This window comes from Rhinolophus hipposideros, assembly GCF_964194185.1.
Source record: "Rhinolophus hipposideros genome assembly, chromosome: 3".
In the NCBI taxonomy this organism is placed as follows: Eukaryota; Metazoa; Chordata; class Mammalia; order Chiroptera; family Rhinolophidae; genus Rhinolophus; species Rhinolophus hipposideros.
In genome coordinates, this window is record NC_138049.1 from 108,551,091 (window position 1) to 108,691,925 (window position 140,835).

The 140,835-nt window shown below is 46.0% G+C and overlaps 6 protein-coding genes across 20 annotated transcripts; 3 read left to right on the forward strand and 3 right to left on the reverse strand.

Moving 5' to 3' along the window:
- Positions 1-24,978: 24,978 nt before the first annotated feature.
- RNF39 (ring finger protein 39) lies at positions 24,979-30,681 on the forward strand. 2 transcript variants are annotated; one of them, XM_081045283.1, is made up of 5 exons: positions 25,284-25,838; positions 27,456-27,478; positions 27,685-27,776; positions 29,214-29,488; positions 29,705-30,681. In XM_081045283.1, exons 1-5 carry the CDS (start codon positions 25,476-25,478, stop codon positions 29,792-29,794), a joined length of 843 nt encoding a protein of 280 aa, XP_080901409.1. In that variant the 5' UTR covers positions 25,284-25,475; the 3' UTR covers positions 29,795-30,681. The 2 variants fall into 2 exon arrangements, with proteins under 2 accessions (XP_080901408.1, XP_080901409.1); XM_081045282.1 differs by having other exon boundaries at positions 24,979-25,838; positions 29,214-30,681.
- Positions 30,682-31,516: 835 nt separating this feature from the next.
- On the reverse strand, positions 31,517-33,669 carry PPP1R11 (protein phosphatase 1 regulatory inhibitor subunit 11). The gene is made up of 3 exons (XM_081045284.1): positions 33,405-33,669; positions 32,227-32,335; positions 31,517-31,820 (listed from the first exon to the last, which is right to left on the reverse strand). The coding sequence occupies exons 1-3, from the start codon at positions 33,471-33,473 to the stop codon at positions 31,618-31,620; spliced, it is 381 nt and encodes a 126-aa protein (XP_080901410.1). The 5' UTR covers positions 33,474-33,669; the 3' UTR covers positions 31,517-31,617.
- Positions 33,670-35,615: 1,946 nt separating this feature from the next.
- Positions 35,616-41,465, reverse strand: POLR1H (RNA polymerase I subunit H). 3 transcript variants are annotated; one of them, XM_081045299.1, is made up of 5 exons: positions 41,325-41,465; positions 41,051-41,205; positions 40,727-40,827; positions 40,409-40,518; positions 35,616-35,850 (listed from the first exon to the last, which is right to left on the reverse strand). In XM_081045299.1, the coding sequence occupies exons 2-5, from the start codon at positions 41,184-41,186 to the stop codon at positions 35,826-35,828; spliced, it is 372 nt and encodes a 123-aa protein (XP_080901425.1). In that variant the 5' UTR covers positions 41,187-41,205; positions 41,325-41,465; the 3' UTR covers positions 35,616-35,825. The 3 variants fall into 3 exon arrangements, with proteins under 3 accessions (XP_080901425.1, XP_080901426.1, XP_080901424.1); XM_081045300.1 differs by having other exon boundaries at positions 41,301-41,465; XM_081045298.1 differs by having other exon boundaries at positions 41,291-41,454.
- A 20,870-nt stretch (positions 41,466-62,335) lies between these two features.
- ZFP57 (ZFP57 zinc finger protein) lies at positions 62,336-68,138 on the forward strand. 11 transcript variants are annotated; one of them, XM_081045294.1, is made up of 7 exons: positions 62,336-62,532; positions 63,793-63,917; positions 64,142-64,349; positions 64,456-64,944; positions 65,405-65,531; positions 65,974-66,054; positions 66,816-68,058. In XM_081045294.1, the coding sequence occupies exons 4-7, from the start codon at positions 64,831-64,833 to the stop codon at positions 68,015-68,017; spliced, it is 1,524 nt and encodes a 507-aa protein (XP_080901420.1). In that variant the 5' UTR covers positions 62,336-62,532; positions 63,793-63,917; positions 64,142-64,349; positions 64,456-64,830; the 3' UTR covers positions 68,018-68,058. The 11 variants fall into 11 exon arrangements, with proteins under 11 accessions (XP_080901420.1, XP_080901415.1, XP_080901412.1 ...); XM_081045288.1 differs by having other exon boundaries at positions 62,345-62,532; positions 65,950-66,054; positions 66,816-68,061; XM_081045285.1 differs by having other exon boundaries at positions 62,359-62,546; positions 65,950-66,054; positions 66,816-68,138.
- Positions 68,139-68,157: 19 nt separating this feature from the next.
- Positions 68,158-78,090, reverse strand: MOG (myelin oligodendrocyte glycoprotein). 2 transcript variants are annotated; one of them, XM_081045296.1, is made up of 8 exons: positions 77,852-78,090; positions 76,283-76,630; positions 72,521-72,634; positions 70,769-70,789; positions 70,400-70,420; positions 69,675-69,791; positions 69,366-69,386; positions 68,158-68,965 (listed from the first exon to the last, which is right to left on the reverse strand). In XM_081045296.1, the coding sequence occupies exons 1-8, from the start codon at positions 77,937-77,939 to the stop codon at positions 68,952-68,954; spliced, it is 744 nt and encodes a 247-aa protein (XP_080901422.1). In that variant the 5' UTR covers positions 77,940-78,090; the 3' UTR covers positions 68,158-68,951. The 2 variants fall into 2 exon arrangements, with proteins under 2 accessions (XP_080901422.1, XP_080901423.1); XM_081045297.1 differs by having other exon boundaries at positions 76,283-76,625; positions 77,852-77,976.
- A 19,039-nt stretch (positions 78,091-97,129) lies between these two features.
- GABBR1 (gamma-aminobutyric acid type B receptor subunit 1) lies at positions 97,130-126,804 on the forward strand. The gene is made up of 23 exons (XM_081045301.1): positions 97,130-97,383; positions 97,794-97,878; positions 98,577-98,780; positions 99,521-99,706; positions 101,053-101,073; positions 102,541-102,701; positions 105,925-106,059; positions 106,428-106,598; positions 107,774-107,875; positions 108,326-108,391; positions 108,858-109,049; positions 115,423-115,665; positions 116,281-116,344; positions 118,239-118,316; positions 120,537-120,687; positions 121,175-121,307; positions 122,584-122,700; positions 122,791-122,898; positions 123,325-123,418; positions 124,153-124,280; positions 124,859-124,987; positions 125,198-125,341; positions 126,065-126,804. The coding sequence occupies exons 2-23, from the start codon at positions 97,794-97,796 to the stop codon at positions 126,236-126,238; spliced, it is 2,886 nt and encodes a 961-aa protein (XP_080901427.1). The 5' UTR covers positions 97,130-97,383; the 3' UTR covers positions 126,239-126,804.
- Positions 126,805-140,835: the final 14,031 nt, after the last annotated feature.

The window sequence follows — 140,835 nt, forward strand, 5'->3', positions numbered from 1 at the left end:
ACTAAGGACATGAGAAACAAATCCAACTCCCATTCCTCCAAAGCCTTTCAAATCAGTGTCTTGTTATGCAGTCCTGGGTCCCCAGCTCAACCTCCCAGACTCTCTCCATCTCATTCCATTCTCTGCCCACAGACAACCTCCAGGCTGATAGAAAAAATGATATTAGGTTGGTGCAAAAGTAATTGAGGTTTAAAAGCTTAAAGTAATTGTAGGGGCCAGCCCGGTGTCTCAGGCAGTTGGAGCTCCGTGCTCCTAACTCCGAAAGCTGCCGGTTCGATTCCCACATGGGCCAGTGGGCTCTCAACCACAAGGGTGCGGGTTCAATTCCTCGACTCCCGCAAGGGATGGTGGGCTGCGCCCCCTGCAAGTAGCAATGGCAACTGGACCTGGAGCTGAGCTGCATCCTCCACAACTAAGATTGAAAGGACAACAACTTGACTTGGAAAACAGTCTTGGAAGTACACACTGTTCCCCAATAAAAGTCCTGTTCCCCACCCCCAATTAAAAGAAAAATAATTGTAAAACCCGCAATTACTTTTGCACCAACCTAATAAAAGCTGTTTTTCAAAGGCATGAATGCAAACTATATAAAGAGCTATGAATGGGGACTGATGGTGTTTTTGCCATTGGGAGAAAGTGAGAAAAGCAAATGGGAAGAATTCTGTCTCTATAGTCACAAGAAGTGAGGGAATACTCATTCCTTGACCAATTGAGAAGAACAGCCACATGCACAGGTTTTATGATTTGAAACTCAGGTAACTCACAAAACAGTGACTAATCCTAAAAGTTTAAAGTATTAAAAAAATAATAGACAATTATACATTTATTTCTTCATTCTTCAGAGTAAGGGAGGAGAAGGAGAAAGTGGGACAAGGACGCGGCGGAGGCAGTTCAATCTGTAGTATTAGCTGCTCCCCGCCACATATACCCCCTGCCACATGCTGGGTTTCTAGGCAAACCCCTCTGGGTGTGAAGTCAAGACAGCTCAGGGGGTGGAGACCCACTGTAACAGCAGCCAATGCCAAAGTCATAAGAGATGGTTCTGCCATTTGAGACGGTAACACTAAAAGTACCATTTCTTAAAGACCCACTATGTGTGAAGCTCCCTGCATTCGATAGTTCAAAACTCCACAACTAACCCAAGGTTGATGTTATTATCTTTAATTTACAGATGAGTGAGGTCCCTGAAAGTCCAGGAGGTGAGGTAAGTTTCCCAGGTCATACGACTATGATGTAGAAGAGATAGACCTCATTTTGCTGAAGCCAGAAACAACATAATGCATTCCAAAGGCAGAGAGGAGGATGTAGGGAATCTATTCCAGCTTCTCTACAGGAGGAGTCATTAGACTTTGCAGTGGGTAAGTCCCCATTGTGGTCCCTGCCTTGTGCCCTGCTGAATGTTTCACATCCCAGGCCCCAAAGCACACAGGCCAGAACCACCCCCTGCGGTCACTAAGACAACTTGAAAGTTTCCACACTTCCCCGTGGGTGGGGGCAGTGATCACCGAGAACCACTGACTGTTGTTTTTATTGATGGTAGCAAGGAGTTTGTTTCTGTTTTTAATTTGCAGAGAAAACTGGTTTTCTCTTCCCAGTTTCTAGGGTGCTTATCAGAGGAAACTAATCCTAAAGCAAACAAAACCTCAGAGCTGGAGTCACCCTCTCCAGGTAGGAGTCCTGCCTCTGAACACTGGAGGCTTCTTGAGTGGTATAGTGAAGGGCCTCAAAGTCTACAGGGGGCCCAAAAGCTCTGTGCACCCCAAGCACAACAGGGAATGCTGAGAACTGACACTGCAGCGGAAGGGAGGAGACTAGGCTGCAGAAAGAAGCCCCTAACATATAAGAGCATCCTTCCTGAGCAGAGTTAGGTGGGAAGGAGTGACTTTTCTCAGTTCCAGCCTGAAATGGAACAGAACAGAGACAGAACAGAAAGGGATTTAAAGAGATTATATGAGGGACTGGGAGTTGGGAGAGGGAGAGGAAAGACGGTGAAATCTACACTTCTTAAAGATTTTAGGTGCTAAGATGGCATGGGTAGATTGGGGGGGAATGGGGGCATCTCACCTATCTCTGTGCCTTCTCAAATTATACCTCCCCCAAGAAATAATACACTGCCTGATCAACTCACTCCTAACTTGTTCCCATGTACTTTCTTGAGTTTAACCTTCATCCCTCCTGCTGTGTCTAGCTCTCAGAAGTGTCTTCTGGCAAAGGAGGACTATTTCTCCCACTGATCTCTTTTCTCCTTTCCTTCTTTCTCAAAGGTGACAGAACTACACCAGCGTCACCAAATCCCCATCCCTCAACTCCATCCCACCGGGCCTCCTTTGCAGGATTGCTCCTGGCGGGAAGTAGGACCTCTTTTGTTGAGGTTTCCCTGATCCAACCCAGCTCTAAGAACCCGGGAAGATTTGGCACAGCATGGTCTGAAGAGTCCAAGGTAGAGTCCAGTGAGTGGCCGAGAGCTGTCAAGCGTCCCTGACTGAGTGGAGTCGGGCTGAGGAAGTGGAGCCCGCGGGAGAAGCGCGGGATACTGAGAATGGCGACAGGGGTGATGGTGGTGAAGACTAGAAGGGATGAGGGTTTCTTGAGCAAAACCAGGAAAAGACCACCCGGGACTTCCAGCGTTTCCGCCCCACTTTTGTCTTCTCATTGCTTTGGCTGTGGTGCCCCCTGGTGGATAAAGGAAGTCCCTATAGCTGACTCTTTTCTGTTCCACTGTAAAAACAAAAAACAAAACTAGTATTTACTACCGCAGCACTTCAGCCAGGCGTGGGGTCTAGAGATGAGTCTAAAGACGAGTAAGGCCTGCCTGAGTCACAATCTGCCTAACCGATCTTGATGAACCTTCCCCACATTCCCACATCCGCCATCTCTCCCAAACGCCCACTTTCAGCAAGGAAAAATTAATGGAATATTGCAGTAAGAGAATGTGAGACTAGATAACATCGGGAGATAGAATGAAGCCCCTATCCTAAATCTCTAGCAAAGATTGGAACCACCACTATGCAACCCCTTCCAGCCTTGATAAACTATGACAAAGTCCAAACCCAAGTAAAAGTGTGCGCGGGTGGTGGGGTGGGCACTGACCATTCTTCCCGCTGTATTGCACTCATCCCTATCTTTGAGGGGCTTCTCTTTAGAAAATTAATCGCGTTTAGAAAGTCTGAGCGTCCACATCTTTTATGTTAGACCCAGATCTTTTAAAAAATGAAAATCAGAGACCACAGGGAACGGGGAAGGAAAAGGAGATAGCCTCAGCTCTGGGTATTGAAGTGACACCCCCACACACACCACCACCACCACCACCACCACCTGTGGGGAGCTCCCCCTCTGCATTTATAGAGCAGCACGGAGACATTTAGGGACTAACTTCAAGGAGGAGGATGGGGGCTAGGACTTCCCTGGGGACAACGAAGGCGTGGCTGGGAAGAGAAAGGCTTCCCCGGGCTGTGTCCAGCTGGAGCTCAGAGGTGGGAGGCTGAACAACCTGACCCGGGGATACCCCTCTTTTTCCTCATCCGTCGGCAGCCTCCGCGACCCTAGATGCCGCCTCTTCCCACTCGGACGTCGTCATTTCACAGGATCTGAAGACAGTGACGCCGGACCTCATTTCTCAGGGCGGTTCGCATGAGCCTGCTGACCGGCGCTTCTACCGCTTCGGCTGTGTGCTGAGCTTGTGGGGCCTCTGTGGCGCCAGGCCGGCAGGCGGAGCTCGGATTGTCCGCGAGCGGAGCCTGCGTGGTGGGCGTGGCCTCAGAGCTACCTGTGGTACCCAGGAGAGGCATCTCGATAGTAGACCCTTTGACCACCTTCTGAGTGCCAGCGCTCACCAAGACCCGCACCCGGGAGGGTCTCCTGTCCGTCCACGGAAAGTGGGCGTCCGTGTGGATCACGAATGCGGGGGGGTCGTAGTCTACCTCGAGCAACCGCATCTACCTTTCCACACCTCCTTCCAGGGGCAGACCTTCCCCCCCCCCCCCCCCCCGCTTCCGTTTTCTGGCAATCAGAGCACCGAGTCCCTAGAATTGTTACTTTGCCTTTCTCTCCGTCTCCTCTCCAGGACCCCCTCACTTGGGATGTGCTGCAGCTGCCAGGGTTGAAGCTAGGCTTCCAGGAGCCCTTTAGGAAGATTACATTCTTTGGGCTTCCCGGGCGGGCCTGATGTCTCTAACTCTGCTTTAAGTTTTTCTTCTTTCTCTCAGTCCCCCTCCCCCAATACACCTAGGTCGAAAAGAAAGCCTCGAATACACGAAGAGACTCCGCACAGGGCTATTCATTGCAGCACTGTTTGTAATAAGACTAGACTGGAAACAACGCAGATGTGAATCAACAGGTGATGGTTAAAAAGACGCAATGAGAAAGGAAGCCTCCAACTGTATCTTGGATCAGACACAGATACAGGAAACTGGACAACTGACCCGGCGCTGCCTCCTCCACCTCATTTCCCTAAGGCCTCCATGACGCCGAACCTGGCCTTAGCCCATCTGGACATTTTTCTTTCTGGGGATCTGAAAAAAACGTAATGCTGGACATTGTATCTCCAGGAGACTCAGTCAGGCTCGCCCCTGTGCCTTCGGTCCATTTTGCAAATAAGGACTATCTATGTGTTCTTATAGGACGATCTCCAAGATACAGTGTCAACTGAAAAAAAAGAGGGGGACAGTGCACATAATATGCTACATTTTACCTAAGAAAAGGGGGATGTAAATACATATATTTGGTTATAATTATTATTTTGGTTAAATATTTATTATATTTATTTATAAACCATATCCTAACAAAACAATTACCTATTGGGGCAAAGAAAAAAAAACAGGTGGAATGGATAGAAACTAGTCTTTTCTGAGTGTACCTTGTTTTGTACATTCAGAACCATGTAAATATTTTACATCATTATAAAACAAAATTTATTTGAGAGGAGAGGAGTTATTTAAAATGCAGTAATTGGGATTGGCGAGATGGCTCAGTTGGTTAGAGCCTGGGCTCTCAACAACAGGTTGCTGGTTCAATTCCTGCATGGGATGGTGGGCTGCGCCCCCTGCAACTAAAGATTCAAAATGGCGACTGGCCTTGGAGCTGAGCTGCGCATCCACTAGATTGAAGGACAGCGACTTGGAGCTGATGGGCCCTGGAGAAACACACTGTGCCCCAATATTTCCCAATAAAAAATTTTTTTTAAAGATTATTTCTGATAATGTATTTTTAAAATGCACTAATTGACTATATATCCTTAGTTGGATGTATCCTAATGACATAAAGAGTTGCAAATAAAACACATTTTTCAGTTATTATTTTGGTAATAATATTGTTCTTATTCTGAATCTACTACCATGTTTCCCCGAAAATAAGACTGTCACGCAGGGAGTCATGAGGGATCTCTAGTCCCACTCCCCGCATAAGAACGCAGGACATGGTGAGGCCAAAAAGGAACACCCACGGAGCCATAGATAGATGAGTCACACCACTATATTCTCGATGGTGGTCAGGCGAGACACAGGAAGCAGGAGCCACACACCGTAACCTGCCGTCTACTTCTCTGCCAACCAACCCCTTGCTAACTGCAATCCGCGCTTGCCAGCCACCATTCGCTTGCTAGCCCCCATTTTCTTTTTTTTTTTTTTAATTTATTAGTTTCAGGTGTACAAGACAAGCTAGCCCCCATTTTCTGCTAATGTAGCCACGGCAGTTATATTAATGGCCAATGGCTCACTGGTTACAGCTGACGGCCAACTAGCCACAGCTGATGGCCATCCGATCACAATTGATGGCCATTTACTACCTGAGCCAGCACCTTTCCAGGTGAGGCCCAGAGCCTGGAAACTGCCCTCCTGGCTCTGTCCCCACAAAGACCTAGCCGGACAATCAGCTCTAATGCATCTTTTGGAGCAAAAATTAATATGACCTGGTATTGTATTATATTATATTGTATTATACCGGGTCTTATATTATAGCAAGATAAGACTGGGTCTTATTTTCAGGAAAACATGTATATGTTTGTGCATATACATTATACATATATATGTTAGGCAAAAGCAAATAAGTAATTATATTAATGTTACTAGGAACCAAAATTTTCAACCTAAAAGAAAAGATTAGGGTTTCTTGTATGAATATGACAAAAAAAACCAAAACAAAACAAAACAAGAAATAAAAACATAGTAATCCCAAATTTGAACTGGAAAAGCAGTATAAACTCATGATGTATTTTCTCTTAAAAAATAAAATGTATTTCTTGACTCTGTTCACAAAGAAGGCCTAATAATAATGGCCTAACTAAATGAACTAGAGTGAACGCTGCTTACACTTAGCTGGTGATCTCCAAATATTATTTCCCAGTGAAAGGAAAATGCCTCCTTGGAGAACTGGCTAATTCTAGACCTGGGAAAAGAAATATACAAGATGACTCTGGAACACCTTGCCACATCAGATTGTGAGAAAACTACTGTGGTCATGTCAAAAACAACTCAGGAGACAACTGAAGGATCAAAGATGGAATACCTTTAGCATCAACAAGGATAATAACTACAACTGATTGAAACACATCAAATATGTAAAAAAATACTTCCATCAGTTCATGATAATAACTAAAAAATAAACTCATTTGTAATTTTTGGAGGATGCTAGGAACTGCTCGACTTTCTGAAAACTGGTAAGTAATAAAAAAAACCTCAGTACCTGTGCTATCATTCCTGTACAAACATATCTAGGTTACCAAACAGTTGAGAAATACGTCTGTATTACAAACTCTAGCTAATAAATGAAGGTTGAAAGAATATCTTTTTTTTTTTTTTTTGTAATACCTAATGAAATAATGGACCTTGGCAATAATCAACAGCTGCTGATGGGGAATCTTGTAATGTTGGATCAGGCTGACAACACGTGAACTCACTGATCAATCCTAACATCCTAACATAAAAAGAGCGACGATCCAACATTATGTGCTTCCTAATGTAATACAACAGGAAGTAACAACTTGATGTATGCTTGCCAAGAAGAATGAACCTGAAACCCATCAGGGTTCTTGATCTGTCAGAATCATTTTGATACCACCTCAGAGATGCAGTCAGCAAATCCCAGTTTAGGAAAGTTCATAGGACAAAAGGCCAGCTTCTTCAACAAATAAAGTGCTGGGGCGGGGGCGGGGGGCAGAATAAGGGAACCTACAGATTAAAAGAGATTTACAGGATATATCAACCAAATGCATTCGTGGACTTTTTTGCATCCTGGTTTGAACAAATTATTTGTAATCTAATCTTTTAAAGTATGAAATGGAAATTTAAACATTGACTAAATTTATATTAAAGAATAGTGTGCATTTGTAAGATGTGATAATTGTACTTTTTAAAAAGGAGTTTTTTCCCTCCTAAATTTCAAATGCATAAAAGAAGCTGCAATACGGTTATTCTCCGGAACATTTGAGATCTTGCTCCCCGGCACACATCGTCGGTTTGGCTCAAATAAACTTTTATAAAACTTCTCCAAGAAAAAAAAAAGGAGTTTTTTTTACATATTGATATTTTTACTAATGAAATATGATGTCTGGAATTTGCTTTAAAAAATAAATAAATAACAGTGGGAAAGGGGGAAGGATGAATGGGAGATAATTGATAAAACAAAATTGATAAAACAAAAAACGGCCGGTGGCTCAGGCGGTTTCCGAAGGCTGCCTGTTCAGGTTCCCACATGGGCCAGTAGGCTCTCAACCACAAGGTTGCCAGTTCAACTCCTCCAGTCCTGCAAGGCATGGTGGGCTCCGCCCCCTGCAACTAGCAACAGCAACTGGACCAGGAGCTGAGCTGCGCCTTCCACAACTAAGACTGAAAGGACAACAACTTGACTTGGAAAAAAAGTCCTGGAAGTACACACTGTTCCCCAATAAAGTCCTGTTCCCCTTCCCCAACAAAATCTTTAAAAAAAAATTGGTCACGAGTTGGTTACTGTTAAAGGGAGTAACGGGTGCACAAGAGTTGATCATATTCTTTCTGTACTTTATGTATGTTTGAAATTTTTCATAATAAAAAATGGACACCTTAAAAAAATTAAAAAGACATCCTCTAACTATCGGCTGCCACAGTGAATATTTGGGGGTGAATCTGATTCGGAACCCAGACATCCTTTCAAAGGTTCTGGAAAGATTTTGAGTCTCACCAAAGATTGCTTTAGCGCGGCGTGGGAGTGGATGTGGTTTCTCTTTCAAAGACAAATCCATCTGCCTTTTCTATTTCTTTATACTCAGAAACCAAAATTAATCTCAGCATCAGATACATCCTCCCTTCCACTCTTCACAGCCTCCACCCTCAACAAAAATTTTGATCATTTATGGTGTTACCATGTGAGGGGTGAAGTTAAACTCCTGGGGTGAGCGGCTTGGAAACCCAGAGCCAAGGGCAGAACAAGACGACCTACGGAGATCAAGACCCAGGATTTGCTCCAGAGTTCAAGATTAGCTCAAGAGGAAGATGTGTTCCTTCCTCTTGGACTCCCGACAGCCGGGTGTTGGCGGGGTTGGCTGTGGGGGGCGGACTTCCCGCGTATCTACAGCTGCCCAGTTCCAGTTGCTAGATGGCAGGGTTACAGGAGGCGCGGGGAGTCTCGCCCACGCCCCGCCCCGCTGCCCCGCGTGTCTCCGCAGCCGGAGGGTGGGCGCAGGTGTCCGCAGGGCTGAGCCACCTCCCTGAGCGTGGATTCCAGGAGCGCGCAGTCAGCCGTGGCCCAGCTCCCCCATCCAGTTTCCCCGGTCGCCCGCGAGGCGCCGCAGATTACACAGCAGCCCTCACCTGTTAGGTGACGACCGTGGGCTGAGGACACGCAAACCAGAACCCGCAAGCAACCCCCTCCAGACGTTCATTCAGAATCATCGCCATTGGTGCAAGTTCCTTATTTCCGCTTTTAGTTAATGACTAATAAGCCCTAGTCATTGCCGTCATACAATTTATATTGTTGTTTCCTTTAACTCTATGCAGATTTAGCTTCCTTACTAGAAAGGGAGAGTTTCCCAGACTGAATTATGTTGATTTCATACTTTCTTTCTCCCTCTGCTAACCCCTGACACTTAGCACAGACTCTAGAACGGAATAGTTGATTGATACATATTTACTAAATTGAAACCATCCCCTCATTCCTCTTTCCCACTCAATTGTGGCAGACCAGCTTCACCTCACCTCCTCCGGGCGGGCGGGCGGGGTTTCTGGCTCTTCCTGTAGGAAGTGTGCACTGCCAAGGCCATTACAGCCCCGGCAGCACTGACCGTGCTGCAGTGGACTGTGAGCTCCTTGAGGGCAGAAACGGCTTCTTATTCATGTTGGTTTCACTGTCCCACCGCCCTTGCAGTTCTTAGTGACTGAGGGATACTTGGTGGCGAGGTATTGAGGAGGTCTTCCCATCGGGCCCTTAACTTTGAACTGTGACCACTCCCACTTCTGTCCCTGGGAGGAGGGGAAGCCCGGCTTAATTTTTCAGAAGCTGATGTACCTGAAGGGGCTTCTGTCCATCCATATGGTGATATGGTTGGGAAATCAAGTGGTTACTGAGACCAAGCGCCTAGATTTCCATCTCTAGTCCTGGGTGTTTACTGCTCCTCCACAAGGTCATAACAGCACTAGTAACAACTTGTTTACCGACCTTAACAGTTTACTAAACAGTTTCTTAGACATGATTCCATTTACTCCTCACAACCTCTTGAATTAGGTCTCATTACATTCCCACGTTCCAGATATGACCCTTATTGATGCTCAAACTCAGGTCTTTTAACCCAAAACACATACAAAAGCCATCTTGAAAATGTAAAATATATGACGTATGGTGATAGCAAATAAAATCCTGTAGTATTGCCTCCCACCTTGACACCCTTAACTGTATTAGTTTCTAGGACTGCTATAACAATTGGCAGCTTAAAACAAGAAAAACTTATTCTTTCTGGAATAAGTTCTGGAAGCTAGATGTCTGCAAATAAGGTGTCCACAGGGCCGTCTCCCTCAGAGAGCTCTAGGGGAGAACCCTTCCTGGCATGTAAGTGAGAGCATACAGTATTTGTGTTTCTCTGTCTGACTTATTTCACTCAGCATAATACACTCTAGGGCCATCCATGGTGTTGCAAATTGCAAGGTTTCACTCTTTTTATGGCTGAGTAATATTCCGTTGCATAAATGTAGCACTTCTTTATCCATTCATCTATTGATGGATGCTTAGGTTGTTTCCATATCTTGGCTATTGTAAAAAATACTGTCATGAACATAACGGTGCATATGTCTTTTCAAATTAGTATTTTGAATTTTTTCAAATAAATACCCAAAAGTGGGATTGTTGGTCATGTGGTAGTTTTATTTTTAATTTTTTTGAGGAACTTCTCTGCTGTTTTCCATAGTGGCTGCACCAATTTACAGTCCCACCAACAGGGCAAGAGGGTTCCCTTTTCTCCACATCTGTGCCAGCACTTGTTGTTTGTTGATTTATTGATGATAGCCATTCTGACAGGTGTGAGGTGGTATCTCACTGTGGTTTTAATTTGCATTTCTCTGATGATTAATGACATTGACCATCTTTTCATATGTCTGTTGGCCAACTGTATGTCGTTTTTGGAGAAATATCTGTTCAGGTCCTCTGCCCATTTTTTAATCTGATTGTGTTTTTGGAGTTAGGTGTATGAGTTCCTTACAGATTTTGGATATTAACCCCATATCAGATGTATCATTAGCAAATGTCTTCTCCTGTTCAGTAGGCTGTCTTTTGTTTTGTTGACCTCCTCAGAGTTATGATGACAGCTGCCTCCCGCATCTCCCTGCCTCTAGACTTATCCTGGCCAGTCCATCCTCCACAACTGAGGCTAAAGTAAACTTTTCCCCAAAAAGTTTATTATACCCATTTTCAGATTGAAGAGTTGAAAGAACTTAACAGTGACCACCCAAATACTTAACACCTAGATTAGCATTTTACTGTAATTGCTTTATCAAATGTTTCCATCTAGCCTTCCCTCTATCCATTGACCAGCCCGTCATCTTATAATGTTATGCATTTTCAAGTAAGTTGCAGACATTTACATGATTTTTAAAAACATAATATGATCATGTCAGGACTTCCAGAACTTTCAATAGACTTTCAATGATACCCACTTTCACTAAAGGATAAAGCCCAAACTTCATATCATGATTTGTAAGTGCCTCCAGCCAGCCTAACCCTTCCCCTAACCTGCTTCCCATTTTTCACTCTAATAGGATCCATTGTATGTAAAATTCTCCACTCACCATCCTGTTTATCATATCCCTGACCTTCTCTTGCTGTCCCTTCTCATGAGATTGTCCTCAGCTTCAAGCACTTCTTCCCCAGAAGGCCTTCCTTGGTACCCGACCTCCGTTACCACATTAGTGTACAGGTACCTCCTCTACAAGCCTGTGACAGCCCCAGAGCATACCTCAGGCACCACACTCATCTCCACAGATCCTGGGGTGATCTGTTCAGCTGTCTTTCCCACCCGTGCTGCCAACTGAGAGCTTCCTGAAAAATCATGGATCCTGTTTTATTTGTCTATTGTCCTTGGCACCTAGACAGTCTGTGGCATATGTAGGTGCCCAATAAAATATTTGTTGAGTGAATATGTGACTGGTTTTGTCCCTTCTGACAGCACCTCTTGTCTTCATACCATCTTTTCCTACGTAGCCTGGCTCCAGACTCTCAGTGTAGGTCCCAGATGGTAAGAGTGACAAAAAGAAGCACTGAATGTTATCGATGCCCTCCAGCCAAAGGCCCCCAGAAACATACCTGCAGTCGAACAAGCTAGGTTTATTACCCTTTGCAGCAGGAGAGGACGCATAGCACAGGGAACTGTGGGACATCTCATTAAGAGAGTGTGAGGGCCTCAGGGATGCTGTGGATGCCTGGTCATGGCATTGTGCACCAGAGGCTGGGCATTAATGAATGCCAACTATAATTTTATGTGTATAATGTGATGGCTCGGTGTGAGGTCGGGGTGGTGGTGGATGGGGGGGGGGGTTCACGGTGTGAGGGATGTAAAAATAAAATAAAATAAAACTATAAAAAAAAAAGAGAGTGTGAGGGGAAAAAAGCTATTGTAGGATTTGGACTTTGGTTAGGTGATTTGGGGGGAGGATCTAAGGAAGGCTCAGAATTGAGTACTGTCAGAAAGCAGGGAAAATTCTATGACTGGATATCTCAGTCAATATGTAGGGAAAACTAGAATGAGGATAAAGCTGTAATTGGTTAAAAAAATAAAAGTAGCAGTCATTCTTTTTGGCCAAGAGACATGATCTTTGGTGTTTTAGTGGGTGCTTTTGTGTTTTTGTCTGCGTTCAGACAGAATCATGAACTAGACTTACTTTGGTCCATTTTAGCATGGTCTCAGAGTAAACTTGTCTGTGGCTGGTGTTCTGTAAGGTAGTTTGTGCCTAATAGAAGAATGACCTACATGGTCTAGATGTTGAGTGTCAGGCCAGCTTCCAAATGTCAGAGGCTGCTCTTTTTTTTTTCTCTCCGTCTTTCTTTCTTTCTCAGTGTGTAGGTGGTGAATTGGGGACAAGATGAATTATTGGTAGGGTTGGGGCATGTGTGTATATCTGTATAGAAATCAGTTCAATGCAAGAAACTTTACAAATAGAGCAAATCTCAAGTTTATCTCCAGTGTCCAATCCCCAACATATAATCCAAGGTCACAGGGCTGACACTTTCAGCCCTAATGGTCACCACCCCCATGGCCATAGGAGGGGCCAGGTGACCCTGGGCACTGGTGCAGCTGAGTTGTGATTAGGGAGGCGCCATCTGCCCTGGGTGGCTGTGGTTGTGACCTTCTCCTCCCCAGGCATCCCTCATTCTGTCAGGGCAGAGACTCTGCAGCTTGTTTTCTTGGCCGGCCTGCTTTTGTGAGTCATCCTGCCCGGTATCACAGCCTCCCAGTTGCTCCCATACCTACTCATTTGAGCCCCGAGGAAAACCTATTAGATATGAATTCCTGGCTGGTTTAGTGACAGTGGCTTTAGACCATATGGGTTAAGCTCCATGGACCCCAAGGGCCTTATTGTCTCTGCTCCCTGCCTTTGGGGTGATGATCTCACTCTTGCCATCAGTTTCTGGGACCCAGTGACTCACCGCAGATGCCTGGCCTCTGAGCTCTCTGGGGACGCTCTCTAAGGACGGGGCCATGACCTTTCCTCCTCCAGTCCAGTGCTTCTGGCTATCTTTGAGACTCCTGCCCCCACATAGCCCTCAAAATTCCTTCAGATCAACAGCTCTCATGTCATGGCCTGCTGCCTTCTGCTTCATTATCCCTTTCTGCCAAAGGTGACGTCTCTCCAGTTAAAGGTTCCATGCTCTCCCACCCTACCCCCCGAAACCTGCTTTCCTTTTTGCTTCCTTTGTCCCACCCCAGTGCTTGTCCCTGCCCTTCCTTCAGGTGAAATCTGGTTTTTACCAGTTGTGCCTGCTTACTGTAACACCTCGAACAAATTACTTATGTCTCTGGGCTTTAGTTTTCCCATCTGTAAAGTATGGGCAACGATAATTACCTTGTACTCTTGTTGCATGAATTAGTTTTGCTTTGTTTTGTTTTTACTACACAAGTAATTAATGTATACATTCATTTGCAAAGAATTTAACCAGACAGGTACAATGAAATTCTCCCTCAGCCACTGTCCCCTAATTTGATGTGGTCCTTCAGGACATTTCTCTGTGCACTTGCATACATATTTATGTACATAAGAAAATGTCTGTGATGTGTGTGCATGTAGTTTTGAAACAGCTATAAAATGAGGATCGAGGGGAATGGTGAGGATGTCTGTTTGTGGATCAAGTGAGGGTGATAGTTGAAAAAAAAAGGCTGTTTCTTTCATAAAAACAAATTACTACATAATGCCTGAAATGAAAAGAGTGTGCAGGATGGACATGCGTCCTATTTGGGAGACCACCTCAGGGATACTGTGGATACCTGATCATGGCATTGTACATCAGAAGCTAAACATTAATGAATGCCAACTATAATTTTATATATATAATGTGATGGTTCAGTGTGAGGTCGGAGGGATAGTGGATGGGGGGAGGGGGGTTCACAGTATGAGGGATATAAATGATGAACGTCTAAGTATTACCTTGTTTTGTACACCTGAAACTAATAAATAAATTAATTAAAAAAAAAAAAAAAAAAAGAAAAGAGTGTGCAGGAATGATATAATCCTGGTGTTTACAGATATGGAGACAAACACTGAAAAGCAAATCAGCTGAGAGTTGAAAGCGGTGGGCATGAGGGTGGGACTGCTAATATTCCTCACTAACTCATCTACTCATTTGACTTTTCATACGTACGTATAACTTTGATTACAATCCTGAAAAATAATCTGTCTGTGTTCCTTTTTTTTCCATTCAGCCATGCTGAGATCTGCTACCCACTCCTTCCCTCAGACCATTTTCCCAGCCTTCCTCCTGCTCCCTGTTCCATGGCCCAGTCTCGCGCAGCCCTCTGGCCAGAACCTCTGCAGCCCTGCGGCCAGACCATCTTGGTAACATGTTTAATCAAAGTGTGTTTCTTCCCACGTCAGAACTCCCTGAGACTCACTAGGAGAACAGAGGTGACATTAGCCCGCAGCATGGCAATCAGCACATGGGTGTTAGCTCCAGCCCCAGGCACAACCCACCATCCTCACCACACAGGTAGTCCTCAGCCAGGTGATCTACCTGCCATTCCTCAGACACGCCTCATTCTCTCTGCTTGCTTGGGTCTGTACTACCTGTTCCCTCCGAACAAACCCTTCTCTGTGTGTTTCTTTATTATGGGTCATAACTCGGAGTACAAAATACTCTGCACTTAGTTTTTCTTTTGACCATTGGTCTTAGAGACCTTCTCATGTCAATCCAAATAGGTCTTCCTCATTTTTTTTCAGCTGCTACATAATTTCATTTGGATAATGTATGTGAAAACACTTTGCATGCTATCTGGCACACAGGAATGCTCAATGAATGTCCCTTTACTTCACTTAAGTTCCTATTACCCCAACAGAATGGAGAAACACCCTCATAATCCAGGAACACTATAGTTGTAAGAACCCTCCTCAACCCTCACTACATCTATGCAATAGTTTTGAATAGATCGTGAATTAAATGTCTGTTCTCTATCCAGTTCCCCTCACATTCCTCTTGTGTTCTCTTTTAACACACTCATCTCCTCGGAGCGCTCCCACACACTGTGCTTGCTTGACCTGTAAAGTGGAGGTAAAGATATCTACTTCAGAAGGATGAAATAAATTAAAATACATGAAGATGCTCTGAAAATGTAAGAAGTATTATTACTCCTTCTCCGTGAATTAGTGATACTCATTTCCAACTTTAGTTCTGACAGAATCTTCTCCCCAGTCCAGACACTTCTGGAGACCATCGTCCTCTTCCCATCTCTGTCCCCGTCTCTGGTGTTGTTGCCCCCTCCCTTGCCCTTCATCTAAGGTGGCGGGCCCTGCTCTCCCTGATTCCTCCGGTCGCCACTTCTCTACAGCTGCTTTCTCCTCCCAGTGCAGACCCATTTCACAGCTTCCTCAGAGCCATCCCACGAGCTTCTGTGGGGTCCTTCCCTCCACTTCCTTGAAGCCCCTCCCTGCCCTTTCTGTCACACACAGAGCACGGGGCGGCGGCGGCGGTGGGGCGCCGGGTGTGGGCGTGGGTGCCTCTCCCCAGCTGGTTTCAAGGACGCTCGCAAAGATGTTCAGAGATGGCAGATAAAAGGGCGCGAGATGCCAGGCTCTGCGCAGGGAGGGTCTTGATGAAGGGAGCCGCAGGTCTCGGGGCTAGTTTTCCTCCCAGAGACGCAGTGCCGGTGGGACAGGGTTGGGGGTGGGGTGCTGACGGGAGTACCTCTGAGACTCCGGAGGAAGTCACAGGGAGGGGCTCCTGAACTAATTGGCAGGCTGGATGCCAGCAGCATGCCGGTGATGTTTTGGTGACAGGTCACCTAGGAAGAGGAAGGACGGGAGGGCGAATCTGTCATGTGGGAAAGGCACTCAGGGCTCCTCTCAGCCTGCTCTGCAGCTCATTAAGCTTTTCTAGGTCACTCTGTGGCTGTATCCCCCTGCCCTGCCTCCCACTTCCTTTCATGTTTCTGACTTGGTTTCCCTGACTCATGGCCCATGTCCCTGGCTCTCTTTGTGTCTTGTGTCCCTGGGAGTCAGGAGTCAGGGTTCTAACAGCTGTGTTTAGGGAAGAAGCACTTGAGTACCAGCACTGACTGCCCTTGCAGGCTTTGACCTTGGGCAAACGAGGGCCCAGTTATTTCCCTGTAACGATGCTATACACTCTCCTGGAGTAGTTAGTGAAATTTAAAAAAATTAAAATAAGAAGCTTTGAAGATGATAAATTGCTGTATAAACATCACTTGTTCTTTTTGGCTCCACCACCACTCATAATGCTGTACACTTACACAGGGCTGCACGGGTCACAAAGCCACTGGCCATCGGAGAGGCTGCTCAGCTTCTCACATCCACCGCTGACCTCCTGACCTTCCACCCACACCCACCCCTCCCCCCTCCTCACCTTAGTCACTGGATACTCTCTGTTCCCAGGTGCTGGGGCCATACCCCTTGCAGCTTCCTGCTGGCTCTTTTACCCTCACATTCCACATCCAATCCGCCAGGACACCCTCAGTTCTCCATGAATTCCCACCCAGAACTCTATCTTGCCATCTCCATCCCCTACCAAGCTCACCTCACTCAGTACAGTAAGAAGCTTGAAAATGGCCTCCAGGTCCTTCCTGGTCAGCCCACTCCCTCTCTAGCTTCCTACCACTCTGCCCACTGCTCCCTCTGCTTCAGCCCCATGGCTTTCGTGGTAGATCTCACAGCCCAGCAGCTTCTGCCTCAGGGCCTTTGCCCTGTCTTTCCCTCAATCTGCACCACTCTTCCTCCAGATAAACAGTTGGTCAATTCTTTCACCTTCTTCAAATCCTTGCTCAAATATTACCTATTAAAATTGTAACCCTGCCCACTCTACCCAGCACCTCTATCTTCCTTCCCAGCTTTATGTTGCTTTATGGTACCTATCATACATTTCACTTATTTGTTAATTATCTGTTTTCCCCATGCAATTCCCATGAGTACAAATTCCTGTCTGCCTTATTGTCTGCTGAGTCCCCAGCTCCCAACACAGTATCTGGCACATAGTAGGTGCTTTAAAAACATTTGTTGAGTAAGTAAATATAAATTATTTTCTCTGATCATTAGAACAATTCTTTGATATAAGTATAGTTGTTTCCACTTTATAGTCACAAAACTAACAAGACGTGAGTCAAATCTTGAAAACCCCACTGTCTCCAAGTGAGGTATATGTTCCTTCACACTATGCAGGTTCTTGCCTAGTTTAGTCAGAATGGGCTAAAGCCTTATTTTTCTCAGTTGTAAAATGAGAGGTTTGGACTAGTCAGTTTTCCATCTGCTAGAGGATGACACCTCCTCAGCTGCTTCTGTCTAGGTTCTTCTCCCTCCTCCCAGCTTCCCCTTCCTGGGTCTGTGGAGGAGATGCTAAATGGTTTACCAGGACGACTGAGAAACTGTGGACCACAGAATGATGGGAAACCATTCCATTTCTAGCTTCCTACACTCCATCCATCTCATTGGCTGAGACTCTGATTCTGTCCAGGAAATGGTCTGACTAGAGTGGGGAAAAAGGAGAGGGTATAAAAAAGTGAAAATAATAGCGGAGAAAGAAGGCAGGGGGGAGGGAGAGACGGAGCAGTAAGTAGGTGGGAGTATTCTGCAGAGATGCAGTGGTGGTGCATGGTGCACTACTGTCAGACTGAAACAAGATCTCATCACCTTGTCTTCACCTCTCTTGTGATCCCATCTCAACACGCCAAGCTCCTTAAGAGCAGTTTCCCATTTCTGTAAGAGCACTTTCATCGACCCAGCTGTCCATTCCAGGAACTACGAATTCATCCTTGATTTTCTCTCCCTTACCCCATAATGACCACGCCAGCATTCTGTCAGTTCTGTCTACAAAATATAATCAAATTGGCCTCCTCATTTCCACCTCCACTGGCTCCCACTAACGTAAACCATCATCATCTCTCACCTAAATTACAGGAATCATTTTCTCTCCTCAGGATGACCACCTTGCACAAAGCTGACAAATGCTACTAGCACACAACGGCCCAGGATCTGTCCCATTCTATGTTTTTATTCTACCACCCAACACGTAAGAGTCTGCATGATCTGGTCTCTGTCTGTCTTCATTCACCTTGCACCACCTTTACCGCTAGCTCACCATGCAACAGCTTTGTTTAATTAGCCCAAATTGTTCTTGCCTTGGAGTCTCTGCAAAGCTGTCCCCTCTGCCTGGAATGCCCTCCCTCCTCTCTGTGCCTGATGAACTCTTATTCATCTCTCAGGTTTCCCCTTAAATGTCACCATATAAATTAGGGCACCCTGCTATCAGTCTCTGTGCTGGATCTTTGTAGGGTTGCAAGATTTAGCAAATAAAAATATAAGACACCTATTTAAATTAGAATTTCAGAAAAATCTTGAATCATTTTTTTAGTGTAAGTATGCTCCATACAATTTTTGAGAGGTAACTTACACTTTTTTTTTTTTTTTTAGGTAACTTATACTTTAAAAAATTCATTCTTGGGGGTGGCCGGTTAGCTCAGTTGGGTAGAGCGCGGTGCTCTTGACAGCAGGGTTGCTGGTTTGGTCCCTGCTTGGGCAGCTCTGAGCTGCGCCCTCCACAACTGGATTGAGACGACTGCTTGACTTGGAGCTAATGGGTCCTGGAAAAACACACCTACATAAATAAAGGTTAAAAAAATTCAATCTTTATCTGAAATTCAAATTTACCTGGGCGCCCTGTATTTTATCTGGCAACTCTAGATAATATGGATTAATTTCATTCTTCTTCTATTTGGAGAGGCTGGAAAGGAAAAGAAATTCTATTTCTCATAAAATTTTGTAGCTAGGTTCTGGACATGAATTCAGTTCTAATTAGATGTATCTGAAATTGTAAAGGCAGAGGTATCCATTTCCTATGACAGATAGGATGGACAAGCTCTTGTGAACATGAGAGGCCCATGCAAGCGGGACAGTTGGGGCAGTATCTGCTACGCTAGAAGTAGCTGCAGCATTTCTGACCTATGACAATTGACCTTGAAGCCGAGAGTCCAGTTAGGAGCACTTGACTTGTCATCCTCCAGGCCTTTCAGTGACTTTCTTATCACCTAGCTCCCTGTATTAAATCCCTTGTTGCTTAAAACCCCTGGAGTGATTTCAGCTTCCTGCACCAAGGCCTGCCTGATGCCATCCTCACCACCCTGTACACTCCTTCATGTCACAGTGTGTGCACACTGTGTGACGATGCAGTATCTTTCTTGGCCATGCATTTTAAGCTGCCTGAGGACAGTGGCTGTCACCTAACCATCATACCCCAGTGTTGCTGTGCACAAACCTTGTCACTTGCTCCTGCTATTCCTGTGAAGCTGGGCCCTGACTCTGGACATATAGTGAGTGGTCAGTTAATACCTTTTAAATTGAAATATGTGTGTAAGAGACAGAAACAACCTGTTTCTGCGTTTCTGAGGGGTAAAGACCAGAAAGTCTCCCCACTTAACATACAAATTATCTTCACAAGCCAGGTCACTCCTCTGGGCCTCGATTTTCTTACCCATAATGTAAGGGTTAGATTACGTGTCAATAATGTCCCTTTCAATTCTAATATTCTACAAATCTATGATTCTTTGAACTCTCGAATAGAGATGGGAGCCAGAATCAAATTAGCTACCTTTGGTGCTCAGGTTAATAAATAATTTGTTCGGAAGACTCATTCTCCCCCTGGGGAAATGGCATGGAAATGAAACACTCGTCTTGAATGAAAATATGCAAAGGAAAACATGAGTTAGAAAAGGAAATGGAGAAAAAAGACTAGTAGCACAAAGTGAGTGTCTAAACACGTGAAGTGGACCATGTAAATTCCCCACTGAAGCCCTTCAGCGGCATTCCACTGCCCAAACCCAATTCCTTATCCTGGTCCCAAGGGCCTGTACAGCCTGGTGCCTACTACCGCTCCAATCTCATATCAAACCATTCTCATCACACCATAGGCTTTATCAAAACCTGTCCCACTTCAGGGTCTTTGCACCTGCTGTTCCCACTGTCTCGGAAGCTCTCCCCCAGTTCTTCTCACTGCTGGCTCCCTCTCAGCAGTCAGGGCTCAACTCAAATGTCACCTCCCCAGAGAAGCTTTCCTGAACACCCTATTAAAAGCAGTGCACACCTCCTCTATTTAATTCGTCTTTTATTACCTCCTTTATATTCTTCAAAGCACTTGCCACATCTATAATTATCTTGTTAATTTGTTTACTTGCTTATTGTTAGTCTTTCCCAATACAATCTAAATGGCCAGAGGATAAGGGACCATGACTGGCTTTCTCACCACTGTACCCTAACTCCTACAACAGTGCTTGACACATAGTAGGTGCTTAGTAAATAGGTGTTGAGAAGGAAAGAGAACAAATGAGCAGCCAGGATAAACTGGAAGGAGGGGCAACACCTCAGAGAAACTGTAAGCCCTCAGCAGGGTTTTAAAGGGAGAGGGAGGAAGGAGGCTTCCAGGAGGGACAACAGAAAAGAGAAAACAAAGTCTCCGAAGAGAGGAAGTCATGTTGAAGGGAAAGAACACCAAATTTGGAGGCAGTAAATCTGAAATTCAGCCCTGGCTGTCTGAGCCTAGGCAAACCTATACCATGCCCGAATCCCAGAGTCTTCACTGCAAATGGCTGGACTCTCGGCTCCATGGCGGTTATGGTTAAACAAGAGTCCAGGCTGTGAGGATGACATTCCTCAGAGCTCGGTCATGGCAGGTGCATCAGGATTGTTCGGTTAATCTGGTTGAATCCTCTGTCCTCAAGCCCACTGGCCTGAAGCTGCCGTCTCCATCAGGGGCATTTCATCCAGAGTTTTGGGAAAGCTGCTCTAATAGAACTCCCAACCACATTAAAGCACATTGTAAACAACAGTGCCTTTGTGAAAAATGAGTCATTACAGAAGCAACCAAGATTGAAGAAAATCTTTAGGAAGGGGCATAATGAGTGGGAACTGAGAAGGGATTTGCTCTCCTTCATTTGTGCTTCTCACCCGTCTAACCCTGGCCCTTTTTCCCCCCTCTTCCAGTTTTCTCCCCAAAGATGCTTCACATTCTTTGTTCGAGCTTTTTCATTTCTCTCCTACTCAACCCAACCCGCCCTTCATTTATAAGTCATCTCTTCCAGGAACACTTCCTGAAATCATTCCCACTCATTCTCCAATTTGTCAACGGAATCCTCTACTCACTCTTCTCTCCTCAGTGCACCCTTACAGTTTGGTAATGACAGATTTCCAACAACAATGGATATGCCTTAGTTGCCTTATCACACTCCCTAATTTGGTAATGACAGATTTTGGTTGATGATGGATATACTTTACCTGCACTCCCTAAGGGCAGGAACCATGACTGGCTCCTTATCAGTCTCCCAAACACCTCTCTGTAACAACCTCTCCCCCTTGAAGGCTCCTAGAGACTTGTGGACCCTTCAAAAGGGTGTAGATGTTACTGATATGGAGATAGAGTGAAGAATAAACAAAAAGAGAGAAGAAAAAAAGGAAGAGAAGGAAAAGAAATGAGAGCACGCACTAAGGCCTGTCCTACTTCTAGTATTTGCCAGTGCCATGCAGTGGGTATGAAGCTACAACATTCCACCACACCACAAGTAGACATCTGGGAAGGAGCTGGAAAGGAGTGGGAACAGTTATGTGGGAGGCACCTACATTAAGACGATGTGGTGTTAAGAGAGAGGCAGGATCCAGTCACGGTCAGCTGGAGCAAGCCAAGCCAAGCCAACACACACCAAAAACCAACTCCACCCATCCAGCTCTCTGGAGATAGAATGAACCCAAAGGGAGATTAGAGGATCAAGTATAGTGTTATTAGGGATTCTGGAGCGGGAGGAAGAAAGTCTTGAGAAGTGAGACACTTCCTGGCATCATCTGTTTCCAATGCCTCTTCCCTGTACTGTATGTCCTAGGACCACGAGGTGTGAATCCTGGTAACCACAGCTTAAAGGCTGAGCTGAAGTATTGTTAGTAAGAATCCTCATCATCTAGTTATAGAAGCAAATGAGAACGAGACAATGAACTTCTTCAACCGGACTAAACGCCATGTCTCGTGCCACACGAGCATTTTCCAGCACTGCGCCTGGTACCTGCCAGTGAGGAAAGACTGTTGATTGAAGTATAAGAATATCTTTGTCTGGCATTTAGGTCAAAGGACCCTTTCACTTTGCCCATTTGGTGATAGACAATTTAATGACTGGGCACATATTCATTGATACCTACTGTGTGCTAGGCACTCTTCCAGGTTCAAGGAAAGTAGCAGTGAACACGAAGGCTAGGTTCCTACAGAGTTTCCTTTTATTGGATAGAAACAGATCAAGACAGAAAAAGATTGTTTCAGATAGCGATAAATATCAGACAATAAATCTGGATAAAGGAAACTATCTGAGGTATAATGGTGAAAGAAATCCTCTCTGAATATATTATCTTTGAGCTGAGACGTGAATGAGAAGATGGAGACAGCCATGGAAAGCTCTGGAGGAAGAAGGGCCCAAGCAGAAGGAACAGCAAGTACAAAAGACCTGCAGTGAGATCAGCCTTGGCATGTTCAAGGAACATGATATATAAAGCACTATGGCTAAAGCATCGGAGTGAAACGGGGAGGGGCAGTTCCACGCACACCTTATCATATAAGACAGTGGCGTCCCTTTGGGTAAACATTGGAATTACCTGGAGAGCTTTTAAAACTCCTGTTACCTGGGACCCACCTCCAGAGATTCTATTTAATTGATCTGAGGTGTCCTGGGCACAGGGGGTTTAAAGTTTCCCCCAGATGATTCTAATGTACAACCAGGATGAGAACCACTGACAAGACCTGAGGGCCATGCATGGTAAGGCCCTGGATGGATGACAATCCTAAGCTCCTGAAGAAATCAAAAGACATTTCCCCAACACTCCAGGCCCAGGCCCAGAAAGAACCCAATGTCTAAGAGGCCTTGGCCTGGTGATGGCCTGGTGATGGAGCCAAGAAAATAAAGCAATACAAATGGAAAGAAATAAAAAAGGACGAACAAGAAGGCCAAGAGAGGCAAAGAAATTCAGAGAAATGCAGACACATTGGAAGGGACAAACACAGACAAGTGCAGAGGGTCTCAAAGCGCCAGAGACTGAGGAAGGAAGGAAAGCCTGTGCATTGGGTGCCTATTTACTGCAGTGTGTGAAACAACATACCTTTATTTTGTTATAGTTCTGGAGGTCAGAAGTCCGAAATGGGCCTTACTGGTCTAAAATCAAGATGTCAGCAGGGCTGGGTTCCTTCCGGAGGCTCCAGGGGAGAATCAGTTCCTTCTTTTTGAGCTTCTGGAGGCTGCCCATTTCCTTGGCTCACACCCCTTCCTCAGTCTTCAAAGCCAGCAGTGCGGCCAAGTACTTCTTATGTTTCTCTTTATCTGGTTGTCCATCTCTGCTTTTGTCCTCCACTTTTAAAGAGCCCTGTGATTACATTAGGCCCACTTGGAGAATTTTGAATAATCTCCCTACTTTAAACTCAACTGATTGTGATCCTGAATTCCATCTGCAAATCTTAATCCCTTTTGCTGTGTAAGGTCACATGTGTCCCAGGAATTAGGGTGTGGACAACTGTGGGGGACCATTGTTCTGCCAAACATAACACAGAAGTCCATCTTTTACAAAATAGATTTTGGTCGTATCTGTAGTCTTTAACTTACATAACTGTGTCTTATGGGCATTGATCTGGGAGGTTTGTTTTAAGATGAGTGTGCATGTGTTTACTTGTATTAGTTTGTTGATCAGAGTGTAATAATTGAACGTCTCCCTGATAAGTATGGGGGGGAGAAGAGGGCCTGGAGGGAATGCCTAATATAGCGCTGCTGCTCCATAAAGACACACTGCTGTTGTGTTGTTGTTCTTATTGACAATAAAACTAATGACAGAGTGTCTCTTTGTATGTTTTCTTTGAGTATGTCTATCTCTCCCTAAATAATACTGGGTGTTCATCTCTATGATATTTAGTGTGTATGAGATTCCTTGGGTATCTCTGTGATGTCTGCATTATGTGAATGTACCTGTCTATAACTCTGAGCACTCTGGCATTTGGACATTGAGGGATGCACACGTATGTTTGTACAACAATGTGTGTGATTGTAATTGTAGACATCCAGATGTTTACTTATTCATACCCTCCTCCCCCAAGAGTATTGACAGAAAGGCCTAGCTTGAAAGAGGTGAAGAAGCTAGAAAGAAGAGGGGGTGGGGAAGGGAGGAGAGGAGGGAAGAAGAGGGGGAAGGAAGGAAGAGACAGAGATGGAAGTGAGGAAAGAGGGCACAAGGAAAGATCAGGGGGAAAAAACAGAAAGCAGAAGGTAGTTCTAGGGATCTGAAATTTAAAAAGAGGCAGGGTGGAGTCATAGAAGGGCACACATTAGAAGATCTGGGTATGGCTCCACTTCTGGTCATTCCCTTGCTGTGTGACCTTGGCAATGCCAGCTCTCTGGGCCCCAGTTTACCAAGAGTTGAAATATATAACCCTTGGGTACATCCCAAAGGAGAGAGGAAAAAAACTGGAAATGAAAATATACATACACAAAAATAGAGAGAAGTAACTAGAAAGAGAGACATAGGAAGAAAGTAACAAGAGAGGCCCTGAGAGCCAGCCAGAGGTAGAGCTGGAGAGAGCCCTAGGCTGAATCCTTGAGGCAAGAGCATGGATGCCTGCTCCCCGCCCCTTCATCCAAAGCTTCAAGTGTCCTTAAGCCCTTAATAGGTAAGGCAGGAAGGTGGAAAGAGAGAGGCACCTGGAATGACAGCCACACACCAACACTCAGGGGCCTGCCAAAGCCACACAAACCAGCATCCCAGTTTCCGGCCCCAACCCCCAGAGGTAGGCGTGCCAGCCACCTGGGCTGACTCACAGCCTGACGATGTGGGCACACATGCCAGAAGCGAGCTTGGGCACCTTGCCCACGCGCACACCACAGGCCCAGGGTGGAGGTGAGATTTGGGTACTTCGGGGGGCTACCTTGCCACCAGAGGGCCCCTAGTGACCACCTTCCTGGCTCGAAGACCTAGGTGTCCTGCCCTCCCGCCCTCCTCCCCCAAACCTCACTTCCAGACGCGGGAGAACCAGATGAAGTGTTACGCAAGGCCTGATGTTTACCTCCCGCAGGGGCCTCCGCCCCTCCCTATAAAGCCTGACGTGGTAGGGAGATTGGCGGAGACCGGGACTAGCTGAAGAGAGAGGCCATCCCAGGAAAGGGGCAGAAAAGCGTCAGAAGGTTAATTAATGCGGGAGACGGAGAGGAGGGCATCGACTCAGCAAGCAGCAGGAGCGGCCCGCCATCTGCGCGCTCGAAGGCGGTCGCGGTGGTCGCGGAAAGCACGGCGCCCAGACACTGGCTTCCCATGGAGGCGCCCGAGCTGGGCCCGGGGTTGGTGGAGCGTCTGGAGCAGCTGGCGACGTGCCCGCTGTGCGGGGGCCCCTTCGAGGACCCAGTGCTCCTGGCGTGCGAGCACAGCTTCTGCCGCGCGTGCCTGGCCCGCCGCTGGGGGACCCCGCCCGCCGCCGGCCCCGAGGCGGCCCCCACTGCCTGCCCCTGCTGCGGCCTGCCGTGTCCCCGCCGCAGCCTGAGGTCTAATGTGCGGCTGGCGGTGGAGGTGCGGATCAGCCGCGGGCTGCGGGAGAAGCTGGCCGAGCCCGGGGCCCGCGCGGGGAGACGCCGAGGGGGCCGCATCCCCACCATGGGCAGCCTGGACCCGCGCGGAGAGGTGAGGCCGCCGTGTGCGTCACGGGTCCCCAGCTGTTGCTGGAACGGGAAGACTCATGGGTTCCCGGGGGAAGCGAGGAACAGTCACTCCCGACCCGGGACCCTTGTGACAGCTGAGGCAAAGCGCGGAGCCGAGCGGAGAGCGGCGTGGGGCGAGGGGGCGGGCGCTGACCGCCCGCCTGCCCGCCTAGCCTAGCGACGCGAGAGGTGCCGGGAGGGACGGGGGAAGGAGCTGACACCTTGCCCGGGGGCGGGGCTGGAGGATACCCGAGTAGTGAGCGAGCCGGAGCCGAGAAGGGCGGAGCGCTGGGCGGAGCGCGAGGAGCCCCTGCAGCGCCGCGGAGCGCGGGAGGGACGCCGTCAGGCGCGGGGAGCAGGGCCGGGGACGGGGAGCTGACGGGGGAGGGCGAGCTGGTGGCCTGGCAGGGCAGCGGGCTGATGGGAAGCCACAGAGGGGAGGGGAAGCCCGAGGGAGGGCGGAGCCAAAGCTGCAGTGGAGGGGCGCAGGAGGAGGGGTCGTCCAAAGGAGGGAAGGAGGGACAGGCAGAACCTAGAGCCCCTGTAGCAGCGTGGGATTAGTCCCGGACTCCAGCCCTGGCGGAGCGGAGTGTCGTTTGCTATGGTTGTCCTCGGCTCCTCGGGGGGCCCCAGCAGGGGCGGCGAGGGGTGGAAGCGAAGTCCGAGACAACAGCCTTAGGGGCCTTTGGCTTCTATTGCCCAGCCTTATCACCCAGCCATCCCCACGCCCCTCACGGGCTCCAACTCCTTGGCCATCAACCAAACCCATTCCCTTGCCCGACCCCCAGGCGTCGGGGATTCCCGACTAGCTTCTCCCCAGCAGCCATGCGTCTCGGGTCTTGCTTACCCCCTTTGAAGTCCACATAGACATAATTAGTCTAGGTGTAATTGGCACAATTAGGCAATTTGCCTTTCCTCCCTCCCCCTCACCACCATACTGAGCTGCCTCAGTCATTCCCGGTGGACGGGGAAGGGGGCAAAAGGAACCTTCCGTACGGGGAGCGTACAGCGCCCTCTGCTGGCTCCCATGGGACCCTGCGGATCTGCTGAGCCTCCCGGGACACACCCACGTCCAGCAGCCTTCTTGGCCAGAGTAGAGACCACAAAGCAAAGGGCTCAACAAACGCCACTGGGCTTTTATGGCAAGAAGTGAAGCAATTTTATTACAAGGCTTTTATATACCAACCCTTAGCCCAAGGGCTCTGAGTATGTGTTTGGTCTGTGAGATGGAAGGGGAAGGAGACGTTTATCTGGGATCCACCCTCAGGAAGGTGGGTAAGGACAAGGGGGCACTGAGATGAGAATGGGGTTGTGGGGGCAGCAGGGAAAGGTAAGGACTCTGGGGGCAAGAAAAGAGCATGGATGAGGCTGGGCACTGACAACCCATGGGGAAGGGGGAAAAAATGGTGGAATTAGGAGAACACAAAGAAAGTGGTGCTGGAGTGAGAGGAATAGTGAGCACAGGGGATAAAGAGGAGATCACGCTGAGAGATGGGGAGGGCACTCTCCAATCCAGTTCACCCCAGCGGGGAGGAGGGAGAGGGCTCCCCATAGTATGAAGCTCAGAGCTCACATCTGTGTTTTCTTCTGCCCACCCCAGGATATGAGGAAGATGTGGAGAAGGTGAGTTCCATTTTTACTGTTCCTTTGCACTACCAACTGCCACGTACATCCCTTCTCACTAGGCCCACATTTTAGCACCCACTCTCAGTTTTCTGGGTGTGGCTTTACCCCTTCCTGCTCCAGAGATGTGAGTGGGGTAAGAGAGGGGGCATCAGAGCGCAGAGGATATCTACTGATCTCCTGACCCTTCTCCTTCATCTGTCCAGAGTTGATGCCCCAACACCCAAGTCATCTAACTCAGAGGACGAGCTCCCTGAAGACTACCCAGTGGTCAAAAACATGCTTCACAGACTGACCGGTAAGGAGGGCAGAAGAGAGGGCACTGAACAAGTCTGTTTTAGGCTTGCTCTCTCAAAACTAATCAAGTCCTTCTTGATGTCTGTATTACCTAGTTTCCTAGGCTTTGTACAAAGCATCACACACTGAATGGCTTAAACAACAGAAATTTATTGTCTCACAGTTCTGGAGGTAGAGTCAAAGTGTTGGCAGTTTGGTTCCTTCTGAGGGCTGTGAGAATCTGGTCCCTGACCCTCTCGTTTTTGGAAGCCTCCAATGTTCCTTGGCTTGTGGATGGTATTCTCCCTGTGTCGCCACATTGTATTCCTCTGTACACATTTGTCTGTAGATCCAAATTCCCCTTTTTTAAAAGGACACCAGTCATATCCGACTAGGACCCACCCTAATGACCTCATTTTAACTTCATTACCTCTGTAAAGACTATTTCCAAGTAAGGTCACATTCTGAGGTCTAAGGGAATTTAACTAGTCCTTTTGGGAGGAAGCAAATCAGCACGTAACTGTCCATCCTCAACTAGGCACATTCCAGCCACTCCCCTCCTGCCTTTCACAGGCTCACACAACAGACCCCAGATGTCAGCTGCCTCCAGGAACTTCTGCTCCCTCCACCAGTCATCACCCCTCATCACTCCTCTCAGAAGGATCCCTGGGCTCCTGCATCTCCTTGTCCCTGGGACTCCAGGATTTCTCTGCAGCTTCTGGGGAGTTCCTTCCTCAATCACTCCCAAGGCTGTCCTCCACCCTTCTTTAAACTGCCTAGAGAAGATGCTCCACTCTTTAGGTCACCCACCATCCCACCCAACCCAAATGGCTTCTAGCATGCCTAATCCAGAAATCTTTTCTCAAGTCACCCCATCCACACAAAGCCAATGATGTTTTTTTCTGGTCCCTATCCCCACCTTCTCTCTCCAACTCTGCCCCACTCTCCCTTTAGAAATAGGCCTGTCCATTCCCACCTATCCCTGTGGGTAAGTGGTCTGGCTTCTCAGGATACCCAGGATCCCTCCTTGTGCCCCTCCCTCTGACACTTGGGGTTTGTATCTTTTTAAATCCACCTTCCCCATCCTGCTGACCCAGCTCCCAGGCCGCACCCCAGATACTGCAGATTGAGGTTATCAACCGACACTCTTCTCTCTTATGTCAGATCGGCCTCACTCTTTCCCCACCCCCACAAAATAGGCAATGTCTCCTTTGCTTTTTGAGCTGTGCTCCCTGCCCTGGGTCCTTCTCCAAGTCCAATTCTACATAAGTGGGCCATCCATGCATCAGTTGGGTCTTCCCTGGGCCTATCCTTCATGTCCCTTTACCCTGTCTAGTGCCACAGCCACCTTTCCAGCTGTTGTGGGGCCTCTGAAGTGCCCTCGGCCAGTATTCTGTCCTATCCTACATCTGACTCCGAAACCCCTCTCACTTGGTCCTTTCCGTCTTGCGCTCCCCAGCCGACCTGACCTTGGATCCTGGCACTGCACACCGCCGCCTGCTCATCTCTGCGGACTGCCGCAGTGTCAGACTGGCCCCACCAGGAACACCTGCGCCCCCTGACAGCCCAGCGCGCTTCGATCAGCTCCCAGCGGTTCTGGGCGCGCAGGGCTTCCAGGCTGGCCGCCACTGCTGGGAGGTGGAGACCGTGGACGCTGCCTCCTGCGGAGGCTCTTCCGGGGAGGATGAGGACGATGGGGAGAGTCGCTATGCCTTGGGCGCGGCAGGAGAGTCGGTGCGACGCAAGGGCCGTGTTGGGCTGTGCCCCGCGGGCGCCGTGTGGGCCGTGGAGGGCCGGGGCGGCCGCCTGTGGGCACTCACGGCACCAGAACCCACCCCGCTGGGCGGCGCTGGGCCCCCACCCCGGAGGATTCGGGTGGACTTGGACTGGGAGCGGGGCCGCGTGGCCTTCTATGACGGCCGCTCGCTCGACCTGCTCTTTGCCTTCCAGGCACCTGGCCCCCTAGGGGAACGCGTCTTCCCGCTGCTCTGCACCCGAGACCCCCGCACCCCACTGCGCATCGTGCCAGCAGAAGGCTGAGAAACTCGCCTACAACCTCGGTCTAATTTGGCCCACAGCGAGGCTGCTTCCTCTTGTGCTGGGAAATCCCTACTCATTCCAGGAATCGTGTCCACAGGCCCGCAACTACCCGAGTGTTGATATACACTCCCATCCACCCACAATGTCTCTCTTCTCCCAAATACTAAGACCTCAACTGGCCTCCAGTTTTCACATCCACTCCCAAGGCCAGATCCATTCTCGCCCTTCCCCGCCCCTCCCGCCCATGTCTTGTGATACCTCTTGGAACGCTTCTCCCCAACAGCTACCCAGTACTCCCCAAGTGGTCACTCCCCTGCTATCTTACACTGTTCCGGGCCTGAATTAGGGAACACACCTGCTTCATCAGAACTGATAAAGGGCCCATATTTACTACAGAGAGTCCCTCCTAGTCAAATCTTTACCTCCCACTCATGCCTCTTCTAGTCTCAAAGGGCCCAGCGCCTTCTCTAGTTTTAAGGATTGGGTTTTCCTGCCCTGTCCACTTGCAGGTTCTCAAGAGAAATAAGACCCTCCTGAAAACAAGAGGCTTGACTCTGTCTGGGAGTTTGGGGGCTCTCTAGGAAGATTAATAATGTGGGGTTTTTTTGGGGGGACGAGGGGTCATACCCCACCATGACTTCTTTCCATGTCCATAGTTTTTTCCCATTAAGAACCATTTTTAAACTCCCCCTGCACATACAGTAAGGAACCAATGGTGCTACCTCTCCTTTCCTCAACCTAGGAGTGGCCCAGACACCCCAATTCATCCTGTATACAGCCCTCACATTGTTCCCCATGTGTATAAATGGGCCCGTATTTAACACGTTTTGTGATGTTGGGTTATTTATTTTGTGCATCTGTGGCAATAAATGAGATCTCTATAGTGGTATGGATTTAACCAATCTCTACACTTGTGCACGGCAAAAGGCCTGGGAAATGACATTCAGATCCCAGTAAGAAGGGGAGACCCAAGAGAGTCGGACATCTGGACTGGCAAAAACACGAAAGCCTAAGAAGAAAGGGGTAAGAGATGGGGAGATAGCCCAATCTCTTTGCTCCCTTTTCCTTCCTCTTTCAGGAACCCAGGCCCCTGGGACTAGGTTGGATCTGTCTCCAAAGCTGGAAGACTACTCTTGAAGCTAGCTTTGTCAGAAATCCTAGATCACATAAGAAAGGTTAAGAGAGAGGACATGACTATTTTTTCATTTTCCATTAAAGGTGAGAATGACAAAGAACTCTCTCCTAACTCCTCTTGAGGATGAGGGGTGTGGGAAGGAGGGGAGAGGAAGGGCTGGGAGCCCTCCCATAATACCTCACATACCACAGGCAAGGACTAAGAGTTAGGACTATATAAATACATAAGTGGATGAGCTCTAAGCCAGGCTTAGCAAGCATAGCTGGGGCAACATTGCCTGGAATCTGACTGGGACCCTGGCAGTGAAAGCTGGGGCTGTTGGAAACCCAAGTTAAGTGTTTGGGACTCAAGTAGAGAGCGCAGGGGGCCAAGACAACTGGATCCCAGGACAGGCAGTTTGGCAGTGAGAACAAAGGGAAGAGACTGGGACCAAGATGCCTGGTCCCTGGAGAGAGGAGGAGGGAAAGAAAAATGAGGGCTGGAGGAACCCGGAGCTTGGGTTCTAGAATAGCAGCAAGTCAGAATTCCAGGATCTCTGTCTACCCTCCTCTTCTTCTTCCCTCTATCATATGGGGGGGGGGTGTGGGGGGGCACGGGAGAAGGGATCAAACCATGGGTTGAGTCCCCAAGTAGCCACATGAAAACATTCAGGGCCAGACAGACACAGGAATGATGGGGAGAGAGGAATTTAGTGCTGCATTGGCCCTGGAGGGGGCTGGGAGGGGTCAGGAGGCTGGGGAGGAGTGGTGGGGCTGGGTCCGGGGATTGCACGACTCCGTCCTTTGCGGTGGCCGCGTACACAGTGTGTATGACCACAGCCCTCCTCTTCCTCCTCATCACTCTCCGTGGAGCTCTCGCCAAAGGCCCGAGGTTTCTCATAAATGCAGCAGCCTGGATTTGGGAGGAGGAGCCCCGTTAAAAAGGAGGAAGGGTAAGATGTACACTCAGTTCCATTCCTATTGGATCTCAGTAAAAATGACTACTTCCACTATTGTCTCCTCCTATCTTCCAGGATCCAGCTTCCCCAGGCCCACCCTGGGGCCTCAGCTACCCACCCCCTGTCCTTTCAGACTCTGACACCTCTTGCCTTCAAGCCTTGGCACATCGCAATTTGAGCCCCTGCCTATGTCTTGTCCCTCTAACTTTAACCTCCAGTCCCTGATGCCACAGAACCACCCAGGTAGCGACAGGGCTGTGAGCACCTGGGGGATTCAGGAGGACAAGTGGATGTGAAAAGGCAGAAGGTATGCAGACGGGAACCAGAACTCCAGGGTTACTGTGGGCAACAATTACTCACATTTTGATGAGCGGCGCCCCATATGTTCGTTGTCCACAGTGTCACTCGTCCATTCCACCTTTTTCTCTGGCTTCCGTTTCCGGAGTTTGATGGTTAGGCTCCGGTTCTCCTGGAAGGTTAACAGGGTTGGGCATACCTATGTAATTCCCTCATACTGACCATCCCCACTCTCTCCTGGGGGCCTACTCTCTGCCCCGTCTCCGCTCAATCAGTGTCATAGACATAGCACCAGAAGAGCTGAGTGCTGGGAGCAGATGAGCTAGAACACGTCTTTAACCTCCTTGAGGAATCATGAAGTAGTATTTCCTGTTGTTGATAACTACTAGTGTACAGAGAAAACACAATCCCTAACCTAGGGAAGGTCCCATTAAATCTTCAAAGGAAAATATAACCTTTGCTGTTTCTCTGTCTTCTTCCCCAAATTATCCTTAGTGGTATTAATACACAAAAATTATTTCCTCAGCCCCAATGCCTAATCTGTGATTTCCCTTTATTTTTTCCAGACTCCCTATTCTTTTACCCATTAAAGAAAGAACTCCATTCTCACCTCTCTCATCCTCAAGCCCAGCCCTTTCTACCTCTTATCCACCTATTCCCTAGCATCCTAGAAATCTCTGGTAACTATTATTCTAAACTCCTTTAATCCGGTGTTATTAAGCCCAATATAACCTCCCTTTGAAAACAACCTAGTTTTTGCAAATGTTATCTTTTCTTTATTTACATCTCTGATTTTTCAAAATACTATCTTCATCTCTTTTTTTTGTTCCCTCATTCTGCTTCCTTTTACATTCATCCTTTCGACAAATATTTAATAAGTATCCTTCCCGTCAAATTCCTCTACAGCTGGCCTCCAACCATGCTTTCTTGCACAGCCTTCATCTTCCTTCAGCACCTCCCTCGTTCCTTAAACCCCAGCTTCCCATTCTTTCCTTCATTATACACACACAACCGCAAGCAGCACCACCTACATCCTACTCTATTACTTGTCGCCTGACGAGCCTCGCACCACCTCTGCCACTCCAATACCCCCCAAGACCTTGCGATTCTCCCAACCCGATAGTCAACCCCACTCGTCCCATATCACCAAGCCCAGCCCCTCCAGCAACTCCGCGAAGCCCTAACCCCTCCCTCCCGGTATCTCCCAGATCCTAAACAGCACCGCCCCCCGCCTTTCTCACGGGCTCGGTTGTCACGGTAACCGTTGTCTCAGTGACGGTCTCACTCAGCCCGGCTCCTGCTTCGGCCATGGCTACGGCTGAGGAAAGGGAGGAGGGGAGGAAGGGATGAGACACCCTTCCTTCGTTCTGTGTTTCTGGGGTCGAAGAGAAGCGGTATCGAATTCAGAGTAGTAGCCAGGATCCTCCCCCTCCTCCTAGGCCTCCGCTTCTCTGCCCCGGGGGATAACCTGTCCAACCCCACTTCCGGCTCTCCGCTTCCGGGTGTGACGCAGTCTGCAGGCCTCGTCTCCTGCACTGCGTCAAAGCGCAGGCGTCCCCACATTGGTTCCGTCGTAATGTAACAGTGCGCAGGCGCCGCAAGGAGTTGGCGGAGTCCCTGCGGTGGTGGAGGGCGATCAAGGGCAGCTGGCGCACGCTCGGCACGCAGGAGGGGGCGGTCCCGAAGGCTAGGGCCGGGTTAGGCGGTGCAGACTGTGTGCGGAGCCCATGCCCCCCACCCCCGGGAGGGTGTGATGGCGGGTAAACTGAGGAGCAATAATAATGACCTTATAATGGTCCATTGTTGTCTCCTTATTGTTTCGTATAGGAATTACAGAAAGGGGACTGAGGTGCAGTTGGAAATACACCGGATTAAGAACCTGGGTTCTAGTACTTGTCCTGTACCTCCTAAGTGTTCGAGGGGGACACTTAATGCACGTTCAACTCGAATTTTTTCCTGTCATTGTACTTGGCCTTTAAGATTGTCACGCATGAAACCTTCCTGTTAGCTCCCAGTCTAGTGGGAAGGATTGGCATGCTTAGGAGTAACAAAAAAATAAGACATTGGGATATTAACATAGACATAAATCTCACCTGTGAAATTCAATTTAGTTGCATACTGCCTACACTCTGGGGTAGAGATGAGGAAGATTAAGCAAAGACGTGGTCATAAATTATAGGCCAATTTTGCTATGATAAAAATATATGCTTCTCAGGGAGAAAAAGAGTGGGTAAAAGGGAGCCCAAAGACAGACCAATGGATTTTTTAAGTAACAGGAATTTACCAAGTCATAGGTGTATGGACTGAAGGAAATTAAGTTTTGTACTGCTGGGATAAAAGGCTTGACGGGTAGGCGTGGTTATATAGGAAGCCCTGTATGTTTTGCTAAGAAACTTGGACTTTATCCAGCCAGTGTTGTGGGCCAGGAAAAGGCTTAGAGTAGTGTAGAAACATGAACAGATTTGTTTCAGATTTCAGGACTGAGGCAAGGAAGTCAACTGCCAGAACAGTTAAAATGAACAATGCAGAAGACTGTTCTACTCATCCCTCCAAATTCCTGAGGGGTTAAACAAGAGTGTGTGTGCTTGAGAGCGCTGAATACATAAAGGACCACACCGTTACAAGATAATTATTATTAATATCATCCTTTGATCACCATTTAAGCCAAGGAATGCAGGAATACTGATTCCCAGACTAAAATTTGAATATGTTTATTGTGCCTGGACTATATATTTGTTTCCCTTTTAAGTTTTTGGTTCAAAGGGAAAAAAGCAAGCTAGAACTCAGCATACATAGAACTCAGCCCATTAAAAAAACATGTATCTCTGCAGAGTGGGATTCCTTGTAATTTTTACTTTGTTCTTTCTATATATGAATCTATTACAGTAAATATATATTATTTATCTCAAGAGCAATAAAAAAATTTCCAAAATGTCCACCTGTAGTAAGTACATACTGGTATCCCTTAGTATCAGATTTTTGTTGTTCAAACTTACACATCAAATATAGTGCTAGGTGAGCACTAATCAGGGGGATCACTACATAAATTATACAAATGCCTAACCACTGCACTATACCCCTGAAACTAATATAAAATAATATTGAATGTCAACTATAAAAAGCAATAAATAAATAGCCTATTTTGTCTGGTAAAAAAACACTTACACATCGAATAGATCTGGTTAAATTTTCTGTTGAATCTCTCACTATTCAAACTCCCAATTTTTGTTTCCCTAAACTGAGGAATTAATAGATTTAGATAGTGAGGAAATAGTTATAATTGCTTTTTCCTATTAGCCTCATTCCTGGCTCCTTTTTTTGTCCTTTTTCTTCCTCATGTACTAATTTATACTCTTTTTTGTAGTTGATATTTGTTGAAAGAACAAATGTATCTATAAGCTCATTTAAATTCATTTTGGAACAAGACAGGTTATAAATAACATACATATGTCTCAATCTTATAGAAAAATATACCTTTAATAGGAAAATTCAACTAGGAATAGGAATAAGCACAATGGTAATCCCCACATGATGATCTGCTTCTCTTCTGGGAGCCAAATATTACAACCAGGGGATGGACAAGAGGTCTAAGAATCCAATACCCTTCACCTTCCAAGGAAGAGGGAGGGGTTGTTGAGTCGCCCAGAAAAATAAAATAAAAATCAAGAGTCTTCTTTCTCCTGGAACCTATGGAGAAAGAAAGGATTTCTTTGTTGTATTTGACCAAAGAGGCTCTAGCAGTGAAAGATGAAATACACTCAAATAATCAAGGAAGGACTTTTATTTATGACACTGTGGAAGTCTAGCTCCTCTAAACAATTCAACTTTAAGCCAACTAAAACTGCTGGTACTAAAAATATATCTAACAAATTATGACCTTGAAGTAGGAGGTCTGACAGTTAAGTTTGCGAACTCATCCTAGAAAAAGTGCTACATACCTCATCGCTAAATATCACTACGGTCACTTTCGAAGTACTCCCCTTGGGAACCTATGCACCAACGCCAGGTTTGGAACTTTTTTTCTGGAATGGCCATCAGAACTGTCATCATATTACCCATGATGTCTTGAATGTCATCAAAATGTCTTCCTTTCAATATTTCCTTTATCTTTGGGTAAAGAAAGAGGTCATTGGGGGCCATATCAGGTGAGTAGGGAGGGTATTCCAATAGTTATTTGTTTACTGGGCTAAAAACTCCCTCAGACAGTGCCCTGTGAGGTGGTGCAGTGTCGTGATGCAAGAGCCATGAACTATTGGTGAAAAGTTCTGATCATTTTCATCTAACTTTTTCACACAGTCTCTTTAGCACTTCCAAGTAGTAAACTTGATTAACTGTCTGTCCAGTTGGTACAAATTCATAATGAATAATCCCTCTGATATCAAAAAAGGTTAGCAACATCGTTTTGACTCTTGATTTGTACTGATGGAATTTTTTTGGTGGTAGAGAATTGGCTGACTTCCATCGACCACTTTGATGCTCTTTCAGGTTCATACTGGTACACCCATGTTTCATCACCAGTGATAAAAATGCCCAAAATATCGTCTTGCCTCTTCAAAAGGTCTTGGCAAACTTTGACTCTCCTTTGCTTTTGTTCATCAGTGAGCTGCTTCGGGACCATTTTTGCACACACCTTTCTCATGCCAAGATTTTCAGTTAAGATTTTCCTGTTTCTCTTACTGATGTTTACTTGGTCTGCTATACTTCTCACAGTCAGCCGACGATTTTGACGCACAATTCGACAAATTTTTGCAATGTTTTCTTCAGTTCTGCTCATTACTGGTCGCCTTGATCTCTCTTCATCAGTGACACATTCTCTCCCCTCAGAAAAATGTTTAATCCATTTGTACACTGCTGTTTTCTTCATGGCGTTATCCCCATAAACTTGGACTAACATGTCCCTGATTTCACTTCCATTCTTGCCAAGTTTAACAAGAAATTTAATGTTTGTTCGTTGCTCTAATTCAAGCCCAGACATTTTCGCGATGGCACACAAAAACATGCAACAATAATGAACGCCACTCAGCAAGATACTGCGACGCGTCAACACAAACACAAATGTGAGACACTGATGTACCAAGGTTATGAAACCTTCCTGAGATGTTTGTACAGTGCTGCCACTGTAAGCACACGGTGGCAAGTTCACGAACTTAATTGTCAGACCTTGTATGCAAAGATTTCTTGGGACACAAAAAGCAGTAGCCATAAAGGAAAAAGGATAAACTGAACCTGATAAAAATAAAAAACTTCTGCTCATTTAAAAAAAGAAGTTAAGGGTCTGCCTGGTGGCTCAGGTGGTTAGAGCTCCATGCTCCTAACTCTGAAGGCTGCCGGTTCGATTCCCACATGGGCCAGTGGGCTCTCAATCACAAAGTTGCCAGTTCAATTCCTCGAGTCCCGCAAGGGATGGTGGGCAGTGCCCCTTGCAACTAAGATTGAACACGGCACCTTGAGCTGAGCTGCCGCTGAGCTCCCGGATGGCTCAGTTGGTTGGAGCATGGGCTCTCAACCACAAGGCTGCCGGTTCGACTCCCCCAAGGGATGGTGGGCTGCGCCCCCTGCAACTAGAAAAACGGCAACTGGACCTGGGGCTGAGCTGCGCCCTCCACAACTAAGACTGAAAGGACAACAACTTGACTTGGAAAAAAAGGCCTGGAAGTACACACTGTTCCCCAATAAAGTCCTGTTCCCCTTCACCAATAAAATTAAATAAATAAATAAATAAATAAATAAAAAATAAAAAAAGAAGTTAAGAAAATAAATAGGTAAGACTGGGGAAAATATTCTTAAAAGATGTATCTAAATATTGTTAAAAGATGTATCTAACAATAAACATTTTTTAATCCATTGATGAGATGGCAAGAAAGTAAAGGCAATCTTCACACTGGTAAAATGATGTAAAATCAGGAAACTAAACAGGTAAAACTGAAGCCCCTGCTACGATGGCGCCCTTGCTGTTTTGACAGCAATGTGAAGGATCAAAAGAAATACCTATAATACAATGTCTGATAGATATTCTGCATAAATTTGGGATCTCCAAGGGGCTACCCCTCTGTAAAAGTGAATAGGAAAAAAAACAAATTTAACTCTACAAAAGGGGAATTTGTCTCACTAGGTAGAGAAAGAAAAAAGTCTCCTCTGAGATTTTCTAACCATAAGCTAGTCCTTACATGGATTTGCAGTTGAGATTCATACTAGCTTGTAGTCGCACAACAGCCTAGCCAACTGTCCCTCCATGTCTTTCCTTAAGGAAAGAAGAGTCTGTGAGATTGTGCCTTTCTGGGACTTCTGTTCCATCCTTGTGTTTACACATTATGTCTCTCTGTCTGGTCCCCAAAAGATGGTTTGCAGCCAAAGACGGGTAAGATATCTCACGGGAGATACAACCTAAGCCAGGCGAAACCGAGTGGGGACCCCTAATGAGCTACCTTAAAAGAATAAGGGAAGAGGCCTTGCCTCCCCTTCCCCCTGCCTGGGAAAGTCTGTTGCGCGCCCTGGCTTTTCCTTTGCAGCTGTTTGTGAGAGAAGTCATGAGGACAACAAAGATCAGTTCTCTCCACTTATCTCAACAGAGCTGTTACAGTATGAGAGACTTGACCTCGAGAAGGTACAGACCTTAGGTAAGACATCATGGGAACTTGTGCTTCAGCTGTTTGAAGGTTAAAATAATTGGCTTGGGATGTTTCTATAACGTGATAAGGGAGTTTCACAAACCGTGCCAAAAACACTGCTACTCCCTTGTATACTTATCAATAAAAACCCTCAGTCAGCCTTATTCTGGGCTCCAGTCCTCTGAGACTGAGAGACCCCCGGCGTTCTGAGAGATTTAACAGCAGTAAGTCTCTGTTTGTTTCTTTCTTAAAAACTTAACCCAAACCGCCCCTTTTCGCCTCCTCACTGCCCTTGTTGCGAGGGACGCGACACTAGCTAAGTAGTCCAAAAAATCCTGAAGCCAAGAATTTATTTAAAAGTGATTCTGTCTTGGTAGTGCCTCAAGGCACCTTAACAGGAAACACAAATGCTGAGACAATGGCATTCAACCCAGGCCTCAAAGAATTCCCATAGTTCAAATTCTAAAAAAATCTGAACACTCAAAAATCACAAAACAAAGCACTATGAGAGTCAGTAGAAATAACAGACAGTAGCATCAGACCCAGGAAAACACTGGGTACTAGAATTATCAGAGACAGACTATAAATAGCCATGTTTAATATATTTACACCTAATAACTATTTTAAGAAAAGTGCAATTAAAAGATGATTAAGGGGCGGCCAGATGGTTCAGTTGGTTAGAGCACAAGCTCTTACCAACAGAGGTGCCGGTTCGATTCCCACATGAGCCAGTGAGCTGCATGCACCCTCCACAACTAGATTGAAGGACAATGAATTGACTTGGAGCTGATGGGCCCTAGAAAAACACACTGTTCCTCAACATTCCCCAATAAAAAATTAAAAAATAAAAGATGGTTAAGGAATCAGGAATTCTTTAAGATGACTGAGATTTGAAAAATTATCAAGTAGAACTCAAAAAATTAACATAATAATTGAAATAAACTCAAGACAGAATTAGTGACCTGGAAGAGAGACCTGAAGAAATTATCCAGAAGCAGCATAAGAAGAGATGGAAAATATGAAAGACAGAGGAATGGAGGATAGATGGTCTAATAAACAGCTCTTTAATTAGAATTCCAGAATGTGAGAATTGAGGTCACGGGGGAAAAGCAATATTCAATGACATAATGGCTGATAACTTTCCCAGGTTGATGGGAAAAAAAGAAAAATCAATCCTCAGTTTCAAAAAGTTCAACAAATCCCAAACAGGATGAAAAGAAAACCGCATCTTGATAAATTGTAGTGAAACTGCAGAACACCAAAAGCAAAGAGGAGTTCCTAAAATCATCAGAGAGCCCATGTTCTTTAAATCATACTCCACTAATTCCCAAGTACAACTTCCTTGAGTGCAGTGGAACATTCCCACATAACATGCTGACCCCTAAGCAATACTGGCTTTCTGTATTTTTCATTTCCTTTTAAGTATCTTAAAAGGTTTAGTTCACTGGCTTGTAAAAGGATACATGTAATTTTGAAAAATAAAAACGACCACAAATCTCCTTATTATTTCCTGAACTGTATAGAAATGGATGGGACCAAAAGGAACAATTGTTTATTCAGTGCAAAAAGTAAACCCCTGGATTTGTTTAGTTAGCAAACGGACTTAGAAAGCGGAGAAGCAAGGTAAAGTTACTCACTTGCAGTTGGTACAGGTGTAGAAGACAGTCTGCCCTTCATCGGCTGAGCGCATTTGTCTGGTGTGGTATGCCATTCCCTCGTGACCACAACGAGAGCAGCGCCTGTCAACCTGGGAAGCAACTGCTGGGTTAGGGAGGCCTAGCCCTACCCCGCTCCTTCTCACAGGAAGCAGGCTGTAACACTCCTCGGACACTGCCGCTCGAAACGCTCCTCTTCCCACTTGGAGTTGGGTACAAAGCCCTCCAGATCTCAGCAATCACCCCTCCGTTTCATTCCCACCCTCCCTATGGGGCCCGTCCTTGATATCCTTAACTTACCACGGGTCCCTGGCATTCAGGTCCTTCCTCCACTGACATAGGCATGACCGTCCCCAGTTTGTGGAACACAACTGAGGTCTTCACAACCTTCCCTTCGAAGTCTGCGCAGGCAGTAAAAACTAGTTGTACAAACACGCTGAAGTAGCTGACAACTCCCCGGTGGCCCTACTCTACGTCGTTCCCTTTAGGGTTCGTCCCAAGACGAAAAGTGTAAGTACTTGATCTCCTGCTTTAGAGTCCCCTCCAATCGAACCGATCTGGAGGTCTCCAAGCCTCCGACCCTTCCGGGCTCTCAGCCCGGGCCGCTGCCTAGAAGCCCCTCACCTCGCACGTTGACGGAGAAGCCACAGCGAGTACAAGTGACTGTATCCTGAGTTCCTGGCAGAGGCAGGACCGAGCCGCAATCCGGACAGAAATCCAGGTCCGACTGAAAGCTGGAGCAGGTGCCGGCGAGGTCCATGACAGACGGGGGTCGAAGGCTGGGAAGGGGATGAAAAGGTTATCAACAAAAGAGAGAAAGTAGCCCCTCCCCACTCAGGGGTCATTCCTATTCCGTTCCTGGACCTAAGCATACAAACGCGAGCCCTCTCCCACGCACGTCTCCTGTCTCTGTGACCAAGGGAACCGAGCACCCGGAATTTCCAGCCCGCGTCTGGTACCACCGGATGGGGGGAGTCTTCCCCCCGGGCTGCCGAGAAGAGGCAGCTAACTCCGCGGGCTAGAGCGCCCTCTGCGCAGGAGCGGGGCAGCGAGCGCCAGGCGGGCTAGAGCGTCGACGCGTTCCGGCTCACGTGGCTGTGACGCCATAATTAATCGCAAACGTGATCCTGAGAATCTTAATAGCGAGAGAGGACCCTCTCTGAAGGAAGGTTGCAGCGCCACCTTCAACTTCGTTCTGCGACTTCGGTACGAAAACGGGTAATGGATGCTGCGCCTCCCTCCACTGTTCCCCTCAGGACTCAAACCTGGGATGTTTATTTTCTTGGTCTCGCACCTTATAGGGACCCAGTGCGGCGGGGATGGGGCTGAGGTGGGGTGCAGGCATTTCCCCCCAAAATCGTACTAACCCTAGCAAATATTAATTTGGAATAGAGAACTACAATTCCCGCCGTTCTTGGGCCTTTATTTCCCTTTTGCGGCTGCGCAGTGGCTAAAAACAAAGCTAAGCATTTCGGAAGTTCCAGTGTTCCTTGCACCTCGCGGGCCACCCGAGGGTCTTGGGCAGAACCCAAGCTGGCTCCCGTGATTTGGGCGCTCTTCCCGGCCTTTGGAAGGGGTGCGTCAGCTTTTGTTTTCCTTTTATCCCCCTTCTTCCGCCTCCCCCCCCCCATGCCGGTTCAAGCCGTCCTTTCTCAGTCTAGTTGTGTAGGACACAGCTCCCTGGCCCAGGCTGGTGTTATGAGCCGTGAGTTTCCCGGCGGCTGAGGCAGTCGGTCGCCGGTCGTCGTTGGTTGGCCACTCACAGCAGCTCATGGCAGCACATAGCAGCCCAGCTCCAAGGAGAGCCCTTGTTTACACTCTTGGCTGAAGAGGGCGCAGCTCACTGGCCCACGTGGGAATGGGACCGGGGACCTCAGAATTAGGAGCACGGCAACCATCTGAGCTGCCCCGCCGGCCGCAGTCGGCTTCTTAAGGGGCAGGAGATGGTGAGGGTGGAAGTGGAGGAGAAATGGTTAGTCCCTGGGAAGGACAGGAAGCCGCAATGAAAGGGGACACTGAGAAGGGTCTCAGGACATTGGAGGTGGCAAAACAGAAGAGGTTGTTGGGACCACCCCTCCTTAGACACTACCGTTAGTCAAAGGAGCAGCCTTGGATACGATTTCATTAAGACTTATGTCGAGTTTGGCTTTTAGTTGCAGACCTACCTCCACCTCGTCCCTCACCTCCCGTGCAACGAACTCTCAATCATCATCATCCTCTATTATGTGGACAGTTGCCATTTCCCAAACCTTTTGGAAAACATGAGGACAAATATCTTTAAAGAATCTTGCTATTTGCAATCATCTGTAAATACAATCTAAAGTAGAAACTTGTCCTAAAGGGACAGCTTCTGGATGAGTTTCCTAGTTACTTCCCGGCCCTTCCATCCCCACCCAATCAGATAACTGCGAAGCTCCTTACATATAAAGTTCTGGAGCCATCACTATTTTCTCCTCTGAAGGAGACAAGCTGTGGTCTCTCCTTGAGAAAGGCTCTGGTCTTCCTTTCTCTGCAATAATGGAAAGAATAGTTGAAGGTTTAGGACTCTAAGCAAGTGACAAGCCCCATAATTTTACTTGCTTGGGTGTCTTGTTCCCTGTCTTACACAGGGAGGTCAGTTGCTGAGCCCATGATGATAGACAATTTTTATTTTCACTTTTCTGTGTGTGTGTCTCCTTTGAAAATGGAAATTTTCACCAACTTTCCCTTTTCCTTGAAGTCCCACCATGAGTTGAATACTGTTCTAATGCAGTAAAGGAACACCACCAGCTTTAGAAGCCATGGCGCTTTTCCAACAAAAGCTTGCAGTCTGTTCAGTTAGTATTTATTAAGCACCTATTGCCAGTCTTTGAGCTGAGGCTGGCGCTGCAAAGTTGAAAACTGTGTTCTCTGACCTTAAAAGTACAAATGAATAATTAGAATACAATGAAAGTACATTCGTGGGACAAAATGTGAGAACCCAGGACAGGCATATAAAACAAATATCCCTGTATACTTCAGGGAAGACTGGCAAATGCTTTTGTTTTGTTTTTTACTTTTCCAATTATAGCTTTTTCTTTTTATGAAAAAGATCACACAGAATTCACCAACTAACAAAATTCCAAAAGAAACTTAGAGGAAAACAACTCCCCCCCAAAAACAAACCAAAGTCTAGCTTTTGCTTCCCATTAAGATTGTCTGGACCAGGCCTCCCATGTCCCTGGTGGGCGCGGAGCCTATGGCCCACAGCACTTGGGTGGTCCATCCTCTCAGCCTCTGCTCTCCCTAACTCCTTCTCCATCTGGGAGTGAGTACAATACACCTGGGCCGTGGTGGTAGGCAGGTGGGGTGTGCTTGGGACAAGAGGTGCCCATGAAACTGGGTACAAGACACTTACAATCTAAAAGGAAATGAAAAATAATATCCTGCACATCAGAATGTATTCTCTTTTTTTTATAATTTCATTGCTATTTTTTCACAGTTTTAAAAAGTTTATATCTGTCTTTACTATATAATTAAAAAGTTAATTCCATTTAAAGGCATATAATACAGGGAGAATTCTCTTGGTACAATAAAACTACAGGTTGGAACTGCCACCTCCCTCTGGGTGTGGCAGGAATGAGCATTTTAAGACTTGTAACGGTTTTAATAAAAATAAATATAACGTTATGGGGAATATAAGAGAGAAAGATGCTTAGATTTTATGTGATAAGGATAATCACCAATTAATAAATCATTATGAGAACTTGGGATCACAGAATCTAATGTTAAATACTGTGTTAGATTCTATGTACTCAGAAAGAAAAGTAAGATGGTAATTTTTGAAGTCTCAAAGTAGCTATACATAATCAGGCAAATAAAAATGTGTCTAAGAGATCAGTGAGACCCAATACTTAATATCAGATCCTTTTTGATTATATAGATACATCATTGTATTTGTAGACATAAATTATAATCCCCACCCTTTAGGAGTCTAAATTTCAGCATTAAAATTTTGAAATGGTAGATATCACAGTGTAAACCATGACTGATTTTCAAATGAGTTGTAGAAGTAAAAAATGTTAAGTGTTCAACAGAAGGCACAATCACTGTTACACAGAGTAAACCAAAAAGACTTTATAGAGAATTAGGGGCTTGACCTATGGAGGATAGACAACTGGCATTTATTGAGAACTTACCATATATCAAGCATTGTGTCAAGCTCTTTAATCTAATTCACATTTGTTTTTATTTACCCTGAGAAGTAGATTTTTGTCATATCCATTTTATAGATGAGGAAACTGATGTAGAGGGAGATTTAAGTTGCTTGCCCGAGTCACACACGTAGGAAGTGGTGAAATTAAGATTCAGACATAGGCCTGTCATGCTTCAAAGCCCATGCTTTTAACCATAAATAGTATTTAAAAAAAAAAAAATAGACATAGAGATGAAATGCCAGGCATCTTCAGTGACTTAAATATGACTTCACAGTAAGCTCAGGTTAGACCAAGGATGACATAAAAAGTTGGTAATCTTCACTGTGCTGCGATCAGCCTGTCCTGTAAATAAACCCAGAGTAAGCACAAGTGGGTCATAAACGGTTCAACAGGGAATGGTCTCATAATGGATTTCAGGTGAAGGATGAATAGGCAATGTAAGGAGGAACAGAATTTCAGAACAAGATTAGAGGACAGAGATGCTAGGTGTGCTGATAGGGGCACAGAGGGCACAGATCAGGAGACTGCAGAAAGAGGAAGAACTGATAACACGGCAGTCTAGAATTATCTCAAAACTCAAAGGAGGCCGGGAACTGAGCAATCTGACAGATGTGCTCGAGCAACACTTGACCAAGGAACCTATCTCTTCCCAGTCCCTGATACCAGACTCACAATGGTTTGCACTGAGTCCACAAGAGAAGTATGCTTTTAATTTATATGAAAGGATGGTACACTCTGATTAAAAGAGCATTCATTATTCTCCACCATAGGAATGCAGTGATTTCCCATGGGGGATATGGTCCTGCTGTAGTTTTGGCTATAAGGCAGATATTTTCTAAGCGGAAATATCCTTGGCCTTGGCCAAGACAATTGGGTTTTTGGTTGTAGCCAGTATATGAGATATGTTCTGACTCTCCCCACATTCTAATCTAGCTTTGCTTTCTTACCTTTCAGATTGGCCAGGGCTAAAGCATCTGGGGACTCTAGAATTGCTTCAGATCAGCAGTCCCCACTGGAGGAAGAAATATTGGTAAAAAATTATCTTTATATCATACAGTTTGGAACTAAGAGAAGAAACCTTAGGTTTAAAGTCCTTCTGCCAAAATGAGACTCTCCAGTAGTGTGTCTACTCTGGCAAATGTTTTCTAGCTATATTCATACTTGGAAAACAAAGTATTATTTTGAAACTCCCAACGCTATATTTTTTAAAAACTCGTTATTGATTTTGGTGGTGGATACTTCAACTTTCAGAGCTCACAGGCTCACCTAGGAATGATGGGAATGAAATCACAATTCTTACATCAAAGTAAGTAAAAGACCACGCATCTTTTCTTGATACCAAGAGTCAGGATAACCTCCTGTTTAAATGTGTTCAGAGTAAAAAAATGGTCACATTATACAGTTCTGTACCTCACTCTGACAGAATCTAGGTGGTGTGCATACAAAAGCAGCAAGACAACTGATAACTCAAAAATATCAAGAAGAGTATAAAACGCTGTCGGGAGCAACATCTTGCTCTTGACTGTGGGCTTGCCAAAGTGGAGTCTTACTATAATAAAAGATTCGTGGAAATAATGAAAAAACAATAGACAGGCAATGAAATCAAGAAGAAATTGGAGGGGAAAACAACCCAAAGCATAGAGACAAAAATGGTGCTATTTGGTACCTGAGAGAGAGATGAAACCCATAGAGAAGCACATCGAGCAGGACAGATGAAAGAATTTAAGAAGAAAACATTTAGACGATTACTACGACCCGTAGTGAAACAACATTCCCAAAAATTGTGCCAGAAGGGCATGGTATCCAGAAAGCACAGAGAAGAAACCAGGTAAATAGGAGGGAACAGATGCAAATTAAAGATCACCAGGAACATGTGACTGGAGGGAGGGAACTCATAGAGCAAAGACACAAAGAAAGAATCTTGAGAAAAAGCTGGAGCCAGCCACCTGCACAGGAGAAGAATGAAAGGATAAAAAAAGAGATGGAAGAATTTGAACGCATTATTGCAGATCCACTTTTCCAGCCTTGCAGTAGAAGTCAGATTAAAGTGAACATCCTTATGGAAAAGTCTCAGAATAGAGAAGAGAATACAATTATAAACCATATCAAAGAAAATTCTTAACTATGCCACCTGTTTGAGAAGTCATAGGAAAAGAAAAAGATTGGTCAAGTTTTTTTTTTTCTTTCTTTTTTTTTTTATATATTTATTGGGGTGACAATTGTTAGTAAATTTACATCGATTTCAGGTGTACAATTCTGTATTACATCGTCTATAAATCCCATTGTGTGTTCACCACCCAGAGTCAGTTCTCCTTCCATCACCATATATTTGATAAGATTGGTAAAGTTTCAATGCTTTCATGATAAAATCATGTCTCTTAAATGAACCTTTTGTTTTTTAATGCCAGTTCTCACCTCTCTGCAGAGTTCAGTGAATAGTCCCATTTGTATCATACAGAAATATCAGATAGTTCTGGATAGGGTTTCCGGGCGGGAATTCCTGCCTGATCTCAGGAATTTTTTTCGCTTTCCCCTTCCCAAATCCTGAGATATAAACTGTTTTCTGTTCTCCATGATGAATCGATGAATTGTTTCCACAAAGTGACGGCTGATACCACCAACCACCTGGGTTCAAGGAGCCGATTTTCCCGATTTCCCGAGCAGCTTTTCTTGGGATTCAGGAATGGAAAAACGAAAAAAAATTCCCAAGAACGGGCGAGACGGAGCCCTAGCGATAAATAGGAAAAATGTCTAAGACATATATTGTGAGTAGTACGTTTATTTCCCATTGTGGGTTCAAGGAGCTGATTTTCCCAATTTCCCGACCAACTTTTCTCGGGATTCGGGAATGGGAAAGCGAAAAAAATTCACAAGAACGGGCAGGAATTCCCGCCCGGAAACCCTAGTTCTGGACTTGACAACTAGCTTAGCTGTTTTTAGTTGCCTTATGTTTGTTAAAGTTGCTTATTCTCTTTGATGTTCACTTTCCTCATCTGTAAAGTGGGATTAATAATATTATGTTACATAGCATTTATGGGACGATTATGATTTCTGTGAAGCGTTAGCATATGTTAGATGTTTCATAAATGTTAGTTCTCTCCTTGGAAAGACCTGGATTGGGCGATGATGGTGAATAAGGAATTGTTCACATCTGTTTCTACCATTTCCCTTGCTCCCAACCCTGGAGGGTTATCTTGGTGAGATTGCTGTAGGTAAGTATAAGGTCTTTCATTTCCCATCCATACCTTTATCAGGGAATTATTAACCATACCCTAAAAGTCTAACTTGCACCATGTAATTTATTTGTATGATAAATGTAATTATGAGGACCTCTTATGTGTCAGGCATGGTTAGTTACTGGGAATAAGAGAAGTCCCTGCCTTTGAGTAGGTTACAACCAATGGCACAGATCACTCTCTAACAGATAATAAAATGTGGTAAGGGTTATGGTCAAGGTGTGTAGAGGTGTGTACAGAAGAGGGTCACCTAACGTGGCCTCCGTGAGCAGGGTGAGGAGGAAGAAGGTCAGAGAAGGGAGTGTAGTCTTATGTTTCTTCCAGCTCCACATTTTGTCACTTTCTATCACCCACTTAAGCAAGACCTTTCCAATGCTTGAATCTACTCAGAGGGTAACCAAACTCACTCTCTCAGATGTCCTCAACACTCATTGATAAACCAGAAAGCAAATTTATGAATTTAGTGAGAATTCTAATGGCCAAGCAGAATGAAATTTATTATTTTCCATTTAGTTCATTTCTTTTCAAAATACCAGAAAGCTGGGAAAGGAGAGGTTCAGAGTTGATGTGTAGAGAATCAGAGAAATGGAAACTGGATGCCCTAAGGAATAGTTATACTTAACCTGTGATATTCCTGATGCCTACCCTTCTGTACTGGCAGGACACCCTTTACCCAAGATATTGCTAGATCAGCACTGTCCAGCAGAACTTTCTGTGTGATATAACAGTTATATTTTTGTTTTTCAACATGGTAGCCACTCCCCACATGTGGCTGTTGAGCATTTGAAATGTGGCTAGTGCAACTGAGGAACTGAAATTTTTATTTTATTTAATTTGGATTAATTTGAAATTGCCACACGTGGCAGGTGACTGCCATACTGTAGAGCGTGGCACTAGATAAATACAATTCTTGTGTTCTAGACTTCAGTCCCACAATCAACTTTCTGTCTTTGACCATATTTGCAGGTATGATAGATCACTGCTCATCTTACATTAGTATCAGTTTAGTTTCCCTAATTTAAGAGGGTTCCTGATACCTTGAAGAGATTCAGAAAGCGGGCTGATGGGTGGCTCAGTTGGTTAGAGCGCAAGCTCTGGGCAACGGGGCTGCTGGTTTGATTCCCACATGGGCCAGTGAGCTGCACCCTCCGCAACTAGAATGAAGTCAATGAACTGCCGCTCACTGCCTGGGTGGCCAGATGGCTCAGTTGGTTGGAGCGCGGGCTCTCAACCACAAGATTGCCGGTTTGACTCCTCAACTCCCGCAAGGGATGGTGGGTTGTGCCCCCTGCAACTAACAACCACAACTGGACCTGGAGCTGAGCTGCGCCCTCCACGGGTAGGATTGAGGGGACAACACTTGACTTGGAAAAGTCCCGGAAGTACACACTGTTCCCCAATAAAGTCCTGTTCCCCTTTCCCAATAAAATCTTTAAAAAAAAAAACAAAGAGAGATTCAGAAAGCACTATAGATGATTTCTGTTTTAAAATGAGATGGCTGAAGTTGCTTAAATTGGGTTCAGGAACTGGCCCTCCCTTTGCTCATCCTGGAATTTCACCAGGACACAAACCAGAATCTCATTCCCCACCCCCTGATTTGCCTCGTACAGACTCTTGCCCGGTTTGTTCTTTGGTCTTCCATCACCATGTTCCAGCTTTAGATTCTACTATACCTTTCAAAGATATGGATCGTCAGAATGCAAGAGGCAGAAGACTTAGAAATCTACAGCCATAGGGTAATAAGCTGAGTTGAGTGGGACTGAAAAGTATCCTAATGCATTATGTTAGTAATTGTTTACCATGAGGATTTTCAGTGCTGGACACATAAATTGATGAGTTCAGCGGCCCTCTCTTCCTCCTCCAAATCTAGCATAAAAGCAACTGGTAATCTCAGGGCAATTTTTCATGTCATGACTCAGAATGGAAGTCTGGTTAAAGGGCTCAGTTTGGCCAAATTTGAACCCATTATTCCCACTTCCCATTCCCTTGTATTATGTGTGAATGATACCATGATAGTAAGTCACACTTAATGCTTTTTTTGTGTGTCCTGTATTCTGTTTTCTTTTCAATGTGAAATGTAACATACAAATGAAAATGTATATGTACCTTGGGAAGAACAGTAGAAGATGTCCAGGTATCCACAGCTCAGGCAGAGAAATGGGACATCACCACAGCCAGGAGTCTCTGTATTCTCCCTGTTCACAACCCCCCTCCCTTATCCCTAGAGGTAGTTGCTATGCTGAATTTTGTAGTAATTGTCACCTTTTTATAGTTTTTATAAAACTATATGTACAGTCTACCCTTGAAAAATACTGGGGTTACGGGCACTGACACCCCCCCAAACTGTCAAAAATCCTCATATAACTTGACTCCCCAAAACTTAACTACAAATAGCCTACTGTTGACTGGAGGAAGCCTTACCAATAACATAGTTAACACACATTTTCTAGATATGTCTTATGTACTGTGTTCTTACAATAAAGTAAGCTGGAGAAATGATGTTATTAAGAAAATCATAAGGAAAATACATTTACAGTACTCTATTTATTGAAAAAAATCTGCATTATAAGTCGATCGACCCACGTAGTTCAAACCCACATTGTTCAAGGGTCAGCTGTATTCCTAAGTGACATAATTGTTCATAGTTGCCTGTCTATGGCTTTTATATAAGTGGAAATATACTGTATATGATTTCCTTTGCTCATTAATATTTTTGAATTTGTTTATGTTGCTGTGTGGCACTGTCATTCATTTTCTTTTTTGTTTTTTCCTCATCTTCCCAGTCTCTGAATGATGGAATTCTCCACAGCTGGGTCTTTAGACCTCTTCTCTACATTTGTTCTCTCAGTTAATCTCAGTCTCATGATTTTAACATTATCTGTACACTGATACACCAACAATCCAAATGTATGTTTCTAGTGTAGTTCATTTCTGTGCCACAACTTAGTTACCTATTCTGTTGATGTCATTTGGGTTGTTTCCAGCTTTTGTTTTCTGTTACAAGTGATACTTCTGTAAACATTCCTTTAACATGTTTCTGGTACACATCTGCAAGATTTTCTCCAAGGTATGTAAGTTGTGGTACATCCATTATTACAAGCTTAGTCCTGGAGCTTGTTAAATTTCTATTGCATTGTGGTTTTATACCCATAGGTCTGTTCTGTAGAGTCTGGCACGTATTACACGTAGTAAATGTTTGTTGAAGAAAAACGGACATTTGTTAGCGGCTAGAAACAGCTGTGTCTGAGAGAGCCAGGCCCAAAATACAGCTGATAATATACCACTATACCTTCTTATATCCTGTCCGTGTACAATCATAGTCAACCTTTTTGTGTTCTTATATTTCAGCTGAGGTAGTAAAGTATGTTTATGTACTTAATTTGTTTTTTAATACCCTTCCGTTAAAATTCAGGATTTGTTTCTCCCTTTGTCCCCTTTCCCAGAACTTTTTCTTCACTGCCTTCTAGACAAGATTACCCACGTCCTCTTAAGACACCTGTCAGCACCATAAAATAAAATTTCATTAAAGTCCGAACAAAAGCATTCCCAGAGACTCCCTTTTAGTGGCCAAGCAGGGACTCCCTTTTAATACCAGGGAACTGGTACTAACGTCCCTGGACAGTCAGGGACTCTAACAGTTCCCTGTTGTCTGCTGGAGAAAAGTCTGAGTTTCTTGGATGCCCTCATGCTCTCAACAGAATGCCCTCAAGCATTCTGTTACTTAGCCACAATAGAGAACTGAGGTTGGAATTGGGAGATTTGTTTTGGGTCCCAACTCTGACATGAGTCAACTCTTACCCTCAGGAACCACTATCAGGGTAATAAAACCTTCTTCACCCAATTGTTCCAATGAGATAAGAAATAAAGTGCTTTGTAAACATAAAATGCCACATAATATGAATTATTGTCCTACTTTTGGTTTTATTCCCCAACTTGCATGCTGTACTATAAAGTTATACTCAAACAGAAGCATGAAAACTCCATAGTTCAGGCTTAAAATGCTAAAGAAAGATATGAATGTTTGCTTTGTTGAGTTGTATGAGTTCTTTATGTATTTTGGATATTAGCCTCACATCAGAGGTTTTGTTTGCAAGTACCTTCTCCCACTCAGTTTTCTTTTTGTTTTGTTGGTGGTTTCTTTTGCTGTGCAGAAGCTTTTTAGTTTGATACAGTCCCATTCATTTATTTTTGGCTTTCCTTCCCTTGCCTTTGGGGTCAAATTTATTAAAGTCCTCTCTAAGATCAAGGTCCATAAGTTTAGTACCTATGTTTTTTTCTATGTGTTTTGTTGTTTCAGGTCAAACATATGGTGACGGAAGGAGACTTGACTTTGGGAGATGAGGACACAATGCAACATGCAGATGACGTATCACAAAATTATATACTTGAAACTCATATAATCTTATTAACCAATGTCACCCCAATATATATAAATAATAAGAAGGAAGATATGAATGAAAAGAGGCCTGTCAGTAGACAAGAAAAAACAGCAGAGGGGAGACTTTAGGCTGATAATGAAGCAAGTTTTGCTGAGTGTTTATTATGTAAGCTTGTTTGAAATACCTGGGCACAGGATACCGTAGTAGGCATAATGTGGGATGAGTAGGCATAACGGGGACCATTACCCAGGAGGCAAAGACATGTTTTATTTAGACCTAAAGCCCATGTGTGCCTTCATTCCATAGGTATAGAATCCTGTTAGTGAGGCACTCTGCTGATTGCCAGGCATATAAGGATGCGTAAGTCGGGGTACCCTGCACTATTAGAGCAAAATCTGGTAGTAAAGATAGAGATGGATACATATACATTAGTACCTCGGTTTTTGAACATCTTCGTTGATGAACATTTTGGTTTATGAACACCGTAAACTGAAAGAAAATGCTTCAGTTTTCAAACAAGCCTCGGTAATTGAACATGCCATACAGCTTCCGTTGAGTGCAAGATCCTGAGGCCTAGCTGTCGGCTGTTTTCGAATATTTCAGAACTCAGTTTTCTGGAATGGATTATGTTTGAAAACCGAGGTATCACTGTATTACGGGAAGGAGAAAGCTAACAGAAACATTCTAAATGCTACAGAAACAACGGAGAAAGACTGCTGGGGCCTTTGGAACAGAGCTAAAGATCCTTTTGGAGAAGAGGTGGATACTTTTTTAACTGAAGGATGGATAAGCAATGAGAAAGAAAGGAAATCTGGGCCCAGGGAACAGCAGGTGCAAAGGACCTGCAAGTGACTGGTGAGCGTGAGCGTTGGGGCATGGCAGCAGTGGGGCTGTGGAGAATTGTCAGGTCAGAGCCTTTAGGGTCTTGTGTGGCAGTGGTTTGACTCAGACAATTGGGGGTGACAGAACAAGACTGGGGGGTAAAAGGAAATGAAAATTACTGAGTTAATAAAACAGCATTAAGAAGCTTCCATTTGGGTGAAAACTCAGTGTTGGTAGTCATACCATTAACATCAACCCTTTATTAAAATAGGTTTGGAAATTGAATTCTAAAAAGTTGAGGTTTTTTGTTGTGTTTTGTTTTAATTGGGGAATATTGGTGAACAGTGTGTTTTTCCAGGACCCATCAGCAACAAGTCAAGTGGATGTCTTCAATTCTTGTGGAGGGTGAAGCTCACTGGCCCATGTGGGACTCGAACTGGCAACCTTATTGTTAAGAGCTCGTGCTTTAACCAACTGAGCCATGTGGCCGCCCCAAGAAATGAGGTTTTAAAAGATGAAAATGGCCCCCAAAAAAGTCTATAGGGATAAACTCGTATACCAAAACATCTCTCAGGATAACCAGCGCCACCTGGATCTAAAGTGCAGCTGATTAGAAGCTGACCAAGCCCCTTCCACATATGCCTTACCCTGCTATCATTGAAGTGTTCTCTTAGAGATAACTTTACTATTCATTTGAACTTGATTTCAATTAAATATTATGTTCAGGGAACAAGGAAGACTGGTAGACTTAAATATTGAGGAGGCAGCCTTTGATAGATGCACTTAAATGGTTTCTGATTTTATAAGCAATTGCAGAGAGAGCTCCTAACTAATTTGTGAGTATTGGCATTTTCAGGTATTTTGGTAACCTTAGCCCAAGCAGCAAATTTGGTGGTTGTGTACAAAAACAATTTAATTGCAAACCATTGGGATTTTCCATTTGAATATGTTTTTACATGATAAGTTCTATCCAAAATGAAAGATGCCTGACAAACTATCAAATGGATTGTTAAGTTATATCTTAAAAAGATTAACTGAAACTGGGGTGCCAGTTGGCTCATTGGTTAGAGCGCAGTGCTCATAACACCAAGGTCGCCGGTTTTAGTGCCACCTGGGCCAGTGAGCTGCGCCCTCCACAACTAGATTGAAAACAAGTACTTGACTTGGAGCTGAGTTGTGCCCCCCACAACCAGATTGGAAAAAAAACCCGACTTGACATGGAGCTGATGGGTTCTGGAAAAACGTACTGTTCCCAAATATTCCCCAATTAAAAAAGATTAAGTGAAACTAATATAAAGCAATATTGAATGTCAACTATAATTGAAAAAAAGTCACAGGGATATAAAGTACAGCACAGGAAATATAGGCAATAGTATTGTATCAACTCTGGACAGTGTCAGATGGGTAACAGACTTACCAGTTACTACTTTGTGAGGTATATAAATGTCTAATCAGTATGTTGTTTTGTACGTTTGAAGCTAATATATTGTATGTCAATGGTAATTGAAAATTTTTTCAAAATTAAAAAAAGATTAAGAAAACCAGGAAATTTGTTATTTCAGGAGCATACCCAGCTGATATCATTTCTCTCAGAAATCTTTTCCATGTGAATGTAGCAAAAATTCCTAGGAGATACAGTATATGTCTTGGAGATATATATATATTTTTGAGGGAAGGAGTTTTCTTCATGTGACTTCTTATTTTCTCTGTGAAGCAGAAAGTGAGATCATCTGTTTAGAGACAGGAAAAGCAAGTCTTGAGTAGTCGGTTCCAAATGTACTAAGGACTCTGGAATTTCTTATAATAGCCTGCCTTTTAAAAGTAACATTGAAAAGTTTGATGAATTGAAATACAGTAACATCATGGTCAAAATTTCTTGTTTGCAAGCTTTAGAAATTTACTTGGGCTAGTATAAAGAAAAGGGAAAAATCAATAGACAGTATCTTAATATATTTCACATTATTGGGGCTCACATAAGATTGGAACCCAGGCAGTAAGTATTCCTACCAATTCTTGTTTCTGCATCTTTCCTTCCATCTGCTCATTCTCTTTTTCTGCTCACTGCTTTTCTCTGCCTCTTTGTTCTCATAGCAGAAGATGGGAGCCTCTCCGCTTTTTCTTAACCTCAAGCTATTGGCTATTCTCTCTCTCTCTCTCTCTCTCTCTCTCTCTCTCTCTCTCTCTCTCTCTCTCTCTCTCTCTCTATATATATATATATATATATATATATATATATATATATATATATATATATATATATATATAACTGCTCACTTTGGCAGCACATATACTATATATATTTAACTGCTCCTTCTCAACTGGATCATTTCTATTAACCTATAAATAGCTGAAGCTTTTCTCATTGAAATAGGCTACCATGTTATTTCTTTGCATTCCTTCAATTCCAAGTTTCAGATGCCTGCATCCTGGCTTCAGTGCTCCCCAATCCACTAAATCCCCCTTTACTCAGTCATCAAAGAGCTCCATGCAGCTAAACCCAAAGGACAGGATGGCCTGGAAAAAGGAGGACAGGCAGAAGACCTGACAGGCATTTGGCAGCAAAGGCAGCATGGGAGAGGGATCAACAATTCAAGGGTAGGAATCCAGTCCTGAGAAAAGACTGCAAGGAAATGTAGTCCTGAGGAGCTGGAGATCAGGTAGGGAACAAATGGAACCCATTTAAGGAACTGGACTGAGGTGCAGTTAGCAAGCAGTTACAGGACTCAGGACAAAAGACAGAATAGGAGTGGAAATGCTGACAAAACAGGGTAGTAGGACTATTGAATTGGGTTCTACTAGGGGTGGGATAAGTCTCAGTCTTAGGTTGAGCTAAACCAACAATCGAGAGTTAAGAAAGCCCCAAATCAAAGCCTCAGTTTACAAGGGTAGGTGACAAAGGAGATAGCTTACTATAACCCTCATACTAAATCAGGTACATGAGGTAAGACTGAACTGATGAAAGCACTTTCTGATACTGTCTCTAAACATATAAGTTGAAGTGCTTGAAAATTGAACCTCAAGATGTAAGGTAGACAAGACCGATGTTTTGTTTTAAATAGATCTAATTATAATATCATGGGATTAGCATCACAAATTTCATTTATCTCTGAAGGGATGGTAGCAGGTAAGCAATGCCATGATGGCCTAGGCTTTCTAAAATTCACCTGTTCTCTTCTGTCAATTTAAATAGTGAATAAACTGTACCTCATCTATCATGGCTCATGTTTTTATTGATAACCCCGTAGAAGAAGGGTAGTGGCATAGAGACAGAACACTTACTAAGTGTCTGCCATGTGTCACAACACCGTATATTTTTTTCATTTAATCATCAACATATCTTGATTCCAGGGAAATTAGTTGACTTGGTTGAGAACAAACTGTCTAAAGTCTCTCATATTGGCAGAAAAATCTATTGAAAGGATTAAATAATGTAGCCAATCTGCTTCTCAAATTTTCTGGGATGTGAATGTGACATACCCAGGTATTGTATATTTTATATACATAAAGTTGTGTTCTCTAAGTGTGAGTTTTTTCTGTTTTTGCTTCTCCTATGTCTCTTTCTCTGGTAAACAAAATCCCACTCTCCTCCTCTTAAAGAACTGCTTCCCTCTCAAGTCCCAGCCAGTCACTGTACCCTGTTTTCTTGGCTACCATAGTGATTGACATTAGTGTAGCCAGTGGTTGGCTATAAGGACTGGCATGTGACCTAAGTGGCACCAATCAGAATCCTTCCTTATTTCAACAGAAGGGACCAAGAAAATTTTTATAAATCATACAGGGATCCATTGTGCCCTCCACTTTGGTCTGTGTAGGATTTGGGACTTCATGAGCAATGTACTCAGTCAAGTGGTCATTATCCTTATAATCTAGGACCAAGTAAATCCAACAAGAGAATCCAATTAGCTGGACCAGAATTAAGTTTGAATCTCTTAGGACCCCTTTTTGGTGGGCTGCCACCCAAAGGATTTCTCAGCCAGGCCAGTCTGGGGTTGCTGTTGGGCTTTTAGGGAAAACGAGCATCATGTGCAGGAGTTTCCTGTAGGTCTGTATAACCTCCATCCCTTTCATATGGTCATTACTTAGAAAGTGGCCATGAGATGATCCTTTTGGGGGACAGCAGCATTCAGTGACGAAGTTGAGACAGGTAAGAGAGAAAGAGTGAAAGATCCTTTCTAGTCAACTTTTTTTTTTTGCCTCCCCCACAACCCTGGTTCAAACCGTTGTTTCTCGACCGATGTTTTGTTTTAAATAGATCTAATTATAATATCATGGATTAGCATCACAAATTTCATTTGTCTCTGAAGGGATGGCAGCTGTGTAGGACACAGGTAGTTGTGTAGGACACAGCTCCCTGGCCCATGCTGACCATGAGTCTTGCGCTCCCCCGGCTGAGGCAGTCGGTCGTTGGTCAGCTGCTCACTGCAGCTCTCGCCAGCTGCTTGCCACTCATGGCAGCACATGGTTGCTGGCCACTCACGCTGGCGACCGGCCACTCACGGCAGCTCACGCCAACCTCTGACTGCTCACGGCAGCCCAGCTCCAGGGAGAGCCACTGCCTGCATTCTTAGCTGTAGAGGGCACAGCTCACTGGCCCATGTGGAAATCGAACCAGTGACCTTTGTGCTAGGAGCACAGCACTCCAACCAACGGCCACCCTCTAGTGAACTCTTAAGAAGGCTGTTTGAGCCTGTGAATGAAGGTAGGAAGCATGACTATCAGTTCATTGTCAAGAGGCTTTATGATAAAGGCACACTATTGTCAGACTCAAAATAGTCTGGAAAACAAAACATGACAGATTAGTTTCAAGGGCCACAGTGGTATGGCTGGAGTAAGCTGATTGGACTAGAATAACAACACTGCCCTAAAAAAGTGTCAACAGTGGAGAGGGTCAAAGATCCACTGAAGTTTCTCTTCCAGGAGTAAGTGTGGACAATGCCCCTTGCTATGTGGGCTCCCTCACTGTAAGACACATAGGTCGATTTTTGGCAGTAGTCACAGGTCTAAATCAAAATGAATCATTTACTTTGTGCCCAGTCTATGATAGTTAATTTCTTGCCATGTCTGGTATTGTTAGGTAGAAGTTAGAAAATGTAGGAGGAGAGGGGTGTGAGGGGGTCCATAGAGCCTACAGAAAAAGCTCCTAACTAGCTTTGATTTACTGCCTCCAGCCACGTATCTATTTTTTTTTTTTTTAACTTTTATTTATTTTAAGTGTGTTTTTCCAGGACCCATCAGCTCCAAATCAAGTAGTTGTTTCAATCTAGCTGTGGAGGGCGCAGCTCACAGTGGCCCATGTGGGGATCGAACCAGCAACCTTGTTGTTAAGAGCCCACGCTCTAACCCACTGAGCTAACCGGCCGCCCCCACCACGTATCTATTTTTACAACAGATGACAAGAGGTGGTCTGGAGCAAGATAAGGGTCTGAATCAGACCTCCACGTATCTTAGGAGGTGAAACCCTCTCGTGGAAGAGCATGCACCACTTTTCCCACCAAATCAATACGTAACTCCCTCACCCCATCCAGCAAACTATAAGTCCCCGGGACAAGGGCGTGCTCTCTCTCTCTCTCTCTCTCTCTCTCTCTCTCTCTCTCTCTCTCTCTCTCTCTCTCTCTCTTCCTCCCTCGAGCTCTTTGGCCCTTGCTCTCTTCCCCTTTCTCTATTTATCTCTCTCCCCTTCTCCCCCTTTCCCCTCTCTCCCTTTCTCCTCTCCCACTCTCCCTCACCTCAGCTAGGCCCATTCTCTTCCCTGATAATGTATCACTAATACCCGGATCCTGACTCTCTCACTTTGGCTAGGCCTGTTCTCTTCCCTGAGAACGTATCAGGGAAGAGAACATGTCACTAATAAACCCTGCTTGCACATTAATCAGCTTACTGACCTTTGATTCTTCACTGGGTCAGCAAGAAGAACCGAGACTCCCATACCAGTATGCTGATGGATCCAGGCAGCACTGAGGACAATCTGCACAAAACAGGCTCCATCAGCAGCTGGATTCCAGTTGGTCTCATCAGAGAACAGGCTCTTCCTATGTGTACTCACCTGAGTAACCCAGATGATTAGGGCAACAGTTAATGGTTTATTTCCAGTTTGAAGCTCCAAAGAGATGTCTAATGAGTCTAGTTTTTCAAGTGTCAGACCAAACAGCTGGGCCATTGGCAATAGCCCAAAAGTCAGTAAAATTATAGGAAGGCTGATCAGGGGGAGTATTGATGAGAGCCATGAAAATGGCCTTGAGTTCTGCCCACCAAGTAGAGTGACAGCATCCATTTTCAGTTCTGCATAACTGGCACTGAGATTGAGAGGCAGGCCACTCCACATTGGTAGGTGGCAGGTTCAACAAGCAAGGGAACTTACATATGAGGCTTGTCGTGGCTGGCTGTGAGACAAGTAGATCTTTGCACACATCCGTAAGAATCTTAAAAATTTATATAGAGGCCTTAACTGGGTTCAGTCACGTATTCAGTCCAGGTGGTCTCAACTTCTTACTCACTCAAGGCTATGTCCTTGAAACAGCTCCTAGTGTGGGAATGGTGGGTGGAACATACATTCCAAAAACAGAGGAGGGAGGCCAGCCCGGTGGCTCCCGGCGGTTGGAGCTCTGTGCTCCTAAATCCAAAGGCTGCCGGTTGGATTCCCACATGGGCCAGTGGGCTCTCAACCACAAGGTTGCCAGTTCAATTCCTCGAGTCCCGCAAGGGATGGTGGGCTCCACCCCCTGCAACTAAGATAGAACAGGCACCTTGAGCTGAGCTGCCTCCCGGATGGCTCAGTTGGTTAGAGCGCGTCCTCTCAACCACAGGTTGCTGGTTTGACTCCCGCAAGGGATGGTGGACTGTGCCCCCCGCAACTAGAAAACTGCAACTGGAGCTGAGCTGCGCCCTCCACAACTAAGACTGAAAGGACAACAACTTGACTTGGAAAAAAGTCCTGGAAGTACACACTGTTCCCCCAATAAAGTCCTGTTCCCCTTCCCCAATAAAATCTAAAAAAAAAGAGAGAACAGGAGGGGGTAAACAGCCTCTTGTTGCCCGGGTCCCCGATGAGTCCTCTCAATGACCTCTTCCCACAGTAGCTCTCAAGGTGTGTGGAGCTCCAGTCGTAGAGAACTTGCCACAGCTTACTAGGTGGTGACAGTGAGGTGGAGGTCTTCCATTTATATCCTATTAATGAGAAAGGATTGGGTCAATGTTTATAGATCGAGAATCAGGAAGTTGATTCAAAGACAGCTGCCCACATGGTGCCCTGGCTGTTGCTAAACTTCAGATCAGGGTCTTTGTCACTAACCTTGTGGTTAGCGCAAGGGTTTGTGTCAGTTTGGAACCATGTCGATCAGAAGCAGGAGGGCTCCTCCCTTTTCACCTTCTTATCAGCCCTCACTTCTGTCAAACCCAGGCTCCATATATAGAAGTTCCCACAATACCCAGTTCTCCAGCTCTCTTCCTCCAGCTCATTGTCTTCACACTCAAACCTCAATGTCTGTCTCATATCTTGCTCCACCTTAGCATAGCCCCTTGTCACCATCCCACTTCCCACTTCAGAATGTGCCTCAGCCTCTGTCATCAGGGTTGGATCCGTTTCTCTTTCATGGTTGCTTCTCTGTTTTAGACTTACACTGCAGCATGGTGGGTTTGATGCTGCTCTCCTGTCTCAATGAGAAACCCGACTTATAACCCAGCTGGGTGTCTACTGCAAAGCAAGCCTTGTGAGTGCTGCTGAGACATGCAGAGATGAATAAAACTGGGTCCACCCCAATCCCTTTCTCTCCAAACTTACGGTCTAAAATGATTCTTAATGAATGCTCTAATCATCCCATAGCTCATTGCTGATCCTCAAGATTTGAGGATCAAATCACATTGGCAAACTGTGGCCCCTGGGCCAGTTGCCTGATTTTGTAAAAAAGTGGTTGGGAACCAGGGCTGGGATGAAGGCAAGCAAGTGAGGCAGGTTCATGCCAGTGCAGGGTCAGATACTGTCTTTTTCTGAAGGGCTGGTTTGGTTTCTTCATGGTTAATGGGAAGCATATTTGCCAGCCCTCCCCCAGCCCATTTTCATGTTGGTCTGAAGATGGTGGTAACACACATGACTGCTTCAGCCTCATGCTTTTCCTGCCACTTCCCGACCAGCCAACTATCTGGAGACTCCTCAGTCCCCAAATATGAATTGTCCATAAGGCAGAGCACTGTGTCAGGTACTTTGGGAACACTGAGAGGTTTAAAATCTGCACCTGCCAGCCCTCCACTACCAACCATGGAGCGCAGACACCAATGTGGTGACTTGAAAGCAGAGGGTCTAGTTCAGGTCCCCATGCAGCAGGATGTGGGCTTTGGCCAGGCTCAACGTCTCTGGGCCTGTTTCCTTAACTGTAAAGATGGAATAACAATTCCTACCTCCCATGGTGTTTGTGAGGATTTAATGAGGCTCTATTTACAAAAGTATTTTGTAAATTGTAAAACCCCATGCAATGTTAAATATTTCCGTTGGGCTCATTAAAAAAATAAATAGCCTATGAGAAAGGATGAATTGGGTTCTGGTAAGGAGCCAGGGTAAGTAGAACTTTACCTGGGCACAGTCCTCTCTGCTCCCCTACCTGTCTGCTCCCCCTCCCACCAGTTATATCACAGTTGTGTACGCTCCCCCTTTTTTAAAGTAAATGTTTTTTCTTATATTTTATTGGGGAAGGGGAACAGGACTTTATTGGGGAACAGTGTTGTCCTTTTGATCTTAGTTGTGGAGGGTGCCATTCAGGTTCAAGTTGTCCTTTCAGGCCTAGTCGTGGAGGGCGCAGCTCAGATCCAGGTCCAGTTGCCTGTCACTAGTTGCAGGGGGCGCAGCCCACCATCCCTTGCGTGTAGGCCCATTTTGCCCTTGCTTTTCTAAGATGATGTGTGCTTCTATGTCGCTTTCTGTGAAGGTCTCATTTTTGTCCTTTGGGCTCTAGGTGGTTGGAGGTTTAAATTTAAAATTTAATCCTTTTTGGGGCGGCCAGATGGCTCTGTTGGCTAGAGCGCGAGCTATCAGCAACAGTTGGATTCCCGCATGGGATGGTGGGCTGCGCCCCTACAACTAAAGTTTGAAAACAGCGACTGGACTTGGAGCTGATGGGCCCTGGAGAAACACGCTGTTCCCCAATATTCCCCAATTAAACATTTTTAAAAATAAAACAATAAAATTTAATCCTTTTCCCAAGAGTAAATGAAGGATGAGAATAAAGAAAGATCCTAGCGCTAGGTGGCACCAGCGATTGCAATTGGCGGGAGGGGTGGGCTGGGGGGCGGGGCGGGTCTCTTCCCTTCAGGCTTCTTAGATTGTCAACACTAGACGCTGGCGGGTCACAGTCTCAGCTGAGTCACCCGGCCGCCGACGCGGTGGGCTGGAGAGCTGAGAGGGAGCGGGGCCGGGCGGCCTCGCGGGAGCCCCTCGCCTGAGTGCCTGGGCTGGGGCGGGCTCGCCGCAGGCCCCCGGGAAGCCCTGCGCCCCGAGGTCTCGGCTGGTGAGTCCTGGCTGGTGAGTCGCACGGAAGGCAGTAGAGCTCGCGTGACCTGGGCTGGTGGAGCGCGTGTGTCCCGCACTGCCCCGCCCTAGGTCTCCGCGGGCGGGGAGAGCAATGCGCTTCTGGTCCTGGAAGAGCCCGGCCTCGGGGCCCTCGGGCTGCCGGGCTTAGGCAGGGGTGTGGCCCGGTGCTCCCACCGCTCCGGCCACGCTGGGCTTTCGGCGCCGGGGAGGGGCTCCCGGCACGTGTTGAGGAAGGCGGGATCTCAGAAGGGAAATTTCGGTGAGCAGACCCGCATCGGGCCTTAGCGTCCCTGTCCGTGGGCCGTTCTGCGCACAGACGCCCCACCCAGTGCGGGTTTCTGAGCGCCTGCCGTACTGCGCGGAGGGGGGCCAAACCGTCACGGTCCCTGCGGGCGGCACCCCCGGGCCGAGGGCGGGCGGCAGGGCCGGGCAGCCGCTGGGAGCGTCCCGGAGAGACTGAGCGGAGGGGCGAGAGCTCGACGGCTGTTTTGCGTGGCTGAAGGGCAGGAAACTCGAGTGATGGAGCTCCCGGGTGGGCGAGGCCAGGGCGGGTCCCGTTCGTTCTCAGAAGTGCTGCGGGGAACCATTGGCCGGTTTTGGGTTAGACAGCGATGGGGTTGGACTCGGAGGCCTGGAAGATGGCGGGCGCCACATTCCCTCGGGGGGTTACGTTCCGGGAGGGCGGGGACAGGTCCCCGACCAGGTAAGACCCCTGCGCCCGAAGCGTCTGGCTTAGCCCCAGCCCGGGACACTCGGCGCCAGCCGGCTGGAGTTCCGGGACTTGCGGACGCAGAAAGTACTGTGAGAGGTAGAGTCTGGACCAGGGGAGTCTTCCTGCCCACTCCAGGAAATGCTGTTTTGAGGACTAGCGACAGAAGTGGGTCTTGCGTACCCGACAGCAGGAAAGCCAGCGTCTTGGGGATACTATTATTGATGCTGTTTGGAAATGTTACCTTTAATGTGTTCTGGAGAGTAGGAGAATAAGCCAGACCTGCGCACCTCACAGAATGATGGTGAATCGTCGGGAAGGAAAGGGAGGGAGGGAGAAAGGGAGGGAAGGACTCAACCTCAGATCCCAGGAATGCACCTTTCATGTCAACTTTCTTTTTAGCTATCCTGTTAACTCCATTGTCATGCCCTTTTCCTTGCTGGTATTTTCAATTCCATCACCTGTCCAAAAAAGTGAAAGAAAACAAGTCAACAGGTTTTTATGTCTTTATTCTAATTCCATATCAAGAGGGAGCAGTGGAGTGAGTGGCTGTCAGCAGGAAGAGCAGGAGTTCAGCCACGTTTGCTTCAGAGCAGAGCAAGACATTTCCCGGTGGGCAGGCAACCCCACTGCTGGGCTCATGTGAGGCCTGAGTAAGTGTTTGCTGTTGGGTTGTTACCACTATTTTTATTCTACAAGGTTCTGTATATGTTAAAAACCCACAGAATTGTATATGTGTTACTCCTAGATGGGATCTTAGAGAGTGTCTCCTTTAATCTCATTTTCTGACAAAACCAGATCAGAATGAAGAGAATTGTGTAAAGTCGTTTGTGACAGGTCTTGGGCTGGTTACTTCTGGCACATGCTTTCTTTACAGAATACTGCACTGCTGCTCTAGAAAGTACTTTGGGACAGTGGAAATCATGTCCTCAGTGGTGCGGTCTGGGCTTTGCACACTGCTTCTGCTGTGGACGAAGAGTATCCTTGAGAAACGTAGCGTCTCTGCACTTTAGGTTAGTTAAAAAGAAGCTCATAACTGTTCCCTGACAGGACAGTGCTGAGAGGATCACACGACACAGCAGAAGGTCAGTAACTATTGGAGTTCCTTGACCAAACAGGGAAGCTGTTGTTCCTCACTCCACCTCTTGCTGATGTGTGTGTGTGTGTGTGTGTGTTTCTCTTTGACTTCAGGTTCCTAGAGGTGAGCACCAGCCAGTGGTCACACGCAGCGTGAAACTGAAGGCAGGTGCCTTCACAGCTCCAACCTGGCATTCTTGGACAATGGCAGCTGAGCCCGGGGCGACCAGGTCGCTGAACTCTGTAGTCTAGGCTTTTAGGGAACCAAAGGAGTTCTCAGTTGTGAAAGAGTAGAGTTTGGACAGCAGAAGAAAAAAGGAAGATAGCTCCTTGGAGCAGATATATTTGTCACAGGAAGCCACATCAAACCCTGGAGACTTTGGAAAGCCTCCCCATCTGCTCATTTACTGGGAGGTGGAGAGCCCCAGGCAGGCATCCAGTCAGTCCTGGGGGCCAGGCCAGGAGCAGGTAAAGCGAGAAAGAGACGCCATGGAAGAGAAGGCGTTTGGCCAGCTGAACCCCATCAAGCCTGTACAGAAGCTGCTCCCTCATGTGGACCAGGAAGCTGTGAGCAAAGAGTGCTGGTGGAAGGCCTGGGTGAAGGTGAGGAGACCAAGCTAGAGAGAGGGAGGGACCAGGTCCTAGGCTCCAGGAGCTCTTTCATCCGTTCCCCTGTCTGCAGGTCAGATGGAATCTCAGACTGTTTCCTTCTGAACGACACCCAGGAAGCGGGGCCTCAGGGCCTTCCTTTCTCAGTCTGCTGCACCACCCTGCCTCCTTCATGGAGTGCTTCCTGAAATTCATCAGACTGGCAGCCTTTTTCCTTTTGCTTCCCCTCCTATAAAATTCAGTGTATACGTCTCCCTTTTCTCCTGTATTTTTCTTCCCTCCTCTCCATCCTTCCTTACTTTTCTATACGTTACAGTTGTTGACTTGGTGCCCGTCTTTTCATGTTCCTCCCCGACTTCCATGGTTTGATTTTTCTCTTAGTTTTTTGAACCTTGAGCCTGGATGTCTGTCTCTGTATGTATACAGATTCCCTGAGTCTCTCCTGCTCTTCCAGAAGCCAGTCACGTTTGAGGATGTGGCAGTGAATTTCACCCAGGAAGAGTGGGAATGTCTAGATGCCAGTCAGAGGGTCTTCTACCAGGATGTTATGTCAGAAACCTTCAAAAACCTGGTGTCTGTGGGTAAGAGGCCGGGGTTCCCTCAGCAAGCCCCTTGTTCCAGGGCCTTAGGACCTCTGGTTTCCCCGGGCAGGTAGATCAGCTCACAAGTAGCTCCACTGACCTTTGGTTTTCAGTTGTGAAAGATCTGGGTCACTAAGCTCAGGGTAAAAGGAAAAGAAATGAAAGCCTGCCTGGAGGCAAAGATAACACTTGTAACATGATGACAATGTTCTCAAAATATGCAATCAGTATTTGCTGAGTCTCTCTTGTTATGTATCAGGCACTTAGTTAGGAACTGGCCTTTTGAGTGTCCCCTCCCTGCATCTATGTGTCCCAGATTATGGTTCTTATACCAAGGATACAAAAGAAGGTTGTCCCCATCTGTTATGAAAGGTCCAAGCCTGGGACCTCAATTCCTTTTCTTCTTCCCACTCTCCAGCTAGACTCTTTCTGTCTAATCCAGATCTGATCACCAAGCTTAAACAAGAAGAGAAACAGTGGAGAGCAGATCTCCGTCACCCCGACAGAGAAGGCCTCCCTTCAGGTAAGAATTACAAGGAGAGAGGAAGGATAGAAACTGCCTAAGGGAGTGAGGGCTCTGTAGATGGTCTCCTAGTACATACCCTTCCAACCTGGTCAGACTTGGAGCTGGAAGAGACCTTGAGCTATCTGCTTGAGGCCCTTGGCTTAAAAGGATGAATATGTAAGCCATTTGGGACAAGGGAATATCTCGTTTCTAAGGATTGTAGATTGCTTATGTCAGTGGCCCTCCTTTGATGAAAAAGACTTTTCCAAGAAAAAAGGAAAAGAAGAGGATGAACTTGATGCTGATTGGAGCAGGGGACACTTGCTGAGAGTAGAATAAGGACTTGAGAGAAATGGAAGGCCAGGCTGACCACACTTCCTGGATGGCCAGGACAGTCCTGGAAACTTCACAGCCTAGCTTGATTGTGAATACCACTTTCACTCAAGTGTCCCAATTTGCATGATTTATTATGAGGTCACCTGTGGGTGTCAGTGGACTATCGGAGGGAGTGTGAGCAATACTGAAAATGAGAGGAAATGGATTTCAAAAAATGTGGTTATAAGTTAAAATTTTAATTGTTGAAGGATTCCAGTTAAATTTTTATTTGCTTTTAATTTGAAAAACCCAAAAGTTTATTTTTAACTCCAGTCTATGAGGTCCAAGAGTGAGGATGAATGTGTTGGCTGGGAGAGCGAGGGCAGAAAGAGGGAAGCTTGGACTGAATGGAGGGTTGGGGTTTTTGTGGTGAATCTTGTGTTATTCTTTCTCATTCATTGTAGGAGGCAAGAAGGAGGAACTTCAAGGGCACTGTCAGAGTTTGAGATATGAGGGGACTAGCGATGACAAGGTCTTCCTTGCTTGTAGAAGGTCAGGCCTGTCCTCTGCTCCAGCTGGGTCCATGGGCAGGACCCCAGTGTTCCCAGCATCTTGGGCTGGACCCCTCTTTTCCTGCCACACCTGTGGCAGGTGTTTCAGCAAGCGCTCCAACCTTCATAGCCACCAGTTTATTCATAATCCTAAGCGGACTGACAATTGCAGCCAGTGTGGGAAGTCATTTCAGAACCCCAAGGCCCTCAGCTATCATAGACGCATGCATCGGGGGGAGAGGCCCTTCTGTTGCTCACTCTGTGACAAGACCTACTGTGATGCTTCTGGACTGAGTCGTCACCGCCGTGTCCATCTGGGTTACCGGCCCCATTCATGCCCCTTCTGTGGGAAGAGCTTTCGGGACCAGTCTGAGCTCAAACGCCACCAGAAGACACACCAAAACCAGGAGCCAGTGGCTGGAAACCAGAAGCATATCGTGAAGATTCCAGGCACCACTGCTGGAACCCAGGAACCTGCTGTCAGGAGCCAGGGGATTGCAGCTGGGAGCCATGCACTGGTGGCCAGGGCCCAAGAATCCATATTTAGAACCAAGGGTCCTCGAGCTCCCACACAGCCATCGACAGATAGGAACCAGGCACAAGGACCTGTGACCAGGCCCCAGGCAGCCAACCCTGGAGCCTGCTGCCTGGATTCCAGGTCCAAGTCTTACCTACCAAAGCCTTCAAGACTCAAGGGCTTCTCTTGCCCTTATTGTCCCTTGACTTTTAGTAAGAAGGCCCATCTCTCCCGGCACCAGAAGGCTCACCTCACAGAGCAGTCAAATAGCTGCTTCTGCTGTGGTAAGTCCTTTAGCTCGTTCTCCGGGCTGGTCAGGCACCAGCAGGCTCATTGGAAGCAGAAGGCCTACCGTTGCCCTGTCTGTGACCTCTGCTTCGGGGAGAAGGAGGATCTTGTGGGTCACTGGGGGGCCTACAAAGGCAGGGGGCTGTGCTGGGACAGTCCTCAGAAATGCTGGGCCACCCTGGGCCAGTGGCTTGGCCTCTTTCACGATGCTGTCTCTATGGCAGGAAAGGAGATGGATCTCCTAGGATCCAAGCCCAGGAGAGGAGGAAAGGGAGAAGGCATGCAGGGGAAAAAAGTAAATGAGGCATGAGGGTCTTGGAACATTAATAAATGGTCTTTCTGGCTGAAGCATTCCTTTGCGTTTGGTTTTCCTGAGACTGACCTCCAGGGTAAGGAGACTGGGGTAGAGGAAGAGAGACAAGGGGATAATGAAAGAAATACAGAAAGGAAAAGAAACAAGAAGTGGCATGTGGGAACTTGTATTATTAATTAGCACCTAGCTTGTTTCTTTGTGTCTCATAAACCATCACGTGTAATTGCTGAATGAATCAGTGGATACTCTGATAGGTATGAAAACAGGAGGAAAAGGATGAGACGAGGGAAGGAGTTTGAGGGACCCATCGATACAAGTCACAGAAGTAAAAGGGAAGACTCTAAAGCGGGTGTGTGGCCCAGTTTGCATCCTTTACTTCCCTAGCTCCCCTGTAGGCTGCCGGGGCAAGATGCAGCTCTGGCCAGCATCCTATGGGCTTCTCCCGGGTCCTCACTCTGCAGCTCACCTCGCTGTCTTTGATATCTTGGATTCATCTTGTTCTTTCCCTTCCAGCCTCCACACCTCAGCCCTGCCCATCGGGCCTGAGGTCTTGGAAAAAAACAACCATTTGCAAAGTTGGCATGCTGCAGGTTGCTCTGAGGCGGCTCCTGATCTTCAGCTCATGGCAGACCCTCCTGTGCATTACTGTCCAGCACAGGGGTCCTGGTGAAGAGCAGAAGGGGGAGGGCTTCCAGACAGAGGAATTTGAAAGATGTAGGTAACAAAAACTGAAAGAGCTGGGGAAAGGTAGGTGAAAGAAGGAGAGAAATCCATCCTATTTGGAATTTAGAGCGAGTGGTCCTGGAAGTGCACATGGGACCATCCCCACAGCACAGAGGCCAGTGAGTGTGCAACTTGATGAATGCGACATCCCCAAGGACCAATCCTTGGACCAACCAGGCTCTCCACTTCTGCCAAGATGCAGCATCACTCAGAAGGGGTTTCCTAGGAAAGGAGGAGAAAATAACTTGAAAAAGCTGTCAGTAGTTTCTGTCATGAAACCATTAAACCAGAGAGGGGAAAAGCCCTCTAGGGTCCTCCTGTCTGAATGCCTGCCTCAGGATGGTCTTGAAGGTGAGGCACAGGAGCTACCTTAGGGAATGGGAGATGAGGTCCACCTGGGTGGGGGTCCTGAAGGTGGAACAGGCAGCAGGTGGGAGTGCCTCCCCTTCCCTGCCACCTGGAAAGCAGGTGTGTGGGCTCCTGCCTCACGGGATTTTTCCCTCCATCCATGCAGCCAGCCCCCTCCTTTCCTCTGGCTTCCATCCCTCAACAGCCCCCCTCTTTCTCTTGCTGCTTTCCTGTTTTTCTGTTCTCAGCTTATAAGAAGGAGGAGAAAACTTACTTAGCTCTTCAAGAAATTGCCCTGAAAACAAAGAGAAATAGGTGATTGGTGGAAGCGACTGTTTCCCTCCCCACTGCCTCCCTGAGCAGATTCCAAGGAGTCACCCTTCCCTTTTCTCTAAGGGACCCTGCAGATCTCAGTAAGTGGTTCTTTTCATGGCTCTGAGAAGCCTGGGGTTGGCCAAAGGGACAGGAGGAAGGAACCCCCTGCTCCCTGAATTGGGAACCCTGGGTCATCCTTCTGTCTCCCCCTCAGGACTGACTCGGCCTCCACTGCTTACTGGTCCTGTTTGCTGCCTCTTCACTGTACCTGCTAGTCTTCGATGGAGCCAGTTGTAGCAGATGATTAAAGCAATCAGCGGTCCGAGAACAGGCACAATTACAAACAAGGTTATCTTCCAGCAGGGCACCCTCAGAAAGTGGGGATCTGAACCATTCAGCACAGAACAAATAGGATTAATGGTGCTCCGCCATACGCCCCACACAGCCCTCTCCATATAGTGTTTCCTAACGTGTTGCAGAAATCTGAAAATATTGCCTATGTTTATCTGTATTTTGAAATGACAAACCTGAACGACATTCTAGTGGGGCTTGGTGTGTCTTCACTCTTCCTCCAAGAAGCCTTCCCTGATTAGTCATGTATAGTTACTCATGTGTTGTGTACTCATGAAAACGCCACCAGGTGAGTTCAGTTGATATATATGTACTTTGTTCTCCAATTAATCCATATGTATGTATCACCTCCCCAACTAGACATCAAGTATTTGTGCAAAGGGTCTGTTTACCTTCCCTTTGTATTTCCTGAAAAGAAATAAGGTGCCTACAGTGATTGTGATGAGTTAACAGGGTAAAGCTGTTAGTTTAGTGCCTGACACAAAAGTGTAGTGTATGTATTTGCTATTCTATTACCAATGCTAGATGCACGTGACTTATTCAAAGAAAGAAAAAGAAGGGAGAAAACCAACCAGGAGCCAGGGGCCTTTATTTCCCCAGTGAAACACCAAGATGACTGGAGGACCTGTCCTCAGCACTTACCGAAAGTCCTGTGGAGATTCTCTGAAAGAGGAACAAATGGAGAGGGGCTTAGCAGGCACTCCAAGGCGATACTTCCTCCTCCGAGGCTTTCTTATTTAATCACTTAACATTGTTTCTAGCCCTGACGCAGTGACATGTGATGGAGGGAGGGAAGCTGTAGGATTTTGTGTCTACTGTGGAGGACAGCAGGGAGGAGAAATGAGATTTTCTGCAGTTCTCGGCTGCTTTGGGGGTTTTAAATGTGATTTTCCTGCCCAAAGGGAGCATAGGGAACTGGGACAGAGGCCAATATGGTCTGTGAAAATGACCACTTCAGTTCTGCCAAGACCAGAAGGGAGGGATTGAGGAGGGAAGGTGCCTGGAACTCACCTATCTCTGCTCGAAGTTTTCCTAAAATAGAAAAAGCAAGTTTTAGTTCCTGCTCTGGCATTAGATGGGCCTTTCCACACCCAGCACCCTGGGCTTTTGTGCAAGTGTCTGCCCAGCCCGGGAGCTTCCTTTGGGTGGGAGGAGCACTGGATTTGGAGCCAAGAGTTGGAGCTCTTTCCCTGGCTATTGTCTGGCATAAATACTGGAGATAAAGAATGTGGAGAACAGGGTAGACAGCAATGCCTCAAACCAACACAAGGTTTTATTACCTTCCCACTGCTCTTTGTTTCTTTTTTTGGGCAGTTCTCAGTTCACATTGCCACTCCACCCTGCTGGTTGTCACTTTGCAAATGTAAAGCCACTTCCCATCTGAATGAGGAAGGGAGGAACTAAACGTTTAGTTGAGCAGCTACTTTGTGACCAGCTCTGTACCTGGCACTTTACATAACATTCCCCAGTTTAATCCTCCTTTACAATTTAGGAGGGAGGATGTCATGTCTACCTGACAGGCGAGGCAACTGAGGCTTGGAGAGTTCCAGTCAGTACCCAAGCTGGGATTCAAACCCAGGCTGCCTAACTCACTGATCAGGTTCTTTCTGCCCAGCCATATGGACTGAAGGCCTTTTCCATGTGGGAGGAGTAGATAACTGTTTCTGGGATGAATTCAAGGGGAGAAAAGACACCATTGTTGATCCCAGCAACACCCTCCTCACGTACTCCAAGCCTTCCTTGCTGCTTTATCCTCTTAGGAGCGTGAGGGGAAGAGAAGAATTAAAGGTCCTCAGTGCTTTTGGCCTTGAGAATACCTGGTTGGGGGAGAAGGCTCAGAATGGACGCTCTGGGCACAAAAGAGGAGCTTCCTCCACAGCTGAACCCTAGTCCCTACTGTTGAATGGAAAGGAGGAAACAGTTTTTCAAGACCTGTTACGTGGTAGAAACTTTTACTTACGGTATTTTTATTTAAACTTGGCAGCCTAGGCCTGTCTGACTCTGAAGTCCGCTCTCACGCAGTTACATGACACTGCTGGGCGGGATCCTGAGGCCAGAGGAGGAGGGTTAGGCTTGAGCCCTGCCACTTACCAGCTGTCAGGCTGAGGAGATCACAGAACCACTCCAGGTGGTAGTTGCGCCTCTGTAAAATGGGGCTGTTTGTTACATGCCACCCTGCCTCATAGGGAGATGCAAAGTCCTATTATCCACACGAAAGTATTTGGGAGGCAGAGAAGTGAATGGCGGACTGCGGATCGTGTGGCTACTACTGCATGTGTCTCCCCAGGCCGCCAGCGAGAATACAGTGGTATGACTCCCCTACCTATGGCTCTGTGGGTGTTCTATGCACTATGTCCTGCATTTTTATGTGGGGAGCAGGACCAGAGGCCCCGCAGGCCGCCCCACACGACACCCACCTAGCACCATAGATAGTACAAAAAAATTAGCTTTACCTATTTCACCCACTGCCACCTCCCACCCCCTCTGGAAACAACCAATCTGTTCTCTGTATCTCTGAGCTCAGTTTTTTTGTTGTTGTACTAGATTCCATGTATCTTTACCCCAATGTATATTCTTGCTTCCTTTGTCATAGATTAAATGACCATACAAACATGGGGGGGGGAAAGTATTTGGTACTATGTAAAACTTGCTATTGCAGAATTCTGAGCCCAGAAGTCATTCAAACAAATGAATGTTAGCTGACCACGCCCTAAGAGGCCAGCTCATTTCGGGCAGGACCCCAGCTGTCCCCTCAGTGTGTACCTCTCAGTCGGTGCTGCAGGCAGAGGAAGACGAGGCCCAAGGACACCTGCAGGAGCAGCACAGGCAGGACCGCGATGACAGCCAGCACCCCGGGAGTGACCCAATAGAAGGGATCTGAAAAGCAGAACCGGCAGCTGCCCCCTTGTGTCCGCCACACCCAGCGCGGCGCCAGGGCCTCCGTACATCAGGCTGAATAAAGGCGCGGATATCACGGAGATTCAAGGAAGATAACAGAACTGACCTATGAGCTCAGCCTGGAGGGAACAGTGGGTTTCTAAGAGGGCTACAGGTTTAGAACAGGATTCGAGGTTGGATATTGGGGTAATTTTGGAGAATTTTGAGAACCAGCCCAGGGACTTAGACCTGACCCCCAAGACCACAGGGGTACACGGCCAGTTCCCCAGCTGAGGAGTGACAAGATCTGATTTACCCGCTGCAGGACTAGAGGAGACCCCGAGGGAAGTCAGTTAAGAGGCCTCGGTGATAGTGAAAGGAAAAAGCCACAGGAGCTTCAAGTAGGACAGTGGTGGAGGTGCAGAAGTCAAGAGGTCTGTGAACTTAAATAGAAAACGGTACGTATTTATTTTCAGTAACCTTTAAACTGAAATTTAGTGTTTCTTTCGACTATGTTTGTAGGCAACACATCACAACAATATGAACAGAACCTGTGACTTTGTCGTCAATAAAACCACAAATATTTTCATATCACTTTGAGTTGTTGCAGAAATCTCAAAATATCACTTAATGTTCATCACTATTTTGAAATTACACTAATTGTTGGGGCCACCCCATATTTTGTTATTTTAATATTTTGGTAACTATTTCAACACAAATGTGTTTTATGCATTTCAAACATCTTTCTAAGAAGGGCTTTTCAGCTTCAACAGTCCACAAAAGGTGTGCATGACACCCAAAAGGGTTAAGAACACCTTTTCTGGAGTTTTTGAGAAAGAAAGACCCCAGAATTTGGTAACAGTGCATGTGGAGAGGGGTGGGTAATGAGGACGAGACTCGGCTTCCCGGTGCCCACCCATTTCCCATGTTGGGGTCTGTTCTTCCCAAACTCCATCTATCTGATCTCAGTGTGCCATGCTGGGGTCAAGCCCTTTTCATCTCATTCTCTGTTTTAAGGGGGAGATAAACACAATGCCATCAAGAGTAGGGATTAAGGCACAGCAAGCTGCATTAAATGGTCCAGGAGGGTTTCTTAGTTTTAATACAGTCACAGAAAAATGCAGCAAACTCTACTTTCAAGTTCTTACTGGAAGTTACCTGTAGTAACATGATTTAGCAAGTACACACTTCAGTTTTTTGGTGGTTTTTTTTCCACTTTTGCACTTTAACAAAGGATTAGAATCACAAAAAGAGAGCAGGAGACATGAGTTTTCTGATGTAAAGCAATAAGGGTGTAGCATTATCTGAGAAGTATGCTTGGCAAAATAAATCAAACCTACATCTGAATGTGTATCTATAATCTATCAGTTTTCGAGAGATACAGGGGATGAAATCCTCAAAATCTGGACTGTGGGAAACGCACAGGGCAAACACCGATGTGTGTGTCTTGTTTGAATCCGATTCAAACAAACCAATTATAAAAATGTACCTATGAAACAACGAAAATATGAACACAGACTGGATATTGCTGACATTAAAGAACTTTTGCTAATTTTTAAAACTATGATAGTAATATTGTAGACATAATTTTTTTTAAGCGTCTTATATTTGAGTGGCTCATTCTTGAGGATTTAGTGATGGCATGGTAATGCTGCCTGGGCCTCAATAATTCAGTTGGGGAGGGTGGTAATGAGTGGGGTCGGGTGAAACAGTTTATCTTTTGGTTGATAATTGTTGTAGGCAGTGATGGGCATTGTTATTCTCTCTACTTCTGTATACGTTTTAAAGTTCCATAATGAAGAGTTTAAAGAAAGGATTAGAGACAACTAACTACTAATAAAATCACAAAAATGACAAGAAAAAAAGTTGGGAGACAACAAAACTCTTTAGAGAAAGAGGGGAGGTAATGACGTCTGAAACTTGCAATAATACAGTCATAGCATTTTAGTCCTAAATTTGCCTCAGCTTCCTGGCTCTCCAGGCCAGGCAGTCCCTTGTGTAGTTGTAAAACACTCTTTGTATAGACTCTTAGGCATGCAGGATAGGAGATGGGAGGGAAAGGGCTGGAATGTGGGAACCAACCCAAAGGAATACGTTCTTCCCTGAGGCAGAATTTTTAGGTTACTTTTTCTTTTTTTTCTTCGTTCTTTTCTTTTCTCTCTCTCTCTCTCTCTCTCTCTCTCTCTCTCTCTCTCTCTGTGGTGTACTGGGAAGACAGTTATTGAGCTAGGAAGTTATGGAACAGGAAAGAGGAAACTCTGCAAACTGGAAAGGTCCTCACTGTCAGACTTCTTTGCAGGTAAACATCTCCCAATAAAAACAGCTGTACGGAGAACATTCTGTGACGCACAAAGCTATTTTCACATCCCTGCAATCTGTCTAGAAGCAGTGCTTTGTTATCCTGCATACAATGCCACCTTATGGTCCCAGCCCACAACAGTCTCCCTGGAGATACAAAAGTGATGGATACAAAAGTGTCTGAGGGATTGTCTGCTGTGTTGCTGCAGGTGGGGAGAGGGAAAGTGGGAAAGGGAAAGGACCTGAGGCTTAGGCCCTCAGAACAGTTTTGTTCTTCAATTAAACAGCAATTAACTTTCTAAGCTCCCCTCTGTCTAGTTCAGCTTGTCCACATCTTAACCATTCTGGGGTAAAACAAAAAAAATTCCAAAGTCATCCACCCACAAAACAAACTGAAAACAAAATTCTGGAGAAAGGAAGTGGTGGAAGTAAAATCTACAGGTGACATCTCTTTATTTCTGTGATTATATTCAGACATTTGTTTTACTTATTTATTCACTTGGGCCATGTGTACCAGCAATATATTTCTCAATAATGTGTCTCATCTAATAAAACAAACATATCAGATTTGATCAGCTTGACTCTTGGAAAAAAGCCCATGCAGATACTTTGATTAACTTGCAGGTTATTCATATTCCTTTCTAGTAGCACAAACTAATCAGAAATTGATTATTTTGGATTTTGTTGTCTCCACTTATCATTTTTTCTATTTTATTTCTTAAAAATCTTTTTCTTTAAATTTTCTCTATCTGTGACCACACACATACATGTTATACATACTCTTATATGAGTGGATAAACAAAATCCTAAGGATAATTATGACCTTTTCTCTTCTTTGATTGGATCATACCTCATCCTCTTTCCTTACCCCTCTTCCCCCAAAGAGAACTATATTAACTTAATGGATCTCTTTGCATACTTTTCTCTGAGATAATATATATATTCACAAACATAGGGGTTTTTTTCCCCTCCCTACATTGTATAGCTTGCTTTTATCACTCAGCAATACGTTGTGGAATGCCTCCAAGCCATCACTATAACCGTAAAACAGCCTTTTTAATGGCTGCATAACTTTCCTGGCAGGGAACACAATATGTATTCAGTCACGTCCCTCCTCACGGGCATTGCCTTGATTCTGGTCCTCTCCCACTCTGAATAATGATGCAGCACACACATGTGGGTGCGTACATAAATGCGTCTGTCCTGATGCATGTACTTCTATGGAATGGATTCCCAGGAATGAGATGTTTGGGTTGGAGGATCTCATTTAAGTAAGAGAATGATTAAAATCTCAAAGGGAGGCCTTGGCCACCCAACGGATGATACCCAGTATTACATGGCACTACTCACCTTCCACTTTCAGTTCCATTGCTGCCTCCTCTTGGTAAGAATGATCGCGGAAAAAGCAGGTGAAACCTCCTTCATCTGAGAACCTCACATTTCTGATCCTGAGGGTCACCTTCCCCTCATCGATGGCCCCTTTCAGCAGCTCCGTCCTGCCCCGATACTCAGGCGCCTGCTCTCCATCCTGGTCCTTGCCATTTCGGTAGAGATGAACCACCCGAGAGAAGGGTGGCCTGTACCACCCCACCTCCATACCTGTAGCATTCCTTCCAGGAGAGATTCGACATGGCAGTTCCACTTCATCCCCTACCAGGGCCCGGATAGGGTGCCCTGGTCCTATTACTCTGAACTGTCCTGTCCAAGACACCAGAGAAAAGAAACAGCATCAGAGGGAACCTTGACAAACAAGCCAGCCATGGGAACAGCTGCTTCAAAACAGGAAAGGAAGAAGATACTCAATTTTTTTAATGGAATTTTGAATAAACGTTTTAAATGGCATTCTAGAGCCAGGAAAGAGCTCAGTTTTTCTTCTTGAATATTTGTACCAATAAAAGGTCTCTGGTTATAGAGATATCGTGAGTGCTCTGGACAGAATATTCTAACATGTGGTCACTTTGACAGTTGCTGCTCACCTTTCTGCCACTTTCTGTCCATCCCTGATCCTTCAGCCCCGCCTGAAGGCTCCACCTTGGAATGTGGACCTTCTAGCATATAGCAGCTCAGTTCTCCCGTGCACCTTCCTGTTTGGACTTGGCTGAATTGGTCCCTACTCTCCCCTTAGGGGTGTTGCTTTTGTTATTCCTCCACTGCTGCCTGTCCACCATTCCTCAGCCCTCTTCCTGTTCCCATACTCTTCCCAAACTCTTCTGAGACCTTGTACCCTGGAGGTTGCTCTGTCTCCTGTGCCTCCTGGACCCTGCCTGTCCAAACTCCCCATCTCTTTCTGATGTGGAATGTGTCTCCTCAGTGAGACTAGGAGCTACTGGAAGATAAGGCTGGCTTCTCCATCACACCTGCCACAGTTTCCTGAGGGAGGGCAGGACTGGGCCTTCCGGTAGGTGGCTCCCTGAGGGTGGGATGCTATCTTCTATTTATTTCATTTCTCCCCAGCACATGAGCACAGGACTCCTCTACAAAACTTTACAGTGCCTGATCACGTGGCACAGAACTCAGGCACGACAAGACACTACAACCCAACAGACACTGAGGGAGACTCACCGTGGGGCAGGCACCACTGGCGTGCTATGGACCTAATCTCACTGAACCCTGACAGCAACTCCAAGAGGCTGTTATTATTATACCTCCACGTGATAGGTGAGAAACCCAAACCTCAGAAAGGTAAGAATAAATTCAAGGAGAGCCTGGAGTTCAGGTCATATTATGGAGTTAGGGCTCTGTTCTGAAGTCTGCAGGGAGCCGCTGAGGTTTTCTGAGAAGAGGCGAGGCTGGCACATCTACATTTCACAAAGATAATTTACATGGCAACTGGAGGATGGCTTGAAGGAAGTGAGCCCAGGGAAACTAGCCTTTCTGTTCTCAGGGTCTCCCTAAGGCAGGAATAAAGATCAACCTTACCTGCATGGCTGCAAGACAACTGGAGGAGGAAGAGGAGGCTGGGGAGGCAGCTGGGCAGAGAGGAGCGAAGGAAACCCACCACCCCCATTCTCCCTGAGGACACAGAGCCCCTGCAGCAGGGTCAGGCCAAGTGGGGACCCTCAGGATGCATGTCCCCTCCACTGAAAAAGCCTGAGGAGGGTTCTTGGAGGGCGGTGCTCCTAGGCCTGCCTCCTCCCAGCCATGCTGCAGCTGTGCTCAGGGGAACAGCCCACGTCACCCTTGCCAGGCACTTACACAAAAGGGCTACAGACCCAGGGATGGCCAGGGTTTGCCTTCCCCACCCCCTTGGAGCTACGGAGCAGAGGCTGCCTGGTACTGGCCTTCCTCCCCCACTCCCTTCTAGTGACCCAGCCTTCGAAGGGGCTTCTAGGATCTGACAAGTTAGGACCAGGAATTCTCACTCATTGGACCTTAGGAAGAGGCTCGTCCATATAATCTGTAAGGTTCCTTCAACTTCTCTCTTCCCAGTATTAGCCAAAGGAGAGGGATCATTGTTGGCTTTTTAAATAAGAAAAAACATTCAGACTTGGCTTCCTATTTCTACTATCTCATAACTGTCATTACCAAGCCATTCTTTTTGATGTCTAATTTCCTATGCTCCTACTGCACATCCAAACTCCCTTTCTTATGTTCAGATGTGTGATAGGTCATTTGGGCTTAGTTAGCATCTTGCTCCCAAAGAATACATTTAGGAAAGTCATGAGTTTGTGAGGGAGGAAGAAACTTTCTTCTACCCTCAAGGTTCTTTCGGTTGTTCTAATAATCAAATAGGTATGAAACAGATTAACATGAGAAAATGACCAATTTAATTACATACATATATATGGGAATCCTGTATACATGAGAGAGTGAGAGACCCCACATACAGGACAAGTTCGGGGACAGAAAGTTAAAATGAGATATATATAGCCTTCTGCGCTAAGGATGAGGTAAGGTGCCTTGGGGCTTCAGAGGGTCATTGCAGGATGAGGAGAAGAGCAGATGTTTAGTAATTAGTTTTCACTTCCCTATCGATAGGTAAAAAAGGTTATCTCTGATAATCTGTTGTTATGGACAGGGCCCCTAATTAAAGTTCTAGGTAGTTAAGGGGAACAGAAGTTCCTCTTGAGCCCACAGGGTCTTGTTGCCTTCAGCTCAAAACAATCTACATACCACAGAGAGACACATCTTGGGGTGACTTGTGTTGACCCCCGCAACACACAAGTTAGACATTGGGAGTTGATGGACACCTGTGCTCAGAGAGGCAAGCCTGGAGGAAGGACAATTAGCAAAGTAAGCAGCTGTCAGTCAACACAGCCAGTGGGGACAGAGCCAGTGAGCAGAACACAGCTCTGCAGCCGTGGCCTCGTGCTCTGATCTCCTCAGTGTCATGGTTGGAAGGGAGATCTAGAATGGAAATACGTTTTTTTTCCTTACCTCCCAAGATCAGCTGATCACTGAAGAGTGAGACCAGCATTAGCACTAAGTTTGAAAAATATATGTTCCAATCTAAAAGCAAAGATGTTTCATTAAATAATAATAAAAGGGTCAGACAGACGATTTAAACCATGTTATCTAATATAGTGACCACTAGCCACAGTGGCCATTAAAATTAAATTAAATTAAATTGAAAATTCAGTCCCTTGACTGCACTAGCCATGTTTCAAATGCTCAGTAGCACAATGTGGCTACCAGATCATACAGCACAAATATAGACCGTTTCCATCAACACACAAAAAAATGTTGCATTGGGCAGCACCATTCAAAGGCTAGGAACATGACTGGGACATACATTTCCTGTTTTTGTCTGAGATGAGGACCAGGGGCTAGAAGGACAGACTCTGATCAGCTGAGTCTGGGAGTTGCTTGTTTTTCCTCCCTGAAAAGCATCTGGAATTTGGGCACAAGCAGGGCGGATACTCTGGAGCTGTGAGGGTGAAAGTCAAGGCGGGGAGGCATGAATCAGGTGGGAAGAGGAGTGTCTGTGCATTCCTGACTTCCTCTGAAGTGGGGATTCTCTCCTTCCAGAACCTACAATGTCCTGCAATGTTCTTTCTCCATGGTGCGTGTTCAGGTTCAGGTAGGAGGGTTATGCACAAGATGCTTTCCTGGGCAGTGTTTCGAGTCATAGGTGCTTGAATTGTCCAGCACCATCCGATTGTCAAAAGCTGGATGAAAGATCAGAGTGGGGTGAAGAGTTGGGGGAAAGAGAGTCAGGAGATAGACAATCAAAGCCACCTTGGGGAAATCACAGCATCTCTGAAAACAAACAAACAAACAAACACCAAAACTCCTTGACTGAATGCTTCTATGTGCCACTGTTCTAAGCATTTTACATTTATTAACTCATTTAACCCTCACAACAGTAAAACGAATGTTGAACTACTATCAGTCTTATTATACAGATGAGGAAATTGAGGCACAAAAGAAGCTAAGTCACTTGCTGAAGGCCACACCACCGGGGGTGGTGGAACTGGGATCTGAAGCGAGGCTTTCTACTCTCAGAACCGGCACTTGTAATGACTACACTACTCAGTTTGAAGAGCTCACCTCACTCACCCCCATGCCCCCAAGTCTCAGATCTCTGGGAAGGGAGTGGGTTCCTGGAAGTGGGGCAAACAGTCCTTTGGATGACTGATCTTTGGGCATTAATGTAAACAAGGAGAGGGAGAGCAGCCACCGGCAAAATCAGAGTCATTTCCCGAAATCTGAGGAGTGGGAGCATCCATTTTTTGCTGGCATAGAGAGTGATGTTGTAAGAGTAGGTTAGCATAAGAAAGGAAGCCATTTTCTGGACGACCTTAACAGGGTGTGGACCAGATGTCCTGTTTGAAAAGAGCTTATCTTGTTAACTGCCGACTGGGTGGGGTACAAGCTAGCTTATCTTGTCAAACCCCCAGGATGTGGTACAAGCCCATGATATGTATACTCTTTGAAGCTATGGAAAATTACTGGATGCTTTAAAGATGCTATATAAACCCTTGGCTTTGATGCTCGGGGTCCTTGTTGAAACCCGCTGCGTCGGGCAGATACTCGGACCCCAGCTAGCTGGAAATAAACCTCGCTGTGTGACTTGCGTTATCGCGTGTGTCCTCTCTCCAATTGAGGGTGGTCGATTCTAGACCTTAACAATGTATGTAGATGGTCTGAGGAGAAACCGCCACCTGTATGATCAGATCCGATCACTTCCTCCAGCAGGTAAAAGTTACTTTAATTGATTTTGTGCAGCACATCTTACAGGATCTTGCAAGTATTTTCAGGTTGTTTCTTGTGTTCATCGCATGCCTCAGGAATTTCGTTTAATCTGCATCTCTGACCATGTCTGATACAGTCATGTATGCAAAATGACACACGAAACATAATGAAAGTGTATATTAGTTAGCATGCTGTCCATGTGTGAAACTAAACACTCAATGAGTGGTAGTCACCCAATAACAGCACTGCAAAGCTTTCCCATATAATCTGTAAAACATGTATCGTACACAAATAATGGAAACACTTTTCTGCTTCTTTTGTTGTTTATGTAACAATGTATAATTCCACATTAATACATAATATAGCTCTCTTGTACTTTAAAAAAGGATTCTTATTTATTTGTTTGTACATTTGCTTCTGTTTCAAAATCCAAAAGGTATAAAATAACATGCTTTGAAAATCTCCCTCTTAGCCACCTGGAGCCAATTTAGGTTTTCTCTGAGTCCTTCCACATATGTGTCACAATAGGGAGCTCCAGGAGAAAGTCACCGCAAGTGAGGGCTAATAACAGTACACCCCTCCTTTTTGTTTAAAAAAAATAGTAGGAAAGATGTTGGACATCTTTCCATATCAGCGCCCAAAGAACATACTTGTGATTTTATACAGCTACACAATATCTTATTGCATGAATGTATCATGCTTACTTAGTTTCCCAGGATATTTAGGTTGTTTTAATTTTTAAAATATCTATTTTACTAGGTTGAAATAAAAATGTATTCAATTAATTTACATTAATAAATATTTAACAGCAAATGTCATGTGTCAAGCTCTATTTTAGACCTCGATTACAAAACTTTCAGCAAGACAGAAACAAAGTTCTTGCCTTCATGAGAGTTATCTTCCAGTTTTATTGCAGCTATGTTCTAGTTATGTGTTACCTGAGGGTACAAGTCAATGAGTGTCAGCCCACCATTTTCAGCCTTTTTGCTTTTACAGAGAATTTGGCAATGAATATCAGTCTACTAGGGCCAGCTACATAATTTGAGGGGCCCAGGACAAAATGAAACTATAGGAGCCCTTGTGCAAAATGCAGAAGAAAAGCCTTTTCCTGTCTTCTGCAGTTTCACTATCTTTTTCTTTCTTTCTTTTTTCTTCCTTTCTTTTCCTTTGCAGTTTCACTTTCTAAATGTAATGGTGACTTTTTTGGTTTTGCTTTTAATGTTTCACTTTTCAAGCACAGTGACACTTTGGGAGAAAATGCAGCCCTTCACAAGTGCCTGGGGTCCTGCCCTTCAACTTGGCAAGACAGGTGTGCATGCCTGACCCATCCTGTCCCCTTCCCTGTATCCAGGTCCCTCCTGGGAGGGGGGCAGCACAGAGGGTGGCAATGATTCCTGGGGGGAGGGCAGCCAAAAACCAGTCCTGGAGAGGCTGAGAGGTGTAAGAGACAAGACGGAGCTTCAGCCCAGGCCCCAAACCCCAGCACATGTTCTATCATACCATTGCATTTCACTTACAGAACAAAAATTGAAAGATAAAATTATTAAGAATTTCAAGATGGTGACAAAGAGCATAAAAACTCAAACACAGTGCCCCCTTCTAAGTAAGAATGGGGCCACACGCCCATGAAGTTCACTCTGCCGTCAATAAATATTGATGAACTGCCCTGTACAAAGTTGTACACTTTATACAAAGTCACTTGCTCAAGGTCACACCACTAGGCAGCGACGGAGCTAGGATGGGAAGCCAGGCTTTCTAGCCTCAGGGTTGGCACTTGCAATGACTACACTGCTCCCCTCAACACACTGTGCCTCAACTTTCTCCTCTGCACGTGGGGGAGTAATAACACGCCTCTCGGGAGGCCTGGGTGAGAATTACATGCATGAGTCTGTGTGGAGTGTGAATGGTACACAGTGACCACTCAGGAAATGCTGCCGTTAGCCACACAGTGATTTTTCTTCTGGAACTTCCTTTAATGACATGACTATCAAGAGGAATCGGCCATTTTCTTTTCTACTTCTGTGGCCCTATTTTCATAGTATTTATGTGTTTAAATTTGTCTGGATAGTCCATGGAGATTCAATGATTGATAGACGGAAAAACTGTTCTAATTTACACCCATTTAGTCAGATGTTTCATAGATTGGCAGGAGAAACAGGACACGGTTCTTCACCAGTCAGAGGCAGCGCCCCAGCCAGTGAGTGCTTACAGCAGTGAGCAGGTGTGATGTAGGAAAGCCAGAGGTTGCCCCTTCTCGCTGGTGTATTTATGTAAGTGACACACAACACAGAAAACTAGAAAAAATATGGACAGCATAAAGCCAGTGATGGTCTGCCAAGGGTTTAAATTTTTTTCTGTAATTTTTTTCCATTTTTCCTTTTTATTATCCTAAAATTTACCAATATTTTTATCTTTCACAAAGAAAATCATTCTCTATGAATCGAGTGAGTCAGGTACTTAGGCTTTTTTCCTTCTTCCAGAAATGGGAATGCATTTCTGCTGATTCTGGCCAAAAGGTTAGGGGCTGCCCTGTGGCAGAGGCATCGAGCTACTCCGTAGGTCCTCGTAGGGTAGAGCAGTTAGCTGCGAGTCCTCGAAGGCCGATTTCGGTGCAATACAAAGAAGACCCTTCTCTCCATCAGATCTGTCCACCCGGCCTGCAGCAGCGAGTTCCCCTGTCTTGGACGTCCCAGCCAACATGGAACGGATATTAGGCGAGCTAACTCTAAGGATTTTTCCTAGCTATAGGACGGTCCAAGAGTATAAGTTTTCCTTTCCCGTCTTTTCCCCGTTCTTCCTAGCCTGCTTTCCATTTCCCTGGCACCTTCACTTTTGGCCAACATCCCCGCAGGATGTTGCGGCTGAAGGCCCAGGAGGCGCTTCTAATCTACCCCGCAACGGGTGACGTCCACGGCCTCCCCACCGAGAATTGGTTGAGAAGAGCCTTTGGGCGCGGAGAACAAGGCGGTGACTACAGATAGGCAAAAGCGAGGAGCCTGAGATAGGGGCTGTGATGGCCGGTTCCAGAGACGAATCCTTTCTAGCCCTTTCCGCTTCAGACTCACTGCCCTTGGTTACCTGCTTTCCTCCGCTGTCCGCCTCCTTTCTCTGCTTTAGTCCAGCTTGGACCATAGCTCAGAAGGAAGACCCAAGCGGCGATTGTGGCACCAGACCCAGTCCCTGGGAGCACCCACCTGGTGATGGCCCTTCTGTCACTACGTAATTGCTCCAACAGTAGGAAAACGCGGCGTGGCCATTTTGGAACCGGGCAGCTGTGGTTTGGGCCATCCTCTAGGAGTCTGGCAATTACAGTATTTTCCTCTTCTTCTTTTTCTTCTTCTCCTTCTCTTCCTTCTCTTTCTCCTTCACCTTCTCCTTCGCCTTCCCTTTCCCTTTCCCTGTCCCCTTCCTCTTCCCCTTTCTCTCCTTCTCCCCCCATCCCCTTCTCCTCCTCCTTTTCTAACAGATAAAACTAAATGGAGGGATAATTATGTAGTGCAGAATTCCTCAGGCTCTTTCAGGACTCCTAATATCCCTATTCCAAAATATGGAAGACCCTGCGCTTTCACATATAATGGGATATATAGAAGCTTGGAAAGCTCAGAGACAAATTCCGGCCCCTCCGGCTGATTGATGCAGGAGTCAGACAGACTCTGGTTTACTGTCCTGTGGGGAGACCTATGACCTTGAACAGATAGAAGAAACTTCAGTTTCTTCAACTGTAAAATGGGAATTATACCACCCACCTCACAGGGTTAACATGAGGACTAAATGAAACAGGTACATAAAGTACTTAGGCCTGTGTCTGGCTCTCAAAAAACCGGAATAACACCTACTGTACAGGGCTGTGCATAGGAAATTCGGCAGTAAGGACACGAATTTATCTTATTTTCCCAGCATCCTCCTCAGAGTGGAAGAGTGAGAGATACATAATAGAATAACTCCATTAAAAGAATGAGTGACAAAGTAGGAGCCCCACCTTTCCACCTCCAGCCTTTGCATTTTCCTCCCTTTCAAGGCCCTGGGGTCCCCCCTCAGGCATTTCCTTGCATTCCAATCCCTTTAGGTTAACATTTACACTTTCACTTGGTCACACCAAGTTGTTAACTCCGAGGTTAGAATTTTTTACTTTTCATCTGAAATTCTGTATTAAGGGCTTTGTGTCCTGATGAAAACCTTCAGGTGTCTGGTGGCCTGGAGGGAGCTATCTTGAGGGGCAGGGATGAGCCATGATAAAATGGCTTTGATTGGCATTGGTTGCTTTCCAAAGGACAGGTACAAAGGTGGATTACCTGGAGCCAGTGTCTTCTCTCCCTTTCTCCTCACCTTTCACTTCTCTTAAAGTTATTCGCCACAGCCACTTTCACAGCTTCTAAGACTGTCACAAGCACAGGACCCAAGTCCTTCTCTTTGTGTCATGTCTTCTTCTCTGTTGCTCCAGGGAAGTTTTTCCCACTAGTGGCAATCGGTCTCTGTGTACATGCCAGAGAACATTGGTGCTTTTGGACCTATAGCACCCAGCCCCAGGGCTCAAAGATCCTCCAAGTGCCAGATGAGGAAACTGAGGTCCAGATTTTAAAACCTGTGCCCAGTCAAGTTGAATCAAACTTAGTCTTCCTTTTTTTTTTTTCCCCCTGGGAGTTTTAAAATATTTTAATTAAATTTGTTTAATTTTTTTTTACAATAATATACAGAGCTTATAAAAACTTAGTCTTTCTTGTTGAGTGAACTTTATTACAGCCATGTTGACCAACCAGAGTGTTTCGTTCCCATTTGCCCTTGGTTCTCAGCAACATTCAGAATGGTTGGTGTTGCCAAGTCACCAGATAAAGGAAGCATATGTAGTTACTGTTTTAGCCCAGAAGAAATGTTGTGAATGGAGAAAAACTATTATGTGAATATGTTTGACTGTAAGATTTTTAATGTTTTTTGAAACTGTTGATTCAGTTACTGACTTACACCACTAAAGCTCAACCGGCTCAATTAGCCTGTTAATGCTCTTCCCCCAGAGAGGGACAAGGACTTTGTAAGGAGCCAGTAAGCTATAAAGGGGACCGTGGCCTTAAAATGGGTGAGAGTGGAGTTGACCGTGGAGATTTGTCTGTCTAGGGGTGGGGTGGGATAACAGGGGCCCAGTGGCTTTTTGTTGGTATGGTTATATGTCCAGCGCGGCCTGGAGACATTATAGTGATTTCAACTATCCCAGCACAGCTTTGTGCCTATCTAAGGTTAATCAGGGTTACACACTTTTGTATTCAAATCAGGTCTAGAAAACTGCCTCCAGGCTTACCAGAAATGGGTGATTTCCTTTGATGCCATATACCACTTGCAGTATTTTCACAGTGAGCATATGGTATTTATAACAATGATTTTTTTAAAGTCACAAAACAAACAAATGTGGAAAAGCTCCTTAGATGGGAAAAATGCTCAATTCCTGAAGCTCGCCTTATAACTAGTGCCATCTAATGGTCAAACTAAGTTATTGCTCTGACGTTAGGTGCAAAGCCAGCGCAGGCAAGATACTGGGTGGAGTTCCGCACCAACAAGCCAGGTGAGAGCACTTAGTGGACAAGTACCACCGTCATTTGCCCAAGTTGTACAGTTTATACAGAGGGTGCCAAAAAAATGTATCACATTTTAAGAATGGAAAAAAACTGTATTAAGATTGCAATACTCAGTGTATACCTGTAACAAAAGATGAATACAAGTTATGTGTACACATTTTTTTGGCACCCCCGGTACTTACTGAAATATTAATGCATTGATGAACTCACATTTAAGAACTTGGTGGAGTGTAATACACTAACATTGAATGCCAATCAATGGAAGAAATACTATTATAATTTGCATTCAAGTGGAGTTTTTAACCTCCTCAAAACGTTTTCTATAATTGTATTTTTTCCTCACAGTAGTATGCGACATAAGCAGACAAAATAGTTTATTCCCCTTTATAGATGATGAAATTGAGGCCAGAGGGGTTTTGAGGTGCCCAAGGTTGGCCAGATGACCATTGTCGTGCCGAGACCTAGAACCCTGGACGCCAGGTTACCAGACTGGCATTCTTGTCCAGGTGTGTCTGCTGCAGTTGGGGGCACGGACACGAAGGCTTAATTTTACTTTTAGATGTTTTATTAGAAACTGTAACCCAGGGCTTTCTAAATTTTCTCTATAATTTCTGTAGCTTTTGTTAGATTTTCCACCTCTTTTTTTAATTGTCCCAACCTGAACTGTGTTTGGAACGGTGATTTTTATTAACAAAGCTAAATTTATATATAATTCATTTATCTTTTTCTTATTAATCAAAGATATTTTAGATTGCAACTTCCTCTAGTCTTCTAGTCATCACCCTGTGTATATGTGTTGAATAATTCTACCCCAGAATAAGGAAATTTAATGTTTTAAAATTAGTGCTCAGTGGGCCGGTGGCCAGCCTGGTGGCTCAGGCGGTTGGAGCTCCGTGCTCCTAACTCCAAAGGCTGCTGGTTCGAGTCCCACATGGGCCAGTGGGCTCTCAACCACAAAGTTGCTGGTTCAACTCCTCGAGTCCCGCAAGGGATGGTGGGCTCGGCCCCCTGCAACTAAGATTGAACACGGCATCTTGAGCTGAGCTGCCATCCCAGATGGCTCAGTTGGTTGGAGCGCGTCCTCTCAACCACAAAGTTGCCGACGCCCGCAAGGAATGGTGGGCTGTGCCCCCTGCAACTGGTAGCGGCGACTGGACCTGGAGCTGAGCTGTGTCCTCCACAACTAAGACTGAAAGGACAACAACTTGAAGCTGAATAGAACTCTCCAAAACTAAGACTGAAAGGACAACTTGACTTGGAAAACAAAAGTCCTGGAAGTGCACACTGTACCCTAATAAAGTTCTGTTCCCCTTCCCCAATAAAGAAATCTTTAAAAAAATTAGTGCTCATAGCAAAATATGTATCTCTTTTGATTTTTAAATAATAAAGACAAAGTGTGGGTTTATTTTGCCATCTTTCTGGATTCCAGTGTTTAAATTATCTTACCATACCGCAAGGACTGTGGCTGACACCATAACTCCGTCATTGTGTGACCCAAACGTGCCTGGCTGGCATTGTGCTTTATTCCATGCATATTTATTGAATGAATGAAAAAAGAAAACCTGTGGCCAACTCAGTCTCTTTCACCCAGGGTGAAGTACTTGCAGTGGTAGTTGTGGAAGATGCCAGCGTCAACAAATACTAGTATTTTCTTAAGACCCCTTAACGATGTGGATACAAGGCGGGAAAAACTATCTGAATCCTTTTGTTTTTCTTTTTCTGAGCAGATCTTTTGATGATGTTTCCTTTTTTTCAGGTAAGCATCTCCTTTTGCTTGTAGTTTCATAATATCTAGCAAAATAACAAATTCATACAGGATTTATCCAATTCTACTCCTAAGAAGTGATTGTAAAATAAATCCCCACATGTGGAAAATGACACATGTACACAGTTATCCAGTGCAGCCTTGTTTGTAATTGCAAAAGATTATAAACACCTTAGGGTCTATCAAAAGTGGGCTTGTTAAATCAGTTATGAGACTGATAACTGTCTCATAACTGAGAAGACTAGAGATGACAATAATCTGTTGTTCATGTCTTTTCACTTCTCTCTTTGTCTCTCCTCCACGCAAGGAAACATAACGTACTGTCTCTTTGCTCTTTTCCACCAAAATATACATGTAAAAAAGATTATCAATAAATAAAATAGACTATAGGTGTACCTCACAATATAAAATAAAATGTTCTTACAAACTATGTTTTTAGAAATTGTATAATCCATACCTCATTAGATAAATCTGAAGTGTAAACTGATTCTATTCTATATCCTTTTGAAATAAGGTGATTCTATTTCTAACTTATGTTTATTGAGCTCACCCTAAGAAAGATATATCCATCCCCACCTCACCCCAAATAAATAGAAGCAAACCAACGTCCTGAAACAAAATCCCAACTTTTTTATTCTCTAAGGCTGAAGTAACTCCAAGACAGAATTTGGAGTTTGCATGACACCTCAGTGGTGAGAAGAGGAAACTACTCGGGAGGTAAAATCAAGAGGAATGGTGGTAGGCACTCAGCTGTTCTAGTCATGCCTCTGTCTTAAGCCTTTTCATCCTCTTCCCTGACAAGTTCACCCATTCCACCTCCCTCCACATTAACAGCTGTCATGGCTCCTAGAGTTAGGAACCACATTACCTCAAATCCCTTTAGTAAAATGTTGGTAAGAAGCGAAAAATTTCAAAGATATTTGCTTGGTATAGTCCTCCTGCTATTTCATATTTCCCCACTATGGCTTCACTTGGGTTGGGTGTAAGGAGGGAGACTTTAAGCAGAGCATTAGTTTCAGGACAAGGAGAGCAGGAGGAAGATGAAAGAAGACACCCTGTTTGGCCCACTGCCTGCTAGACAGCCACCAGGGGCAACAGGGTCACCAGTCCTCTCTTAATGTCCAGCCAGTCTTGGTCTCCTTTTTTTACACCCCTCCTCCACCCTACATGTTGTTATTATCCAGACAGGATGAAAGTTTTGTCCAGGCACAGTTGACAATTCTCCATGTTTGTCCTAATTTTGTAACAGGATCTTGGGTTTAGACCAAGGAAGCTGATATTTGGACAGGCACTTTCTTAAAAAAAGCAGGAAGACCACCTTCCTGGTGACATCTTGTTGTGCTGGTAGCCTGACTTGGTGTGGCCACGTGAATGAGAACTTGTGAGCGCACCAGAAAGTGTCCCTGTGATGCCATTAGAGGTCTCATAGGAGGTGGGAGGTAGACAGAGGTCCTGCCAGGCCTAATGCTGGAGAGAAGCTTCAGTTTGCTAATACTAAAGGCTACTTTTTTTAAAAAGCCGGAATTAATATTTTTATTTAAAAATGTTTAAGAGACTTTAAACAGACCCAAAGGCCCAAAGATGTCTAGGTTTATTAAAATAGCATACTGAGTTCGTATCTGTTGGTTCCTCCATTGGTGAAAACCGTATTTGATCCTGGTTAGTTATACAGCCTGATAATTCTTCTAGTTGGATAATGGTGGTTTCCTCTGACCCCAGCATCTTCCATAAGTGAGCATCCATCCACCAACGATGAAAAATGCAATGCTAGAAACAATCATGAAACATTGGCAGTGAGGGAAGGGCACTGGGTATACCAGCACCATGGACAGCAAAACAACACCACCTCCAAATGAGGCAACTGAGCGTCGATATCGCTAAAAGAAAACATCCTGATAAACACTGGAGCCCCCCGCTCTATGTCAGGGCGTATCTACTCCTAAGAGAAATCTTAACCATGTAGGGATTGCCCCTGTGATTTCATCCACAACAGCAGTGCTGACACGCAGAGGACTCCAGGGACAGACCCATAGGTGCCTGGAGCTGCTTCCCACGGCTGGTCATCAGACTGAGCGGGGGCTATGGAGTCGGACAACAAATTTCCTCACCTTGGCTTATTACATGTGAGACATTGGGCAAGTTATTAAATTCACGAGTTTCAGTTTCCCCATTTACAAAATGGAAATAAAAACATCTGTCAGAGAATGTTATAAGGAGTGAATGAGATAATCTAAGTAAAGCACACTGCCACAAACTGGTTATAGTAAAATAAATGCTATTATTATGACCCTGTAATTCACAAGATGGGAGGACTGCATGTCAATTATGGCCCATGGAAGAAAGCATCCCAGTATCTAGAAGGTCTTTGACAAACACAGAGACCAGCAAGTTACTAGGCTTGGAAAGTGGAGTGATAATTCTGTAGTGCAGTGAAAACTGATGTTTGAGTCACAACATGGTTTTGTCGTCTTTTATTAGCTGCTGACCAGGTCGCAGGCACTGTGCAGCTCTGTAGAAGAGATACGGTGAGCCCCATCCTCAGGATCCCTGCCCTCACGGGGCTTCAGTTCTGGTCAGGAAGACAGATATTAAATAAATGATCTCACAATTATTTTAATGACCACTGAGATACATGCTTTGAAGGATGAATACAATGTGTTATGAGAGTGACCAGCAGGGTGAGGTGGGGAGTCTAGGTTAGTCTGAGGAACTCAGGGAAGGCTTCCCTGAGGAGGTGACACTTAGGCTGCTGATGAGGTGAAGATGGCATGGGTAAGGGAGGCTGAGGAGGACACATCCAGGCAGAGGGAGCCAAGGGTGTGTGCTCCCTGGGTTAAAAGTATTTGAGCAAGTTTAAAGAATACAATCAGGCCAGCATGGCTGGAGCATTGTGAGTGAGAAGAAGGAGGGCCTGAGACCTGGGTTTGAGACCCAGCTCTGCTACTTATTGGCTGTGTAACCTTGGACAGGTCATTTAAACTTCCTGAGCTGCAGTTTTCTCATCTGACAAATGGAGATATTGCGACACAGAAAAAGTTGAGAGCATTAAGAGAGATAATGTCAGTTCTTTGTAAATTATGCACCAATAAAGTGTTTTGTTTCTGTGCTGACCTCAGTGTGGTAAATACTGAAAGCATCTAAAGGCGCTATGAGTTGTTTTGGCTCTTAGAATTTCCGAGTGATGGCTCAGAAAGAGGGAAGGAAGAGTTAAAGCTCAGGAGATGTTTGTTGACGACAGATGACTAAAGTAGAGCCTGCTTCCCATCTGCTCTAGGCTTTCCCTGCTGCTGGATCAGAACAGGAGCCGGGCAGGAGCACCTGGCTTACTCACTGTAAGAGGGGCACGGTTTTCACATGGGCCTGTATGGGGATCCTCACTGGGGTGTTTTACGGTATTTCCATGAGCAGAATTTCTAGTCTGTTGCCTAAGATTTGTTCATCTGGCTTCTAGAACATCCATTTGTAAATACTTCCTCATGTTTACACTCTCAGTTCCATACACCCTTTTCTGTAATTCCAAAATCCACAGTGCTCTGAAAACCAAAAATTTTGTTTCTAACTCATTTGGTGGCAAAACCTGGCCTGACTTGCATTTATTTTGTGGCAAAACAAGATGTGAAACTATTTACAGTCCTTATTTACTCCACCTAATGTTAACAGTCATTCATTTTACTGCAGCAACACAATGGTGCTTATTATGGGTGTTAGACCAGTGTACACATATCAAATAATGGAGTTTTCAGTTTCCTGTAGTTTCTAACAGAAAAGTCTGGGTGATGTGTCTTTTTACTCTAAGTATTATTTGGATAGTGTGCTGGTGTGTTTTGAATTAATGAACATTCATTATAAGTACGTGAATTTCACATAGTGGAAGACAATTCTGTTGCAGTAAAATGAACCAACAAAAACTCTGTCAACCAATTTCATACATGCATTATGTTGCATATACTTTTTGGACTGGTATGAATACTTATGTACAGATATTCATACCTGGTATATACTTAATTATATATTTAAACGTAATACTTATTTTGAAATTTTATAAAATCCAATTCTTTTGTAGTTCCGGGAGTAGAAAAACTCACTAAATTCGTTTGTAAGAACTGAATCTTTTCTAAATCTGTTAATCTGACCTCATATACCCTTTAGCAGAAGGGACAAACAAGTATGCTATTTTCCTTTTTGTTGCTTAGGTTAACTTAGTATTTTGTTACATTGTGTTCATTCATTTATTATAGAAGGGCTCATTTATGGAGAAATTATTTATAGAGGCAACTCACAGTGTCAATTTTGTAATCTGGTTACTGGCCCTGAGCCTCTGTGAGACAGTGTTCCCCACACTTCAGAGAACCTTGTGGGTAGGGAAGGTAAGCATTGGAGATGGCATTTACAATGTGGCTTCTTTATTTCATTGAAGTTTTATGAATTCCAGACTGGGTTCCCCTGTTAATGCCTGTAAAGGCATAACAGAAATAGCTTTGAAATTATCCTGTTTCCTTTTTCTGGCACAAAAAACCAAGGCCAGAAGTGTCAAGAATGTACAACTGAACTAGAATTATGTGTGGAGAGCAACTGAGAGGATTTGTTAAAGAAAGATTTCCCCTCATCTTCCTACCTTCTTTTGGCCCAGTGATTCTGAGTACCTATTTTTATCAAGAGAGGAAGAGAGAGAACACACAAATGAAAGATGGGAAGAAGGGTCAAACAGGAAAGTTTTAGTGATATTAAAGTATGACACGAAGGGTTCAAACCTTCATTAAAAAGCCAGAGTGAAGACCAGCATGTAAATAATTCAATGTTTGAATTTTAAACCTTTGTTCCATACATTTTCTTAAACAGCGAGAGCTGTGTAGGACAGAAAAGCCTCCCTAAAGACAAGTCTTTCTCCCTAATGTAAGAGTACATGCATATCCTCCCTTCATACACTTACTACTGCTGCTTCAGATGGGCAAAGGGGACCAAAATGCAGTTTGACCGTTGATAAAGAATGCATTGGAGGTGTGAGTTGGGTGAGAGGAGCACCTTGAAACTAAGTCTCTGAATGCAGTAGAATGAATTTGGAAATAGACTAATAGACTCGAGTTCAAATATTGGCTCTGTCAACTTTATAGCGGGGTAACCCTTGATTTGCTTCTTACTTTCTCTAAGTCACAGTTTACTCAGCTCCAAAATAAAAACATTGATAATTCCTTTGCATGGCTGTGTGAGAATTAAATTAGATATGCCAAACACATAGGATCTAGCAGGTTATTGATAAATTTAGCTACGTCGGTTAATATGTTTTCAAGGCCCTGTGGGGTGTTAAGTTCTGGTTGTACGATACAATCTCAGGGTTTGGTAGAAGACTAAGCAGAAGACAGAAAAGAAAGCGGAAGGGAAATAAAATTAACAAGAAAACTGGTAATTCTCAGGTAACCTGAGTAGGAACTCCTTGTCTCTATGAAAAACAATCAAAAACTGCAAAAGGAGGTGGTGTCACCAAAGGCACAAAGGATACAGGAGTGAGGGAAGAAGCAGGGGATCAAGTTCAGGGTGTTTCCCAGAGGAGAGGAGTTTTGTTTGTTAGCTAAGAAGGAAGTGGATTGACTGTGGAGAGGGTGGGTTTAGGATTCTCCAGCAGTGGTGGCAGAGGGACCTCAGTATGTGTCCTGAGGAATGGATGGGTCAGGAACCTAGCAAGTAACATTAAAGGATGGAAAGGTGAAAGGAGGAAGTTGTAGCTATTGGTGGAAAAACGTGAGTGGTCTGTATAGTAAATGTGATTGAAGCTTCTGTCCACACCTTCAAATGCCTTTGCCCAAATGAATAATAGTTGTTGGCTATACTGTTCCAACGTGCTTAGGAAGGTTAAAAACAAACAAACAAACAAACAAAAACCCAAAACTTTAAAAAAATGCTTGTAAAGGTAGCATGTATAAAACATTTGGACAGAAATTGAGCAAATATGACCAAAAAAAAAAGCTGCCCAATAATTTACTGCCCCGAGACAATCCTGCTAACAATTTGATGTATTTTCTTCCAGCTTTTTAACATACATATGCCACAGTTATACAAATTTTGTGTCCATTTCCCCCCCTCAAATTCTCATTTTTTCCAATGTTAATGTCATTGGAAGATACTCTTTTAAACATATTCATAACTATTCCTTTGAATGGATGGATACATTCCAATTTACTGAATCAGTATCTGTGATTTGGACATTAAGCTTGCTTCCTTTTCTGATTAAACATCAGCAATGTGGTAATGAATATCACCAAGATAATTTTCAATTTCATAGAATCATAGACTCCTCTTTTCCAGGGTAGATTCCTTCCTTCCTAGCCCCTCATTTCAGACAGGACTTCAGGGAAGCCAGAGACAAGTTGCCAGAATAAAAGACTAGATAAGGACCTTGAGAGCTTGTTCGTAGACTCCCTAAAGAGCACCTACCCAGTTACTCCCCAATAGAAAGGCCCTGCTGGTCTTGGGACGGTGTCCTCTGGGCACTCAGCCATGCCAGGACCATACAGGAGCACAAGAGGGAGGGTGTCCCACTGGCCAGACAGCTGACCTAGCCTGTAGACAGGGCAAGAGTCAGGAAACTCTTCTTTCCAAAGTAGTCTGGGAAACTCCTCATCCATGTGACATTTTCCTGGTGTCAATAACTTTGTTTTGGTTGACATAAAACCCCACATATTTTGGTTGTGCCCTGCTGAGAGGACAAGCCACTCAGAGGAGTGGTGGCTGTCATTTTGACTTGTTAGAAATCCTGCACCACTCTCTACGCCTTCTCTTCTGCCCATTTTTTCTCAGTGGTTCTCAACAAGTCCCTAGGGAACATTTTCTTTTTCTTTTTCCTTTTTTCAAGTTTGGCAGTTTTTTGTTTTTAATTTAATTTTTAAATTGGGGGAATATTGGGGAACAGTGTGTTTCTCCAGGGCTCATCAGCTCCAACTCGTTGTCCTTCAATCTAGTTGTGGAGGGCGCAGCTCAGCTCCAAGTCCAGTCGCCGTTTTCAATCTTTAGTTGTAGGGGGCGCAGCCCACCTTCCGGTGTGGGAATTGAACTGGCAACCTTGCTGTTGAGAGCTCGCACTGTAACCAACTGAGCCATCTTGTCCGTGCCCTCTCCCCTCGAACATTTTCAAAATGTGTGGGCTTTCTTTTTGTAATTACAATAATGGAAGAGAGCACAATTGGCATGTGTGGGTAGGGCAGGGGTACGAGATACTCTTTACAGCATAACCTGCACAATGAACAGCTGTCCCTCGTCCAGATTCCCAGATGTCCCCTAGGACATTCATGTAGGTGAAACCTGTCTTTAATTATCTGAGTCTAGAATTTATTACAGTTTTAAAAAACGGTTTTAATATACAATGACCTTTCCAGGAATGCAATTACAGTTCCGTGTACGTTTAGGGAAGGTCAACTTTGCTGTGAGTTGTTCATTAAATCACTTCCTTGATGGCACCACGGTGGAGGTGGCTGAGACACAGCTCAGCTCCTGTGTTAGTCTGCCTTTGCAGCAGTTACATCCGCTGATTCTATTGCTTGTGCGAGCTCCTGTCCACTTCATCAAGGCTCCTAGTGCAGTATGCCTCCACACTAGCATGTTAAAATATGGTTTGTGCTATTTTAGTACCGATTACTTTTTGTTTCATTTCCATTTATGTTGCAGACAGGGAAGCATGTTGGGTTTTTTAAAAAAGTATTATGACTGTAGGTAGTTTATATTATCTACGAATTTCCAATCAGCATAGTAAAGGAGTCATTACACAGTATTTGTCATGAAGAAGGTTGAAGATTGAGAAGCTCAGTTCTAATTAGTCAGTCTCACAGTGTTTAACTTTCCCAGGATGAGGTAGAAATAAGTTTATTTTTTTCCCCCAGAAGGAGCCTGGTCTCCTGTCTCCTAAACTCACTCCCCTAAACAACAACAACCACACACACACACACACACACACCTTGCACACAAGACAATAGCAGGAGCCTCTAGAACTGTCAAAAGGCCTGTCCTTCCCCCACTCTGTCTATCGAGCTTCGTGTTCTCCCTTGGTCAAGAGGTACTGATCGCCAGGCCATGTTGGCGTAGAGAAGACAATGCTGGCTCCTGCCCACTTGGAGGCTCTTCTGTCTTTGCCCTTTCCCCCCCCCCCTCCTCCTCCTATCTCAGTTTCTCTCCTAGATGCTCAATCCTCTCTTTAAGCGTTCCCTCCCCGGAGCAGGTGAGTAGCAACGAGACCAGACCCACGGAACCGCTCTGGTTTCACCGCTCTCTCGTGTCGCGTTTAGGTGGCTCCGGGCCCTCAGCCGCTCTCCTGCCCGCCCCTCCGCCGTCTGACCCTGGCCTCTCCTTTCGCTCCCGCCCTTCTCTTCCTGGCCTTTGCCCTCTGCCTCTCTCTTCACACCCAGATCCAGAGCTGCCTTCTCTTTGTGCCACGTCTTCCTACACCTGCATCCCAGATTCCCTGTCCCAGCGCCAGCTTCTCTGCCTTTGGCTCGGCTTCGCTCTCCCGCACGCCTGCTCCCAGCAGTCTCGCCCGCGGGGCCCCGCGGAGCGCGCGGGTGCACCGGCGTCTGCTTCTCCGGAGCTCTAGGACTAGCCGCCCCCCGCCCCCCGGCGTTGTGGGAGGTCCAGGGCGGGGCCGGGATCCGGGGCGGCTCCCGGGGCTCGGGTTGTGGGAGGGGCCCTCTCCTGGTCCCCGCTCTTCCCCCCGCCCTGATTTCTCCGCACCCTCCTCTTCCCTCCGCCCGGAGCTTTCCCGGGTCCCCGGCGCCGCCTCCTTCGCTCCCGGCTCCCCGCTCCCGCGGCCGCAGCTGCCCTGGGGAAGGAGAGACGGGGGTGGGGTCGAGGGAAGCGAGAGGAGGCAGAGACCCTGGCTGGGCAGGAGCCCGGATTCGAGGGGAGGAGGGGAAAGGTGGAGGAGAAAGGAGTGGGGAGCGGGAGGAGCGGGCGGGCCTGGGGCCTTGAGGCCGGAGAGAGCCGGGGAGCTGGGCCGGCGCGCCGAGGTAAGAGCCAGGGCCCCGGGGAGGCGGTGCTGGAGAGGGGCGCGCGGGCGGGGGCCGAGCCTAGACCCCGAGGGCTCGGGGGGAGGAGGAACGGCGGGGAAGGATTCCAGAGCGTGGGTAAGCCGGGCTCCGGTGAGCCGCGGGGGCCGAGGCGGAGGAGGCGGTGAGAGGTGGAGTCCCGGGAGGGTGGGGGGGCCGAGGGAGGCAGGAGGAGGGTGGGGACAGGCTTTCCCTCCTCCTCTGCCCCCACCCCGCGCCGGGCTCCGCCCCCGCCTCCTTCTCGGGCGCTCTCGTCCTCAGGCGGAGCCGGGTCGGAGCCTAGGAGGCGACGGGAAGGAGGCCGGGTCGCCTCCCGGGCCAGTCAGTGCTGGCAAGGCTCGGCCCGGTCCTCACGGCCGCCTCTCACTCAGATGCTGCTGTTGCTGCTGCTGGCGCCGCTGTTCCTCCGCCCTCCGGGCGCAGGCGGGGCGCAGACCCCCAACGCCACTAAAGAAGGTGCACCCTGCTCCGGCGCCCTCGGGCGCCCTTCCACCCCGCTCCCGCTTTCCTGGTCCTCATTACTATCCCGTCAGCTCTACAGAGCATCCTGGCCTGGCAACCCAGTCTGCTCGGTCCCACTTTACTACTCCTGACTCCCTTTCTATCGCCCCACATTATTACCCGGCACCCCTTTTTCTCAGCCCCACATTAATACACTAGGCCACCTTTCTGTGACCCGGCGTCATTTCTTCAATTCCACCCCTTTCCTGGCCCTACATTACTACACCAGTTCTGCCCTTTTCTTGGTTCTACGTTTCTGCCCAGATGGCCTTACACGACTTCCGTCTCATCCCATCCAAATTCAACTCAAATATCCTCCTTTAGCCTTTTTACCCAGCTCACTCGCATCACATTCCTTAATCACTGCACGATTCCTTAATTACTTTTATCCTTACTTCCAGCCAGAACCCTTCCCTCCCGACTTGGGGCGCTCTCATTAGTCTTAACCCTGGCTCATTACTTTCTGTCCTGTAGCGGAGTTCTGCACCCATCCCCACTCCCATCCTCTAGCGTCCCATTCCATCCCCTCAGTTCCCCACCAGCCCATTGACCACGCCCTAGGCTGTCCTCCCTCCCCACCCCCAACCCGCTGACTCTGCCTTTTCCTTTTTTCCCACCATTCCACTCTTTACTCCTTCCTGACTTACCCCCAGGTTGCCAGATCATACACCCGCCCTGGGAAGGGGGCATCAGGTACAGGGGCCTGACTCGGGACCAGGTGAAGGCTATCAACTTCCTGCCGGTGGACTATGAGATTGAGTACGTGTGCCGGGGGGAGCGCGAGGTGGTGGGTCCCAAGGTCCGCAAGTGCCTGGCAAATGGCTCCTGGACAGATATGGACACACCCAGCCGCTGTGGTGAGTAGCCTCCCCAAGCCCTTCCCTTCTTCAAGACCATTCCTCTTCCTGCCTCAAACTTGGCATTATTGTTTGCAAGTCAGCATTTTAAGTCCAGTGTAACTAAATTCACAAATACATTTATTGAATGACTGCTATGTAAGAGGGACTTTGCTGTGCACGGTTGGAGGCAGTAAAGTTATCAGCCTGCACATTTCATTTCATCCTTCATTAGGCCACTGACCATTGATAATATAACTGGATTTGTTCACCTTGTCAGTTATTCTCTTTGAGGATTATTAGTGGCAAGATATGCAAAAGCATTGTAAAATGATTATATCACATTTCCCAATACCTCTGTCTCCAATTCAAAGATCATATACCCAAGAAACAGAACCCAGTTAACATTAAGACAGGCCAGCTAGAATAAGAAAGGCAAGCCTGATTGTGCATCTAAAGTCACATACATCCACACATCTCAAAGCCAGAGAACCACCCACTGAGGAGATGGCATTTTATGTGCATATAGCTCCATCTCGGGTTCCTACATGGCAGTGCTTCCCCCCCCCCCCCCCCCACTGTGGGGATGTATGGAAGTTTCCAAGGCTAAGGGAGGACTGGAAGCTAGAGAGGCCAAACCTTTTTACTCCAATTTCCTGCACTGTAGTATGCTTGAGGGCACAACCCCCCAAACTGAGCCTCTGCTTTCTAAGAGGAAGGAGTCTTCTCCAACCCACCTCTCTTTTCTTATCTTTCCCCAGTCCGAATCTGCTCCAAGTCTTATTTGATCCTGGAAAATGGGAAGGTGTTCCTGACGGGTGGGGACCTCCCAGCTCTGGACGGAGCCCGGGTGGATTTCCGGTGTGACCCTGACTTCCATCTGGTGGGCGGCTCCAGGAGCGTCTGTAGTCAGGGGCAGTGGAGTACCCCCAAGCCCCACTGCCAGGGTGAGGGGAACAGCTGCCTGCATGCAGCTGATGAGAGAATGGGAGTTGGCTGAGAATGGATGGTGGGAAATGTTGGGTGCTATAGAAAATGGGGGGCTTTGGGAGGCAGAAGTAAAAGCCCAGCTCTTTCCTCCATCCAACTGCCTCAGACTTCCTCCTGCAGTCCCCAGTTTCCACTTCTGTTGAGTTGGGGCTTCCTTCCTTTACCTTTCTCTTTTTATATCTTCTCCCTGCTCCCAATTCTTGGGTCTCACATTGTCTCTTTTCCTTTATGACTCTCACTTCCTAAGGTTTAAATACTCCAGTTTTACCTAGCCTCAGTCCTTTTCTTTAAACATAGAACTTTCTATGCATAACCCTCTTCTAGAATTAATCCCTCTCCATTCATTATAACTGAAGTATTGTATAGACTCAGCAATCAGTCATGTCATAGTTAGAAAAGTTGATAAGATTAGAAAGAATATCTGGGGTGGAAAATTATCAGGATAAAAATTAAAAAGGCTTAAAACTGGGTGCAGTGCTGTCAAAGCACTAAAGACAACCCAGGAATGGGGGGCACTCGTTGCCCATACCTTCCAGACAACCTCCATCAATCACTCCATCACTCCCCAAGGGAACCAGGCTTGTGTCCACCACCAGTTCAGCCACCTAGTTATGCAAATTTCCCCCTTTCCTGGGAATCTAGATTTTCCCTCTGCTGCCTTCTCTCCTGGGATGCAGGCATACGTTTCGCTTCTTACCTTTGTAGACTCTTTCAAGATCCTTGGACCTGGCTTTTCTCACTTAATTATTCTGCTTGTAGCTTATCATTACATTCTTGAAATTGGGAGTCCCATCCAGGGGTCGATTAACTATGAAGCTGATGAAATTTAAGCTTCAGGATTCCTCATTTACACAGGGCCTCTTCCTGTGCTCTAATGTAGAGGGCTCTAATAAGGTGGTCACATGGTCATAGGTTTTCGTAAAAATTGCATAAGTAAGATATTTTAACAGCAATAGGTTAAAACCAGTTGTATTAGTAATTTGTAATTGTTTTCTCTTAAAGAGAACCCCCCTCCCCAAATTTATAATATCTGGGCTCCACAAAACCAGGATCCACCCATGTCTTAGCTGTAGGCACTCCTGTCTCAAATTCTGTTGTCCTATGAAAAAATAAAAGAAAACCAACAAGTCCTGACCCATAGCCCCACCTTCCTCTTATCCCCAGGCACCCTCCCCTCAGAAACGCAGCTTCTGCTCTCCCTAGCCTTCGGCATGAACAGGTGTGGGAGGGTGCTGGGGATGAGGCCGGGGAAGCTGGGCGCCAGTGGTAACTCTTCTCTGATCCCCGTCTTTCCTGCTGCCAGTGAATCGAACGCCACACTCAGGTGAGATGAGAAACCCTTATCGCGTGCAATGCAATATCAGACCCGTCACTCTTCACCCTCCATACCCAGGGATTCTGCCCCTAGGGTATGGGGTCGGGGTCCTTCTCCCACTTTCCCCACCCTCCCCGGTTGGCAGCCGGCCCCTTCTTTCCCTACCTGTTTCCTGCCTCCAGTCCCGGTTTCCTGCGAGGCCGCTGTCCCTCCCATCTCCCTGCGTGGCCGCACTTCCCGCGGCTCCGCCTTCTCCCAGACTCTGCTTCTGCCAAATGGCAGAGCCCCAGCAGGGGGCGGCAGTGCTGGGGGACCCCCGAGCTTCCTCCGCGTCTTTCCGACCCTCTCCGGAACATTTGCCTGCCTGCCCCCTCCCTGAGATTTCCCCTGACGATTCCATCAGCCCATCCCACCCTTTTCACTCCTGGCCCAGCCTTACCTCTCTCCTTCAGCTGCCCCTCGTATCCTTTCCTTCCCCAGATCCTTTCCCTTCTCTGTATCTCAGTTCCTTCTCCCGTCACCCTTTCTCAGGCTTCGGTCTACTCAGCCCCTTGTTCCCTACCTCTACGCCCATTACTCCCCTTTGCACCCCCCCTTCCTCACCCAACTGTCTCTTTCCAAAGCCGTTCCCATCGCCCTTTCCTTCACAACCCTCAGTCTTTAACCCCATCTGTTCACACCCTCATTCTGGCGCTCAGGCGCCAGCCTCTTTGCTCTCGCGTTCCCACTCGCGTCCTTCTCCGTCCTGCGCTCCTCAGCGCTTCAGCCTCCTGCGGCTCCCTCTGCCCACCCCGCCCTCCGGCACGCCCCTGCCCCTCTTCTCCTCCCCCTAGTGTCCCCTTAGGCGGGACCCCTGCCTTTCTTGCACATTCCTTTCTCCCTGGGGGTCGGCCCTCCCTCTACCCCTCCCCTTCCCTCTGGCAGTCGTTCCCGTAGCGGCGTTCCCACAGCGGTGCTCGCCTCCATCCCCGCCCCCTTTCTCCTCAATTCCTGCCCCCTCCCCCCCTACCCGCACGCCGCCCGTGACGTCAGAGCCCCCTCCCAGCCCTACATCTCCCTCCTCCCCTCGGTCGCTCGGTCAGTCGGCGAGGAGAGTCCGCGGTGGCTGGCTGCGGCTTTGGCAGCGGCGGTGGCGGTGGTGGGAGCTGGAGCCGTGGGGGCCGTAGGAAGCCAACCTTACCTGCTTCCCCGAGGCCTTAGTCCCCTCCGCCCCGCAAAACCAGGGATGGAGGCGCCTTCTCGACACCCCCTCAGCACCCCTCCCCAGGACAAGTGTCCCCCCTGAGCTCCCTTCCCCAAGCAGCTACCTCCCATCCCCTCCCCCCGCCATGAATCCAGGGGCCCCCTCTCCCCGGGTGGGGTGGCCATTGCCACTGCTGGTGGTGATGGCGGCGGGGGTGGCGCCGGTGGCGTGGGCCTCCCACTCCCCCCATCTCCCGCGACCTCACCCGCGGATACCCCCGCACCCCTCCTCAGAACGGCGCGCAGTGTACATCGGGGCGCTATTTCCCATGAGCGGGGGCTGGCCAGGGGGCCAGGCCTGCCAGCCCGCGGTGGAGATGGCGCTGGAGGACGTGAATAGCCGCAGGGACATCCTGCCGGACTATGAGCTCAAGCTCATTCACCACGACAGCAAGGTAGCCCCCCGCCATGGGAACGGGTGGGAGGTGGGGGCTTGGGGAGCAGGGGCCAGCTAAACGCCATCTCAGCCTGAGTCACTTCTGGGAGTCTGAAGCAGACCCCTCCCATGTGTGATTAGCAGGAGAAGGGCTGGGAGTGCAGGAGCTTGGGGAGAGTCGCTGCTGGAGGTTCAAGATGAGGGGCTAAGGGGTCAAGATGCTTAATCACGTTGCGAGGCAGACCCTTCTGCTCCCAGAGACCCATGGGCCTGGGGTTGGGGAAGCGGGAGATGGATTTGGGGTACAAATTGATGGTGACCCTCGGGGAGTAAACTAACCCTGGCTTGGGTTGGGGGATAGAGGGAATGTCAAAGGTGGGGAGCTGGATCGGGGGTTTATTTTTACCATGGTAAAAATCTTGTAAATCTTGGCATCCAGTTGGAGCTGGAAGGAATAGGCACAAATGAGGAACATTTTGAGGGACTTGAGCACTCTATTTATCACAACAAGCAGCAGGGTAGTTGTATCCCTACCTGCCTGTTTCTCACCCCTCCCTCCCCAGCCCTGGGGAGGCTTCCTGGGCTGTGGGACTGTGTGTTGTGGTTGAGGAAGGCTAATGGTCAGGAGATGGACAGAGACACTGGGAAAGTGAACTGGGTTAGAGGCCCACATGGGAGCCACTCCAACAGCATGGGGGTGGAGAGGAACCAGGATACAGGGAGCAGAAAGAACTGGAAGGAAGTGGAATGGTGATGTGGGAGGGGGCAAGGAGGGGTAGGGGCAGTCAGTGAGAGCCTGGGGCATCCTGTGGAACTTGGATCTGGAGTTTATTTTGACAGCATGTGGCCTCTGAGATGTGAGAAGGGAAATGGAATGTAAGGTTATGGGGGGGGGAAGGGGGGAATAAGAAAATTTGGGTCTAGGAGTAGTAGGGGATGGCCCTTAAGATTCCTTTCCCTCCCCTATCCCCTATATGAATAATTGGGAGTATGGGGCATGATGAGGCACAGTGAAGGCAGGAAATTTATCTTTGATATGTGGCCCAGTGACTTAAGGGATTGGGGGTGACGATTTGGTGATTCACACCTGGGGTGGACTGAGGATTTATAGTCATTCTTTGGAGCAGTAATCTACACCTAGAAATAGGTGTGTGAGGGAGGAGGAGGCAGAAGTGGGGTTGAAGGGAGGGTGCTTGAGGAGAAGAGAGCACAAGGATGGCTGAGAGCTTGGAGAGGGAACTTCAAATCGCTCCTGACACTTTCACAGTGATTCTGAAACTTCAGTGTACATGAGATTCACCAGAGGAGTTTGCTAAAAGTACAGCTCTAACTCCTTGGTTAGGGATGAGTCCCAAGCATCCATGTTTTTACCAATAAAAACTCTGCTCTGGTGGGTGCCTGTGTAGCTAACCCCAGGATATAAATGGGAAGAGGAACGGGGTACAGGAAAGACTTGGGTATTAGAGGATGAGAAATAGAGGGTCGATCTGATGGAAGGGTCAAGCTTAGGAGAGCAAGAGATAATTGGCTGTGGTGGGTAGGGGTGTGGGGAGAGACGAAGGGATGGGTGCAGTTTTTATGACAGGACCACAGGGAGCTAGGGGAGCCCTGTGTGTGAGCTCAGGCTCATCCATCATGACAGGTTAGTCCCTGGAGGTGTTGGGAGCAGATGGGGACCTGAGAGAAGGGAGATGGAGGAGCTGGAAAGTCAGACAAACTGGAATGTGTTGTTTGCTGCCTGCAAATCTGGATCCTTGTAAGAGCAGAGGAGAGGGAAGAGAACAGGAAGTGCACTGGGGAGGGGTGAGAATCATGTGGAGGGAATCTGTAGTGAGGCACTGGGTGTGGAAGGGGGAAAGGGATGTGAGGACAGGTATGGAAGGGATGAGCACACAAAAGGAGACACTGGGTAGCATCATTTCTTTTTGTATGTCTCTCCCATGTTCTTATATGTCTTCATTCCTATCAATCTTTTCTTTAGACAGGAAAGGGAGGGGCACTGAGGGGCCTTGGGAGAAGCTGGGGGCAGGATCTGGACTAACAAGTGCTGGGACAGTGCAGGAAGGTAGGACCTGAGAATGGTAATGATACCTAAAGATGCCCAAGTGGAGCACATGAAGAACCTTCAAAAAATAGCCATTGAGCAGACACTGAGCACTGCCCTTAGCAGTACGGGGGATGGGGGGGGGGTGGGAGTGGGCACGGAGTTCTGGGGGAGTGTTGGTTCTTCAGACTGATAGCCTCCCCAGAGTCCCTCTTCTCCATCTTCCCACAGTGTCCCAAATGTCAGGCCTCTGTGGGAAGTGAGCAGGCTCTTGGGGGCCTTCTTTATTTCCTTGGAACTTGCACCCCCCATTTCACCCTCCCCAGTCCCCTGTGCCTCCTGTCTGTATCCCCTCTGCCCAGGCTCCCCACTGGCTTCCATTTCTTCTTCACTTCCTTTAGGGCTCCAGCAGTTTCTGAAATGTCATATTTCAGCAGGAGGGGAACAGGCAGTGGCAGGCTCTTCCTCTCCTCCTTCCCCTCCTCCCATCATTCCTTTCCTCTCTAGCTTTCTGCATTGTTTACTTTCCCCATCTCCATGCCTCTCCTTCAGTCACTCATAAAAGTGTCCAGTTTCTTGAGAGTCATTCTATTTATTCCCCCCATTTGCTTCCTCACCCTTGTTTCTTGCCCCCCTTTTATCCCTGAGCGTCTCTTTTTCTAATGTACCTGTTAAATGTCAGGGCCCAGCAGGAGGGGATGGATGCTGAGCTGGACCCCTGGTGGACTTGTTCCTGTTCTCTCTTGTTTATCACTAGCCTTGAAAAGAGAAGAGGGAGAAAAAAATGGAAGGTGGGAAGGGCGTTTTGCAGAGGTGAGGGAGGAATTTTCATAATATGGCTCTGAGGAGAGTTTATTCACATTCCTACAGACTTCCACTCACAGGTGTTTGGAGCATAGGAACCCAGGGTAAGGGGCAGGAGTGATAGAGGGGAGGTGGCATATGCATCAGTGTTGATGGAGGGGTGTGTGGGGGGTATGGGTAAAGCAGCAAGTGAAAGAGAGAAGTTTAAGAGTGAAGGGAAACCAGGAAGAGGTTTCTGGAAGGAGAACATGGTGACAACGACAAAAGGGATTCAGCAGAGGGATGGATAGTTGGGAGAAGTAACTAGGTTTTTGGGGAAAATGAAAGTAGAAGTTGCAGGGAGGAGTGCTGGGAGAGCCTGTCCTCACCCCTGGCCCCACCCCCACCCCCTTAGTGTGACCCTGGCCAGGCCACCAAGTACCTGTACGAGCTGCTCTACAATGACCCTATCAAGATCATCCTCATGCCTGGCTGCAGCTCCGTGTCCACGCTTGTTGCTGAGGCAGCGAGGATGTGGAACCTCATTGTGGTGAGTGGGCTTGGGGACAGAGGTGGCCCGTTTCCTTTGGGCTGTACTAAAGAGAGGGTATATTTAAGAGGACTGCGTCCGAGACCGAGTCCTTTGTAGACCTGTACTAATCGACCTCCTGGCAGCAGTGGTCTGACAGTGCTGCAGCCGACCTTGTCACCATCACAAGGAGTGACATGAGATCAGTGACAGCATCCTGATTGTGAGGGGTGTGCGGGCCTTTGGGAAACCCTTCACCGAGGGCTGAGTAGGGACTCTTGGAGAGAGTGGGGAGAGAAGCGCAGAGTTGGGGAAGGGTTGGAGGAGCTCAGCAGCTCTTCATGGAGTCCATGGATAACGCCCCCTGTGGTACTGTCCCTGCCCCTTAGCTTTCCTATGGTTCCAGCTCACCAGCCCTGTCAAACCGGCAGCGCTTTCCGACGTTCTTCCGCACTCATCCATCGGCCACACTCCACAATCCAACCCGTGTGAAACTCTTTGAAAAGTGGGGCTGGAAGAAGATTGCCACCATCCAGCAGACCACCGAGGTCTTCACTTCGGTGAGGAGGGATGGGATAGAGGGGGCATGACCTTCAACTCGAGTGCACAGGGAAGTGATGGGAAGTCATGTCGGGGTCGGGGGTGGGGGAAGACTGATTATCAACAGAGAGCACATTCCCAGTGGGTTAAGTACCAGTATGTGTTCTTCTGTAGCCAGAGGAGTGAACAGTTTCAATTTCCAAGATCCTTTCCAGCTTTTTGTTTTTAGGACTCCCCCCTCCCACCTTTGATGCTTTGTTCCCCAGACAGATAGACCTAAAATGACCCAGTTCTGTTAAAATATGTTCACTCCAGAGTTGGGACACGATGGGGGAGAGAATATGCCAAAGGAACCCAAGGGAAGTAGCAGATTCCAGAGGCACTTAAGGTGGGGGTGTAGGTGGGTGTGTGTGTGAATGGGAACGGAGGGAATGGAGCTATAGAAATGGGTGGAGGCACAGAGGCGAGGGGAGAGAGAGAGAAAAATGGAGATGGAGACAGAGATAGAGACAGAAACAGGCAGAGATAGAGGTAGAGAGAAGGAAAGAGAGAGGGAGAGGAAGAGAAGAGGCAGGGGCAGGTAGATAAGTATATGTACAAAGGCCAGCTAGTTGACTTAAAGAGATGTGGCAAACAGGGAGAGGTGGAAGGGGGAAAGGGGAATTGTGCAGGTAGAGGAAACATACCCCTCTATCCACAGAAGACAGTTGGCTTCCCCTCTTTTATTCTATTCTTTGGATCTTCAATCCACTCTTACATTCAGTGGCCCTTTAATCCTCCCCCCACGTTCTCTCAGTGATTCAGGACATTCTTCTCTGGTCCTTTTGTCTGTCTGCCCATTTGCCTTTGGAGGTTGACATCGTCCTTTCTCTGCCAGACTCTACCTTGTCTTTTCTGGGTTCCTCTGTTTCCTTTCCCCATTTTTGCTATCAGTGGTTAAAAGGGGGTGAATGGGGTGACCCCTCTGGACACAGATTCTCAGGAGGGGCTCACCAGGCCTCTTCTTACTTGGAAGCCACATGCTAAGACTTCAGATGCTTGCCTTTGGACACTCCCCACCCCAAGGATGGAAGGTGTTGAAGAAACCTTCAGAACTACTGTTCCTTTGTTGAGTATGCAATCCCCAGCTAACATCTCTGCTCTTTACCGGACTGTGCACCCCATGTTTTTTTTCTATTTTTCATTCCCACTCAAGACTCTCGACGATTTAGAGGAACGAGTGAAGGAGGCTGGAATCGAGATTACTTTCCGCCAGAGTTTCTTCTCAGATCCAGCTGTGCCCGTCAAAAACCTTAAGGTGGGATGGCTGCGGTGGTGGGCTCAGCCCATAGAGGGACTGGCTCAGGGGAGCAGTGGTGGGTCAGAGAGGAGAGTCCAGCAGGGGAATGTTGGTTTCTTTTTGGTTTTGTTTTTTTGGTTTTAAATTGAGAAATAATTGACATAGAACATTGTGTGAGCGTAAGGTGTACAAACTGTTGATTGATACACGTCTATATAGCAATATGATTGCTGCCCTGGCGTTAGCTCACACCTCTGTCACAGTCACTGAAGCTTGATTCCATGAGACAGCACCATCTCCTGGGGGAAGTTCACCTCCGTCTTCCAGGTGACATTTGAGCACTACCTGTCGAACAGAGTTGGGCACTGAGCTCTCCAGGACAGGAATGCAAAGCTGTGAAGGCGCTGGGCTGAGCCCTTGTGGTTCCAAACGTCTCTCAGGAGCTCTGTTTCTCTCTCCATTCTGTAGCGCCAGGATGCCCGGATCATCGTGGGACTTTTCTATGAGACTGAAGCCCGAAAAGTCTTTTGTGAGGTGGATTTGGAATCTGAAGAGGGAGGGAGACTGGGCAGGCTCTTTGCCTTGGGGTCTCATGGGATCTCCTTTCCACATTTCTGCTCAGGCTGATAGCGATAGGCTGATAGGTGATGATTAGCACGATGTCCCTGTCTGTTGGCTCTGACCCCATCTCTTGGCTTCTCACACACATGGCACTTTCTCCAGATCTCATTTTCCTATTGCTTTGTGTTTCTGGAGGAGCCTGTGAATCCCATCTTTACTTACTGGCTGGAAAAGGCCACTCAAAAATAGACTGGGTAGGAACTTAGAAGGAGTATTGGAGCCTTTTCTATCACCCTCACCCCCACAAGACTTGTAGATTTCTCTTTCCAGTTCTCTGCTCTTCTCTGATTCCCAAGAGGCTGAATAGTGTCAAGTGAGAACACATAACAAACAAAACAAAAAACGAAACAAAGACCTAGCCCTCCCCCTCTGCTTTCAGGTGTACAAGGAGCGGCTCTTTGGGAAGAAGTACGTCTGGTTCCTTATTGGGTGGTATGCTGACAATTGGTTCAAGATCTATGACCCGTCCATCAACTGCACAGTGGATGAGATGACCGAGGCGGTGGAGGGTCACATCACCACTGAGATTGTCATGCTGAACCCTGCCAACACCCGCAGCATTTCCAACATGGTGAGAGTGTAGGGACTTGGAGGCTGGCACTTGGGCAGGTGGGCAGGACTGAGGGAGTCTCCAAGGGGAGGGGAGCAGGTGTGGGGTTTGGAGGAGGGGGGCATAGGGGCCTCTGCCCACGCTAAACTTGTTTGCATGATGTTTCCTGTGGATTCCACCTCTGCTCTGACTTCCTTGGGCAGGAAAGAGTGAGGAAATGGGAGTGGTTTGTTCAGTAGTCCCCTGATGAGTGGAAGGGCTGTTACCATGGAAACGAGGAGCTGTTGGCAAGAAGTTAAAGAAGGAAGAGGCGTTAATGATAATATAGATGCTGTATACGTGAGCACACCTTTACAGGAGCTCTGTTCCTGCACAGAAATACATTTTATTTTCTTGGTGACTTCAGAGCTCTTTAGAATTGCTTAATATTCACCCCTGGTCAATATTTACTTAGCTTCACTTCTGATGCTTTTTTAATGATCTCCTTTTAGAATTGTAGATCCGTAAAGGGGACTTTTGAAATTAGTTAGCCCTAGATAGGTGATAAGGGACAGACCTGGAGCTAGAAGACATGTTCTGTGATTTGGGAAGGCTGAGAGGCAGGCCTGCAAGTGGGGACACAGTGAGTAAGGTGTGAGGGGGAAGAGCCCCCTTTCTTGCTCAGTACTGCATCTTAAGGAACTTGAGAATGTTGGGGTGAGCTGGATGGGGCTACCTCTGCATCTGCTCATTATACTGAGAGTGGCCCGGGTCTGGAATACCTGCTTTGAAAACATGCTCGTGCTGAGTTAGTGGTTATAAACCCTCTGAATAGCTCATTCAAACAAAGTTGTAGTAATAATTACTTTTTGTGTAATAATCCAGGAGCTTGGATACATAATTTCAGTGATTTTCACAGTAATGCGCTGACGGATTTCTCATTTCCATTTATAGGCCAGGAAATTGAGACTCAGAGAGGGTAAGTGACTTGTCCCAGGTCATATAACTACTGAGTGGTCAAGCTGGAATTGAGTCCTACTTAATCTAACTCCAAATCACTCTGCCCCATCACATCACCTTCCATGGGAACCACAAAACCTGACTAAGAAGTTTGTACTTGTATTGGCTAACACTGTTTAGCTGATGGCTGATGGCAATTGTTGAGCAAGAGATAAAGAAGATTCAGGGAGTTTGTTCTGGCAGTGGATTGTGATAGAAGGGTCAGTTGCCACGTGGACTCTGACCATGGCCACTGTCCTGGGACATTCTAAAGGGCTCTGTGTTTAAGGTATCTTGGTTGAAAAATACAGTGGAAAAATTCTGGAACGTCACTTCCCTGTAGAGCACCTGACAGGTGAATCATCCTTGAGAACCTGGAAAGTGGAGGAGCTGGTGACTGAAGTCAAAAAAGACTGTTGGTGCCTTGATCTCAGGACCTTCCAGTTGTGGCTTCTGCTTGCTAGCAGCGAGCAAGGAGGAGCCCCTGACAGGAAGCAGGGAGTTAATGAGGGGTATAAAGGGACATCTGGGCTTGGAGCAGAACAATTGGAGGTCTCTTTCTGGCTTTTGGTCTCTAAAGAAAGATGGTGCCTGCCTTTGAGGCCATACGGCTCTTAGTGACACCAGGCCTGCTTAGTAGCCTAAAAACCAGAGGGAGAAGCGAAGCTTTTCCAGAGAATAGAAGCAGCCTTCACAACCAACTAGGGAAGAGATTATAGATTAATTAAACAGGACCAGGAGAAGTAGGTCCAAAGCCAGGGTTGGTCCTCGGGGTCCAGAGCCATGGCGATTTAGGAAAAAGCAGAGTTGCCTTTACTCTGTAAGGATGGCTTTACGTCTAGATCAGTTCTAAAACTTTAGCTTCTCAGAACCACCTGAAGGTTAGTTAACAGGTCAATGGACTCTTTCCTAAGGAGTTCTGATTCAGTGGGTCTGGGGTAGGCCTGGGAATTCACATTTCTAACAAGTTCCCTGAGGATGTTTGTGCTACTGGCTTGGGGACCACATTGTGAGGACTATTGGTGAGAGCCGTGGTTTTCAACCAAGAGGTTGCAATACCTAGGGACAATTTTGGTTGTCACAGCTGCTGGGTAAGCCAGGAATGCTTCTAAACATTCTACAATGTACTGGACAGTCCCCCACAACACAGAATTATCCCTCTCCAAATGTCAGTGTGTGGAGATTGAGGAACCCTGCTTTAGAGAAAGAGTCTTTAGGAGCCAAATGTGGGGAGTGGGTTAGTGGTTCTGGAGAATATTACAGCTCTGGGCTAGACGGGCAGGTGGGAGGTGGGACAAGATTGTGAGTACGTGCTGCTTGGGACAGAGGTCCCAGCAGATCTGCGTACAATAAAGTATTAAAACCTGCCTCAGGATACACATTTTACATCACTGTGAAGCGTTCATTCTTACATGTGGAAATAGACAGGGCTGTTAAAAAATTAGCATCATAAATTTGCACTTGGTGACTTCACTAATTTCTGTGGGTTATGGAATTTTGGTTGTTGTTGTTTTCCTTAAGTGCCTACTAATATTTCCATTTGAAAATTTACAACCATATCTTTGCTGACCCAAGGGAGAAAGATGTTTTTGGTAACTGTAGTTATGGGGTGGGGTGGGGTTAGCGGTACCACCAGTGGACAAGCGTGTTATTGGTAGTGACCTGGAGCCCACAGAGCGCATGAGGACCTCGGCAGGGGCTGGCACCATCTGGGTGGTTTTCTGATGTAGAATTTACTTTGAACTGCACATTAGATGGATTTGGAGGCTGAAGGACTCCTTAGGAAGCCTCAGCCCAACAGGTGCTCTTAGAGAGGCATGCAGCTTCCAGGGCAGTGCAGGGTCCTTGGGGTGAGTAGGGACTTGGTGCCAGGCTGCCTCGGTGTGAATCCTAGCTCTTCCATGCACTAGCAGTATAACTTCAGGCAAGCTAAACTTTTCTGTGCCTCTGTTTCTTTATCTCTAAAACGAGAGGCCATTTACCTCAATGGATTAATTAAGGATTAAATAAATTGATATATGTACCTTAGAAAAGTGCATGGTACATTGTACGGACAACATAAATGTTAGCTATTATTATTGCTATTATTATTATGACTATTTTTTATCATTCTGTGTATGGAGGTATGATATTAATGAACCATTTTAACAAAAGAATTAAGAGAACTTGGTGATTTGAAAGAGTCTAAGGGTCTAAAGTGATTCTAAGGATTCAATCTCATGTACTGGGATGTATTGAGGGATGAGGAAAAATCAAGCTTAGTTTTAGATATTTTTAATTTGAGATCATATAGTTGCAAATGCTTTAGAGACCATCGGAGATATAGGACTTGAAATACTGAGCTAGATTATAGATCTGAGAATCAGTGACAAAGATGATGTTGAGAGACAGGGAAATTTATAAAGAGAAAATGTAACTTACTTTATACTAGCATTTTACATGTGTTATTTCATCTTTATAATAACTCTTCAAGGTAGTATTCCCATTTTAAAGCTGAATAACCAGCCACTGAGGGTTAATAATGTGTTTGAGATTACATAGCAGGTAAGTGATTAGTTAGAAATAGAATCCATCCATCAATCTACTTACCCATCCAATGGACATTTTTTAAAAAAGATTTATTTATTTTTTAAAACTTTCTTTTTTATTAAAGATTTTATTGGGGAAGGGGAACAGGACTTTATTGGGGAACATGTGTACTTCCAGGCCTTTTTTCAAAGTCAAGTTGTTGTCCTTTCAGTCTTAGTTGTGGAGGGCGCAGCTCAGCTCCAGGTCCAGTGGCCATTTCTAGTTGTAGGGGGCACAGCCACCATCCCTTGTGGGAGTCGAGGAATCCAACTGGCAACCTTGTGGTTGAGAGCCCGCCTCCAACCAACTGAGCCATCCGGGAGGCAGCTCAGCTCAAGGTGCCGTGTTCAATCTCAGTTGCAGGGGGCGGAGCCCACCATCCCTTGCGGGACTCGAGGAATTGAACCGGCAGCCTAGTGGTTGAGAGCCCACTGGCCCATGTGGAAATCGAACTGGCAGCCTTTGGAGTTAGGAGCATGGAGCTCTAACCGCCTGAGCCACCGGACCGGCCCTAAAACTTTTTAATTCATTTTAAGTGTGTTTTTCCAGGACCCATCAGCTCCAAGTCAAGTAGTTGTTTCAATCTAGTTGTGGAGGGCACAGCTCACAGTGGCCCATGTGGGGATTGAACTGGCAACCTTGTTAAGAGGTTGGAGTGCCGTGCTCCTAATGCCGAAGGCCGCCGGTTCGATTCCCACATGGGCCAGTAAGCTGTGCCCTCTACAGCTAAGACTGTGAACAATAGCTCTCCCTGGAGCTGGGTTGTTGTGTGCTGCTGCAGGCTGCCTGGGCTATCGTATGCTGCCATGAGTGGCCGGCAGCCAGCTGCTGTGTGCTGCCATGGGCTGCTGTGTGCCACCATGGTGAGTGGCCAGCAGCTGGAGCTGCCATGAGCTGCTGTGAGCAGCCGACCGATGACTGGTGACCAACTGCCTCAGTCGGGGGGAGCGCAAGGCTCATAATACCAGCATGGGCCCTAGCTGTGTCCTACACAACTACACTGAGAAATAACGGCTTGAACTGGAGTGTGTGTTGGGGGTTGGGAGGCAGAAGAAGAGGGGGAGAATAAGAATAAAGCTAGGATTTTTAAGACATCCTTTTAAAAAAAAAAGCTAGCCAACTGAGCTCACCGGCCTTTCCTATTTATTTTTTTAAAGCTGCTTAAGTTCAAAGCAAAATTGAGAGGAATGGGCACAGATTTTCCGTATGCCCCTTGCCCCTGCACAAGCATAAGTTTTCCCATTATTAAAAGTCTCAGCAGAGTGGTTACAGTGGATGAACCCACATTGACATATCGCTATCACCCAAAGTTCATAGTTTGCATGAAGTCTCACTCCTGGAATTATATGTTCTATGGGTTTTATTTTCACTGCCCTAATCCAAGGGACGTCCATTATGGGCTGGGCACAGTTCTAGATGCTGAGAATGAGAGCAATGGAACCCGGTCCTGTCCTCAAGGAGAGCAGAGCTCAGGCCTGTCTGTCTTCAAAGCCCAGGCTATTTTCACGGTACCACACTGCCTGTCCCTTTGCATTTTCCTCTCCCTTGTGTCTTCAGAAAGGTGAATAAAAAGAAAAGAGGGCAGGGCATGAGGAATGAAGATTTTTTTTTTTAAAGATTTTATTGGGGAAGGGGAACAGGACTTTATTGGGGAACAGTGTGTACTTCCAGGACTTGTTTCCAAGTCAAGATGTTGTCCTTTCAATCTTAGTTGTGGAGGGCGCAGCTCAGCTCCAGGTCCAGTTGCGGTTGCAGTTGTTAGTTGCAGGGGGCGCAGCCCACCATCCTTTGAGGGAGTCGAATCGGCAACCTTGCGATTGAGAGCCCACTATCCAACCAACTGATCCATTTGGCACTGGCCCATGTGGGAATCGAACCGGCAACCTTCGGCGTTAGGAGCACGGAGCTCCAACTGCCTGAGCCACTGGCCGGCCCCCAGAAGATCTGTATTTATCCTTCATCTGTTCATTCCTTTATTAGGGTGTGTGTATGTAAATACCTTCCACATCTAGACAGTTGTGTAGTGCCCCCGTGTATCACGTGTGCCTTGCCAAGATGTAATTTTCTCCATTAAATGAGAGACATTTCCAAAAACTTAAAGCAATTTGCCTACGGTGATTTAGCTAAGCAAGTTTACTGCCAGCTATAGAAGTTCAGGTCTCTTGACTCATTTCATGACAGTGTTAAAAGAGCTATCATTTTATTTAGCTTTCTTGGAAAAAAGAAGATTGGGGATTGGGAGGGGTGTGAATAGGGATTGAATAATAGACTTTAAAATTGAGGACTATTTCTGTAGCACTCAGTCTTCTGAAAACCATCTAAGAGACAGTGAACTGAAAGCACATAAGGATGGTAACAATTTAGCTGACTAAAGAAAAAAATCTTCCTGCTTGATGAGCAGAGTGAGGAAGGCTGTAGTGTCACCTTTTCTAGGATCTTTCAGAATTAGAGGAGCTGTTTGGTCCTGGGTCATCTCTATTGGGAAGGATTGAAGGATGAAAGAACAACATTGCAGCTCTTCCTTGGAATACCCATGTCTCTTGTTTTCTCTATTTCTTCTTTCTGTCCTTTGCAAAAGTGCCTATTCATTTAATTTCTCTGTAGTTCTGAGCTAGCATCTGTACATGCTAAGCCACCAGACCCAGCTAATCCCTGCTTTAGTCGTTTCTGATCTGAGATAGACACGTGCTATAGTATAGTTAAAGGTTTTTAATGCGCACATGCTTAATCTGACAGCACGAACATAAACAATCTATTCAAGTTGAAGTGTTGCAGCCGGAATCAGATGCCATGCCCACCCCATTACTTCCCACACTCTAGTGCTTTCCTTCTGTCCTTCCCTCCCCAGACGTCCCAGGAGTTTGTGGAAAAACTGACCAAACGACTAAAAAGACACCCTGAGGAGACAGGAGGCTTCCAGGAGGCACCGCTGGCCTATGATGCCATCTGGGCCTTGGCATTGGCCTTGAACAAGACATCCGGAGGGGGTGGTCGTTCCGGTGTGCGCCTGGAAGACTTCAACTACAACAACCAGACCATTACTGACCAAATCTACCGGGCAATGAACTCCTCGTCCTTCGAGGGTGTCTCCGTGAGTGCTGGCAACCTTCACACTCCCCTGTCCTCCAATCAAGAGAGAGAGACTCTCCTTCTCCTGGAAACATGCATTCTCTGTTTCTCTCAGTTACCTCCCTGCAATAATTGGTCTTAGACCAAGAAAGTAGGGACCCCTAAACCAGAAAAACCCACAAGCTACTAGAAGGGAAAAATGGTCTATTCCACTCCTTTCAACCCCTCCCCTCATTTCAGGTTAGATATTTATGAGTCAGATAAGAATCATATGATTTTGAAAGAGGGAGCAGTCTGAAAGATCATCTCATTCCCTTTAAAATGGAGAAATTAGCACACAGAGGGATTTGGTGACTTGTTCAGGTCACATCGCCAGAAGCCAGGTCTCCTTGTTTTCGATCTGGAGGATTTTTCCCATTCAAATCTCATGGGTAAAGTTTTTTCTCAAAAGGATACTGTTTCTAAAATCTAGGGTATAGGCATCTAGGGTATGTCCTACATGCAGGCAAATGCCATAAATAGAATTCATTCAGAAGCTCAATCAAGATAAAAAACGCGGATTCAAAGAGTCCCCAATGTTCTCTTTCACTCTTGCTCTTCTCCCCTTTGCCTGCCTCCGCATATTCCCCTCCCTCAGGGCCACGTGGTGTTTGATGCCAGCGGCTCGCGGATGGCGTGGACACTGATCGAGCAGCTGCAGGGTGAGCAGGAACATGGGACGGGGAGGCAGTGCGGCTGGGCAGGGCGGGGCTGAGACTGGGAGAACACCAGCAGATGCCACAAGATGGCCTCGCTGCCTCCCCACCGCCTGCCCGTTCCTTTTAACCGTCCATCAAACTTCTAAATAACAATAAGGGGAAAAGCTCCCGTGTGAGTGGAGTTCTTTGAGTTATAGTGGTTGTGTTCTTGAAAAGTGGCATGCGTTTTGAAAACAGCTACTCTCTTTCCCCAGTGGCTTCCATTTTAATTTCAGAAATTTCCTTTCAGTGGCTTGGGTTGAGGGGTTAATAACCTGTCACTTGCATACCCATGGATTCCAGGAAAGCTGAATCCAGGAAACCTGCTGTTTTTAAAAAAATTTTTTTATTGGGGAATGTTGGGGAACTGTGGTTTTCCAGGGCCCATCAGCTCCAAGTCAAGTTATTGTCCTTCAATCTAGTTGTGGAGGTGCACAGCTCATTTGCTCATGTAGGAATCGAACTGGCAACCACACTGTCGTTCAGAGGTCACGCTCCATCTGGCCGCCTGGAAACCTGCTATTTTTTTTTTTTTTAAGATTTTGTTGGGGAAGGGGAACAGGACTTTATTGGGGAACAGTGCGTACTTCCAGGCCTTTTTTCCAAGTCAAGTTATTGTCCTTTCAGTCTTAGTTGTGGAGGGTGCCGTTCAGCTTCAAGTTGTTGTCCTTTCAGTCTTAGTTGTGGAGGGCGCAGCTCAGCTCCAGGTCCAGTGGCCATTTCTAGTTGCAGGAGGGACAGCCCACCATCCCTGTGGGAGTCGAACCGGCAACCTTGTGGTTGAGAGGATGCACTCCAACCAACTGAGCCATGCGGGAGCTCAGCTCAACGTGCCGTGTTCAATCTTAGTTGCAGGGGGCGCTGCCCACCATCCCTTTCCAGCAACTTTGTGGTTGAGAGCCCACTGGCCCATGTGGGAATCGAACAGGCAGCCTTCTGAGTTAGGAACATGGAGCTCTAACTGCCTGAGCCACCGGGCTGGCCCGAAACCTGCTATTTTTAAAGGGAATCCGTTGAATTTCCTTGCTATGTAAACAAGCATTCCTAATTTTTCTGTAGTATGTATAGTTTGGCTTTTCTAGGTTGTATTTTCTTATAACTTAGCACACTTACTTGTATGTATTTGCAGAACTTCCATGAGTTAATTTTTCAACTCCACCCTTCTCTCAGCCTCTTACAGCATAGCCAAGAGAGCCATTTCTTGGCTTCCTGTGAAAAGTTTCTTTGTTTTCTTCTCCCTTTTCCCACATCCTCTCAGATCTTCTTTGTATCCAGGACAAGAGGGAATGGACTTCAGCCATGGTGAAAGGGGTATGAGTTGGCCTTTGATGGAAAAGTTATGGTAACGGGGACAGTTCTAGAACAGAAATCCTAGGAGTCATGCAATTTCCCTTTGTGGCTCTTTAAGAGGCAAGTGCAACTTAGCTAAGGAGTTAGAACCCAAGCCAACCAAGGTAAGAGAAATTTATAAAATTAAAATGAAAGCCACTGTGATTCTATCATGAGAATGAGAATAAACAAATGTTGAAAGCTTTCGAAGCTAGAATCAAAGTGAGAGACAGCTTGCTAAGGGAGGTGTGAGGCTATGGAATGAGTGACAGAAACCGTGGAGCCTTCCTCACCGAAGGGCTTTACACATATGAGATAGTCTTGCTTTCTGAGGTCCACCTCACAATGCTTTTAAGTCAGATTGCTTACTCAAGTGACTCTTCAGGTCCTTCCAAGTATCTTCAAGGACTTCAGGTGAAGGGAAAATCAGATACAACCATGGAAAGCTACTTTAGCGAAGTGGGAAGTTGAGAATGCCTAGGATCAGCTCTTCACCTACACGTGGTCACTCCTTTTGTCATCTGCCCAGGTGGCAGCTACAAGAAGATTGGCTACTATGACAGCACTAAGGATGACCTTTCCTGGTCCAAAACAGATAAGTGGATTGGTAAGTGGATCCTGTTTATATTTTCTTCCAACTCTTCTGAATAATCATGGAAAAGGGTCATGCATTTGAATGAGGGTGGGGTGGTAGGTGTCATTAGGTATGTTGAAATGTGCCAGGGAGATGGACCAGGGGCTCGGGTTAAGAGAAAAGGAATAAAACACCCCAGATGGGGGTAGGGGAGACTGGTGTATTTGGAGAGGGACTAGGCGGTTGGTATCAATGCACTATTAAAAATAGTACATTGCTGGGGTCACTGGGGATCAGAGGCAGGGGGTGGGCAGGGGCAGGAAATAGAAACTCCATTTGGGTTTTCCAGGTTTTCTGGTGCCTTGATATATCTGAACCAGCTACTTCAGGCCTAGAGTTTCCACTTTTTCTTTCTTTCTTTTTTCTTTCTTTAACTTTTATTAGCATTTACAGTGGTACCTCTTTTTTCGAACATAATCCGTTCCGGAAGACTGTTGGAGTTCTGAAACGTTCGAAAACTGAAGTGCGGTTTTCCCATAGAAAGTAATGCAAAATGGATTAATCCATTCCAGACCTTTAAAATCAACCCCTAAAATTGCAAATTTAGCATGAATTTTACTATCTAATGATACCATAGATCCATAAAATTTACGGCGTTCGTAAACCAAAATATTCATCAACAGAGACGTTCGAAAACTGAGGTACCACTGTATTTGATGCTGAATTTCCTCCTGGGCCATAAGTTTTTGTTTCTTCAGTTTCTTCTGGGAGATCTTTTTCTTCCGTGCAGCCTCTTCTGGTTTAGGCCAATCTGCTCTTTCTCAGTGAGGATCACCTCAGTGTGGCAGGGAGAGCACAGGTGTGGGTTACCCCGCCCACGCGCTCTGTAAGCTCCGCGCTGCATCCTGGGAGCTTCGTTCACCTGGCTGTGCTCAGTGACCAGTCTACGTGTAAATCCTTATGCTCAGCATCACTCTGCATTTTTAAGCATGTGCAGCAAAAATGCTGCACTCTTTGGGCCAGCGACCCTGCATCCAGCCTCACGTTGGGCCTGTGCACATGTACCAACACCATTGTGACGATGGAATGGCACACATTGCTCCTGTAACGTGACGTCCTTCAGATACTTGGTGGCTTCCCAGATATGCAGACCCTTGATGGCCTGGGCAGTTTCATGAGTGTTCTTAAAGTGAACACGAAGATTTGAACCTCTCGATTTACATGATTTTGTGGGGTTCTTGGGTCAAGTGAAGAGCAAACCATTTTCAGAGGTCACCTCAGGCCGCTTACTGGAAGAGGAAGCTAGAGTTGCCTCTTTATCATTGTCAGGAAAATGGTTGCTTAAACTATAGGAGAGGACAGAAAGCCTCAGGTAATTCTCTTCTGCTAAAATGTGCTTTTTAAAGAGGGAAAGTCAGCAATATTCTTTGTGTGCTTGAGTGGGCTAAAATAATAGGAAATGGGAAAGATACTAAAGGTGGGCAAAAGGAAGGACCTCCTGATGAAATAAAGGCTTGGCTAAAGGATGGAGGGGAGGCACAGCCATTGGAGATTTCTGCCATCTGCCCACCCGACTGATATCCAGTAGTTCCCAGCACTGCTGGAGGTATGACATTTTTTTATAATTTGAATTTAGGACAGTGTTCTGTACTGCTATAAATTCTGCATGGCCTAAATTACACTTTTTTCCCCCAAGCTTAGCAAATTGAAATTAGCTTTTTTTTTTCCATGTGAACTCTGACAAATTTGAGCTTCCCCTTAATGATAACTGGAAAACACCTTTGGGACTATCACCCTGCCAAGGTTAAATATCACATTAGTTTTTTTTCTTTTCTTAAAGTTAGGAGGCCAGACTAAATACTTTGAGGTTCTTTAGCTTTATGATTCTACAATTATAAAGCTTTTTTGCAGCTTTTGATTTGAGTTATAAGAAATCTCATAAATTTCTCAGCTTTCCACTTTCCTGCAAGAAAGACAGAAAAACAGAAAGAACAAACAATAACAAAGAAAGGCTATGGCTTTGGTGATGCAGCTCAGCCTTTCTCAGCCTCTAGACAGGACATTCGCTCCATTTTCTGATCACATTTCTGATTGTTCCCTAAGAGCCCTCCACCTGCAACAGCCACGACTCAGGGAGTTAGGGCCTCATGTCCTCATAGCCAAAGATGTGAGTGTTCATCCTGTCCCACCTTCATTCCTTTGTTCTCCTTCCTTTTTCTTCCCCCTTCTCCTCCCCCATCCCTTGTGCCTTAGGAGGGTCCCCCCCTGCTGACCAGACCCTGGTCATCAAGACGTTCCGCTTCCTGTCACAGAAACTCTTTATCTCCGTGTCAGTTCTCTCCAGCCTGGGCATTGTCCTAGCTGTTGTCTGTCTGTCCTTTAACATCTACAACTCCCATGTCCGGTAAGTGTATCTTCTGACATTTTTCTTGTCCTGTCTGCTTCTCCAAGATAATGATCATTGAAGGGAGTAAGAAGCAAACCTGTGTAACTCTGAGGCCATGTGTCATTGAGGTTTTCACTCTGACTTACTGCTTTCCCTGTGATCACTGAGAATGGAAACGGGGAAACCGGATGTAACTCCCATCCCTGCTCCAAAGCAGCTAATAGAAAAATAAAAAAGCCTTTGGGGCCAGGCAACGTGGTGCAGGGCTCTAAACAGAGTGTCTGCTGGGGGTCCAATGGTGGGCAACCCCCTGCAGCTCCATCTCCAGCCCCCTGACAGAGTCAGCTTTGTCTCTCGAGACTGCCTGCTCCAAGCCTGTCTTCCTTTGTCCTGTGGCCCTGAGGTTGGGTCAGGTCGTTGCATGGCATTTGGAGAGTTGAGCCTCCCTGGAGAAGAGGGTAATTCTGCTCTTCTTCCTCTCCCACCCTTCCCGCCTCTGCCTTAGTTATATCCAGAACTCACAGCCCAACCTGAATAATCTGACTGCTGTGGGCTGCTCGCTGGCGTTGGCTGCTGTCTTCCCTCTCGGGCTGGATGGTTACCACATTGGAAGAAGCCAGTTTCCCTTCGTCTGCCAGGTGAGGAAGGGTGGGCAGATACCTTGCATCTGGCAGGGCTCTCCCACCCACCTCAGGAGCACCTGTGATGTACAGTTCCCTGTCTCTCCTTGTCTTTCCCTGACTCTTGTTCCGATTCTTTCTCCTAGCATCACCCCCCTGGTCTCTCTCTGGCTCCATCCCTTCTTTCTGTGCCTCTAACTTTTCATTCTGTGGTTCGCTTGTTGGCTCCCAGGCTGCTATGGTATGCCATGCAGAGAAGCGGAGGGAGTATTGAAGATCAAGGAAAGGGGGTACTGCACAAAGGACCCCTGAACAATGGTGGCTTGTCTTTGGTGTGGGGGCTGAGAACAAGAACTGTGCGTTTACTGTAGGAGTCTTAGTTGGAGTTGGAAGGATGGGGGTAGAAATCTGAACTGACGTCCGGGAGAGCTGCAGGGAGGGGACCACTGGTATAGGGAGGAGGCCCTGCGGGATTCTTGGTACATGGAAGGTTCTGGGGCCGTGGGGAAAGGCTGGTTTTAACAGTGATATTTGTGTGGTTCTGTGTGTGCTGGCGGGAAACACCCTCCCTCCCCCTCTGCCCTGTGCCTGTCTTCATCATGCATTCACGTACATGGCATTTGCACACACATGCTCTCTAGGTCACCAGGACCTGTGTGCTTCTGGTGAGACCAGAATGCAGTGGCAAGGCAGATCGTTTGCTGCACTGCAGTGTGACCCGTATCAGAACGGGGGTGTATGCAAAGGGCTGTGGGAGCGAAGATGAGAAAGCAGCTTTCAGAGTAGTTGGGCAGACCTCAGAAAAGAGGTGGCGTTTGCATATTGAAGGATGCATGGGATTTTGTCGGCTGGAGAAATAAAGGGTGGTTACTTTAGGGGCAGATGGAACTTCATGTGGCTATCAAAGACACAAAAGAGAGCAGATACCGGGAGAATGAGCAGTTCAGCAGGGCTGGAGCGTGGGGTAGGTGAGGCCTGGGAGATGAGCCTGGAGGGTGGGTGGGGCCATGTTGCGAAGGGTCTCATGCCACATTTGGAGGTGTCCAGGCAGCAATCTGTAGGCATGGGGGTTGTCCAGGAGATTTTAGCAAGATCACCTGGTGGCAAAGTAGAAGATGGATGGGAGGAATTTGTTGAAGGTAGGGAGACCCTTCCCTGCTGGTTCTCCACTCCCCTCCGTCCACTGCTGGCTGCATCCTGCCTGCGTGGTCATCTATTTTCTTCCATCCCATCCTTGTCACAGTCCTACCACCTGCCCCACCTTATTCTTCCTATGCCCTGTCTCTTTTCCTAGGCTCGCCTCTGGCTCCTGGGTCTGGGCTTTAGTCTAGGCTATGGATCTATGTTCACCAAGATCTGGTGGGTCCACACAGTCTTCACAAAGAAGGAAGAAAAGAAGGAGTGGAGGAAGGTGAGCTGCTTCCCATCCTGAGCCCCTAGCGTCTTGGCTGTCAGGCTTAGTAGACTTCCCCTGACATGCCTATGCTCCGTGTTCACCCAGACCTTGGAGCCCTGGAAGCTGTATGCCACGGTGGGCCTGCTGGTGGGCATGGATGTCCTCACTCTTGCCATCTGGCAGATTGTGGACCCCCTGCACCGGACCATTGAGGTACCGCCTGAGCAGAGGTGCTGGGGTCAGGAGACTGAACGGGCTCACTGGTGGTCTGGGCCTTTGGGGCTGCATGGTCTTGAGGATGAAGGCAGTCTGCGGGAGTCTGCCTTCCTGCCTTCTGCATGTCAGAGCTTTTCACCCTTCCCATAAGGAGCCCCATCAGAGGCCTCTGGATTCATCTGAAGAATGGAAATGGTGGGGGTCTGAGAAAGATGTGTAGACTTTCCAGGCATCATGGAAAGAGGCGGAATAAGCATTTCCAGGGTGTTCAGGAAAACGCTTCAGGCCTAGAGTGGGATTTGAACTCAGTACTGGGGTTCTCATAGGAAAGAGGGGCAGAGCTGGGAGTCAGGGACCAAGCAGAGGTGGGGAGGGCAGGAGAGGCTGGCAACCATCTTTACTGTGGCCCTGTTTCTTCCTAAGACTTTTGCCAAGGAAGAACCAAAGGAAGATATTGATGTGTCTATTCTGCCACAGCTGGAACATTGCAGCTCCAAGAAGATGAATACGTGGCTTGGTGTGTGGGATGTGGGGGAAGGGACTGGGACAGTGGAGCAAAGGCGGGGGTGGGGCAGGTTTGGAGGGAGAAGGGTCTTTGGAACAAGAGGCAGAGGTCTTATGTCAACCCAATGTGAATGTCCTCCTGTTTATCACTGGACTAATCTTTTCCAAGAGTAGGGGAGAGCTGGTCGTTTCCTGTGAGGAGCTTAGGGTTTAAAGAAGGCATAAGGCAGAACTTGTGTTCAGCATAGGGACCAGTGGGGATGGCCTCAACTTCATCTTCAGGCTCGCTTCCATCTGTCTCTAGACAGCTCCCTAGAGTAAGACCGGGGCTGTGAGAGCATGGGTTTCAGCCCACTCTGGCCTTTTTAACATCGCTCTGATCTATGTTCACAAATGACTGACCTACCCTCAGTCTGCAAAGCTGGCTTCCCACTTGGAGGGTAAGGGGGTGAGACACTGTGTGTGGCCCAGGCCCTTGCCTGATAGACAGCTGCTCACGACCATCATCTTCCAGTGTGACATGACTCCTAGTCCCACAAGGAAGCAGTGAGGTGTGGGTGAGTGGGGTTGGTCATTGAGGGGAGTGGACAGGAATGGGTATACTAGATCAGGGGGGCTCGACTGGAGAGAAGGCACCCTTTTCATTGTGGAGCTGTAACAGCAACAGTAGGTAAGGGGTACAGAGAGGATGGGAGTGAATGGAAGCATGGAGGTTGTTACCCAGGTGACCCTTTCCTACTGTCGTAGGCATTTTCTATGGTTACAAGGGGCTGCTGCTGCTGCTGGGTATCTTTCTTGCTTATGAGACCAAGAGTGTGTCCACTGAGAAGATCAATGACCACCGGGCTGTGGGCATGGCCATCTACAATGTGGCGGTAAGCTCCTTGGACACTTGGCATTGACCCCAGGGCTGACTACAGCAACTCCGATGGGGTGGTCTGGGAAGAATCAGGCACTAGATCTTGGATCAGTTGAATGAAAATCTTAAAGAGTTTTTTAATGCCTGGGATTTGTAAAGCACTTTACAAAACACACACAGACACTATCTTAATAATCTCCACACAACCTCCTAATGAAGTGATACTATTATCCCCACCACATGGGTGAGGAAGAGAAAGAAAGGTTACATTGCTTGTCTGTGGCTCACAGCTGGAATCTGAACTGAGGTTTCCTGCCAGGTATGCCCAGGGACTGACTCCAGGACTCTGAGTGTGTGCATGGAGGTCATGCGTGCTCCACCTTTAGGGACGGGATGTCCTAGAGCTGGGAACTGCTTTGGGACAGCTTGTTTGGGATTTTTCACAAGCTAGAGCTGAGGGTGATCCTGAGTGTGGATCCTTCTTAAATGGAAAGTTCACCAGGAGCCTGACCTCCCAGACTCTGTCCTGTGGGGAGAAGCCTGGGTCTGGTCTCAGCCTGCAGGTCTGAGACTCCCTGACCACACTGTGCCCAGGTCCTGTGCCTCATCACCGCCCCCGTCACCATGATCCTGTCCAGCCAGCAGGATGCCGCCTTCGCCTTTGCTTCGCTCGCCATAGTTTTCTCCTCCTACATCACTCTGGTTGTGCTCTTCGTGCCCAAGGTGAGGTTCTGGGTGTTCTCCCACTCTCTCCAGCCCACAACCCTCCATCCGTTCTTCCCAGGACTCTGTTCCCCTGCCCTGCCCCTTCCTCACCTTGTTTTGGGCCAAGTCTGTCCCTCTTGCTTTCCTTCCTTCCAGTTCCAACCCACCATCAGCTGATGGCTGACAGTCCCCGCATGGCCGTCCCATGCCCCAAACATTTGTCTCCAGATGCGCAGGCTGATCACTCGAGGGGAATGGCAGTCGGAGGCTCAGGACACCATGAAGACAGGGTCATCGACCAACAACAATGAGGAGGAGAAGTCCCGGCTGTTGGAGAAGGAGAACCGTGAGCTGGAGAAGATCATTGCTGAGGTGTGTGCTGACGAAGGGGTGCTGGCGGGCTCCAGGAGGCCCACATCTCAGGCTGGGTTTTCTGCAGCAGAGTCGGAAGTAGGGTCCAGGTGCATGTGATCTGCTCAGGAGAAAGCCTACCTGGGAGTGAGTGAAGGAGGGGAGGAGAGGGGAAGAGGTTGAGCAAGGATTCTGTCTCAGGGAAAATCTAGTGTTGGCCACATCAGGTGGAGGGGGCTCTGGAACGTGAACTGCACTGTGGACTTGGTCCACTAGAGGTGAGGAAGTGGCCATAGGCTGTTGGGGGCAGCTGTGAGCGTCAGCAGCCAACACCCCCATCAGCTGGGTGTTGAGTGTCCCCTGCAGTAAATAGGATCTGGGCAGGCACCCATGCTACCCGCGGTGTCCCAGGCTGTAGTTAGGGGCTGGTGCAGTGCCAGAGGGGGGATATGCAAACTGGGTTGACACGAATCTTTGTGTGAGTTACTGGAAGCTGTGTGTACTGACCTTTCCCCACTTCCCCATTTTCTCTCTTTATTTCCCTGATCTTTTTCTTCAACTTGTGCCCCCATTATTCTTTTTTGGCTTTTCTTATTCTTTTTCTGATTCCCATTTAAATTTCTTTTGTCCATCTACCCCTATATCCCCCTCCCCATTTTTATCTGCTGTTCCTTCCTTTCCCTCCTCCACACCCCTTCATGACTTCCCCTTCTCCCACTCTCCTAATTGTTTTTCTTCCTCCAGAAAGAAGAGCGTGTCTCTGAATTACGCCATCAGCTCCAGTCTCGGCAGCAGCTCCGATCGCGGCGCCACCCTCCAACACCCCCAGACCCCTCTGGGGGCCTACCCAGGGGGCCCCCGGAGCCCCCTGACCGGCTTAGCTGTGATGGGAGTCGAGTCCATTTGCTTTACAAGTGAGGGTTGTGCGAGGGAGGACAGGCCAGTAGGGGGAGGGAAAGGGAGAAGAGAAAGGGGGGTGGGTTGGGAGGAAGCAGGGGATCCCTACCTCCAGATGGGAAGAACATGATATCCCATCCCATTTCTTGTAAATACATGCTCTTTTATGAGTCCTGGGGTTACCTGGGTCTCCAGTACTCTGGAAACCAGACCCTTTTCTCTCTTATTCATTCATACGGTTTTATGTCACTAGTTAATAATTTAGTTGGTACCTCGCTCGAAGCTTCTCACTCACTGACTCCTCAGCAGCCTCACTACATATACCTTCCTTCTCTACACTACCTCCCAAGATTGCTCCCTTTGGTTTTGTGTTTTTATGGGGCAATTAACAGAGAGTAAATGGGGGCAGGTTTGAGTATTGCTTCCAGTGGATAGTGGGTGAGAATCCTGACCAAAGGAAGACATCCCTGACTGGTGAGATGGAGAGAGGGACCTGTGCGGTGGGAGGTGGTGTCCCTTTCACACTGTGATGTCTTTTGGGGAAGGATTTCCCTGAATCTCAATAAACCAGTGAACAGTGTGACTCAGCAGCTTGTCCCTTACTGTGCACAGAGTGGGCTTCAGTCCAAGGAGGGAGACATGGAGGGCTCTATGAAAAGGCATTAAAAGGGAGTGGGGAAAAGAGGTATTTTATTAATTCTATGAGGGATGAGCAGGGCAGAGCAGGACACGATTAGGTCTGAGGATAGTGAATGATGACATTAGGTTAAAAGTGTGGAGTCGGACTACCAGAGTGTCAGATTCCACCACATGCAGACAAGTTCTTTAATCTCGATTCTCTGTGTCCTGATTTGTGAAAATAATAGTAATCACCATCTGTCATCATCACCACCATCATCATCATAATGCATTACTCCATAGGGTGGTGCAAGGACTAGTGCTTAGGATGGTCCTTGGCCGTGGAGTGTGTTGGGTCTGTGCTAGCCACTGTCACTACTGTTTAATGAGTTCTCTGACAGTGACAGACACATACTGGGAGTCGAGCATGTGGCTGAACAGATGTGAGGACTATCCTTCCTGGAAACCAGGAATAACAACAAAAAGTGATGACTGCTAGGAGATAGTGGGTGAGATGGCCCCTAGTGCTTCCAACCTTAGTCTTTGTCTCAGAATTCTGGGTATCTTGGAAGGACTTGCTACCGTGTTTCCCCGAAAATAAGACCTAGCCAGACAATCAGCTCTAGTGCGTCTTTTGGGGCAAAAATTAATATAAGACCCGGTCTTATTTTACTATAAGACAGGGTATAATGTAACATAATATAATATGATATAATATAATATAATAGATAATACCGGGTTTTATATTAATTTTTGCTCCAAAAGATGCATTAGAGCTGATTGTCTGGCTAGGTCTAATTTTTGGGGAAACACGGTATCCTAATGAAAGAAAATATGGAAGGAATTGCTATCCTAATGAAAGAAAGTATGGGGAAAAAGTAAACAAACTTGGCTGGGTCTTTTATACTCCTTAGCATTTTTTTGAAGAAGTGCTCTTTTGAAGTTCAACTTTTCTCTTTGCCTTTGACACTGATGTTTTAAGTGATTTTTGCAAAAAGCTGCAAGGTTTGGATGGGCCCTGTCATTTCATTATCCTGTTTCAGAGCCAATTGATGAAGTTCCATGAAAGCATGGGTGGGTTGAGTCTTACACCAGTACTTGAAAACCATTCTGCCGTGATGATCTGGACTTGAACCGTTTGGACTTAAGTTGAGCTTCCCCTCTTCACACAGTGGAATGCTCATGAGGAAAGGGGAAGAAGACTATGGAGTAGATAAGCCTGCAGTGTGGAAAACGAGCAGTTGGCTTCAGAAGCAGCAGCAGGGGTTATATACCAGCCCTGGATAGGACCGCAAAGACCATAATTAGCACTTCAAACTTTCTTTGCACTTAGGTGTGGTGTAAATTACAAAGGATCAGAAGTCTTGCTATGGCTAAGGGTGAGGCAGACACGTTTGCTGGCAGGAGTGCAGGAACCAAGCCAAATGATAAGGCTGGCAGGGGCTCCTGATGGAAGGGGGATGTATTGCCAGGTGTTGAGACCATCACTTGGCAGTTCTGGAGAGTCACTCCCTTGGCTTCTCCAGCCCTGCCTCTGTCAGGATGTGATTCACCTGCTGGCTTCAGATCTCTTTCTGACTTTACAGCATCCCGGACTACCCTGCCTGCCCAGCCTTGGCCCTGCTGTACCCCAACAACCTCTTGCCTCCCTGCCCCGGTCACTTATTAACAGCAACTCGTGAGCACTTTGCTGCTGTTGTTTTCTTTTTAATCAACAGGTTTTGATTGGGAAAATTGCTGAGACAGGCTGTCTTCTAAGCACTGGGGGTAGAGCAGTGAGCAAGATGGGTGTTCATGAGGTGTGCATTTTCCAAGTGGGAAGATGAAATAAGTAAGTAAGCAGATGAAACAGACAAACAACATAGCTTGAGAGACCAACCAGGAGTGTTGGTCATCTCGTGGTCATTAGCTCTGCTGCTCAGGATAGCCTACTAGGGAAGCTGTCGTGTGTTCATATCTGTTACCGGCAGGAGACTGGCTCAGGGAGAGGGAGGCTCCTGTCCAGGGTCACACAGCTAATAAGAAGAGGAGCCAGCACCCATGCTGTGTAAGTATTGTTATCTATTGCTACATCGTCTGTTACCCCAAACAGTGGCTTAAACAATGATCACCTCTCACATTTTCTGTGGATCAGGAACTCCAGGGACAATGGGGAGACATCTGGAAGCTTTAAAGCTGGGGACTGGAGTTCATCTGAAGGGTTGGAAGGTGGGTATTGGCTGTCAGCTGGGGCCCCCGTGTTGGCCTTCAGTGTGGCCTGGGATTCTTCATGACATGGTGACTGGGTTCCAAAGGCTAGTGTTCTGAGAGAGATGAGAGGAGAGCCAGCTAGGTTGAAGCTATATTTTTTCCTGACAGCCTTGGAAATCACATAGCATCATTTCTATCATATTCCATTGGTCTGGGCAGTCAGAAGGCTGGGTTCAGATTCAGGGGGAGGAAACACAGAGCCCACCTCTTGATGGATGAGCATCAGTCACATTATAAGAACACTTGGGATGGGATAAATATATGGTTGCAGCCTGTTTTTGGAAAACGATCCACACATCTGGTCTGCCTACTCCAGAACAAGTGCTCACTCTACTACCCCACTTGTCTGCATCCCATCCTGATCACCCATCTGTCTGTTCACTGGCTTTCAGCCTCTTTCCAGGTGTTTGGTCCTTTCTGGACACTTTAGAGCCAGCTGTAGTCCCATACCTAGCCCTTTCTGTAACTGTGGCTCTCCCACAGTCCTTTGTAGTTTTAGGCCTGTGTGTGGATGGAAAAGGGGCCACATATTAAACCTGACAAGCTCAGGAGACTGAAAATAACCACATAAGATGGAGTGAGCATAAAAAATTTCATAACTACGGTAAGTGGGCCATGGCAGGAAGTCACATCTTTAGCTTCCTTCATAAAGTTAATCTGTGCCTTTAAGTGGGCCTGTCTATTGTCTCTTTGCACCTAAGATGATACCCTTGGAATGTCAGTACTCCCTTTTTCCAGACCAGAGCAGGAAACTACAGAATCCCTCATTATTATTCCTGTCCTTTGATTAACATCTCTGAGAACTATTAACTATCCTGTACCCACTTATGTGAAAGAAATACCTGTCTCTCCAATTTACTTTTATCCAATCCCAAAGATATCCCCGCTTTGCTTCCTCTCACCCCCTTAATCTACCACAAATGGACTTCATGTAACCCTCCTCCTTTGGTTCTATGTATAAAATAAGCTGCAAACCACCATTTCGCAGATCTTTTTCTCAATCCGTTGAGATTTTGCTCCCCGGCAATTGTCAGTTTGGCTCAAATAAACTCGTATGAGCTTTCTCTTAGGCTGGATGTTTTTCATTGACATTACTTGGCATAGTTCTGCAGGATTCCAAAGAAACCCACCCAGGGACACCCTGCAGACCTGGATCACTGCTAGGTACCAGCAGGGGCCCATTGTGCCCCACCGGCTCCCTGCTTTGCATCGGGTGAACTTGGGTGAGTTTTTCTTGGAATTCCAGACCTCCCTGTTTTAAGGTAGGAGGCCCTGACTTTATTTGAGCTGTTTGTTTGTTTTGAAATCCTTGAGGTGGCCCTAAAGGTTAAGGGTTGAGATAACCCAGGTTAAGGACAAGAGTTAAGATGACTCAGGGACAGGAGAAAAAAATGGGTGGCTTGGTTTTAGTTTTGGCTTTTCAATTGGAATTACTTACTGAGTGAACAAAACCTTTTACTGGATAAATGAGAATCTGAACTTGTTCAGCTCCAAAAATAAGGGGTATTTACTCACTCCCGGAAGAATTATGGCTATTCTTAAGTGACAAAGAACCTTTGTGGAGGTGTTTGAGGGTACTCCTCAAAACATGCAATGGCCCCATAGGGAATTCCAACACAACTGTAATTAAATATTTGACTTGTCCAGGGACGTGCACATAAAGGCTGGTTACCTAGCGCTCCGAGTCCTCACGGTTATACTAGACAGCTGGTGAGAGAAACTGAGGCACGTAAGAGGGTTGAAGTGATTTGGGAGGTGACAGCCCCTCGGAGCTCAACCCATCAGACTTCAACCCACTACATATCACTAGAAATTTGTTCAAATTCTGCAGATCTCAAACTAAAAGTTAACATGGGAAGTTGTGCCTCAAAGGCCGACAAGCTCCCAGGCTCCACCCCATTAATTCTCCTGTAGATGTACAGTTCCTAGGAGTCTTGCAGGTACTTACAGACATGGCAAGATTTATGTAGAAGTGATATCAACTTAAGATGGTGTCATGCAGGGTGTCATGTGGGGTCTCTGGTCCCGCTGCCACGATAAAAAGGCAGGACATGGTGAGGCGAAAAAGGCACACCCACGGAGCCATAGATAGGGGAGTCATACCATTATATTCTCGCTGGCAGCTGGGTTGGAGATACAGGAAGCAGGAGCCACACCATCCGCAACCTGCCGTCCACTTCTGTCTGCCAACCAACCTCACTTGCTAGCTGCAATCCACCGTGCTAACGCAATCCTCTCTTGCTAGTTCAGCCACCATCTTGCTAGTCCCCATTTGCTGCTAGCGTAGCCACAGCAGTTACACTAGTGGCCAATGGCTCACTGGTTACAGCTAATGGCCAATTAGTCACAGCTGACAGCCATCCAATCAGAGTTGATGGCCATTTACTACCTGAGCCAGCACCTTTCCACGTGAGGGCGAGAGCCTGGAAACTGCTCTCTGGGGCTCTGTCCCCACATTCTCCTTTTCCTATTCCTCTCTCCTGTACCCCTGTTGCAGCTCCCTTTGGAGAGGAGCTGGTCTTGGGCGGAGGGGAATACGCGGTTGTACGCATAAGGAATCTACTAAAGATTCCCCCAACCCTCTCTAGGACCCTGACTAATTCGCAAAGGAATTTGAATTAACTCTTAGAACTATAATCCTGGCTTTTCTGATTTATTCCAATTAATGCATCTACTGGTTTCTGAAAGCAAAGCAACAAAATTATTAAAGGTTTGCTAGGGAAACTCCTAGAGGAGGAATCTGCTCAGTAGAGGAATCTGCTGTTATTGTAAAAAGATAAGTCACCTTGTAGAAAACTAAAATAGGACTTAGAAAAACGAAAGCAAGCATGGGGCTGCTCCAAGGACTATGAGGGCATTTCTCCTTCTTACTAACACTGGGGCTACTTTATCTGTTAACACCGCCCGGCTAAGTTGCCCTCTCTCCCTTGTAAAGCTTTATACAAATGTTAAGGACATGTAATCAAACAATGTTCATTTAAATCAGAACGTATTCCTCTCCAGCTAGGAAATGTTAAGGGGCAACATCTATTTTTGCTTCTCAAATCTGCCCCAACTCATCTGATCGTGTGAGACTTTCTAACCAATGATGCTTACATATCCTCGCAGAAGGGGGAAATGTATTTAGAACTAAATTAATCAGATTAGGAAAATAATGATTTTATTTTATATTTTAAAATAAATTTTATTGGGGAATATTGGGGAACAGTGTGCTTCTCCAGGGCCCATCAGCTCCAAGTCATTGTCCTTCAATCTAGTTGTGGGTGGCGCAGCTCAGCTCCAAGTCCAGTCGCCATTTTCAATCTTTAGTTGCAGGGGGCGCGGTCCACCATCCCATGCGGGAACCAGCAACCTTGTTGCTGAGAGCTCACACTCTAACCAACTGAGCTAACCGGCCACCCCTCCGAAATTTCAGTGGCAGCTTGTTGTCTTCAATCTGGTTGTGGAGGGCGCAGCCCCCTGGCCCATGTGGGAATTGAACCAGCAACCCTGTTGTTCAGAGCTTGCGCTCTAATCAACTGAGCCATCCGGCCATCCCAGAAAATAATGATTTTAAAAGGAGGAATTGGGAAAGTTATAGACGGTTTGTAAAGGAAAATCCTGAAAGAATTTTATGTATGCTTAAACTAAATGTGATTAATTAAGTAAATTTATATATTGAAAATAAGCTGGTGCGAAATTAAGGTTTCTCTGCTAAGTAAGACAAAGTTTGTTACAAGACTGTTGGTCTGCTACTGATATTATGAAAAAGTTTTCTGCCTGAAAAGCAAAAATTATGTGTCATCAAAATATTTTTCTATGTTTTATATTGTCTTAGTTAGGTCTTTAGTTACTCAAGAGAACTAAATCTAAGAGCTAAGTTTTGTTATTAGTTATGTAAACTTCTGTATTTTAGGACTGCTGGAGTTCGCATGCCCTCCTCAGTGTCAGAATATATGCCACTGTAAGGAAACTTAGCCTAATGGGTATTGGAATCGTTGTGGCCCACTGTTATACCAGCTGGAATTAACTCATTGTATAAGATTACCTTTAAAAGGGGGGCTTATAATTCCATGTATGAGCACCTGTAATTCTGTCCTACCAGTAAAGAAACCCAATGGGAAAGGATGGAGATTTGCACAGAATCTCAGAGCCATAAATTGATATCCTGTGCTTCCAAATCCACATACCCTATTGTCAGCTATTCCTGTGTATATTGCCAATATTTTTCAGTGATAGATTTATGTAGTGCCTTTTTCAGCATTCCTGTAAAATAAAAGACAGGAATTACCTCTTTGTTTTTCCACCTGGGAAGATCAGAGTTTACATGGACAGTAATGCCCCAGAGGTATACAGAGAATCCCATTTATTTCTCTCAGGTACTAAAAGGTGACTTGAATGATGTTGAATTTTCCAGAAATTCTACTCTTCTCCAATATGTGGGTGATTTATTCTCATGCTATATGCAGTAACTTTCATAGTAAACATAAATATAAGTTTCTTATTTACCTGAATAAGATCTGCCCAACAGGCTGAATTAATTGATCTACAGGAGCTTGTAAATGAGCCAAAGATAAAAGTTATGTAACATTTACACTGATAGTTGCTATACTTTTGGTATAGCTCACAACTTGTAGAAGCAGTGAGGCTTAATTTCCTTAGGGCAGCCCATAAGAATGGAAAACAGGTTACAGAATTTAAGTTAGATATCATACAGCAACCAAAACAATTGGCAATTATCAAAATTCCAGGACATTCTAAGGCTGCCATTATAGAAGGAAAAGAAAATAATTTAGCTGATACTGCAGCTAGACCAGTAGCAATAAACAGCCAAATTATCCAGATTTGAGAATGTTTCTTCTCCCTTTTATTAAATCAATAAAAGACTTTTACAGTTCCAATGAGCAGCTGCAGAAGGAAAGAAAATATGGCATCAAAAGCAGTAACTTCAACCCAAACAGATATAGCTTAGCATGTACATATGCTAACACATTGGGGTCTTGGAAAGATGGTTTCATGGAGTAAAGAATATGATTGGAAACCTCCTATTGTAGCTCAAAAGGTGTATAGCAGATGTTCTACGTAGTAACTAAGGGACTCATTTCACCGAGCCAATGATATAGACTATTTGTAATATTTGGATTATTTTACAGCATTTTCATTGTGCTTATCACCACAGTTCTCTGGATCAGTAGAAGGTACAAATGGTAAATTAAAACTCAACTAGGTAAGTTTTCAGAAGCTTGTAATTTCCCTTGGCCAAGAGCTCTCCTTATCGTGCTTCTCAACCTGAGGTGTTCCTTTTGGTAAACACAGCTTTTCGCCTCATGGGTCATTGTTCTCATTATGTGAAGGGACATATGAACCAACCTTACTAGAAGGATATATTCTACATTATTATCAAGGACTTAATCTTATCTTAAAGAAATTAATAAATTAGTAGATGATTCACTTCAGTGTGCTTCCGGGAGACTAACACTTCAAAGACCATGCATGACTTACAACCAGGAAATTTTGTCCATTGGACAAGACATCAATTAAAGACTCCAACCTTGTCAGAAAGGACCTATCAGTGGATATCAAAGACTCTTCAAGCATGAGAAGCTGCTGGCGTTAGGGGTAGACAGCTAACCCAAGATGTCGAGAAGGCCTGTATATCTACGTAGTTGATACTGAACTTAAAATAACCATTTGTTTGATTGTCTTTACCTGTCTGCTAATAATATCAGTAATAATGATAATTATACTTGTTCTTTTTTTTTTTTTTTTTTCATAAATTTATTTATTTATTAGTTTCAGGTGTACAAAACAAGGTAATACTTAGACGTTCATCATCCATATCCCTCACACTGTGAACCCCCCTCCCCCCATCCACCATCCCTCCGACCCCACACCGAACCATCACATTATATATATAAAATTATAGTTGGCATTCATTAATGTCCAGCCTCTGGTGTCCAATGCCATGATCAGGTATCCACAGCATCCCTGAGGTGCTCTCCCAAACAGGACGCATGCCCATCGGATACCCAACAAAATCTCCACAACATTATAGAATACCTTCCCCAAATTAATTTTCAAAAACAAACAAACAAACAAACAAAAAAAACCCCGAGGCCATCTTGTGGTCACCACCTGCCTCCAAATCCCTTCACCTTTCCCCTTATCCCCAACCCCCTCCCACACACCCATCTAACCACTCTCGGTTTTTTCTCCGCGTCCCCAAAACTGTCTCTGATTAGTTCATTCGCATAGTCTTTTCTTTAGATTCCATATATAAGTGAGATCATTATACTTGTTCTTTAGGCTTCTCTCAAACCCTGTACTTATATAGCTCAACTGTTAATAATTGCTAAAGGTATACAGGATACCTTCATTATCAATATTTATGGTTTTGAAATTTAGAAGGAAAGTTATTATAAAAGGAAGAAAAGGGATGTGTGCGTATTTTTGAGAGAGGTTAAAAGAAAGTAGTTTGTCCTAGTAAGTTGTTTATCTCTGAATGAGGAACAGGAGACAACCTGAGAAGGGTGAGTGAAGTCGTAGAAGGTTATTGGAAGAGAAATACTGAGAAAGGAATTTTATATATATAAATATTAGAACAGAATTATACTTACCCCCTAACTCAACATAGACTACTAACTATATTAATTCAGATAGAAGCTGGAGTGGATGTATATTAAAACAAAACAAAACAAAAAAATGACCTTCTATAATGGCTGCTGAAGCACAGAAAACTTATTTATGGAACTCTTTTTTAAAAAAAATTTATTGGGGTTACATTTGTTAGTAAAATTACATAGATTTCAAGTGTACAATTCTGTACTACATCCTCTATAAATCCCATTATGTGTTCACCACCCAGAGTCAGTTCTTCTTCCATCACCATATATTTTATCCCCTTACCCTCATCTACCAACCCCACACCCCTTACCCTCTGGTAACCACTAAACTATTGTCTGTGTCTATGAGTTTTTGTTTCTCATTTGTTTGTCTTGTTCTTTAGTTGTTTTTGGTTTAAATACCACATATCCGTGAAATTATATGGTTCTTCGCTTTTTCTGTCTAACTTATTTCGCTTAGCATTATACTCTCAAGGTCCATCCATGTTGTCACAAATGGTCCTATATCATCTTTTCTTACTGCTGAATAGTATTCCATTGTGTATATATACCACAACTTCTTTATCCATTCATCTATCAAAGGACGTTTTGGTTGTTTCCATGTCTTGGCCACTGTAAACAAAGCTGCAATGAACATTGGAGCACACATGTCTTTATGGATAAATGTTTTCAGATTTTTTTGGTAGATACCCAGGAGAGGGATTGCTGGATCATATGGTAATTCTATTCATAATTTTTTTAGGAACCTCCACACTGCCTTCCATAATGGCTGCACCAGTCTGCATTCCCACCAACAGTGTATGAGGGTTCCTTTTTCTCCACAGCCTCTCCAACACTTGTCACTATTTGTCTTGTTGATGATAGCCATTCTATCTCGTGCGAGGTTTTTTTGTTGTTGAGTTTCATGAGTTCCTTGTATATTTTGGATATTAGTCCCTTACCGGAGGCACTGTTTGCAAAAATCTTCTCCCATTCAGTTGGTTGCCTTTTTATTTTGTCGATGGTTTCTTTTGCTGTGCAGAAGCTTTTAAGTTTGATATAGTCCCATTTGTTTATTTTAGCTTTTACTTCCATTGCCTTTGGAGTCAAATTCATAAAATGCTCTTTGAACCCAAGGTCCATAAGTTTAGTACCTATGTTTTCTTCTATGCAGTTTATTGTGTCAGGTCTTATGCTTAAGTCTTTGATCCATTTTGAATTAATTTTGGTGCATGGTGACAGATAACAGTCCAGTTTCATTCTTTTGCACATGGCTATCCAATTCTGCCAGCACCATTTATCGAAGAGGCTGTCTGTCCTCCATTGTATGTTTTTAGCTTCTTTGTCAAAAATTATCTGTCCATATTTATGTGGTTTTATTTCTGGGTTCTCAATTCTATTCCATTGGTCTATGTGTCTATTTTTCTGCCAATCCCATGCTGTTTTGATTATTGTAGCCCTGTAGTACAAGCTAAAGTCAGGCAGTGTGATTGATACCTCCAGTATTGTTCTTTTTTCTTAAGATTGCTTTGGCTATTCGGGGTCCTTTGCAGTTCCAAACAAATCTGATGATTTTTTGTTCTATTTCTTTAAAAAATTCCATTGGGATTTTGATGGGGATTGCATTAAATCTGTATATTGCTTTGGGTAATATGGCCATTTTAACTATGTTGATTCCCAATCCATGAGCACGGAATGTCTTTCCATTTCTTTGTGTCTTCTTCAATGTCTTATAATTTCAGCATATAAATCCTTCACATCCTTGGTTAAGTTTATTCCTAGGTATTTTATTCTGTTTGCTGCAGTTGCAAAGGGAATTGTTTTTTGTATTTCTTTTTCTGAGATTTCATTGTTAGTATATAGGAATGCAATGGACTTTTGTACGTTGATTTTGTAGCCAGCAACTTTACTGTATTCGTTGATTGTTTCTAACAGCTTTTTGGTGGAGTCTTTACGGTTTTCTGTATATAGCATCATGTCATCCGCAAAGAGTGACAATTTAACTTCTTCATTCCCAATTTGGATGCCTTTTATTTCTTTCTCTTGCCTGATGGCTCTGGCAAGGACTTCCAACACTATGTTGAAAAGCAGTGGTGATAGGGGACAGCCCTGTCGTGTTCCTGAACGTAGAGCAAAGGGCTTCAGTTTTTCACCATTAGTTATGAGATTAGCTGAGGGCTTTTCACATATGGCCTTTATTATGTTAAGGTGTTTTCCTTCTATACCTATTTTATTAAGTGTTTTAATCATAAATTGATATTGTATCTTGTCAAATGCTTTTTCTGCATCAATTGATATAATCATATGATTTTTGTCCTTTATTTTGTTTATGTGATGTATCACATTGATGGATTTGCAGATGTTGAACCATCCTTGTGTGGGGATGAACCCCACTTGGTCATGGTGAATAATCTTTTTAATGCATTGTTGTATTCCATTTGCTAGAATTTTGTTTAGGATTTTTGCATCTGTATTCATCAGAGATATTGGTCTGTAGTTTTCTTTTTTTGTGTTGTCCTTACCAGATTTTGGTATCAGGGTAATGTTGACTTCATAAAATGAGTTAGGGAGTACTGTCTCTTCTTCAATTTTTTGGAAGAGTTTGAGCAGGATTGGTATTAGATCCTCTTTGAAGGTTTGGTAGAATTCACTAGTGAAGCCATCTGGTCCAGGACTTTTGCTTTTGGGAAAATGTAGGATTATTCATTCAATTTTATTACTGGTGATCGGTCTGCTTAGATTTTCCAGTTCTTCATGGTTCAGCCTTGGAAGGCTATATGTTTCTAAGAACTTATCCATTTCTTCTAGTTATTCAATTTGGTGGCATATAGTCCTTCATAGTATTCCTGCATGATCCTTTGTATTTCTGTGGTGTCCGTGATAACTTCCCCTTTTTCATTTCTGATTTTATTAATTAGTGTCTTCTCTCTTCTTATCTTAGTGAGTCTAGCCAAGGGCTTGTCAATTTTGTTAAGCTTTTCAAAGAACCAGCTCTTTGTCACATTAATTTTTCTATTGTCTTTTTGTTCTCTATTTAATCGAGCTCTGCTTTGAATTTTGTTATTGCCTTTCTTCTGCTGACCTTGGGTTTTACTTGTTATTCTTTTTCTAGTTCTTTAAGGTGTAACATGAGGTTATTTATTTTGAATTTTTCCTGTTTCTTGAGATAGGCCTGTAATGATATAAATTTCCCTCTTAAAACTGCTTTTGCTTCATCCCAAAACTTTTGCTAGGATGTATTTTCATTGTCATTTGTTTCTATGTATCTTTTTTTTTTTATTAGTTTCAGGTGTACAAGACAAGGTAATACTTAGACGTTCATCATTTACATCCCTCACACTGTGAACCCCTCTCCCCCCATCCATTATCCCTCCGACCTCACACCCAGCCATCACATTATATATATAAAATTATAGTTGGCATTCATTAATGTTTAGATTCTGGTATACAATGCCATGATCAGGCATCCACAGTATCCCTGAGGTGGTCTCCCAAATAGGATGCATGTCCATCGTATACCCAACAAAATCTTTACAACATTATTGAATAAGTTCCCCAAATTAATTTCAGAAAACCCTGAGGCCATCTTGTGGTTACCAGCTGCTTGCTAATCCCTTCACCTTTCCCCTTATCCCCAACATCCCCCCACCCCCGCCCATCTAACAACTCTCGGTTTTTTTCTTTGTGCCCTCAAAACTGTCTCTGATTAGTTCATTCACATATTCTTTTCTTTAGATTCCGCATATAAGTGAGATCATATGGTACTTGTCTTTCTCTTTCTGACTTATTTCACTTAACATAATGTCCTCTAGATCCAACCATGTTGTTGCAAATGATAAGATTTCTTTTTTGCCCATCAGTAGATGACTGGATTAAGAAGCCGTGGTACATTTATACAATGGAGTATTACGCAGCCATAAAGAAGTAAGAAATCTTATAATTTGTTTCTATGTATCTTTTGATCTCTCCTCTAATTTCTTCTTGACCCAGTCGTTCTTTAAAAGTATGTTGTTTAATCTCTATGTATTTGTGTTTTTTCTTGATTTCTTTTTGCAGTTTATATCCAATTTCAAAGCCTGTGATCAGAGAATATACTTGGTATGATTTCAATCTTCTTAAATTTGCTGAGGCTGATTTTATGTCCCAATATATGGTCTATCCTTGAGAATGTTCCATGTACACTAGAAAAGAATGTATAGTCTGATGTTTTAGGATGAAGTGCTCTATATATGTCAATTATGTCTATTTTATCTAATGTGTCATTTAGGGCTGCTATTTCGTTATTTATTTTCTGTTTGGATGATCTATCCATAGCTGTCAATGATGTATTTAAGTCCCCTAGTATAATTGTGTTTTGGTCAATTTCTCCCTTTAGTTCTGTTAGTAGTTGCTTGGTATGTTTTGGTGCTCCCTGATTGGGGGCATAAATATTGATGACTGTTATGTCTTCTTGTTGTATAGTCCCCTTTAACATTATGAAATGTCCATCTTTGTCTCTTGTTATCTTTTTCACCCTGAAGTCTGTTTCATCTGATATCATTATGGCTACACCTGATTTTCTCTGGGTCCCCTTTGCTTGAAGTGTCAATTTCTACCCTTTCACTTTGAGACTATGCTTGTCCTTGTAGCTGAGATGTGTCTCTTGGAGACTGCATATGGTTGGGTTTAGTTTTCTGATCCAATCTGCTACTCTGTGCCTTTTTATTGGTGAGTTCAGTCCATTTACATTTAGCGTGATATTGATACATGAGGATTTCCTGTCATTCTATCTTTAGTTTTCTGGTAGGCTATGTCTCCATTGTTTCTTTGCCTTTTTGTTGTTGTCTATTATTTCTGTGTGGTGGTATTCTATGATGTTTCCCTTTGTTTCTTCTTTTGTTACAGTATATATTTCAGTTCTGGATTTTTTTTGAGTTTATGTAAAAGAAAGTTTGATATTTAGAGTATTCCATTTTCTTCAGCATGCTTACTTTCTCCATTCCCATATTCCGGTTCAGGCCTTTACTCTCCCCCTTTTTATGTTGTCACAAATTGTCCCTGTTGATGGTGGTTGAATAGCCTCCTTGTGTATTTCTTCTAGTGCAGGTTGTGTATTAGAATATTCCCTCAGCTTCTGTATGTCTGGAAAGGTCTTTATTCCTCCTTCATATCTAAAGGATATCTTTGCTG

Coding starts and splice junctions, on each gene's coding strand:
- RNF39 (XM_081045282.1), top strand. CDS start 25,476: ATGGAGGCGCCCGAGCTGGGCCCGGGGTTGGTGGAGCGTCTGGAGCAG. Junction 25,839..27,455: donor GCCTGGACCCGCGCGGAGAG/GTGAGGCCGCCG, acceptor TGCCCACCCCAG/GATATGAGGAAGATGTGGAG. Junction 27,479..27,684: donor ATGAGGAAGATGTGGAGAAG/GTGAGTTCCATT, acceptor TCATCTGTCCAG/AGTTGATGCCCCAACACCCA.
- PPP1R11 (XM_081045284.1), bottom strand. CDS start 33,473: ATGGCCGAAGCAGGAGCCGGGCTGAGTGAGACCGTCACTGAGACAACG. Junction 32,336..33,404: donor TTACCGTGACAACCGAGCCC/GTGAGAAAGGCG, acceptor TTAACCTTCCAG/GAGAACCGGAGCCTAACCAT. Junction 31,821..32,226: donor GGGGCGCCGCTCATCAAAAT/GTGAGTAATTGT, acceptor TCCCAAATCCAG/GCTGCTGCATTTATGAGAAA.
- POLR1H (XM_081045298.1), bottom strand. Junction 40,828..41,050: donor CTTCTCCGTCAACGTGCGAG/GTGAGGGGCTTC, acceptor CTGCCTGCGCAG/ACTTCGAAGGGAAGGTTGTG. Junction 40,519..40,726: donor CTGAATGCCAGGGACCCGTG/GTAAGTTAAGGA, acceptor GTTGCTTCCCAG/GTTGACAGGCGCTGCTCTCG.
- ZFP57 (XM_081045289.1), top strand. CDS start 64,831: ATGGAAGAGAAGGCGTTTGGCCAGCTGAACCCCATCAAGCCTGTACAG. Junction 65,532..65,949: donor CAAAAACCTGGTGTCTGTGG/GTAAGAGGCCGG, acceptor CCCACTCTCCAG/CTAGACTCTTTCTGTCTAAT. Junction 66,055..66,815: donor CAGAGAAGGCCTCCCTTCAG/GTAAGAATTACA, acceptor CATTCATTGTAG/GAGGCAAGAAGGAGGAACTT.
- MOG (XM_081045296.1), bottom strand. CDS start 77,939: ATGGGGGTGGTGGGTTTCCTTCGCTCCTCTCTGCCCAGCTGCCTCCCC. Junction 76,631..77,851: donor GTTGTCTTGCAGCCATGCAG/GTAAGGTTGATC, acceptor TGTCTTGGACAG/GACAGTTCAGAGTAATAGGA. Junction 72,635..76,282: donor AATGGAACTGAAAGTGGAAG/GTGAGTAGTGCC, acceptor TCTGCTTTTCAG/ATCCCTTCTATTGGGTCACT.
- GABBR1 (XM_081045301.1), top strand. CDS start 97,794: ATGCTGCTGTTGCTGCTGCTGGCGCCGCTGTTCCTCCGCCCTCCGGGC. Junction 109,050..115,422: donor CCCGCAGCATTTCCAACATG/GTGAGAGTGTAG, acceptor TTCCCTCCCCAG/ACGTCCCAGGAGTTTGTGGA. Junction 122,899..123,324: donor CCCTGCACCGGACCATTGAG/GTACCGCCTGAG, acceptor TTTCTTCCTAAG/ACTTTTGCCAAGGAAGAACC.